Below are 143320 nucleotides of genomic sequence, written 5' to 3'. Positions count from 1 at the left end.
ACTGTACAAGTTCAGTATAATTATCCTCATTTTATAAAGAATTTAAGACATAGAAAACTTGGGAAATCTGTTCAAATTCACACAAGAAATCAAGAGTGCAGCTGTGAATGGAAGACAGGCTGTTGGAATCTAGAGCTCAGGATACTGTTTGAGAAGAATGTGTTTCAATGTTCTCAGATAGCTGGCCTATCTCATCTTGATACCTTTCTTGACTAACCTAATATTTTAACCCATCCCTTACATTTTATATCCTTCATCCCTGTTTTATTTTGCCTCTTTAGCACCTAATACTATTTAATATGTTGTATTTTAATTTATTTGTCATTTTTATTTTCCTACCTCCATCACTAGAATATAAGCTCTGTGAGGGCAGGGAAATTTTTGTCTGTTTTGTTCACAGCAGCTTTCCAAGGGCCTGCAAGAGTGTCCCACACATAGTAGCGCTCAACAAATGGTTACTGTATAAAGAATGAATGAATGAGTGAATGAATGGGACTGCTTACATAGAGGTCAAGCCTTCTAATTAGATCATGGAGATACTTAAGTAACTAAACACTTTTGGATAGAATATGCAAAGGTTCTAAATTGCTGAACTCTAATTATGATTAAACTCTTGAGGAGGCCACCAATACTGTACTTCCTCTCTGTTCCTTTCCTCCCTGTCCTCCCCCTTACGTCTCCCAAGTGCATCTGTTTAACAGTCTTCATCAGTTGAACTGGTTGTATTCAGAAGACAGGTAGGTTGAACTGCCTACCTTATGAGCCTACTCTCAAATACTGAAGAATACTCTGATTTGATAGTTTACTTTCTCCATTTGTGAAATGGAGCTAATTGTATTTCTAATAACTTCAGCAAGATTTGAAAGAGATCAGTAAGATGATGATAGAAAAAAAAATAAGGGGGAATCCCTGGATGGCGCAGCGGTTTAGCGCCTGCCTTTGGCCGAGGGCGCGATCCTGGAGACTTGGGATCGAATCCCACGTCGGGCTCCCGGTGCATGGAGCCTGCTTCTCCCTCTGCCTATGTCTCTGCCTCTCTCTCTCTCTTTCTGTGTGACTATCGTAAATAAAAAATAAAAAAAAAAATTAAAAAAAAAGAAAAAAAATAAGGCATTAAATCTTAGGAGGGTTTTGACTATAGAAACATACATGAAAACTCAAAATATTTTTGTAATGTCTCCATAATTTGAGGCTTTTATCTTAAGAATATAACTTAGTAACATTTGTAGAAATAATGACTTTTGTGGCTTATTGTTTTTTTTTTATTTTGTTTTATTTATTTATTCATGAGAGACACACAGAGACAGGTGCAGAGACACATGCAGAGGGAGAAGCAGGGTGGAGCTTCTCCGATATGGAGTCCGATGTGGGACTTGATCCCGGGACTCCAAGATCACGCCCTGGGCCAAAGGCAGATGCTCTACCCCTGAGCCACCCGGGCATCTTGGCCTACTGTTACTTTGATCTTAAATTTTTTTTTAAACAATTATTAGGAATTACCTAGCATATAAATGTAGATTTATTTATTTATTTATTTATTTATTTATTTATTTATTTGAACTATAGTTGACATACAATATTACATTAGTCTCAGGTGTACAACACAGTGACTTGACAAGTTTATAGGTTAAGCTATGCTCACCACAAGTGTATCTGCCATCTGTCACCATACAATGCTATTACGATATCATTGACTATATTCTCTATGCTGTATCTTTTGTCTCTGTGACTTATTCATTCCACAAGTGGAAGCCTGTACTCCTCCCTCCCCACTACCCTTCATCTATTTTGCCCATCTTCAACCTCCATCTCCCCTGGTGACTACTGGCTTGTTCTCTGTATTTGTGAGTCTGTCTCTGCTTTTTGGTTGTTTGCTTATTCAGTTGTTTTTTTCTAGATTCCAACATATTAGTGAAATCATTCTTATTCAGTTGTTTTTTTCTAGATTCCACATATTAGTGAAATCATAATAGTGTTTGCCCTTCTCTGATTTATTTCACGTAGCATAATACCCTGTTCGTCCATTCACATTGTCACAAATGGTAAGATCTCATTCTTTTTTATGGCTCCATTGTGTATATATACCCCACATCTTCTTCTTCTTCTTTTTTTTTTTTTTAAGATTTTATTTATTCATAGAGACAGAGAGAGAGGGGCAGAGACACAGGCAGAGGGAGAAGCAGGCTCCATGCAGGGAGCCCGATGTGGGACTCGATCCCGGGTCTCCAGGATCACGCCCCAGGCTGCAGGGGGCACTAAACCGCTGCCCCACTGGGGCTGCCCTACTCCACATCTTCTTAGATCATTCAACTATCAATGGATACTTGGGTCATTTCCATATCTTGGCTTTTGTAAAAAAATGCAATAAACATAGGGATGTATATATTTTTTTGAATTGGTGTTTTTGTTTTCTTTGGGTAAATACCCAGTAGTGGAGCTATTGGATCATATGGTATTTCTTTTTGTTATTTTTTTGAGGAACCTCTATACTGTTTTCCATAGTGGCTGAACAAATATATTTTACCCCAACATTCCTTTTTCTCCGCATCCTGCCAGTACTTGTTATTTCTTGTCTTTTTGATTCCAGCTATTTTGACAGGTGTGAGGTGATAACTCACTGTGGTTTTGATTTTCATTTCCCTGATGATTTGTGATGTTGAGCACCTTTTCATGTATCTGTTGAACATCTGGAGGTCTTCTTTGGAAAAGTGTCTATTCAGTTCCTCTGCCCCTTTTAATTGGATTGTTTGGTGTAGATTTTCCCTCTTTAATGGAGAAGTTACTTTTCCAGTTTGATTTTCTACTTGGGTTGGTTAATTGCATTAGAGTTATAACTTGAATTGGGATGCCTGGGCGGCTCAGTGGTTGAGTGCTTGCCTTGGGCCCAGAGTGTAATCTTGGAGCCCCAGGATCAAGTCCCACATTGGGCTCCCTGCATGGAACCTCCTTCTCTCTCTGTGTCTCTGCCTCTCTCCCTCTCTGTGTCTCTCATGAATAAATAAATAAAATCTTTTTAAAAAGCTATAACTTGAATTAACTAAAAAGATTATGTTCACTCATTAATTCAACAAATATTATTGAATATCTATTGTGGCAGACACTGCTGAAGTGTGCAAAACAGCTAATGCTAGTAGCAAAACAGACAAAACCCCGTGTTTTTGTTGTATCATTTGAATGTACCACTCAGAGATGTTTTTAGAGGTTGCCTATTGTATAGGTTTGCTAGGGCTACCATGACAAAATACTACAGACTGGGTAGCTTAAACACAATTTTGGAGACTAGACATCTGAGATCAAGGTGTTGCCAGGGTCAGTGTTTTCTGAGGTTTCTTTCCTTGACTTATTGGATGGCCATCTTCTCCCTGTGTATCCACATGGCCTTCCTGCTATGCCTGTCAGTATCCAAATTTCCTCTTTTTATAAGGACACAGTGATACTGTATTAGGAACCATTTAATGACCTCATTGTAATTTCATTACCTCTTTAAAGGCTCTACAAATACAGTCACAGTCTGAGGTACTGGGAGTTAGGACTTTGACATGAATTTTGAGGGGACACAATTTAGCTCATTATAGATATTCTAAAATATTCCTGAACTCTCTTATAACACATCTGTTATAAACACTGTAGTTGGTGTTTTCTTTGTGGAAATTGATATGTAGAAATATATCTAGTTTTTGGAGAGATGATAATATTATCAAAGGCCATAGATGGACCAAAATTTGCTCAGAGCTACACAAAACCAGCTAGATGGAGAAGACAACTCTTTTTTAAGATTTTACTTTTTTTTGGAAAATGGGTAGCATGTAGCTGGGTATTACCTCAAAGGACTACCAAAATTATTGGATCATACTATACTTTAAACCAGATAGGATTAAAAGTTAATTTTCTTCTGTCAATGAATGTCTAGAAAGTTGGAAGACAAGACAGATGAAACCAGAAATTAGATGAGATCCTGCCCAATCACCATCATCATATCATCATAACTGTGACCATAATTTTTTACCATGTCACATTGGATGTTTTCACTCTTTTATCCTCTAATAGGTCTGGGAACTCTCTGTGGTTAGGAAATATGTCTAGGACTTTTTATCTGTATCCTTTTGTGTCTTGCATGGTGCTGGGCACAGAGCTGGGGCTTGGTAAGCACTAGATGGCCAATTGCACTGACTTCCAGGACTAGTTCCTGAGTGTATCAGTCAGAAGACTGGTGATGGGAGGGTTATAGGGGTAACTGACTGCCATGGCACAGCTGAGAGTGGATACCCAGCTGGTGACGGTACTGTTGGCATTGATTAACCTGTGGGTAGAACTATAGGGTTCTGATGAGGGGAATGGACAAGTGCAATCACATGAACAATGGGCTTCAGAGTTGGATTTCTAAAATTCTAGAAATTATAGACTTGTTATGATTTGAAAAAGAGCCAAGTTATTAGTCTTTTCTCAGCAATGAGGAATACACTGCCATGGGAAATGTAAATGATTTGGTGGTAGGGAGTGGGTAGGGAGAGGAATGGGATCAAAACACAGTTTCTACCTAATTTCCTTTGACAATGGTTATTGTAAAAACATTTTGGCTAGAAAAAGATTAATTTCTGTTTTCAAAAACAAAGCAACATGTGGAAAATATTATGTTGATGCATATTTTGCTGAACAGATGGTGACAGTCCCCAAACTTCTCAAGGATTTCCCTTATAGGATGAAGGGGAAACATTTTAATTCTACCAAGAAAATAAGAGTCATTGAATCTCTATGATTCTGTCTGTTTCTTCTTTTAGAAATTCTCTTTTTATCATCAAACCACAGATTTTTCTTACCAATAATTTTTAATAAGTTCCTTTAAACTGGGCCATCCAATTAGCACCTGAATGTGAATGCTAATTTGCTAGTCTAGCTGTTCCCTGCAGGGAACCCCTTGGCTTTTCATTAAAGATGGGGAAACTGGGATCCCTGGGTGGCGCAGCGGTTTGGCGCCTGCCTTTGGCCCAGGGCGCGATCCTGGAGACCCGGGATCGAATCCCACGTCAGGCTCCCGGTGCATGGAGCCTGCTTCTCCCTCTGCCTCTCTCTCTCTCTCTCTCTCTCTGTGTGACTATCATAAATAAATAAATAAAAAATATTAAAAAAAAAAAAAAAGATGGGGAAACTGAGGGCTGAAAGTTTCTGTGACCCTCATCAACATTATAATGAGTTGCGGCTGAAGTAAACAATAGACATGGGTTTCTTGACTCTCAAGTCCTTGACCTTTCACTATCCTTTAGCAACTTTGATTCCTACCATACTTGAACCTATTTCACTTATGTATTTTCCTATGTTCTCCTTTTAGAAGACTATAAAGAAGACAAAGGGGAGAGATTTTCCTATATGGCCTCCTACCCTTCCATCCATGTGTTTTGGTTTCCTCTGAAATGAAACCATAGCTTCAAGTAGAACCTCCCAAAGGTTTTCAAGATGAGCCTGTTTCACAGCGGGAGACTGAATGATTGGTTATTAATCAAGCATTTTCTCATGTCATCAGTCATTTCTACATCAGGGGACACTTTTCTGGCTAGAAAAAGTTAAAATCAAGTATAGTAAGCAACAGCCAAACTGTTTACCATTCATTGACTAAGGTTCAGGGATAGAAGTTTACATTTTTAATTACTCCTCTGATTCCAAGCAACTGCCCCCTTTAGTTTTTTAAGATTAAAAAAATATCTTAATGCATCTATTCCCTATCTAGATTCATCTAGACTGCTTAAATAAGTTAGGCAGCCTAATGGACCTGAGTGGACCTGAGCCTGTGTCTCTTATGGTGAGGTTCAGGATCCAGTCCTAACCAAGTAGTGGTGACTTTAGTACACAATAATTTGTGACTCCAGTGCAATCCAAACCTGTGGAGAGGTAGGGAGACTGTGACCTGGGGCTGTGCTAGCCAGCTGATTCTTCTTTCCCTATGTAATGATCCTTACGGATAACTGGAAGATTGTTCTAAATACAATTGACGCTTTTCAATTATTTTATAAATCCCTTTGGCCTTCATTTTTCTTTTTCATTCCTTCTCGCAAATATTCTTGCATACATTCACACTTTGTCTCTTGCAATTTCTACTGAAATTCATTGCTGAAGGCTTTCTAACATTAAGGGTAAAAGAAGAAAGAGATGTTTTGTTGCTATTAAGATAAGCAGCTCAAAATGAATTCAAAGTGCAAGTGTATTAAAACCGAATCACTCTCAAAAATCTCTTTCTACCATCAATTTAGAGTGAAAATATCAGGAGTGAAATGGATAAAAATAGCTGATTTACTGAGTGGGTAGGATATGGTAGGTTATCTGCACAGATCATCTGAATTCAACCTCACCTCTGAGGTGGTTACTATTGTTGGCCTCATGTTTGTAGTCAAGGGGACTATGGTTTAGAGAGATTCAGTGATTTGCCAAAGTTATACAGGGAAGTGGGCTGAAACTAGAATTTAAACCAAGGAGGTCTGATTTCAGAGACCATGAACTTAGGAATGGTGCTATACTTTCTCATGGGAAATTCCATACATTTCTTAGAGTATATTTTAAAAGGTTTAAATGATAAAACCAATATTTTGAGCATATTTAGTATATTTATCATCTGACCCAGATGGTAAATCACGGTAGCTAAGGAAATACTCCATCTTGGAGGCATGCCTTTGCATTTGTTCAAATTACTTTAAAATTGTTAAAACATTAGTCTAGAACCCTATATTTTCCTTTTAGGTCTACATTTGAGTCTTTAAAGTTGCTTCACTCTTAAGGCAAATTGTTCTTTATGCTCAGCATGTAGTAAAGGAAGCTGCCTTTTTTCCCCTAATGTTCAACTGTTAGGAAAGCCAGAACAACCAATTCTGGGTCCTGAGATTGCTTGTAGACCTGATGACCTTTTTTGCTGCAGGAGCACTGTGCATTCCATGCCCTCCCATTGAGTCAGAGGCTAATTATTACCTAAACCTTTCTCACTTCTAGATTTTTAAATTCTAAAAGCAAAGAGGCACTGTGACCTGCATTGAATTCCACTAAATTGCTGTCTTGTCCTAGTGACTTCTTTTGATTTTCTGCTGCTGTTCAGAGGGGAAGTAAAGTGGGATAAAATGCAGGAACCTTACTGGAAACTTCCAGGGTTTCTACACAGCATATAATGTTTCTACATGGTGGGACAGATAAGCACTTCAGAGTGGGATCTCAAGTTGGTTGTCCTTACAACTGAAATGGAAAAGCAAGACACTTTTAAGTCTTGATTAAAGTGAGCTTAAAAAAATAAGAATTTTCTCTGATTTTCCATGTAGCTTTTTTACTGTATGACTTTAAGAAAAATTATTTAATTACCTACTAGGTTGCTTGTTTTTAAAATAGGTATCCTAAGGAACACAGATTTTAGGTATCAGTAATGTTTAATATTTCTGACACAGTACCTGACAGACCCTTCCCCTCTCTGCCTGGCAACCCTCCCCTCATTTTCTGAAGTCAGCACAGATATCACCTACTCTCTAAGGCCATCCCTAACTCATCCAGGTAGTCTTAGTTGCTCTCTTTGCTCCCACAGATTTCATGACTCTTATAGTACCTGTTACATGTAGTTTTTCAAGTCTGGTGTGCATGCCCATGGCCACTTTATTGCACAACTCTAGAGGACACTCTGTACTTCTGCAACATGACACCCTGTCTCCATCAGCTCCAGATACCACCTTGGCAGTCCTCTCGACTTTGTACCCCTAGGACCTGGCATGAAATTTCTAGAACAGAGTTAGCATTTAAAAAGTAGTTAATGGGGCAGCCCCGGTGGCTCAGCGGTTTCCTGCTGCCTTCGGCCCAGGGTGTGATCCTGGAGACCAGGGATGGAGTCCCACGTCGGGCTCCCTGCATTGAGCCTGCTTCTCCCTCTGCCTGCGTCTCTGCCTCTCTGTGTCTTTCATGAATAAATAAAATCTTAAAAAAGTGGACACTGCTGCTATAAACATTGGGGTGCAGGTGTCCCAGTGTTTCACTGCATCTGTATCTTTGGGGTAAATCCCCAGCAGTGCAATTGCTGGGTCATAGGGTAACTATTTTTAACGCTTTGAGGAACCTCCACACAGTTTTCCAGAGTGGCTGCACCAGTTCACATTCCCACCAACAGTGTAAGAGGGTTCCCTTTTCTCCACATCCTCTCCAACATTTGTTGTTTCCTGTCTTGTTAATTTTCCCTATTCTCACTGGTGTGCAGTGGTATCTCATTGTGGTTTTCATTTGTATTTCCCTGATGGCCAGTGATGTGGAGCATTTTCTCATGTGCTTGTTGGCCATGTCTGTCTTCTGTGGAGAAATGTCTGTTCATGTCTTTTGCCCATTTCATGATTGGATTGTTTGTTTCTTTGGTGTTGAGTTTAATAAGTTCTTTATAGATCCTGGATACTAGCCCTTTATCTGATAGGTCATTTGCAAATATCCCCTCCCATTCTGTAGGTTGTCTTTGAGTTTTGTTGACTGTTTCTTTTGCTGTGCAGAAGCTTTTTATCCTGATTAAGTCCCAATAGTTCATTTTTGCTTTTGTTTCCCTTGCCTTCATAGATGTATCTTGTAAGAAGTTACTGTGGCCAAGTTCAAAAAGGGTGTTGCCTGTGTTCTCCTCTAGGATTTTGATGGAGTCTTCTCTCACATTTAGATCTTTCATCCATTTTGAGTTTATCTTTGTGTCTGGTGGAAGAGAATAATCCAGTTTCATTCTTCTACACGTGGCTGTCCAATTTTCCCAGCACCATTTATTGAAGAGACTGTCCTTTTTCCAGTGGATAGTCTTTCCTGCTTTGTTGAATATTAGTTGACCATAGAGCTGAGTTCCCATTTTGGGTTCTCTATTCTGTTCCATTGATCTATGTGTCTGTTTTTGTGCCAGTACCACACTGTCTTAATGATCACAGCTTTGTAGTACAGCTTGAAATCCGGCATTGTGATGCCCCCCCCGACTCTGGTTTTCTTTTACAATATTCCCCTGGCGATTGGGGGTCTTTTCTGATTCCACACAAATCTTAAGATTATTTGTTCCAACTCTCTGAAGAAAGTCCATGGTGTTTTGATAGGGATTGCATTGAACATGTACATTGCCCTGGGTAGCATAGACATTTTCAAGATATTAATTCCTCCAATCCATGAGCATGGAATGTTTTTCCATCTCTTTGGGTCTTCCTCAATTTCTTTCAGTGTTCTGTAGTTTTTAGGGTAAAGATCCTTTACCTCTTTGGTTAGGTTTATTCCTAGGTACCTTATGCTTTTGGGTGCAATTGTAAATGGGATTGACTCCTTAGTTTCTCCTCCTTCAGTCTCATTGTTAGTGTAGAGAAATGCCACTGATTTCTGGGCATTGATTTTGTATCCTGCCACATTGCCGAATTGCTGTATGAGTTCTAGCAATTTTGGGGTAGAGTCTTTTGGGTTTTCTAGGTACAGTATCATGTCATCTGTGAAGAGGGAGAGTTTGACTTCTTCTTTGCCAATTTAAATGCCTTTTATTTCTTTTTGTTGTCTGATTACTGAGGCTAGGACTTCTAGTACTATGTTGAATAACAGTAGTGAGAGTGGACATCCCTGTCGTGTTCTTGATCTTAGGGCAAAGGCTCCCAGTGTTTCCCCATGGAGAATGATATTTGCCATGGGCTTTTCGTAGATGGCTTTTAAGATGCTGAGGAATGTTCCCTCTATCTCTACACTCTGAAGAGTTTTGATCAGGAATGGATGCTGTATTTTGTCAAATGCTTTCCCTGCACCTATTGAGAGGATCATATGGTTCTTGTTTTTTCTCTTGTTGACATGATCTATCACATTGATCGTTTTACTAGTGTTGAACCAACCCTGCATCCTAGGGATAAATCCACTTGGTCGTGGTGAATAATCTTTATTTTTTATTTATTTTTTTATTTATGATAGTCACAGAGAGAGAGAGGCAGAGACATAGGCAGAGGGAGAAGCAGGCTCCATGCACCAGGAGCTCGACGTGGGATTCGATCCCGGGTCTCCAGGATCGCGCCCTGGGCCAAAGGCAGGCGCCAAACCGCTGCACCACCCAGGGATCCCCGAATAATCTTTTTAATGTACTATTGGATCCTATTGGCTAGTATCTTGTTGAGAATTTTTATGTCGGTGTTCATCAGGGATATTGGTCTATAATTCTCCTTTTTGGTGGGGTCTTTGTCTTGTTTTGGAATCAAGGTGATGCTGGCCTCATAAAATGAATTTGGAAATATTCTGTCTCTTTCTATCTTTTGGAACAGCTTTAGAAGAATAGGTATTATTTCTTCTTTATTTTTTATTTTTTATTATATATATATATATATATATATATTTTTTTTTTTTTTTTTTTTTTTTCTTCTTTAAACGTTTGATAGAATTCCCCTGGGAAACCATCTGGCCCTGGACTTTTGTGTCTTGGGAGGTTTTTGATGATTGTTTCAATTTCCTCTCTGGTTATTGGCCTGTTCAGGTTTTCTATTTCTTCCTGTTCCAGTTTTGGTAATTTGTGGTCCAGAAATGCATCCATTTCTTCTAGATTGCCTAATTTGTTGACATATAGCTGTTCATAATACATTTTAAAAATTGTTTGTATTTCCTTGGTATTGGTTGTGATCTCTCCTCTTTCATTCATGATTTTATTAATTTGAGTCTTTTCTTTTTTCTTTTTAAGGTTAGGTAGTGGTTTATCTATCTTACCAGTTCTTTCAAAGAACTCACTCTGATTCTCGAAGTAGGTTTTACTTACTGTTCTTTCTCCAATTCCTTTAAGTGGGAGTTTAGCTGGTTAGCTTGTGTATTTGAGTTTTTTCCAGTTTTTTTGAGGGATGCTTGTATTGTGATGTATTTCCTTCTTAGGACCACTTTGCTGCATCCCAAAAATTTTGAACTGTTGTATCTTCATTTTCATTAGTTTCCATGAATCTTTTAAATTCTTCTCTAATTTCCTCGTTGACCCATTCATCTTTTAGCAGGATGCTCCTTAACTTCCATGTATTTGAGTTTCTTCTAAATTTCTTCTTGGGAATGAGTTCTAGTTTCAAAGTACTGTGGTCTGAAAATATGCAGAGGACAGAGACCAGTATGTGGTCTATTCTGGAGAAAGTTCCATGTGTACTTGAGAAGAATGTGTATTCAGTTCCGTTTGGATGTAAAGTTCTGTATATATCTATGAAATCCATCTGGTCCTGTGTATCATTTAAGGCCCTTGTTTCTTTGGTGATGTTCTGCTTAAAATATCTGTCATTTGCAGAAAGTGCCATGTTGAAGCCTCCTACTGTTAGTGTATTATTATCTAAGTATGTCTTTACTTTGGTTATCAATTGATTGATATACTTTGTAGCTCCCACACTAGGGGCATACATATTCATGATTGTTAGGTCTTCTTGTTGGATAGACCCTTTAACTATGATACAGTGTCCCTCTTCACATCTTACTAGTCTTGGGGATAAACTTTAATCTATTTGATATGAGGATTGCTACCCTAGCTTTCTTTTGAGGACCATTTGAATGGTAAATGGTTCTCCAACCTTTCATTTTCAGGCTGGAGGTGTCCTTACGTCTAAAGTGAGTCTCTTGTAGACAGCAAATAGATGGGTCTTGCTTTTTTATCCAGTCTGATACCTTACGTCTTTTGATGGGGTCATTTAGCCCATTCACATTCGGAGTAACTATTGAAAGATAGGAATTTACTGCCATCGAATACCTATTCAGTCCCTGTTTCTGTGGATTATTTCTTTGGGTTTCCTCTTTCTTTTACAGGGTCCCCCTTAATATTTCTTGCAGAACTGGTTTGGTGGTCACATATTCTTTCAGTTTCTGCCTATCCTGGAAGCTCTTATCTCTCCTTCTATTCTGAATGACTGCCTTGCTGGATAAAGTATTCTTGGCTGCATGTTCTTCTCATTTAGGACCCTGCATATATCCTGCCAGCCCTTTCTGGCCTGCCAGGGCTCTGTGGAGAGATCTGCTGTGAATCTGATATTTTCCCCCATATAAGTTAAGAATCTATTGTCTCTTGCTCCTTTAAGGATTTTCTCTTTATCTTTGGAATTTGTAAGTTTGACTATTAAATGTCGAGGTGTTGAGTGGTTTTTATTGATTTAGGCAGGGGCGGGGGTGTGTGGAGGAAACCTCTATATTTCCTGGATCTGAATGTCTGTTTCCCTCCCTAAATTTGGGAAGTTCTTAGCTATGATTTGTTTAAATATACTTTCTTGCCCTCTGGCCCTCTCAGTGTTTTCTGGAACCCTAATTATACATAGATTCTTCCTTCTCAGGCTATCATTTATTTCGCTTAGCCTTTCCTCATGGTCTTGTTTTCTCCTTTTTTCCTCAGCTTCCTTCCTTGCCATCAACTTGTCTTCTATGTTTCTCACTCTTTCTTCCACCTCATTAACCCAGTTTGGATTGCATCTCATTTAATTTATTTTTATTTTCAGCCTGATTAGATCTAAATTCTGCAGTAACGAAGTCTCTAGAGTCCTTTATGCTTTTTTCCAGAGCCACCAGTAGCTTTATAATTATGCTTCTGAATTGGCTTTCTGACATCAAATTGAAATCCATATTCTGTAACTCTGTGGCAGAGAGCACTGTTTCTGATTCTTTCTCTTGTGGTGAATTCTTCCTTCTAGTCATTTTGTTCAGTGCAGAGTGGATTTATGAGCGGGCTGAATCAAAAATATCAACCATGACCCAAGTAAATTCCACCCTAGGTGATTCTGATGAGGTCAGAGACCAGAAAATGAAAACAAAGATCAGAACAGGGGCAGCCCAGGTGGCTCAGTGGTTTAGCACCTGCCTTCAACCCAGGGCCTGATCCCAGAGACCTGGGATGGAGTCCCACGTTGGGCCCCCTGCATGGAGCCTGCTTCTCCCTCTGCCTGTGTCTCTGCCTCTCTCTCTGTGTCTCTCATGAAGAAATAAATAAAATCTTAAAAAAAAAAATCAGAACAAAATAAAAGGACCACTAAAGTCAAAAACAAATTTTAAAACAAAGTAGTAAAAAATAAAAGGTCAAAAACCGCAAAGAAGAAAAAAAAAAGAAAAAGAATAAAAGAAAAAAATTAAAGAGGAAAAAGAAAAAAAATAAAAAGAAAGCAGGGACTGGGGCATGGTGGTGGTGAGGAAGTGGTAGTGGAGGGAGAATGTAGTCTACCTGAGGGATCCTAGAGGCTGATCCTCTTGGTTCTGAATGTAATTTGTTCTGTATATTAGAAGATGCTCAACCCCAAATATATATAAACCAGCAATACTTGTAGAGAGCCCCAATATTGACCACCAAAACATGAACAAGATAAACGAGTGGGGCAGAATGGGAATGAAGAGAGAATATAATCTCACAGAATGAACTGGTACGGTATACCACTTGGTTCTGGGTGCATGCTGGTCATGTTTTAGAAGGTATTAACTTACACCATTGTAGAACAAAACGAGGCAGAAAAAACAAAAAACACAAAACAAAAACCCATATCTCATATATCTCCCCAAGTTAAATTGAATATGTTGAAGGGAATCCAGAAATGAAAACTCTAAGACTTGTAATTGAGAAATATGAAATTCAAAAGGAAAAAACTTAAAAATGAAGAGCTGGTAAAATATTGTAGTTAAGGTGGGAAACTAGAAAAAATACTGGAAATTTTTAGTCTCATATAAAAGAGTTGTAATGGAAAAACGGAAAAAAAAAGGGGCGGGGGAAATCCCTGGGTGGCTCAGCGGTTTGGCACCTGCCTTTGGCCCAGGACACGACCCTGGAGTCCTGGGATCGAGTCCCAGGTGGGCTCCCTGCATGGAGCTTGCTTCTCCCTCTGCCTGTGTCTCTGCCTCTCTCTCTCTCTATGTGTGTCAGGAATAAATAAAAAATCTTAAAAAAAAAAAAAAAACCAACAAAAGGGTTGTGGGGGGACCCTCTAGTTCTATATACTATATTCCCTTGGCATTCCCTCGGTCCTGGAGCTTTCCAGTGCTGCGGGGTCAAGAACTTGCTCTTCCCCGTCCTTCCAGCGGGTCTTCTGGGGGAGGGTCTGCTGTGCTGACTCTCAGGTGTGTCCACCTGGGGAGATGCCCCCCCCACCCCCCGCCCCAGGTGCCGGGCTCAGGTGAGCTGTTGCCCCTGAGGCCTCCTCCCCGGAGGCCCCGCCCCTCCCGGTGACCAGGGGAACCAGGAGGAACAGCCCCACCGCGGCCAGGTCTCCGGCTCTGGAGTCAGCTCCGCCCGGGGAACTAGCACAGCTCCCGGCCCCACCGGCCTAGGGGCTCCCGGGGCGGCACGGGGGTGCTGCTCTGCACAGCCTGGGGGGCCGCGGCCCGGCGCCCAGGGCCCTCCCTGCCTCCCCCCGTCCCCGCGGCGGGAGAGGCCTCCCCGTCCCGCGCCCTCCCTGCCTGGCCCCGGCCCCGTGGCCTCCCCGCCCGGCCTGGGGACCACGGGATCCCCGAGCGGCGTCTCCCCAGGCCCTGCGGGCTGTGCGCTCCGGCCCTTGACCCCGACCCCGGGCGGGCGCCCTCCCCGCATGGCGGCCCCGGGCCCGGAGGCTCCCCGCCCGCCCGCGCTCCCGCCCGCGGCCCCTGCTCAGCGCTTTCCCGCCCGGAAGTCCCGGCGCCGAGCTTCGAGTTCCGCTTCCGGGGCGGGGCTTTCCTGCGCAGGCCCCGCGCTCGCGCTCGCCGCCGCCCAGCGCCTCGGGGCCTCGGGGCCTCGGGGCCTCGGGGCCTCCCCCGCCCGGGCCCTCCGTGCTGTCGGCCTTTCCGTCTCGTTAGCAGCCAGACGTCCTCTCCGCCGCGGCCCGGGCGTTCTCTCTTCAAACCCCAGGTCGACTTGGTAGCGGCTCAGGGCGCCCTGCGAGTCCCCCGGTGAGCCGGTGGGGCCGGGCGGTGCGCTCCCTACTCCTCCGCCTTCTTAGATTGATAATCTTTAAATATTTGTTTACACTTAATTGTGATCTAAGAGACGTCTGATTTTCTGTTTATAAACACTATGTGTCTCCTTTCGAACTAGGGGACTTACACAAATGAAATGAAACACTTAAATGTATTGAAATGATCTTTCGTAATTTTGTGACTCTCCTAACTGAATAGTATTATTATTTTTTAATAGTACTATTTTGAGAAAACATTCAACTTACATAGAAACACTTCCCCAATTTTTTTTTTAATATTTTATTTATTCATAGAGACACACACACAGAGAGAGAGAGAGAGAGAGAGAGAGAGAGGCAGAAACACAGAGGGAGAAGCAGGCTCCATACAAGGAGCCCAACGTGGGACTTGATCCCAGGTCTCCAGGATCACACCCCGGGCTGCAGGCAGTGCTAAACCACTGCGCCACCAGAGCTGCCCCCCAATTTTTTTTAAAGATTTTATTTATTTATTCATGAGAGACACAGAGAGAGGCAGAGACACTGGCAGAGGGAGAAGCTCCCTTTGGGGAGCCTGCTGTGGGACTTGATCTGGGTTCCCAAAATCATGCCCTGAGCGAAGGCAGATGCTCATCTCTGAGCCATCCAGGGGCCCCATCAAATTCTTTTTAACATATGTTTAAATCTTTTATTCCCTAACTTCTGCGATGTTAAAACATCACCTGCTTTGCAGAAGCACTTATTCTTTATTCAGCTTTCTTTTGTAGTTTTCAAGAATAGATACCTTTTTTTGAGACACAATATTATTAAAATTAGGTAATAAGATAATTCATTTCTAGTAAATGGGAGCAGTCATAAGTAATTTTTTTTTTCAGAATTGCTGCTGTGACAGCTTGTGTGGTAGGCGGAATTCCAGGATAGCTCCTTTGACCTTTGCCCCCCTGGAGTTACCCTGGTGATTATATTACTTTACGTGGAGAAAGATATTTTGCAGATGTAACTAATGTTATTAATCATCAGACTATAAAATAGGGAAATTATCAGTGTGGGCTTGATCTAGCCTGTTACCATTTAAGAGTTTTTCTCCAGCTGGTAGCAGAAAAGAAAGTCAAAATTTAGAAGCAAAAGCAGGATTTGACATGTCATTGTTGGCTTTGAAGATGGAAGAGGTCACATGTAAGGACCAGAGATCAATTTTTAGTTGCTGAGAGCAACCCTGAGCTGATAGTCAGCAAGGAGACAGAGACCTCAGTCTAAAAGGGTGGAGCACTGAATTCTACCAACAACATGAATGAACCTATAAGTGGGTTCTTCCCTAGAGTCCAACCTTGATTTTAGCCTTGTGAAACCTTATGCAGAGAAACCAATCAAGACCACTTGGACTGCTGACCTACACAACTGTGAGATGATAAGTGAGTGTTGTTTTAATTTAAATTTGTGATAATTTGTTATGTAGCAGTAGAAAACTAATATAGCTTGTTTTAGGAGTTATAGGTGCAGCCTATAGTTGCACTATGCAATTTGCAAATGGCATGAGTAAAGGTTGGAGAAGGTTGAATTTATTTTTAATTTTTAAAATTTCCACTGGAGGCTCTTGCCAACTTTGTTGGGACCAGTACTGTGACAGACACTGTTGGTTGACTACCCAAATCATTACCTAGCCTTCTTTGCTACCAGGACCCCCATTTTTCCCCCTTAGACATCCTTTGATTTCATTCAAGGTAGACCCAGCCAAGGGTCTCCAGGCAAGCAGGCTTATGATCTAATTCTGGCCAATGTAATTTAAGTAGAAGACTGTTGGAGGGCTTTGGGAAGGATTTTACTTGATACAAAAAGCAGAAGCTGAAAAGAAGTGTTTGGCCTGACACTGCTATCGGCTGCCTGCCTTTGAATGTGTTGTGATTTGCTGCAGTCAGGGTGAAAGGATCACAGAGATGCCGATTCAGGCCTTGATGCCTTTGAAGCCATGCCACTACTTACATCTAGATTTCTTATATGAGAAAAGTAATTTTTATTTTATTTTTTAAAAGATTTTATTTATTTATTCATAGAGACAGAGAGAGAGAGAGAGGCAGAGACACAGGCAGAGGGAGGAGCAGGCACCATACAGAGAGCCTGATGTGGGACTCGATGCAGGGTCTCCAGGATCACGCCCTGGGCTACAGGCGGCGCTAAACCACTGCGCCACTGGGGCTGCCCCGTTTTTATTTGTTTAAACTATAAACTATGTCGATTGAGTTTTTAAGATTTTAAATCAAAATCATATATAACTAATATGGAATTTGGGTCATGAAAGTGGAGTGTTGCAAGTAACACCCTTTAAGAGGTTAGAGTGGGCTTTGAGGACCCAGCTATCTTAAGCTGGAAACTTTCGACGTGGCAAAACATTTAAGTAACTAGTTGCCTGATATATCTTAGAATGCAGACCACATGTTGACAGAGGTTGTAGTGGCATGGGAAATAGAAGGAAAAATTCAGGATGTTTATGTGTATTGGCTTTTTTTAGTGGTTGTTAACAAAAAAGCCCTATTTGGAAAGGCAAACTTAAGCTAGATAGCTCATCTTTTAGCAGAAAGGAAGAGTTTTGCTTAGAAAGGTACTCACTGTGACCTCCAATCTCAATGAGCAGAGTTCTGTAGTTTAGGGTTGGAGAAGCTGTCTTTGGTACTTCAAGTTAAAACAAGCAGAGGCGAGAAAGTGGCACCCTTAAGACTGATAAAACTGGAGTGTCTTACCACAAAGACCTGATTATGTGTGTGAAATGCCAAAGGATTTGGAAGAACACAGGATCTAGCAGTAGGGAGATAAAAATTCTTAGCCTCAAAGACTATGTCTAGACAAAATCTTTAGCTGTGGTTTCTAATGCAAGGAATTGACCAGAAGCAAATCGACTGAATCTATCAAGTTTTTGAAAGGAACTTTATTGTTAAAGTTAATGCAAGCCTCATCAACTGCATATAATTGTTGAGACTCGAAGGCAATCCTTATGTGTCTGAACTTGTGATAACATGCAGCGGCTGCCAAAATTAGAGAACTTTCTCCTGAATGCCCATCTCAGGCATGGGGATTGAAAACAATGATGAAAGAATATCACTAGAGGGAGGAACCAGAGGCTAATGGAAGCACAAATAGAGAAATTTTCACAAACAGAACTAAGGACAGATTGCCTAACCAGGGAAATTTCTCCATTGAGAGCATTTTTCACTATTTCTTTCCAATAAGATAAAGCATATGCTAGTATTAACTATTAGTCTTTTCCCACCACTGTGTATTAGATGTGTTTGAGGTAGATAACCTATTCTTTAGAGAAAATTTCCAGGCTATGAGAAGATATATCTGGACCAAAAGAAGAAGATAGAACATCATAGTTTTAACGCCATATTGAAAAGGCAGTTTATACTACAAGGTTAGGATATTGTGAAAGGAATGTTATCAATCAGTAGGAATGGGCCTCAATCAGGGCTAATTGGTAAAAGTATAACTCACCTGGTTTACCTTCTCAGAAAGAGCTCTGTGTGTACATGGCTTAATTATGTGCCCTCAGTAATGCTTGAACAGATTCTTTATTTTGGCCTCTTTTTATACAACTATAAGGTTTGCTTGAAAAGAGCTAAAATTCTGTTCTCCAATGAATAAGATATCTTTTATCAAACTATGAAATATATATAGCAAATTACAAACAAAATATGATAGGCTATAATCTGGTCTTATATATCCTCCTAATTCCTTTAAATTCAGGGATTCACTCATTTATTCTTTTGTTCATTTATTTACTCACTAACAAATAATTTTAAAGAACTAACTATGAGCCAGAAATTACTCTAGGCCAAGGGATACTATAGTGAATAAGAGTCTGTATTGAAGTTTACATTCTACTTGGGTAAATTGGTAATCAACAAATAACTATTTAAAGCACTAAGTGGTGCTAGTTGTTAAGAAAATAAGGCAAGGAAAGATGATAAAAAGTGATGGGAGTTGGAGGGCAGTGCTGTTTTCTAAGGGTCATCAGAGAAGTCTGCTCTGTGAAGGCCATACTTTGGCAGCGCCCTGAAGAAAAGTAGGAGAAAAGTCATGGTGATATTTAGGGAAAGAGCATTTTAGACAGAAGAAATAGTCAGTGCAAAATTCCTGTGGCAGGAATGTATTGAGTGTGACCCAGAATTATCAAGTGGCTCTAGTGGCTTGAATGGAGCAATAGGGTGGAAAGGCTGAAAATGAGTCAAAGAATAGCAGAACCTGTTACAAGGGCATCATATTTAACTCTGGGAGTGAAGGGTATATCCAAGATTGTGGAGTTTGAAATTTTACAATCTTATGGGCCTTCTATACATAAAGGAATACAACATTAGGTACAAACCTAAAGACGATTGGGAATAGAAATGAAAGTTACAAAAAACTACCAGTTTTAAAGCAGTGACAAATACCAATGTAGGAGATCAGAATATGCTGCCCCCAAATATGCTACTTTGGCATAGGATTATTTTGAACTAAAGATAGTGAGAAACAGCAGAGGCAAAAAAAAAATCTCTTTGCCTTCCCAGCTCTCATAACCAGGAAGGATATATCATATCAGGAAGGGTAAACCTCTTTTTTGTTTTTAAGATTTTGTTTTTAAGACAGAGAGAGAGAGAGAGCCAGAGACACAGGCAGAGGGAGGAGCAGGCTCCATGCAGGGAGCCCGACGTGGGACTTGATCCTGGGTCCCTGGAACCATGCCCTTATGTGAAGCTGAAGCCAGACGCCCAACCGTTGAACCACCCAGGCATCCCTAAATTAAATAAAATTTGTGAATATATTTCCAGGGCCTCAGAAGGGCTATGTGCAAGTGAGGGCCCTGAATCAGCTTTATTAGCTTCAGGTAAAATCTTCCTCTGGTAAAATGTTAAGAGTTGGAGAGTTTTAAGCAAAGTAGTAACATGATATAAGTGATGTTGTAAAAGGACCATTTATTTGGAGAGAAGACTATAGGGGAGCAACCTGGAAGCAAGGAGATCAGTGCAGAGGCTAAAGTTCAGGCTGCAGAGGAAAAATAAGAAAGCAGATGTAACTCATTCTGTGAGTTTCAGGAATACTGACTGTGACCCACTAAGCTATGGATGGTTTTTCCTGAGAATTCATGCCTGCTCATGTCAGACTGGTTTCCTTTCTCAGTTATTGCTTACTCAGTGATTATAGAGAACTTTCTTAATATTTTCTGATGCTCCAAATCTTTAAAGTTCAAATTTCATTGACAATATTTTTATTACTGTAGCTATTTATGTTCCTATTTGCAGCTGCATAGATACCTGCAGTACTGGCTGAATGATCCTTCTTTACCAATACAATTTCAATTCATAATATCAATGTAATCTGGATGTGAGCTGAGAACTACCCAGAAAGACTCTTTACTATTTAGAAACCTTAGAACCTAGCAACTTATCACTTTATATTATCAAATATTCCTTTGCCTGATAAAGAACTTCCTGATTAACATCTTCAAGGCCTTTGGTATTTAATCATTTTATCCCATTTACTTGGGAGTTAATTTTGTGGTGTCTTGCTTTAAAGTGGAGGTTAGTAAACGTATAAATATGTTAGGCTTTGCAGGTCATATGGTCTCTGTCTGAAATATTCACCAATACTGTTGTAACACTAAAATAGCCATTGACATTTTTGCAAAGAAATAGATGTGGCTGTGTTCCAATATAATTTTACTTGCATACACAGGGCATGGGCTAGATTTGGATCTATAGGATGCAGTTTGCTGACCCTTAGAATTTTCCTCTGTTTCATGTTATGTGTCCCAAACCTTAAGCTCATTTAACCTTGATAAGCCTGGTGTCTCTTTCTTCAGAATAAGGATCCTAATAGTGTCTCTATTTTTACAGTAAGGCCCTGTCTACCACATAGCATTGTCATAATGGTCAAATGAGATATTGGTTGTGGAAATCTGTTTTAAATTTTAAAGTAGCATACATCTGCATATTTCTTTCTCTTCTTGTCTGCAGTGCAATACATTTTCTTACTGTCCCCTCCACCAAAAGTACACACATAAACACTCAATCACAAAGGAAAATTATGGTTTCCTACTTTATCTTTACTCCTGGGACTTATGTCAAATACTGCCTTCCTAAAATGTCACCAGAACTACCTCTGATAGAACAAAGCTGAGTTTGTTCTTACCATGGTGAGGGAGAACATAGCCTTGGTAGTCTTAATAGAACCTCAGGAGAGGAAGGGCAAAGTTAGGATATCTGTTGAGATTTTGAAGACATACCTAGGTGAAGATGCAGGGACTTTCAGTGCAGGGGCTTGGTTGGAGTGGATAACAATCATAAGATACTAGTCTAGGATTGGTGGACATCAATAAGGTGAAGCTTTTGAAAAGGGAGCTCAAGAGTCTAAGCGTATATACTCTAATACTTTTTATTAAAGAATTGATTCATCTTTCAGAAAGTTACTGGAATGAAGAGTAATATTTGTAACTTTTATTTTGGGGGAAGGTTTTCTGGAATAATAAAGTTATATTGATAAACAGAATATTAGAGTCATACTAAACAGTATGCTGTGTATGTGTAGATGGTTTTGATTTTCACTTATAAGACATAAGTGGTATTTTGTGAGAATTGGGAAAAGTAGATAGGACAGCAAGATTTACTTAGGAGAGCATAGAGAATAAAAAACAGAAGACAACAGATACAGAGAAGACTGCAAAGGGCTTCTCAAGCACTGCTTAAAGAAAATTTTGGAAAAGGACAAAATTTGGGGGATTGTAAGTTATATTGGAAGGTCAACAATTGGAAAAAGGTGACAAACATGCATTGCTTTCAATTAATTGTTCTGACTGGACAGTTTTATTTTTGTATGTGAATCTGTGTCAAGACTAGAAAACGTGTTTTAGAGAGGTTATTATTTTATTTAAAAAATACATACATACATACCTGGGTGTCTCCGTTGGTTGAGCATCAACTCTTGGTTTCGGCTCAGGTGGTGATCTCAGGATTGTGGGATTGAACTCTGTGTCAGGCTATGTGCTTAGTGTAGAGTCTACTTGAGATTCTCTCTTTCCCTCTGTGCCCCTTCTGTTTGCATGCTCACTCTCTCTCAAATAAATAAATCTTTAAAAATATTAAATATATATATTCATAATAGAACATTTTGAATGTACACATAAACAATTAGAATACAAATAACTCCTTTTTAAAGAAGATTTTATTTATTTGAGAGAGAGAGAGAGAGAGATCACAATCAGGGGAGAGAGGCAGATGGAGAAACAGACTCCCTGCTAAGCAGAGACCCTGATGTGGGACTCGATCCCAGGACCCTAGAATCACGACCTGAGCCAAAGGCAGATGCTTAACTGACTGAGCCATCTAGGTGCCCAAAGATAACACTTAATAGGAAAGTGAAATGCCAGTGAAATGGATATGTAAGAATCAGTCAAGAGGAAGAAGAAAGGTGACTTTCATAAAAAATAAATAATTTATTTGGAGGAGAAGAGTAGAGACATGGTATAGAATGATAGAAAAGAAAGGAAAAGAATAAAGACTGACCATGTTGGGAAGCTATTGGCTGGTTTGTTAGAAATGGTTAAAGATTTTTAGGAAGAAGAATCTCTATCTTAAATTTTATTTTTTTTTTCCATTGCCATGATAGTATAGAGAATTTAGGCCAACAATAAAATAGAGGACATGTCCCCATGGCTGTCCTCCCATCTGATACCAACTGCAAGTTTGGAGGATCCCAAAAACCATCTTCAGATTTGATAATTTGTGAGGACTCAGAACTCAATGGAAGTTATTATATTCATCGTTCTGGCTTATTACAGATTAAAATCAACCAAGGGAGGAAGCTCATATGGCAGATTCTAGAAGTACCACATACAAAGCTTCTGTTGTCCTCTCCCTGTGGAGTTGAGACACATCACTTGGCTGGCATTGATCTGTGATAGTATACACAAAACAGTGCCAACCAAAGAAACTCATGTGAGCCTCAGTGTCCAGTTTTTAACTTTTTTTTTTTTTAATGGGTATGACCACATGGTTGATCTCAGTCTCTAGCTCATCTGATAACCCGAAGCCCCCACCCTAAATCACAATGTTAGTCTTTTGCCAGTCTCTCCTCTTACCCCAAGGCTATTTGAGTGGGGCCACCCCCTGTCCTAAATCACAGTTAGCTATCCAGTATGACCCAAGGCTTCGGACAAAGACACTCCTATCTGGAGGGCCCAGAGATTACCTCTGAAGCCAAAGGCATGGACCAGATGTTTTCTTTGAGCAAGGCTAAATTCTTTACTACACAGGTACAAATCCCTTTCATCATCTCAGTATTCAGTAAAGACATCTTCACACATGTGAGGAAAAAACAATTCATCTTCAGTACCATCAGCTTGATGGAAAAACTGAACATTGTGGTATAGATCCTTCTAGATAGATCTTAGATAGGCTAGGCATAAAAATGTAAACTCATCTTTTCTTTATTCTTCCTCAAATTAAAATGAATAGCTATTAGCACAAGTTAGAAAATTATTCAGTAAAATCAAATCACCAAATGTTAGGGTTAGATGAGACCTTGGACTACAGTTGGTCTTTTGGAAAGGTGAAATGATTTGTGCAAGACTAGTGGAGTTAGTGAGGCAGAACTGATGATTCCAGGTCCAGTGGCTTTTCTCTTAAATAAAAGGAAACTCAAGAGACCTCTTTTTGGATCCAAAGGATGTTACTTTTTGAAAATAGTATTGCCTTGTTGACATATGGTAAGATAACCCTAATGGCTTTTTGATTGATTTGGTTTTGCCCCAGAATTTGGGATGCTTTCCAGATCCACATATTAAAGGGTTGTCTAGAAGACAGCTGCTCAACTGCTTGCATATTTTTCTGATTAGTTGTATTGTATATGCTGCTGAAATTGTCGACTGGATTTCATGTTGTTGATAGGAACAGCAGGGGATCTTAAACTGAACACTATCTGTATTTCTCTAGTCCTTTGGAAAATTTTCCCTCCCATTTGCTGCCCTTGTCCTTATTAGTAAGCTATTAAATTTTAATGTTTTTTGGATTCAAACCTGGAACCTAGTTTTCAGCTGATTTCTTATTTCCTCCCAAATTTTATAAACACTTAACTTCAGGAAAAGAATTTTCCTGTGTGTACTTGTTACAGTTAGAGATGGGTCTAAATGACATGAAAAAAGCCAGCACTTATCCTTTTGTTACACAAGTGTGTGGCTTGGGAGGGCACCATAGACTAAATGTTCATGTCCCTGAATTTCATATGTTGAAACCTACTTCCCAATGTGGTATTATTTGGAGATGGAGTCTTTTGGAAGGATATTAGGTCATGAGGACTTTCAAGTATAAGAACCCTTATAAAAGAGACCCCAGAGAACTCCCTTGCCCCTTTTCTATGTGTAGTCACGGCAGTAAGATAGTCATCTATTAGCTAGGAAGCAGGTTCTCCCCAGACACTGAGTTTTCTGGTGCCTCGTTCTGGGGTTTCCCAGCCTCCAAAATTGCAAGAAATAAATTTGTGTTGTTTTTAAGCCACCAGTCTATGGTATTTTTGTTATAGTAAACTGCATGGTCTAAGACAGGGGAAATTAAGCATGGGCACTCATTTTCATGAGCAGAAAAAGCATCATGCATAGGGGTAAAAGCTTACCTGATCTCATTTCAGCTGATGGAAATGACCGACTGTGCCAAACCATTTACACTCTCTTGTGTAGCTTTGCCTTAGCTGTGACATGAACAACGAGCAAATCATTTGGGTTAACCTGATATCTGTTTTAAAAATGCAGAATGCAAAGATGCCTGAGGGGAATTTTTGCACCTTCAGTTTGGTTATCGCTTTTGTATACTTAACTGAGATCAGCTGCAGTGAAGAGATAGAATTCTGATGATGTAAACTTGGAACTCGATGTGGGGTCAAGCCTAGGGTAGAACATCACAGGAATCATCAAGAATGCAGAGAGCATCAGGAGACCAAGGTGGAAGAGACTTAGGGTAGTGGAGATGGAAAGATGTTCTACTTTTTCAGGTGGTGTAGTTTTGACCTGTGAGCTTAATGTAGCATCCTAGTGGAGAATTTATGAAGAGGTGGGCATATGTCCCTTCAACCATTGAGAGGAAAAACATTGTAAATGTTGGAAAAGTGAAAGAAAGGACTAACGTGAGATAAATCAACTATGTACATTATGAAGTACAAGTTCTGATTTTGTTTTCCAAATGCATAGAAATAAAAGTCAACATAGAAATGTAGAAAATGTGAAGAAGCTTCATTGGTGCCATCTCATGGAGTGAGCCACCACTACCATGTCCTAGTATCTCTTCCTTCCTCTTCTACTTTCCTAGTAGAACTAAATACTCTGTGGCTCTGCCTTTCGATTCTAGACAGTGCTGTCCAATAGAAATACAAAATGAACCACATACATATTTTAAAGTTTCTAACAGCTGCATTAAAAAAGCAAACAGGTAAAATTAATTTTAATAGTGCATTTTATTTAATCTAATATACCCAAAGTATTATTTCATTAATAACAAATTGTTAACAAAATATTTTATCTTTCTTCCTCTCCCCCTGCCTTTTGTACTGTCTTTGAAGCCAGGCACTTACACAACATCCTAGTTTGAACTCTGTACTGTTCAGTTGCTCAGTAATAGCTGCATGTGTCTAGTGCTTGCTGGATTGGGCAGTACAACTCTAGATGGAAGATATTAATGCAGGGACACTGTTTCTTAAAGATCATGAAAATATAATAGCTGTAAACGACAGAGTAACCTATTGAGGAAGGGCTGAATTGTAAGGGCATTTACTAGTTACTTAGCAAGGATACGGGAGGTTAGGCATTGTTCAGAGGATTAAAAATGCATCAGGGATCCAGGCTCTTTCTGGCCTTTTACCTCGTGGGTATTCCTTTCCTTCCCTTTCCCTTTCCTTTCCTGATTTTATTTATTTATTCATGAGAGACACACAGAGAGAGAGAGGCAGAGACACAGGCGGAGGGAGAAGTAGGTTCCATGCAGGGACAGGCTGTGGGACTCGATCCCGGATCTCCAGGATCACGCCCTGGGCTGCAGGCGGCGCTAAACCGCGGAGCCACCCGGGCTGCCCCTCATGGGTATTCTTCAACACACTGGCATTCCTTCTTGTGCTTGTCATTTCATGGTCACAAGATGCCTATAGCTTCTGATATCAAGCCCTAATACCTGGAAAGAGAAAGAGCAGAAGTCTTTCTCTTTTAAGGCTCTTTTCATCAAGGAGGGAAAAGACCCCTCCCCTCCCCCTCTCCTTCCCCCTCCCCCTCCCCCTCCCCCCCTCCCCCTCCCCCCTCCTCCCTCACCAGCAGACATGCTCTGACATCTCATTGGCCAGATTTGCATCACATGGTAACTCTTAGCTGTAAAGGGTCTTGGGAAATGGAAAAGTTGCAGAGGAGAAGAGAATGGCTGGGAGGGCTTTGCATTAGAAGATCAGTCTTGATAAATTCCTGCCCCCAGACAAAAATCAAACTTCTATTAGGCTAGATGGAAGAGGCCGGCAGCCAGTGATGTTTGCCCCAGGGGCATTCTCTCAAGGAGAAGCGGACAGAGGATCTTATATTCAAAATGATCTTATATTCAAAAGGATCTTATAATTAAATAATAATAACACTGATAATTGTTTCCATTTACTGAGTATTTATGTGCTATATGTGTTTAATGGATTACCTAATTCACACACACACACACAGGTTACCTGTCAGTTGTTGCTGATAGTAAAATCAATGGATAATTGTTAGATTATACTGTGAGCTACCCAAGAGTAGAAATCAATCCATCCTTCCTTTTCTTTCTTTCTTCCTTTCTTGGTTTTCATATCCCATATCACACTATTCATCAATATTTTCTAATGAATGACTCCTCTTATTTACTCAAAGTATTTTATGTCTTTCAAATTTTATTTCTAATCTGTGTCACCTTTTCAAAGGCTAGTGTGTTAATCTTTTTGAAATCACTGGTACCTCTACCCACATTCTAGCCTCAGGCACATGTTCTGGCCCTCACTTCAAACTCCCCCTGACCCCGCAACTCTTCCCACAAGTTGCCAAATGTTCCTATTTGGAAGGTGGTCATGAGTAGAAATCATGACTAGCCAATGACTCAGCAATCTCTTCGCTGGAGTTTTCTTTCTACCTAAACTTACTATGAAGACAATAGGAAAATAAAACTAGTTTCTTCCACACAGAGTTGATGATTCCTGGGCCTGTGTTCTATGATCTCTCTCAGTCTTACACTTTGCTAGTCTCTTTCAGTTGGTAAGGAAAAGGGATAAATCAAGTTTCTTCAATTATTGGGAATTTGTTACATGGGAAAAAAAAGAAAAAAGCTCATCTTTCCACCCATCCAGACCTCACAGAGAATGGGAGTGTTATTCAGGATAAATCAATAACAATAGCTGGGGTAGCTGTAGCAATTTCTGTATTTCATCCCCTTAGAAATAGACATTCAGTGCTTGACCATTGTGGTGACTCAGCCATTTTCTAATTCTGCTCCAATACCACATAATCCCTTTTTCTCCTGCTTACCCCATGGTTTCTGTTTAGTCATAGCTTCCACTGCCTTCAGGTCTCTATGTCATTGGGCTATATGCTGAATTTCTCTGAGGTCTCTCTTTAGTATTCCTCAGGAAGGTATATATATTTGCATTAACCTTCCAGGATTCTTCCATGATCAGTAGTCTTCATTGGTTAGAGAGGCTCCATGCCAAGTTATATATCACTGATAATTATAGATTATGTTTTCTATCAGGTTCCTTTCTCTAGTTTAATCTTCTAACTTCACAGTGATGGAGTCCTAGGGTAAATAATGTATGATCTGTGTATAAATCAAGTATCTTAAAGTTCTGTAGCCTTCAGGTTTACCTAACCTATTATGCCCAATTAAAAATAACTCTGAGGGCAGCCCTGGTGGCCCAGCGGTTTAGCACCGCCTTCAGCTCGGGGTGTGATCCTGGAGGCCCAGGATCGAGTTTCACCTCAGGCTCCCTGCATGGAGCCTTCTTCTCTCCCTCTGCTTGTGTCTCTGCCTCTCTCCCTCTCTCTCTCTCTCTCTCTCTCTCTCTCTCTGTGTCTGTCATGAATAAAAAAAATTAAAAAAAATAACTCTGAGCCTTTTATTTTAGGTGATTTTAGGAAGTCAAATCATTTATTATCTTCCCTTCTCCAGATTTTAGGACCAGAAAGGATACTTATTAATTCTATGAATTCTTTCTATTTGTTATATGTCAATTTTAATCAGCCATATCTTGTTATTGATGTTCCTCTTTCTATTTTGTGAAAGTGGTTTTTATCCAGTGGTTGCCTCTTTGGGATTGGAGGAAGTGGCCCTGAAAGGAACATGAAGGTATATTTTTGATTATAGAAGTTTCATTTATCTTCCAGGGTGTTAGTCACATGGTGTGTGCATCATCAAGAGTCACTAAATTGGACTCTTAAGATCTGTGTGTTTTTAATCTGTGGAAATTATTCCTTAATATTTTTAGTTAACAATAACAACAACAATGAAGTGGTTGTTAGAGCCCTCATAGGAAACAGATAAACATTCATTTTAGTATTTAAAGAGAGTTTAATAAAAGGCCAACTTACAAAAGGGTCAATAGGGTATAGCGCTCTAGAGCTGGGAACTAGGTTCCCATTAGTACTCCTATAATGAAGAGGCAAAGGAAGGGAGAAATGACCAGAATGTTATGTGCCAAATGGAGAAGACCATGCTGGCAGAAGCTGGGATTTTTGGCAATGGATGTAGCCAGTACATCTCAACCCTATGGTGAAGGAACTGGGGGAAACACTGCTCTAATCTCATGTTCATCCTTCCCTCCCTCTGATCTCCTTGGATATACTCAGCCAGAAGCCTGAAGAAAGGAAGCAAATAGACATAGTCTGTATAACTCAGTTTCATAGGGCATAGAGATAGAGAAGGATGGAGACCAGATCTGGAGGGGCAATCAGTAGACAGTATCATGTTTTCTTTTTTCCCTGACTTATTTCACATGTGTACAGTGTCCCTCCTATAATTCTTTAAAACATAAGTGATGTTAAGTAAGGCAATATAATGGCATGTACAATATTTTATGGAAAGCCTGAGGAAAACAGAGGGGTCATAAATGAATAAAAGGCAAATTTTAAACCTCAGGTTGGCTTTCTCAACTCCTGAGCCCATTGGCCATGCCTTGTACAGAGAGTTCCTCACTGCTTTCTTCCTCAGCCCCAGCCATGTCACGTTGAAAGGGCCAGCCCACCTTACCCCAGCAGTAGTTTCATTGATCACTTCCTTCATGTTCAAAATCTGATCCTACTTTCCCAAGAGAGAGGGGGATTCTTTTCCTTTTCTGTTTTTCTTTCTTATCCAGGATGATCAATAGTGGGTGTTAACCTTAAAAGTAAAGCAGCCAGTTATTTTACCAATGACATGGTTTATATGTGAGTAGTAAAGATAATGCAATTCAGGATGAGCTATGGCAAACCTTGGGAGATCTGGCAATCAAAGGAGAGAAGCATAACTTTATAGAGAAAAGCAGGAAGTTGGGAGGGCCGCTTTGAATGAAGTTTGTTGGAGGGAAGCAAGAGTTCAGGGTGGTGATGGTTTTCTCATTGGCCAAGTTTTGGTATTTTCTTATTGGCTAAGCTTGTTACTGGAGAGGGAGAAATTCTTCCTTTCTCCTGCTGGAGTAATAAAGTAGGCTTCCTTCTGCTGGGGTCTGCAATTGACCATGAATGTTAGGGTGTGACATCTCCCCCTTTTGGTCTCCTGACTTCATTTTAAATGAGATATATATTCAGGTTCACACGGGAATATTCATTTCATTTGAAGAAACCATTATCCTCACTATAGGTGATGGTCTGGCAATGGTGCATATTCTTCCAGTCAGCTGTGGTCAGAGTGGTAGTGTCATGAGCTCCAAAAGTTCTGGGTGATGGAGAGTTATGTCAGATTTTGGAAGAATACCAGCACAGCAAGACTGGACCAGGGCCTAGAAGAAGGTAACTGGGGCAAGGACTGTTACTTTGAGGTCTACAGGTAGGTATTCATGGCCTCTCAAGAGTCCCAGGTTGGAAGACCTTGAATTGAATTCCATGTTTATCATTTGGCAGCTATGTGACCTTGGGCAGGTGATATAATTACTCAGAGCTATCATTTCTATTTTCTTCCCACTTCCCAACCCCCTTTTTAAAAAGAGATGATGATGTGAAAATGTATATGAAAACAATGCAAACCTCTATGGTCCAAATGAACATAAGGACTTGCTTTTTTATTAATAGCTGTCAATCTTTTTCTGTTGCCACAATATTCACAATGTTTAATATACTCTCATCATGTCATGTGATAATTTTCAGGGACAAAAGCAAGCACTGGGGAGAGGAAATATGTGTCTAAAGGTGTGTTATGAGTAGGAGCTTGAAAAAGCCCTTCATGGAGATTTTGACATAAGGCTACTCTCCCATATTGCCCTGAACTGGATCATTTGCAGTTGAGAGTCACTTTCTAGACAGAAGGTTACAAACTGGTAGAGGTAGAGAGGGCTAGAAGTCTTGTTTTGTTTGGCTTGTGAAGATTTAAAATTAGATGTCAAAATTTTGAAATCAGGAGATTTCACATAAAAAAAAGTGTCTTCTCTTGAAATAGAGAATTTTTGGCAGAACCAAGACTATACCCTCAAATGCCAAAATTTGGCTGGAGCTAAATAGTGGCTGCCCCTGAAGAAGCAGCATAAGTTCTCCAGCTGTTGTTACCTATTTGTGCCACCTGCCCCTTGACAATTAAGTTTGCCATCCTTGGTCTAGACTGCCCAGGAATCATTGCTATTGCAGCTGGAAGGAACCTCAAGATGTCACTGAGACCTGGCTTTGCTTTTAGTCAGGTCAGATTTTGGTTTCCCCATTTAAAGCAGAAGCCTCCTGGGTCAAATGATATGCCCAGTCTTACCCAGGTTGGGGCAGTGGAGGAGACTGAGCAGAATTGAGGTCAACTCCCTCCCAGTGAAGAGCCTTTTCCTAGCACAGTGTGTTCCTTCTCAAACAGCGTATCACAGTTTCTGAAGTCCAGTCAGTGGAGCCATTGTGAGGAAAGGTCAAACCTTAGATGAGCGAGGTTTCTGGAGTGCAATGCTTCCAACACCGGAATACACACAAGCTCTCGTGTGGCTGACCTTGAGCCCAGCCACCCAGCTCCACTGGAACAAACGTGAACTTCAGAGCAGGGACGGAAGGGCTGTGAGTTTGGATCAACTAGTGTCCTTGACCCCTTGGCAAGGATCCCAGGCTGAAGAAACCCTCTGGGTTTCTTTGGTGTGGGATGGGAAAGAAAGATGAGGGTGAGGAAGGAGGGGAGAAAAACAGGGATACAGAGCATAGCTGTTTTCTTTTCTCCCAGAAATTGAGCTTTTGTGTTCCTGGGCCACATGTGCGCTGAGAGGTTTTCATTTTCATTCTTTATTTCCAGCTCTGGGATTGGTGTGTTGCTGTATTGCTGAGTGTTTGTTTTGGCTGCTAGAGGAAGTATTGACAAAGGAAGTGGGAGAACAAACATAATTTTGTAAGCAGCCGGCCTGAGAGGAACAATAAAGCAGAACTGGAGACAGTATGTCGGGGTTGAGATTCTCAGAGACTGTTTTAATGCCAGCATCCTGGGGCTTACAGCCACCAAAGAGTGGGAATGTGGGGGCTTTTAGAGTAACAGGGGATTCTGTAGAGCTGTGCTTTGCAATTCTGTTTCTGTGCTATGGGGGATGCCTTCTTTGGGCCTCAGCTCCCCCCCCCCCCATTTCCTCCCATGTGTTAAATAGTAGAGCCACAGGTCTTTTCCAAGGAGGGGATAGTCTATACTAGCAAAATGGTGTGTGTGTGTGTGTGTGTGTGTGTGTGTGTGTATGTGTGTGTGGTTAAATAATAAGATTACGATATGGGATTATGAAGAGGATCCCATAAAAATTTGGTTTTATCTTTAGGAATTTTAAAAACACCTGAAGACTGTCAAAATCCCAAGTGATTATTATTAGTGAAATCTGGAAAGAATACTTTTTTACTTACCACCTCTCTACAGACCCGCTGGGGTGGGAGGAAATAATTCACACCTTCAAGTGATGGCACCAAGGGACCTTGGTGGGCTTGAGAGATAAGTTCAGGAACTCACTTGTGAATGTAAGTGTACACACAGCATCATGAATATATGATTGAAGAAACCCCCTTTGTTATGGGTTTAGAAAATGGATCAGGGCACATCAGAGGTGGCTGAGGTGCAGTCCACGCTAGAGACAGGGGACAGAATGACTTACCCTTTAATTCTTCCCATAGATAGGAAATGAAAAGGTGGATGAAATCCTATGTGCATGACTGCTGGGAGTTTTAGGTGCTGGAGCCTTGAATTAGGCTGAACTCATTCTCTGGGACTCTGGGTACAAATGTTCCTTAAAATGTTTATGTTTTCTGAAGTATTTTTCTGCAGCGAAGAAAAAGGTTTATTTTTTTCTCTGCAATACACTCAGTAGAAGGCTACCTAGATATTGGGTAACAGCTCTGCATGAAAAGGTGTATTGTTATCTTTGAAAGGCTAGATTAGCTCAAGGTTTATAACATACTTTTATATTTCTTTTGCTTTCATAAGGTAATAAGGGAAGACGGTGAGGTGGTAAGGGCAGACACCAGAGCACTAGGGCATTTACAGTAAATATCATTGCTTTGTAAAATTATAGCATGTTTGTGGTGGCTTAGGCCCCTCAGATGTGTAAAGCCTCTGGTTCACTACTCTTTCTAAGGAGATAATCTTTTTCTCCATATGGGTCTGGGCAAGTGAAAAGATGGATGGATGGAGGTTGGATGGAGGGGGAGGTAGGTTGTGGATGTACAGGTTAATAAATGTGTGGAATACATCTCTCTAAACGAGTATCAGTTTAAATTCATCTCTATATGGTATGAGGAGGTGTGCCCGGCTGACTATGATTTCTGGCACTACTAGTTCTCTGCATCTCTGCTGAAAATGTCACCTTGCAGAGCAGCTGTATCTTATGCTTAAAGGTATTTGGAGCTACTACTGCCTATTGTCCTGCATGAGGAGAGGATAACTTTAGTATGGTCTCTTGACTGTTCTCTTGAATTTTCTCCCCCCCATCTTTTTGAGGTCTAATTTACAAATAAAAAATCGTGTATAGTTAAGATTTAAGACTTGATGTTTAGATACATGAATACTCTTTGAATTTTCGTATTATAAAACACAGAGAAATATCTTTTGGAAAATTACTATTTTTCTTAAAGTGTACTGGTGTCTATTTAATAAGTTAATGGGGGTCAAAGAGGGGACTTCTACCAAAGAATGTGGAAACAGATTCTGGCCCAGCATTGGGGAAAGAAAAAAATGTACTTTTGCGGGGCTTTTGGAAAAACCACTTGCCATCTATATACTTGTTTTCACCTTTTTCATGTCTATGTCATGGAAAGATCTTATTGCAGCATATATTTTCTGAGATGGTCCCAATTTTGAGCATTTATAGTACCTATGAATCATTTAAATACTAGAGAAATGCCAATATTTTGTAATTTCAGTGTATAAATGATATGGCTTAGGATAGTTTTTTAAAATGATATTCTTCTGGGCCTTTAAATTTTTTTTAAAAAATCAGCTTTATTGAGATATAATTCACATACCATAATATTTACCCACTGTATTTAGTATATTCATAAAGTTATACAACTATGATTATAGTCTTAATTTGAAACATTTCATTATCTCATAAAGAAATCTATTAGCAGCCATTCACCATCCTCCCCTCCCTCCAGCCCATGGTAACCACTAATCTAGTTTTTGTCTCTATAAATTTGCCTATTCTGGACATTCCATATAAATGGAATCATACAATATATGGTCTTTTGTGACTGGCTTCTTTTTCTAAGAATAATATTTTTGAGGTCCCTCCATGTTGTAGAAGGTATCAGTACTTCATTTTTTATTTCTTTTTCTTTTTTTTAGAATTGTATTTATTTGACAGAGATAGTACAGGTAGGGGGAGCAGCAGAGGGAGAGGGAGAAGCAGGCTCCCTGCTGAGCAGAGAGTCCACTCGGGGCTGGATCCTGGGACCCTGGGACCCTGGGATCATGACCTGAGCCAAAGGCAGACAGACATTTAACCGACTGAGCTACCCAGGAGCCCCTATTTTTAATTTCTGAATACCATTCCATAGTATGGCTATCCTACATTTTTTTTATCCTTTTTTTTTTAATATTTATTTGTTCATGAGAGACATAGAGAAAGAGGCAGAGACACAGGCAGAGGGAGAAGCAGGCTCCATGCAGGGAGCCTAGTGTGGGACTTGATCCCAGGTCTCCAGGATCACGCCCTGAGCTGAAGGCAGACACCCAACCCCTGAGCCACCCAGGTGCCCCTACATTTTATTTATCTTTTCATCAGTTGAAACACTGGATTGTCTTCACTTTTGGGTGTTGTGGATAATGCTGCTATGAATATTCATGTATAGGGTTTTGTATGGACATATATTTATGTTTCTCTTGGAAATTTACCTAGGTGTGGGCTTGCTGGATTATATGGTAACTACATTTACTTGTGGAAGAGTTTCTAGAGAATGCCAGGACCTGCCACCTGGTGACCTCCTCAGTCATCAAGAACTTCTATGGAAGCTGTGTCAGACAGACCCTAAGGTGACTCCTAGTTATTCCTGCCTCCTAGTGCTCACATTTTTTGTCATGTCCTCCCTTTGAGTTGGGTAGGAAATTTGACTTGCTTCTAACCAGTAGAATGTGACAATCATGGTGGATACTCCTTTGGTGACACTGTATTAGGTAAGACTCCATTTTAATAGACTAGAGCTTTTCCCTAAGGGTTTGAAATAAATAGAGATGCTCAAGAAACCCATGTAGCATGGAACTGCAGGTGGTCCCTAGGATGTAAGGGCAGCAGTCAGCAAAAAGCCGGGGCCCCCATCATACAGCTGCAAGGAGATGAATTCTGCCACAACTGGAAGGAACTTGGAAGTAAATTCTTCCCCAGATGAGCCTTTGATGAAGATGTGGCCAAGGTAATACTTGATTTAAGCCTTATGAGATGTTAAGCACAGGACCCAGTTAACTTGTGTCCAAACCCCTGATCCATGGAAACTGAGATAATGAATATGCAGTGCTTTATGCAGTTAAGTTTGCACCAATTCTTATGCAGAACACTAATTCAGGTTTAGGACTTGGTTCCATTATATAATCTGAGCTGGGTGCCACTGAGTTTGTCAAGGCAAGTATCCTCTTTATTTATCTGTATGATTATCATGAAAGGACAAACTGCTATAAAAGTTCAGGTATGTGCTTGGTGTCTATGAAGTAATTGTATTTAAGGTATAATTTCTAGAATGGGGAAAGCATAATGGCAGAAATGAGAAATAGTTCCACTCTGCCTTCTTGACTGATATGGGATACATGCATCTCTAGAAATTTCCTTCTAAGGAGAAACAGTAATCAGAATAATAGTAACTTATACAAAGGAGTGCTGCTGTTTATTAGGGACTATGGAGGTGGGAGGATGAGGATGAACTTGAGGTCATGGCCTAATAGAGTTACGGAATCTCTCTAATTTGTCTAGCTGTCTATGCAGACATAAGCTTAACTTTGATACCAGCTTTCCCTTGCACTTCATTAGCCACATAATAACCAAACAATCCCAGCATGGTGAGCATCACTTCTATTTTTAGAACCCACTAGGACTATTCCATCTTTCTTAGTCATCCCTTTCTATATTTAACAACTCTTACAATCAGAATTTTTAACTTATAGCTCACATAAATCCTTTCTTCTTCAGTTAAAGCCTGCTCCCAAACAGATGGGGACAGCTGATTATGTGAACCTCTTGTCTTTGTAATACCATTTTGTTTTGTTACATTTAATTGCTTACTGACTTAAGTGAAGAGATTGAGTTTGAGGTGGGTTTTATTCTGTAGTACAGACACATGTTAAATGCCTTTTTACTTCCTCTGTGTTCTGACTTTTAATTGCAAACACTGTATGGATGATTCAATGTGCAATAACTAATATAAAAAGTCAAGCCACTTGTAACATACAGCTAGATAACTAACCAGACTTATATCAGATGACTTAGAAGTTTGCTAGTTAGGGGGGAAAAAGCAGTTGAAACTGACAGGAAATGTGATAACCCGTGGAATGAATGATAGAATTATCACTGAAATTTCCATCTTCCCATGTCTCACACTAGTTGTCTCCTACAGAAGCAAATAATTGTTTTGCTGAGAATGGAATGAACTGTGTTTCTCCTTAGATTCACAACAGTGCCATCCATATTTGAGCCATAGGAATAGAGATAAAATGGATAGAATCTTTTTTTTTTTTTTATTTTTTAGGTGAGGTACATCATAGAAAAAGTTTGCTGGGAAGCAACCAAAGATTACTTCGACATGGTAAGGGTAGCTTTTTCCACAAATAAGATCTTATCATTTTTCTTTGTTTTTATTTTTTATATTGATAAAAGAAATGTGTAACTGCACTCTTACAGAACAAATAGGGATGATGTTTGTATTTACATAGTTGATTTCATTTACTTTTGACAATTATTTTAATTTACAGTTATCAAAAAAACTCTAACAAACCATATTTTTACCTCTCTGCAGCACTGGGACATTATGTTGTGATATTGTTTTATTTCCCCATTCCATTACCCATATCTTTACAATACTCTACAATAGAAGTCCTTGGGTCTGTACTTGCTGTTCTGCATTTATTCCTCTTGGTGACTGGTGGGTGGGAATTTTCCGGATGGTAAATACTATCTTGGCTGCTCTTTCTAGTGTCTGGCTCCTTGGCCCTCTTGAGTTGGGAATATCAGTCTGCCAAGCCCTGTCTCTGTAATTGTAATTCCACATACACTTCACAGATCCTTTATATAAAGGCATATTCTTGTTCATTTGGACTGAAACAGAATTAGTAAATGTAGCATTACAGTTATAAATTATAAAATGTAAAGCAAGGTTTTAAATAAGTAAGTGTACAGGGCATACATTGTAATGAGGATTAAACTGAGATAGCTGATTATAAACATCTTGCTGTTTTTCTCTTTGTCCTAAATATAGGCTGTGTTAGGTAATTTTCATGCCATTAGCTTTGCCTATTCCAGTTCATTCTTTGCTGTTACTTGTTGTTCATGTGTTAAATACCACATTAACACCTCCCTGCTACTTCCACAAGAGACACCAATAACTTAGCTGGTTTTCAACCTGTTTCACCTCTTGGGACCTTCTGGGCCTCAGATTCTGTTTAGCACTATTTTGCTTCTGAATTGCCCTTTTAAGTGTCTCTGCTCAAGTGTCTCTTAAATTAGAGGCAAGTGAGATAGTACATGCCCCAGTTGTTCTTGTTTTACTAAGAGTTGCTCATTTTTGCATTCATCTAACAATCATGCCACTTTGTTTTGTGCCAACCATTGTGCTGGGTGCTCAGAATACAAAGATGAATAAAACATTATTCCCTGACCTGGAAGAACTTTTAAAGGTGGAAAGAATCATGCATGCACCTCATTATGACATGACTTAAGTGCTCTAACAGGGCTAGGAGCCCTGAATCAGCCTGGAGGAGTCAGAAAAGGCGACATGTCATTTGGGTCCTGACAGATGCATAAGAATTTAGCAGATGTGTAGGTATGAGGGGGTGGCAGCTGTAGAAATAATTTCTAGACTAAGGAAACAGCATGAACAACAGTGTGGAGGCATTGAAAAGACATGGTTGGCTTGGAGAAGAGTGAGAAGTTGGGTGTGACTACAGTGTAGAGGGTGTGTGTGTGTGTGTGTGAGAGAGAGAGAGAGAGAGAGAGAGAGTGAGATGGACTCTAGGAGATGAGCTGGGATGGGGGAAAGTTTGGAAAGAGAGATGTTGTAGGTGGGGTGTGGAATTTCTAACTTGATTTTGTAACAATGGGGGACAGAGGGAGTCTTAAATAGAGGAGTTAAGTTACATGATAGGGAGACAGTGCACACAGAGGTATAGAGGTGAGACATAGAATGGCAGAGATGGGTCAGAGGGAGACTCTAAAAAAGTCAGTTAATGCAGCAGCCATAGAATACTCAGTAATAAAATCTGGCTATGAGGCTCTTGCAGTTGGGCTGAGACTTAATCAAGTCTAGGGAAGAGCAGGGCAGAGGAGGGGCTCCAGCTGAGAAACATTTCAGAGATAGAATAGTCAAGATGTGACTGATGGGGTGAGAAAAATGAGGAAGGGATAGTGAGTGTAAAAATAATATCAAATATATATAATCAAGTAAGTGTTAATAATTAGAGAATAATTCCAGATTATAAACTTTATGAAGGCAGGATAATGCTGGTTTTGATCCTATGTTACATGGTACAGCATTTGGCAAATAGTTGATGTTCCACAAATAGTAACGTAAATATATATGAAAATGGCTAACAAGGAAAAATGCCTGCTATCCTGAAGACATGTGAAAAATGGCCTAAGCTGGTCTGGGGGACAGGGAAAGCTCTTGAGGAAATGCTCTTTCGGCTGATCTATAAAGCAGTTGTCACAGTGACTATAGGCAAAGGAACAGTATGTGAAAAGGCAAGATGGAAGCTGGCATGATTCTGCAATTGAGAGAAGTCTAACAATGGGACCAGAGTGTTATATTAGTTATCTATTGTACTACATCACAGATGACTCTAGAACTTAGTGAGCTACAACATTAGACACTTATTATCTTAGTTTCTGTGGGTCAGGTATCCAAGAGTAGCATAGATGGTGATTCTGGCTCAGGGTCCCTCTTGGGGTCATCTGGAGGGTTGACTGAGCCAGAAAGCGCTTGCCTATGGCTGTTGGTTAAAATTTTGAGTTTTTCACTGACTATAGACCAGAGACTTTGGTTCCTCACCATATGGGTCCACAGAGTTGCTCGTAACATGGCAGTTAACTTTTTCCAGGTAAGTGATTCAAAAGAGAGAGAGAAAACTAGAAGATACAATGACTTTTATGATCTAGCCTCAAAAGTGATATGTTCTCACTTCTACTGTATACTGTTGGTCACACAAACCAATACAATGTGGGTGGACTACATAAGGATGTGAATATCAGGAGGCTGGGCTTATTGGGACCATCCTGAGGCTGGCTACCACAAGTGGTAATGAAACAAAGGCTAGATGGAATAGGATTTGTAGGCCATATTATGGGTCTTAGACTTTAAGAACAATGAGACTTAGAGGGATTTCCAGCACGGTCCAGAAATAGGACTGGAGATTTAGGGGCAAGACTACTCTCCCTGAAGGGTGTAACAGAGTGGGAAGGTGGAAGCATGATCTTATGCCTAGGGCCTAGGTGTGTATTTGTTCATTCAACCAATATTTATCGTAGAGCTTGGATATGCCAGGGTGTGTATCAGATACAAGAATGCAGAGGTGAGAAGACCTACTCACACCCTGACCTCCTGGGGCTTACAGCCCAAGGGCAAATAGAGGCTAGTAAATGAGAGTTACACTCCAGCACAGTGTATTCTATAATAAAGCACAGGTTTCTATGAGAGCAGTTAGAAGGGCACGTTACTCATTTGGGAAAGGAAAGGACTCCTGGAGGAGTTACCATCTAAATAGGGACCTAAAAGATGAGTAGGCAAATGCTAATGTTTCATGCATGAACATAGACCAGGAAATGAGAAAGCAAATGGCTTGTTTGGGGAACCAAAGTAGTTCAATGTGTCTGAAGTCTTGATTGGAGGTGGATGTGGGTGGAGGGGTGAGTTGTATGAAGTCAGTGTGCTAAGGGGAGTTACATCAGGATGAGCTCTTGATTCTTGTTAAGGAGTTTGGACTTTATTTGGGGAGAAAGGGGAATTTACTAAAGGGCTTTAAGAAGAGAATGGGTACTTGAGAATGAATACTTTGGCTGCAACAGAGAATAACTTGCAAGCGTCAAATTTGGAGGCTGGGAGAGGAAACCTGGAGGTTATGATAATAATGTGCGAATTGATGATGGCCCAGGTTGGGGTGAGATTTGGACTTAAGAGATATTTAGGAGGTAAAGTTGCTGAAATATGATGCTTATTCAGTTGGAAGGTGAGGATGCCCAGGATCATGCCCAGGATCATGGCTTAACCTTCTGAATTAAGAGACCAAGACTGACACAAAAGAAGCCAAAAGGGATACAATGATCAGAAGTTTGGTACAAGTTCTGGCCTGGGTGTCTCTGATCAGTTACTGAGATTTAACTATCAGGGGAGAAGGAGATCATCAGTTAAGATTGGCTTTCTTGAAATCTTCTGAAAGTTATATCACAGACCTTGGGAAGAGTGAAGCTTACAAATATAGAGTAACTCCTTCTTACCAGGGAGTTTGGAGGGCAGGAAATAAAATAGTTCTTAAGAGTTATAAAGACTTTGTCCAACTCAAGGGCAAATGAGTAATGAACTCTTATATACCCCAGAAGATAATGGACTGAATTTTTTATATGATGGGAAAGGGAAAGTCAGTTCTTATTTGGGATATTTTACCAAAAACATTCTGTAACAGCAAATTTTCTACAATATGAAACGATGTCCTTTTTATTGGTATAAAATGCACATCATTTCCAGGCATTATGGATGCATAATCAGTTATTCAATACTTTTCTCTTCAAGCTTCTCCATTCTGAGAGAGTCGAATTAGTGTTAAAATCCATTTTACAAGACTGATTTCCCAATTAATACTTCTTGAAATAGTGAATTTTCAGTAGGAAGCCACTGTGTGTGTATTTGTGTAGATATACATAAACATAATAGCAGCTCTAATTGAGACCTAATTGACATTGAGGGTCAAGAGTTAACATGTTAAACACAGAGAGCCAAATAACTTATTTGACTCCCTCTTCTCTCCACTTTATCCTAGATCATTACTACTCCTACTACTCCTTTTATATATCCAAGCTAGTCTGATTCATCTGCTTCTCTTTCCTTCTTTCCTCCTACAGAAACTGCTAAAATTATTTTCTATTGAGTTATAACAGTATTTCTTCAGAACCCGAAGCTCCACCTTTTAATTCCATTGAGTATAGGCTCAAAGATAAACCTTCATTTTGGATGAATTTTCTGACTTTCTTGCTTTCCTATCTTGTTTGTGTCAAAGAAATTCTTTATGGTCCATTCTGTGATTTTATGAAAGAAGTTTTTGGAGTCCATTAGGATTTACTGTTTTGCACCAAGTGAGCTGAAGACTCTTTACAGGAACTAAAGGCAGTTTTCTTGAACTATTTGCTGTCCTGTTTTTTGCCTCTCACTTTCTCACACCGCTGCTCTGTGGACTCCATCTCCTACTAATTGTTAATGCTTGACTTCCTGCCCTTTTGGAGGAAGCCCTTTATGCAACCAGAATTATCTGGACAGTTTTTTTTAATTAACTCTGCAAATAGACTCTGTGCTGTACTCTCTTCCAAAATATTTGTGTTTGAGATGTTTCATAGAAAAATTAATCTGTGAGCAAAACGAGTTTGCGCAGGTAGATGCATTTGCTGATAATTGAAAGGAATGTCAACACTGGCTGAGCCAGTCACTCAAGTCAGAGGCTTGTCCCATGCAGCAGCTGCCATATAATGAGGCTCAAAACAGGATGAATTAATGTGGAGTTAGCAACTCATTTCTGAACTCTTAAGCTTACTTGCTCAGCCTGTTACTATGAAACTGGTCATTTGAGCTGTCTTTAACAAATGCACAGACAAAAACAATTCTGTTAAACGCCGCTTAATCATAATCACCACCGACCTTAAATGTCTTTTATGGTGTCTATATATGATGAGGCTTTTTCTCGTTTTACTGTTGAAGAAAGTAAAAAATAGGGGGTTAAGTGACTGGATCTAGTTACTATGTTACACTGAATAAGGAGATGAGATAGTTGGAGAAACCAGTTTGTAAAACTTGCTTAATATTGGATTCCCTAAAACATCCTAAATTAAAATTTTTCTTTTCTTTCAACAATAAATGTTTATTGAGTTCTTATTTGTGAGATATTATGTAAGATACTATACCATATGTTAAGGACAAAAGATGTAGATCCTATCTGCAGGGATCTTATAGCTGTGGAGATCCTGGGGATAATGATATACTTAGAAATAAAATAAGTCAGTATATGTTAAAGATGGTTCTAATGTACGAATACTGTGATCAAGCATATCAGGATGATTAGGAAAAGGATTCTAAAAAAGGTGGAGTGGAGATAAGACATGAGATAAAATCCTTCTATACCATCTTCACACTGGTAGATAGAAACAGATGTTGGTAGGAGGGTTCTGGAGACAAGGTGACTATTTTGGTTGAAGGAAGGATTTACATAGGTTAATTGTGGGAGCTTCTCATCTAGAGGTTAATAGGCCTGACTGCAGAGTCTTCAGTAACAAACAGTGCAAACTTTCCTGTGGAAGTTACTAACAAGCTCCTGAGGATTTTGGACAGCAAAATGATAGCTTTTCAAAATATATTTATGAAGTGACAATTATATATTAGACACTATTCTAGTATAGGGATGCAACATCAAGTAAGACAGAGTTGGCACTTTTACCAAGCTTGCAGTTTAGTGGAAACAGACAAGTAGACACGCATCTACAGAATAGCATGATAATTCTACAATGAGACAAGTATAGGTAGACCTGGGAACACTTAGAGGAAGGAACCCTAACCCAGATTAAAGGATTAGGAAAGGATTCCTGGAGGAATGTATTAACTGAACTAAGTTTTTCAAAAACACATATTTTACTTTCTCTGAAAAACTAATACACTCATGTTTTGAATATCAAACTTGTCAGGACAGCGAAGTAGTTGTATATCTGCCAGTAATGAGCTGGTGATACCTACACCTGACCTCTTCTCCTGCTGAAGTGCAGAGCCAGGTAAAATAGAGTGTTTCATTAAGATTCAGAGTCTCATAACATCATATCCTAGATACCCAAATTAAAAAAAAAAAATCACATGTCCTATCAACAGCCAGGAAAATCTACTGAATGAGAAAAGACAATCGATACCAAAACTGAGATGAAATATTAGAATCATCTGCCAAAGATTTTAAGGCTGTTGTCATAAAAATCCTTCAGAATAATTATGAACATGCATGAAATAAATGAAAAAAAAACCCTCTCAACAAAGAAATGGAAGATATAAAGAACTAAATAGAAGATATAAAGAAGAACTAAATGGAAGATATAAAGAAGAACTACTGAAAAATACAGTAACTGAAATGAAAAGCTCAATTGATGGTATTAACAGAAGAATGTGGAGGTCAGAGGAAAGAACCAGTGAGCTGGAAAGTAGATCAATAGAAATTGCCTAATCTAAACAACAGAGCACATTGAACAGCATAAATGGAGTATCAGAGACCTGTGGGACTATAACAAAAAATCTAACATTGTATCATTAGTGTCCTGGAAGAAAAGGAGAAAAATGGCAAGGTTTTAAAAGTACTTGAAGAGATAATGGCTGAAAGCTTTCTAAATATAGGGGGAAAAATAAGCTTACAGATTCAAGAAGTTGAACTAACCTTAAACAGGATACACCAGAAGACATACTAACATATGTCATAGTTGTACTTGTGAAGGGCTAAGAGCAAAGAAAATACTGGAAAGCAGTGAGAGGGAAATGATGCCTGACCTGTGAGGGAAGAGCAATTTGAACGATGGAGGTTATTCATCAGAAACTGTGGAGACAAAAGAAATGAATACATTATCTGTCTTAAGTGCTGAAAGAAAAGAACTGTCAGCCCAGAATCCTATATCCAACAAAAATAAAAATACCCTTTAGGAATGAAGTGGAAATTAAAACATTTTTTTTGTATATTTTTAATTGAGTTTTATTTGCCAACATATAGTATAACACCCAGTGCTCATCCCGTCAAGTGCCCCCCTCAGTGCCCATCACCTAGTCACACACACCCCCCACCTCCCCTTCCACTACCCCTTGTTCGTTTCCTAGAGTTAGGAGTCTATCTTCTGTCACCCTCTCTGATATTTCCCACTCATTTTCTTTCCTTTCCCCTATAATCCCTTTCACTATTTTTTATATTCCCCGAATGAATGACATCTAAGAGAACTTATTGTCAGTCAACCTAATGCAAAAGAATAGCTTAGTTTTAGTCATCCTTTCTTTTTCCTTTGTTTCTGCCAGAGAAGTGATTAAAAAAAATCTTAGAACATCAGGAAGGAAGAAAGAATATGTGGTAAGCAAAAATATAGGTAAATACAATAGACTTTCTTCCTTTTCTAGAGTTTTCTAATATATTTGATGGTTGAAAGAAAAATTCTGATAAGATTCTCAATGTCCAGAGAAGAGTTATGATAATTAAGGTAAGAAGAGAATAAAAGGATAAAATAGTGGTAAGGTTTCTATACCTTACTCAAACTGGTAAAAGGACTAGTAGACTATGTTGTGTATATATCATGTAATATATGTTGTGTATATAACATGCAACCACTAAAAAGGTCTACACAAAGAAATATACTAAAAAATACTATAGATCAGAATGGAATTGTAAAAATTGTTCAATTCGCAGGAAGGCAGGAAAAATAAAATACATGAAAAATAAAGCAGAAAACAAAAAATGATATGGTAGATATAAGCCCTAATATATCGATAATTACATTAAAATAAGCTGTCCAAATGTATCAGTTAAATAATAGATATTGATAGAATGAATTGGAAAACATGACCCAACTACATGTTGCCTATAGGAGATTCACCTGAAATATGACAGTATAGCTTTATTGAAAATAAAAGGATGGAACAAGAGATCTTATGTAAACATTAATTGTAAGAAAGCAGGAGCAGCTATATTAATATCAGATAAAGAGGATTTCCAGCAAAGAAATTTACTAGAGAAAGAAAGGGCCAAACACCAAAAAATCTTTGGCAACCCTAAATATGTATGCAACCCTAAATATGTATGCACCAAACAAAAGAACTACAAAATGTGTGAAACAAAACCTGATAGAACTAGAAGAAGAAATTAATAAATCTATAATTATAGTTGGGGACTTTAACATCTCTCCTTATGATTGATAGAAAAACTAGACAGAAAATCAGCCAAGATATAGAAGAACTCATGAGTACCATCAATCAATTGGATTCAATTGATATTTATAGAACACTTCTCCCAACAACAGCAAAATGCATATTCTTTTCAAGTGCCCATGGAACATATGCTAAGATGGATCATATCCATGGCCATAAAGAAACCTCAACAAATTTAGGAGACTGGAGATCATACAGAATGTGTCCTCTAGCCACAAAGTAGACATCAATAACAGAAAAATAAGCATGGAAAATAGGCAACATACCTCTGAATAATCTGTAGGTCAAAGAGGAAGTCTCAAGGGAAAAAATACTTAAGAAGTAAACTGAATAAAATGAACGGAATAAAAATATTTAACTGAATAAAAATGGAAACGAAACATTGAAATTTCTGAAAGATAGCTAAAGCAGTAAAAGGGGAATTTATATCATTAAATGCCTACATTAGAAAAGTAGGATAGGTTCAGGGGTGTCTGGCTGGTTCAGTCGGAGGAGCATGCCACTCTTGATCTTGGGATCATGAATTTGAGCCCCATGTGAGAAGTAGAGATTATTTAAATGAATAAAACTTTAAAAAGAAAAAAAAAAGGAAAATAGGATAGGTTCAAATCAGTTATCCAGGCTTTCACCTCAAGAACTCTCATGCCTCCCCACCTCCTGCCAAGAAGAGCAAAATAAACCCAAAGTAAGCAAAAGGAAGAAAAAACAAAATAAGAGCAGAAATAAATGAAATTGAAAACAGAAAAAGAAAGGGGAAAACCAATTCAATAAAAAGTTTAGTTTTTTGAAAAGATGCATAAATTTGATAAACCTCTAGCAAAACTGATTAAGATATAGAAGAAACAAATTAGCAGTAACAAGGATGAAACAGGGGACATCCCTGCACATATTGAAAGTATAATAAAGGAAAACTATGAACAACTGTACAGATAGATTTGACAAGTTATATGAGATGAACAAATTCTTTAAACACAAACTGCCATCCAATATTAAATAGTTATAAACATGGCCTATAACTAATAAAGAAATGGAATTTTTAATGGAAAATTAAAACTAAAACCAACACTCTTCAAACAGAAAATTTCAGGTCCAGATGGTTTTAATGGAGAATTCTACCAAACATTTAAGATTTTTAAATAATTTATTTGTTCATGAGAGACACAGAGAGGCAGAGACATAGGCAGAGGGAGAAGTAGGGTGGGACTCGATCCCAGGCCCTGGGGATCAGGCCAAAGGCAGACAGTGGCTCAACCATTGAGCCACCCAGGCACCTCCCCCACTTTGATTATTTATTCATGAGAATTTACCAAACGTTTAAGTATGAAATAACATTATTTCGATATCATCTTTTCCAGAAAATAGGAGAGGAGGAAGTATTTCCTAATTCATTTTATGAAGCTAGAATTACCCCGATTACAAAACTGGACAAAGATAGTACCAAAGAAGAAAACTATGGACAAGTGTCCCTTATAAATATTGATGTAAAAATCCTCAACAATATATTGGCAAATAGAATTCAGCAATATATAAAAATTATACACCATTTCCAAGTAGAGTCTATTTCAGGGATGCAAACAAATCTGGTTCAATATTAAAAATTCAATCAATGTAATCTGCCTTATTAGCAAGATAAAGAAGAAAAATCCTATCAATTGATGTAGAAGAAACATCTGACAAAATTCAACATTTATTCAAGATAAAAGTTCTCATAAAAGTAGTAGATGTTAAAGAACATTTATAAAAAACCTATAGCTATCATTATACTTAATGGTGAAAGACTGAATATTTTCTGGCAAAGATTAGAAACAAGACTAAGATATCTGCTCTCACCACTCTTACTCAACATAGTGATTAAAGTTCTAACCAGTGCGATAAGGCAAGAAAAAAAGGCATGGAGATCAGAAAAGAAGAAATAAAACTGTCCTTATTTGCAGGTGACATGATTTTCTATGAAGAAAATTTCAAAGAAATTTTCCCTAAAGTTCCCCGGAACTAATAAAGGAGTTCAGCAGGGCAGCAGGTACAAGATCAATATACAAAAATCAATTATATTTCCATATACTAGCAATGAACATATCAAGACTAAAACAAAACATTATAATATTTTAAATCATCTAAAAAAAACACTGAAGGTGCAAATGTAACAAACACATACGAGACTTGTATACTAAATAAAACTACAAAATGCTAATGAGTCAAATCAAAGATTAACTGCATGGAGCAGCATACTCTTTTTATGGATTAGAAGATTCAACAAAGTAAAGATGTCAATTCTTCCTAAATCAATATGCAGATTTAATGTACTCCCTGTTAAAATCCTACTAAGATGTTCTTGTAGAAATAGACAAGATTATTCTAAAATTTATATAGAAAGACAAAAGAACTGGGTAGATAAGACAATTTTGACAATGACAAAAAAGCTGGAGGATTCAGTCTATGTGATTTCAAGACTTATTATTTAATAATAGTAATCAATATGTATGGTATTGGTGGAGGAATAGATATATAAGTCAATGGAATAGAATAGACAGAAAAAATACACATAAATATGTTGAACTACTTTTGACAAAGTGGAAAATGAATTCAGTGTAGGAAAAATAGCCTTTTCAACAAATAGTGCTAGAGTGATTGGTTATTTTTAGGCAAAAAATAAACCTTGAACTAAGTCTCACACCATATACAAAAATGAACTCAAAATGGATCATGGAGTTAAATATAAAATATAAAAACATAAAGCTTTAAAGAAAAAAAAGAAAATCTTTGGGATTTAGTTCTAGGTAAATAGTCCTTAGACTTGGCACTAAAAGCATGATCTATAAAAGGAAATTTTGATAAATTAGGATTAATCAACATTAAAATTTTTCTCCATGGAAGAGCCAATTGGTAGAATGAATAGGTAAGCTACAGAATGAGACAAAATACTTAGAAACCACGTATCTGACAAAAAAACTAGTATCTGGAATATATAAGGAACTCTGAAAACTCAATGGTTTAAAAAAATCCAGTGAGAAAAAAGCCCATGAAGAGACATTTCACTAATCAAAAAGATATACAGATGAAAATAAACTCATGGAAAGATGTTTAACATTATTAGCCATTAGGGAAATGCAAATTATAACCACAATGAGGTATCACTTATACCTATCAGAGTGGTTAAAATAAAATGACATCACCAAATGCTGGTGAGGATGTGGAGAAACTGGATCACTCATTTACCACTAGAGGAAATGTGAAATGTCACGTTCACCCTGGAAAATATTTAGACAATTTCTTAAAAAAGTTAAAGCAAAAACTAAACATGCAACAACCATATGATCCGGCAATTATACTCTTCAAAATTTATCTCAAAGAAATGAAAACTTGAGTTCACATAAAAAGCTTACATGAATATTTGTAGCAGCCATATTCATAATAGAAGAAAAAACTTTAAATAACTCATATAATGTTAATGGGCTAATTGACTGAAAAATCAGTCAATGGATAAACAGACACATCCACTCCATGTAATGCTATTCATCAGTCAAGGAATGAGCTTTTGATACCTGCAACAACATGGATGATTCTCCAGAGAATTATGTTGTGTGAAAGAAGCGAAGTTTTCAAAAGGTTGCAAACTATATAATATCTTTTAAAAAAAGATTTCATTTATTTATTTGAGAGAGAGTGAGCGAGAGAGAGACAATGAGCATACCTAGATAATATCCTTTATATAGCATTCTTAAAATGACAAAATTATAAAAAAGAATAGGTTAGTGGTTGCCAGGGATTTAGAAGGGGCCAGGGGTAGGAAAGAAGTGAACATGACTATCATGGAACAATATGAGGAGGAATCTTTGTGGTGATTGAACTCTTCTGTACCTTGATGGTATCAGTATCAGTATCTTGGTTCTGATACTATACTATCCTTTTGCATGATGTTACCATTGGGTAACACTGGGTAAAGGGGTTATCTTTACTTGGTTATCTCTGCATTGGGTTATCTTGAGTTATTTCTGTATTATGCCTGAAACTGTATGTGAATATACAACTAGTTTAAAAAGTTTAATTTAAAAAATTAAGCTGTTTTGAGATGGCCAAGAGGAGACAGTAGAGAAAGACTTTCTAGAGGCTGAATAAATGGAACTTCAACTAGGTCAGCAAAACTGGATGGAGTGCAGGACATAGGTTGAGGTAGGGGGTGAAATAGGGCTGGAGTGGTCAGGCCAGGCCAAGTTATAAAATTATAAAGAATTCTTTGTCTAAGGAATTTTGAAATTTTCATATTTATTTATTTATTTTAAGATTTTATTTATTTATTCATGAGAGACAGAGACAGATTGAGAGAGAGAGAGAGAGAGAGGCAGAGGGAGAAGCAGGCTCTATGCAGGGAGCCTGACATGGGACTCAGTTCTAGGTCTCCAGGATCAGGCCCTGGGCTGAAGGCGGTGCTAAACTGCTGAGCCACCCAGGCTGCCTGGAATTTGAAATTTTTAAAACATATGAAGAGCCTTTGAAGAATTTTAAGTAGGAGAGTGACACAATCACATTTTTGTTTTCAGTGATAATTGGAGGATGACAGGAAATCCAATTAATAGAAGCAGACAGACTAGGGGAGATGAGAGATTAAAGGCTTGGAGATATTGATGAGGTATAAGAATAGAGGTTGAGAATAAAGAGTAAGAAAAGGTGGGAAGGTGCAATTTGGAAATGGATATGAGGGTTTTGGTTTAAAAGGTGGAATAGTTTTAGAAATAGCAAAGAACTGGATTTGGAATAGCAGATTGCTGAAATAGAGCAGAGAGTAAGGAACTATGACGCCAGATAGGTTGTGCATGTGGACATCAGATTCACCTAGAACCTCAATGATGACAGCACTAGAGAAGAAAGAAAGGAAATAAGATGATCCAGATGCTCAAATCCATAAGAAATATAAATAGTAACTAGAAAGTCAATGGGAACAATGGCAAGGGAAAGAGTGGGAGCTACAGACAGATGATGTAATCCTCAGTGGAGGTGTGTTTATAAAGGTGGAGGGGTAGTAGTATAAAGGCAGCAGTGTAGAACAAGAAAAACATGATGGATCTCCCCTTCCCACACCTGTCCCCCATCATAGGGGCAGTGGGACGATGAACAACCCAGGATCAGTAAGTGGAAGCACACAGGTAGAGGGAGTATTTGAGGGAAAGGTAGAAACTCAGGGATGGTTGGCAAAGAATAAGGATCCTAGAGAGTAACATGAGAAGGGCTGATGGATTTGTCAATAATGGAGGATGAAAGATGGGTCTGGGGTGAAGAAAGAACTGAACTGGGAGGAGAATAGAAGAAAGAACAAATGACCAGAAGAGTTTGCACTTTGGGGCCTGGCAAAGGATGATGATTAGTGACAGGCACAGCTGAACTAACCAGCTTCAAGATGCTCCCTGGATTTCTGCCATGAAATGGTTTTTTAGATTGGCAGAGGCATTAGGCCCTGGTGATGTCTGAGACAGGATGACATTTTTTGTTGGTGTCTTGATCAGTGGTCTGTAGCCTTCAGAAGGCAGTTGGTTTCTGCTGCAGTAAAGCCCAATTCAATGGATGAGAAGTGCAGTTAGGCCAACATGAGATTGAAAAGAATTACCAGCATTGGCAGAACTCTGACTTTGGTAGAGAAGGTAGCTGTGGTCAAGTTCAGGCAGGCTTACCCCTGACATTTGAGGGACCTGGACCAAAAGGACAAATGGAGGTCTCTGGCCTGTGGTTTACCCTGTTGTCTTCTCAGCCCTGGCTTTGCTCTGTACCAGGAGGAATCCTGGGGAATCCCCAGCCCACACATCCAAGTTTTGTCCACTAAATCCTGACAGCTGTCTTGTGGCTGCCATTTAGGTCCAGAGGGAAGGACTCTGTTGGCCCCTGTCTTTGCTCGGAAGGTTCTTCCTGGGAAATCATCCAGACAGTCTGAGTACCCAGAACCTCAGAATTCCATAGTTAGTGGATCGTATATTCTTCCAAATATTTGCATATATTGCACAATAATTGCCTTTTTTTTAGCATAAACATATCTTGGCATGTTTATCAGTTGGTATGCATAGACATAATTTGTAAATTATGCTAAATTGTAGCATAATTTTTGCTGACCGATGGGGTTGCCATTATTTATTTAACTAGCGTTAAGATTACTTCTATTTTTTTCCACTATTACAGTGTTGGAATTTGTTTTTTTTTTTTTTAATTTTTTTTTTTTTATTTATTTATGATAGTCACAGAGAGAGAGAGGCAGAGACACAGGCAGAGGGAGAAGCAGGCTCCATGCACCGGGAGCCCGACGTGGGATTCGATCCCGGGTCTCCAGGATCGCGCCCTGGGCCAAAGGCAGGCGCCAAACCGCTGCGCCACCCAGGGATCCCCAGTGTTGGAATTTGACCATTCATTTCACATATACTTATTGAACAACTACTGCTTTAAAACTATAATAAATTTTGTGTCCTTTAAGCAAACTGAAATTTTGACATTTATCTGTTACAGCAGCTTAACCTTCTCTAATTAATGCTTTTGGTTTTCTAGGCAGATAATCATGTCATCTGGTAACAGTATTTTAGTTTTATAAGAATAATCATGTCATCTGGTAACAGTATTTTAGTTTTATAAGAAACTGTCAGACTGTCTTCTAAAGTGGCTGTACCATTTTACCTTTCCACTGACAACAAATGAGGGTACCTGTTGCTTCATACCTTTACCAGCAATCGGATTTGTCAATGTTTTGGAGTTTGACCATTCTAATAGATGTGTGGTGGTATCTCATTGTTTCCTGGTCCCATTTTGATACTCTCTGTTCTAATTGAAAACTATCTTTGTCTTGAGAATCTTTAAATACTAGAATTATGTATTACACTTTCCCTCCTGCCATATACTGAGAAGCAGAATGAGAATAAGGAGAACTTGGACCAGGGGGAAATGCAATACGTAAGTTTAGGCTTGTGGGGCAGGACTCTGTGTGTGTGTGTGTGTGTGTGTGTCTGTATGTGTATGCTGAATGGCCATTGCACCTCTGTTTGCACCTCTGTTTATTAATTCAGAAATCCCTCTAACTCTTGGAAGACAATTCAAATAAATATAGGGAGGTTGGTAGAGTAATTGACAGTCTGAAAGAAAGCTTGTGTCTAGTGAATTCATAAACTAATGTATCATCTCCTTTATTATTTAATGAATAGGAATTACAAGGAGGATGAAAGTTAATTAAATAAGTTTCTTAGGAAGAGTAAGAATAGGGGGGCTGAAGAAAAACCAAGGGTATCTTGTAACTTATTTCAGCATCTTAAAAACTGGGTACGTTTTGAGACCCTTTTGTATGAGAAAACATTAATCAAAAATTAGGTAATATTCAAGAGACTTTAATTTTAGGAAGGATTGTATGATGGAATAATAGCCTCCCAAAGACATCCATGCCTTAATCTCTAGAACCTATGAATATGATACCTTCCATGGCAGTAGATTTTGCAGATGTGATTAAGGTCTTCAGGTGGGGAGGTTATTTTGGATTATTTTGTGGGTCCACTGTAATCACAAGGGTCCCTGTAAAAGGGAGGTAAGTGGGATGAATCAGACAGTAAACGTGAGGACAGGAGCAGAGGTCAGAGGGAGAGATGATACACTGCTGGCTTTGAACATAGAAGAAATCGCCATGAGCCAAGGAATGCAGCTCACCTCCACAAGGTGAAAAAGAAAATGGATTCTCCTAGAGCCTCCAGAAGGAACACAGCCAGGAAAAACCCATTTTAGACTTCTGACCTCCAGAGCTATAAGTGAATAAATTTGTGTTATTTTAAATCACTAAGTCTGTGGTAATTTGTTACAGCAATAATAGGCTGTTTTACCCACAACACTTCTATCACCAAATGTGTGGGTTTTCCACACCAAGCAATTCTCCAATTCTCTGTGGACACCAGTTGAGTGTCCTACAATTTAGTTCATTTCTGACACTAACTACTCAGAGTTACTACAGACTCCACAAGTTCAGGGCTCAGACTCAAAGACTGCTGCCGCTTTGGATGCCACTCTCAAGTCCCAGCTACATGTGCTACAGACCAACTAGCTATAAATTGGGGGTTTCCATGACCCTCTCCCCAGATTCCGTAATTTGATAGAATGGCTCACAGAACTCAGGAAAGTACTTTACTTAATAGTACCAGTATATTTTATAGAACGTATTATAAGGCAGGTGAACAGCCAGGTGAAGAGGTGCATTGGGCAAAGTCTAGAAGGGTCCCCAGCACAGGAGCTTCTGTCCCTGTGGAATAGGGGTGCACCACCCTTCCTATGTGTGTTCACCAAATCAGAAACTCTCTGAACTCTGTTGTTTAGAGTTTTAAAGGAGGTTCCATTACACAGGCATGGTTGCTTAAATCAGTGCTCATTGGTGATTAACTCAATGTCTAACTGCTCGCCCCTCCCTTGAGATGGGGGAATGGTGCTAAAAGTTCCAACCCTCTAATCACTTGATTGGTTTCTCTAGTAAAACCAGCCTTCATCCTGAAGCTATCTAGTAGCCCACCAAGAGTCACCTCATTAGCATTAATTCAGGTATGGTTGCTGAAGAGTTTATTATGAATAACCAAAGATATCCCTTTTACCTCTATCACTCAGGAAATTCTAAGAGTTTTAGAAACTCTTATGGCAGGAGGGGGGATGCATATATGTATTTCTTATTATAATCACAATATCATAAACCACATTAGGACTCAAATAAAAGTTGTCTTAAAGATTGGTATCTGGCAAAATAAAATAGAAAAATCTATTAGTGTGAGCTCTTGGAATCTTGATAAATATGTTTTGTTTAATTGCTATTTTCAGGTATTATGTGTTGAAGTAATAGAATGGCACATTGTAACTATCAAACTCAAAATGTTTCATAGATTGAATTAATCAAAGTAGAGAGATACCAAGGCATCATGAAGGAGATCAAGTGTCTGAAAGGTCCCTAGGTGTTAGTGAGTTGGTATTGCTGAGACTAGAGCTCAAGCCTCTTCACTTGGTCATGACCATGTGCCTGTTATTGATGTATTGTTTCTCAGCTCCAAATCTACCTTTTGTTGTCATGCTTGATAGCTAAGATGGATCTTATAAACGTTTCTTTACTTCCTGGCACCATGTTAAATTTTGTCAGTAGGGTGCAAAAGAGGAACAGTGCAGGGAGGGACTTCTCTTCCAGGTTCGGATGTATTTTTCCCTCCTATTTGTTCCTGTGGTGCTTGGCCATCCTGTTGCAGGACAGCCCATGGAAGTGACCTTCAACAAGTGTCAGTGGTTTTAGCTGTAGGCAGCTTCCTGGAAAGCTGCTTTCCAGTGAGCTTTGTACCCCTCTAGTGGGTGCCTTCTGGGTAAGTTCTGTTGGTGCTTCCAACAGCTTCCCAGTGAATTCCTCAGCAGCCTCTGATGGCAGCTTCCTAGTTAGTTTCATTGGCACCCCATCATGGTTCCCTGCCCAGTAGCCTTAGCTACTTCTCTGCCATTCAGCAGGCTGCAACCAAAGCCCTCTAACCAGGTGATTTCAAGCATTGAGGAGGGGACCCCTTCCAAAGTGTGTTTCTTCCTTGGATTCTCTCACTCAGAATTAGGGTAATCTTTAAAGTTCTCTGTTGGTAGCTAATTTCCTATAAGTAGTTAATAATTATTTATATTAAGACTTCTTTGTTCAAATTTCTGTGGAGTTTCTATCTCCCTTGATTGATATTGGACCTGAAGCCAAGAAAAGAATTCATGTTCCACATGGGGCTAAATTCACACTTATCATCTCTTCTCTTCAACATCCTTATCACAATGTTATGTTTCTTTTAGATATTTTTGTTGTTGTTCTAACATGGATTTGGTCTTACAAATGTTTTGTAGTAAGCTGAAAAATAGCTCTTCAAAAGATATTTACATCTGAAAATCTGGAACCTATAAGATGTTACCTTATATGGAACGAGCATCTTTGAAGATGTGATTAAGTTAAGGAGCCTGAGAAAACGTTATGTATGTTTTCGCCAGTACATATTGTGTACTTGGGAACTAATCAGAGTGTCTAAATGCAGTGCACAATGAGCCATAATACACACACACACACACTTACTGCATTAGGAATTGAGATAGTAGACCCTACTCTGACACTAACTAGTGCAAGAATATCAGAGAATGTGAGAGAGAAATTGCTCAGAGCCTCTTCTCTTAGAGGGTTGATTAGGCAAATTTAAGATATTTTCAGCTAGGAGCACCTGGATGGCTCAGTTGGTTGAGTGTCCAGAGTGACTCTTGATTTTGACTCAGGTCCTGATCTCATGGCTCCTGGGATCAAGCCTCTAGTTGGGCTCACATTCAGTGGGAGTCTGCCTGGATATTCTCTTCCTCTGCCCCTTCCTCCATTCCCCCTTCAAATAAATAAATAAATCTTTTAAAAAGGGAGATTTTTCAGCTCAGAGGTTCTATGATGTTTGATCTAAGTGGTATGAACATTCAAACAGCAAAATGTTAGTGAAACAAAAAGGGCAGTTTTGAAAGCTAGTCACAGATTCCAGGGCTGAAGAGAGACATGGGACAGTGAGACATAAGGAATAACTATTGAGAATGAAAAATGTTCTGGGCTGGAAATTGCTCTTTTTGTGCCAAATTCATGGAGATCTAGAAAAATCCTCTCACTACCACTGTGGCAGGTAGAAGCCATTCCTAGGCAACTACATAGCAGATAGTTTTTTCAGAATTAGAGGAGTTACAGAAAATCACACACGGGAATGACATAAAGCTACAGAAATATGGTTGATGCTTCACTTTCATTTTAAAGTCTGTGCAGACCAAAAGCCTGGAGATTTTTAAAATTAACAGTCCTACGTTATGCAACAAGCTAACCAATGTGAATTAGCTGAGTTTAGTACTCAAAAGATCAGCTGATGATGTAAAGCTAGGAAAGCTATAAATAAAAAGATTGTTTGCAATAATTATTCTGGGCAGTTATGGGTCTTAGACCTGGTGAATCACTTCCAACAAAAACAATGCAGCAAATGTAATGGGATGTCACTTCTGAGACTTGGTTGTAAAAGAAGTTGACTTCTATTCGCTTTCTCTTTTTTGATCTCTCTCTGGCTCATTCCGATAGTCAGCTGCCATGTTGCGTGCTGCTCTGTGGAGAGACACATGTAACAAGGGACTGAGGGCAGCTTCTGACCAATATGCAGGGAGCATCTGAGGTCCTCAGTCTGGTAACTTGTGAAGAACTATAACCTGTGTTATAGATCTTTCCTTATCCATGCCTGAAGATGAAACCAAAGTCCACACCTTGACTCTAGCCTTGTGATAGACTTTTGAGTTAGTGACACAGCAAAGCTGTGCTCGGACTCCGCATCCACAGAAACTGTAAGGTGACAAATATTTTCGCTTTAAGCCACCGAGTTTTGGTAAGTAGCAACAGAGAATCGATAGAAAGCTATAATAGCAATGTATTAATTTCGTATGACTGCTCAAAGAAATTACTAGAAAGTTGGTGGCTTAAAACAACAGAATTTATTCTCTCACAATTCTGGAGGCCAGAAGTCCGAAATCTTTATCAATAGAGGTAGAAATCAAGATGTTGGCAGGGCTGCACTTCCTCTAGAAGCTCTAGGGGAAAATCTTACCCTTGCCTCTTCCAGCCTATGGTGTGCTGACATTCCTTGGCTTGTGACCCTATTACTCCAGTCTTCAGGCCAGCACCTTCAAATCTCTCTCTGCTTCACCTTCACATTGTGTGTGTGTGTGTGTATGTGTGTGTGTGTGAGAGAGAGAGAGAGAGAGAGAGAGAGAAGTGTCCCTCTGACTCCCTCTCATAAGGATACTTGTATTTGGGATCCTTGGGTGGCTCACTCAGGTAACTCAGGTAATCTCATCTCAGGTTCCTTCACTTAATCACATCTTCAAAGATGTTCCTTCCATATAAGGTGACATCTATAGGTTCCAGGTTTTCAGATGTGAATATCTTTTGGAGAGCTATTTTTCAACCTACTACAAATAGCTAATGTTTAAACACTCTTATTATGTACCAGATTCCATGGTAAATACTTTACCTGTATTTTCATTTATGTGCATTTTATTAACTTGTACTATTATTCCTCATTTATACACAAAGAAACTAAGTTTTGGAGAGTTTGAGTGACTTGACTCAGGTCACACAGGTGGTAAGTGGTGAAGCCAGGGTGAACTCAAGCAGTTTGATCTCAGAGCTTGTACTTCTAACTGCTCAGCTGGATTGTCTCCCTCCAGATTCATATGCTTACCTAACTAATTAGAAGAGGATATACCTATCTCACTGCATATGATATATTCAGTGAGCTCCTATTATCAGTGTATCTTTGGGTACCTTTGTAATTTCAAAACCCCATTTAGTTATTTTTAAGAAGAGACATTTGAACTGGAAGGAACTTCTATAACATTTAGAATCAATATCCTATTGCTAGAGAGGACAGACCAAGTAAATAGCCTTTTTTACAGAATGGATCCTGGACAAGGTCTATCCCTCTTTGGGTGGGCCACATTTACATAAACCCAGTTTCTGGTATGGAGGATCTAAAGAGCTAGAATAGCCAAACTGTGCTCTCCCTGCAAGGCTCTCCAGGAGAACCGATTGCTTTGCGAACTTGGAGGTACTTCTCCATAATTAGTTTTGGATGGATTTATTTTAGCTTTCCTGGGAAAAGTGAGTCTAGAGATGAAATCTGAATGAAGGTAGAAAAGAGGTGACTCTTGTATGGATCAAAGTTCAAAATGAGAATATGTATAATGGATTCCAGATTAGTTTCTGCTTAGCATTTGCTATGCTATTTCTTTAACAATTTGCCGATTTTTTAATGTATGACCTGGTAGTCTAAAAATTCAACTCACCCAGAAACTTTAGCCCTGTGTAGATTTCAGCTTTAGGTTGAATCTCTTTTCCATATGTTTTTTTTTTTTTTTTTTTTTATGGGAACATATTCCAAATTTAAGGAAATAACGATGTCAGAGGCCTTAGAGCTATTTCCTGAGCTTTTGTTTTTATTGCCACTGCATTAATGATGGTACGACCATCCCTGCTCCAATGTGACATGCCTGAGCAGGTGTGCAGATGGCTAAAGGGCTGGGGAGATGGGACTCAGATGGCAGATGGTGATGCCTTGTCATGCTTCCAACTACACTTTGAACATTCTGTCCCTCCTCCGACATGCATCACTTCAGATGGCAACCTCATTTGGAGGTGAATGTTCTTTACTGTTTTTTTTTTTTTTCTTCATGTTGGAATTGACCTCATGCCTGGCACTGTATGAAATGTATTGGCCTAGTTTCTGCCCTGGAGAGGACAGAGGCTTACTGGTATTTAGTGTATGCTTTGTCATATTGATTTTAGAAAATAAGGCCTGAAAAAATATTCTAATTTTATCAAGATTACTGAGTCACTGGCACTATCATATTTAGTTGAAAACAGTATCTCTCCAAGGACATGTTTCATGTATAAAGGAAATCCTCAGTCAGATTAGTTGGGATGATTTGGGGAAGATAGCGTTTTTGAGTGCAAATGAGGTGAGAAAATATTGATTTCTATCCTCCCCCCTTCATCTTTATAGTTAACACTCACACCTTATCTCCTCAACCCCTCTCTGAATTTAGCCATGGTCTATGTTTCTGGAATGTCATAGCTTCCTACCTTTTTAAAATTATTTTTATTTATTTTTATTTTTTATCTTCCTACCTTAAAGAGAGAGTTAGAGAGCCTAACTGGCTCTCTTCTTTGCCTTAGGGAACTTCTTTAGCACTCTGGGAATTTCTGGGCCCCCTGTAGGTACAATTGGAAGTGTGGGAGTGTTCACACCCTCAGGACAACTCTTATCCATTTAGAGGCTGGACTTGATAAATACCTAATTCTCTCCACTCTCTATGGAATGTTCTGAAGCCACATCATAGTTTCCCTGAGAGTTTCCAGCAGAATTGAGCTCCAGTTGCTCACTGCAGTAACTTGTTTATTAACATAAGTGATATGTCTTTTCTAATTTCCCTATCAATTTTTCCTGTCTCATTTGTGTTTTCTATTTTTGCTTCTTATATAAACTACCTGCACCTGAGTACTTGTCTGAGAGTCTGTTTTTGGAAGACTCTTCCTTTGGATAGCCCTAATGCATATTAGGTTTGAAAAGTCCTGGAGTAGAGAAATTGATTTAATCCTATTCCCTAAACTTATCATTTCATGAATATATATATATATATATATATATATATATATATATATTTTTTTTTTTTTATCTTTTTTTACCTTAAAGTTTTATGTATCTAGGGATGCCTGGGTGGCTCAGTGGTTGAGCATCTGCCTTCAGCTCAAGGCGTGATTCTGGGGTCCTGGGATCGAGTGCTGCATCGGGCTCCCTGTGGGGAGCCTGTTTCTCCCTCTGCCTATGTCTCTGCCTCTCTCTGTGTGTCTCTCATGAATAAATAAATAAAATCTTTAATGAGTAAATAAATAAATAAAATTTTATGTATCTAATATTCTTTATAATTCCTGAATGACTTTGGTTCTTGGAATTTCCTTAACTCCAAGAGAGGCATTTCTTAATAATGTCCCATGAAAGAGCCCACAGATTCCCTTTTATAACACATTTTTGTCTTTGGGTACCCTTATCAAAAACCTCAAGGTCACAGCTCTGAAAGGGTCCTTAGAGTCTAGCTGCCTCATGTTCTATCAGTGGAGAAGACCTAGAGTGTTTCACTGTCACCTGGTTCAGTCATCTGAGACTTTATAAGGAGTGTACAGAGAAAAAGTGTTAGGAAACTGTAGCTCATAGGTAAAATGTAGTCTAGTGCCTATTTTTGTACAGCCTGCAAGCTAAGAATAGTTATTACATTTTTAAATGGTTGAAAAAAAATTTTAAAGAATATTTCATGATATGTGAAAATTAATATGAAATTCTAATTTTGGTGTCTACAAATAAAGTTTTATTGGGACACAGACACACCCACTTATGTATTGTCTGTAGCTGCTTTAGTGCTACAATGACAGAGTTGAGTGGTTGTGACAGACTGTATGATCCACAAGCCTAAGATATTTACTATTTGGTGTTTTCAGGAAAAGATGCCTATCCTTCCTTTAGATTCACGAAACCAGATGAAGGGAAGTACACAGTCAATATACATATTAGCATAAGTCATTAAAGTATAGCAGAAAATCGGGATCCCTGGGTGGCGCAGCAGTTTGGCGCCTGCCTTTGGCCCAGGGCGCGATCCTGGAGACCCGGGATCGAATCCCACGTCGGGCTCCCGGTGCATGGAGCCTGCTTCTCCCTCTGCCTGTGTCTCTGCCTCTCTCTCTCTCTCTCTGTGACTATCACAAATAAATAAATAAAATTAAAAAAAAAAAAAAAGTATAGCAGAAAATCACTGAGTGGGGAGTTGTGCATGACAATTCTACTCTGTGCAGTGCTAATAACAAGCTTCACTGAATTTTGGATAAATGACATTATGTCTTTAAATATCAATTTCCTTATTTATAAAATGGAAGGACTGGACTGAAGGGTTTTTAAACTCCCTTAATGATTGAACCGTGTTTTCTTAGATTCTCTGTTTGTGGCATCTGTTAATCACAGGACCATACTAATGGCCAGAATTGTTTACACCCCCTGTGATGCAGCTTTCACAGGTGTGCAAAAATCATATTATAACCCCCCACAACCAATCCCAAATCCACTCCTCCAAGCCCCCCCTTTAATTCTTATATCCCAGGCCACTATTTCCCTCTTCCAATTGGTCAGAGCCAGGTACCGCACAACTAGAAGCCACCCCTTTATAGTCCAGAGGTTGCCAACATTACTTAAATTACCAATCCTAAGCTATTTTCCCTTCTCTGCCTTGCCTCTTCCATGGCAAACACAATCAAGGCTCTAGACCATACTTTCCCCCCTCCTTCCTGCTTCTGCCTCCTGATCACTCTGGTGCCTCCCCATGTGTCACTGTGTACTTTGCCCTCCTCTCATATCCAAGGGAATCAAGAGTATCAATAAGCTTTTTTTTTTGGCTGGCGGCGGGGGTGGTGGTGGTGGTGGCTTTGACCTCATTCTTTTTTAATTTTTTTAATTTTTTTTTTTTTTTATTTATTCATGATAGGCACACAGTGAGAGAGAGAGAGGCAGAGACACAGGCAGAGGGAGAAGCAGGCTCCATGCACTGGGAGCCCGACGTGGGATTCGATCCCGGATCTCCAGGATCGCGCCCTGGGCCAAAGGCAGGCGCCAAACCGCTGCGCCACCCAGGGATCCCCTTTGACCTCATTCTGTTGTCACTTAGTCACCCATATAAATTAAGACTGGGCGCAAATCACATAAGCACAAATAACTTACAAATCTGTGCAATTATCTCAGAGTTCAATGTATATAATTCAAGAAAGTGATTTGTTCCTGATGTTCACCCCAAGCCAAACCTCCTTTATTGCAGCTCAGTTCTATCAGTCCTCATCCATGAGTTGTGAGAAAGCAAACACAGGCTGCATCCTTGCCACACAGGAGCCTGACTACTTCTAAAGTTCATATGACTTGTTAGTAAGTCTTGTGGTTTGCCTCCTCATAAATCAAAAGCTGAGATTCAAGAAAACTTTCTTCTCTCATCGTAGAGTTTTCAGTTGTCTCTCCTTCTCATACTGCTCTGAGTCCCTGGAACCTCTCTGCATTCTACTTAGCTGAGTATGAGCTGTGTCATATTTTCTCTAGGTATTACCCTTAATTCTCAGATATGACCATATTATTTTCAGAAAATTGTCTTTCTTTTGGTACCTCCCCATGCTGTTGGCATTATCACCTTCCTTTTAAGAGTTTTCTCTCTAGGTATGCCTTACCAAGGTCAATTACTACTTACAGGGCATGTGTGTAGCACTGATGAGATCAGGTTTGATACAGTAAGAGTGATGGGGACTGTGGTAAGCAAATGGCCATATAAGTCTGTTGACTTAATTGTTATTTTTCAGCTTCCGGCAATTATTGTCCAATGAGAATCCTGTCTAGTGATGACAAAACTTTTAATTTTTTAAAAGGAATCTAGATTTTAGAGGGCATCTCCAGGATTTTAAATACTTACAACAAAGGTAAATTTTTAAAAAACACAATGAGAGGAACAAAATGCAACTACAAATTTGATTAAACCTATGAGCCATCACTTTGTTATGTCTGATCTATGATAAATGGAAAAATATCTTCAGACTCATTCTTGCTTGTACCCCAAGTCATTCCTTGGCTCCAGAACTTATGACTGCTGACCTCTTTAGCCTATGTTGACATTTAGTTGTCCCAATCTTTTCAGGATCCTGCTTCTTGCTATTCTGAGGGTAAGTTATCCAATCTAATGAACTTATTCATTCTAATGGGAATTTTTCTTTCTGTCTTTCCTTCCTTCTCTGTTTAGATGTTTATCTTATGAACAAAGTTTTAGGGATAAGATGCTTAGCGACTCTTGTCTAAAGTTGGAGATTTAAACATGAGAAAGGATCACAAGTCCTTGGCAGTTCAGAGGCAGATATTTGGGTACAATGGCAAGTGGCACCTGTGCTATCTCCCAAATCATGGGTGTTAGCAATCTGCCTCTAGGGCCAGGTCTGAAAACCCTCTGGATATGTATTATACTCATGGTTATCAGTATCAGTGTCAGGTAAGGACTGATTTACAGAGGACCACTAACAAACTTTCATCAGTTCTCCCTTTCTAAAGTTGAGAATGTTTTTTGGTGTTGACAGGTACTGTGTTATTTTATTTATTTTTTGTTGTTGCTAACGTCCCATAGGTACTGTGTTTCAAAAATTGTTTGTATACCTGGTAATTGGTTCCATTTGGCATCTTCTATGTTATGCCTAAGCAGGCCTTATGTTGCCTAAGCAGTATTTAGCATACTTAATGAGGTTCCCTTGAGCTTTTAAGACATTTATGTTATTTTATTTTTTATTTTTATTTATTTATTTATTTATTTATTATTTATTTATTTATTTATTTATTTTTAATAAATTTATTTTTTATTGGTGTTCAATTTACCAACATACAGAATAACACTCTGTGCTCATCCCGTCAAGTACCCCCCTCAGTGCCCGTCACCCATTCACTCCCACCCCCGGCCCTCCTCCCCTTCCACCACCCCTAGTTCGTTTCTCAGAGTTAGGAGTCTTTATGTTCTGTCTCCCTTTCTGATATTTCCCACACATTTCTTCTCCCTTCCCTTATATTCCCTTTCACTATTATCTATATTCCCCAAATGAAAGAGAACATATAATGTTTGTCCTTCTCCGATTGACTTACTTCACTCAGCATAATACCCTCCAGTTCCATCCACGTTGAAGCAAATGGTGGATATTTGTCGTTTCTAATGGCTGAGTAATATTCCATTGTGTACATAAACCACATCTTCTTTATCCATTCATCTTTCGATGGACACCGAGGCTCCTTCCACAGTTTGGCTATTGTGGACATTGCTGCTAGAGACAGCAGGGTGCAGGTGCAGGTGTCCCGGCGTTTCATTGTATCTGTATCTTTGGGGTAAATCCCCAACAGTGCAATTGCTGGGTCGTAGGGCAGGTCTATTTTTAACTCTTTGAGGAACCTCCACACAGTTTTCCAGAGTGGCTGCACCAGTTCACATTCCCACCAACAGGGTAAGAGGGTTCCCTTTTCTCCACATCCTCTCCAACATTTGTGGTTTCCTGCCTTGTTAATTTTCCCCATTCTCACTGGTGTGAGGTGGTATCTCATTGTGGTTTTGATTTGTATTTCCCTGATGGCAAGTGATGCAGAGCATTTTCTCATGTGCATGTTGGCCATGTCTATGTCTTCCTCTGTGAGATTTCTCTTCATGTCTTTTGCCCATTTCACGATTGGATTGTTTCTTTGGTGTTGAGTTTAATAAGTTCTTTATAGATCTTGGAAACTAGCCCTTTATCTGATACGTCATTTGCAAATATCTTCTCCCATTCTGTAGGTTGTCTTTGAGTTTTGTTGACTGTATCCTTTGCTGTGCAAAAGCTTCTTATCTTGATGAAGTCCCAATAGTTCATTTTTGCTTTTGTTTCTTTTGCCTTCGTGGATGTATCTTGCAAGAAGTTACTGTGGCCGAGTTCAAAAAGGGTGTTGCCTGTGTTCTCCTCTAGGATTTTGATGGAATCTTGTCTCACATTTAGATCTTTCATCCATTTTAAGTTTATCTTTGTGTATGGTGCAAGAGAGTGGTTTAGTTTCATTCTTCTGCATGTGGATGTCCAATTTTCCCAGCACCATTTATTGAAGAGACTGTCTTTCTTCCAATGGATAGTCTTTCCTCCTTTATCGAATATTAGTTGACCATAAAGTTTAAGACATTTAAATGAAACATTTAGACTCCACAAGAAGAGGCAGCTGGTGAGACTTGGTCACATGATCAAGGTGAAGAGCATAATTTTGGATTTAGAAGTTAAAAACAGATTTTCTGGTCTTCTCTGCCCATTGGCCTGGAAGGCACCTGCATTGAACCTGTCTTTCATTCCCTGACACCAATGAAATGTCTGCTGCTCCCATCTTCTTTGACTCCAGCAGTAGTTATAAGAACCCAGTGAAGAGCTTTAGGTGGCTAATTGACCAGCTCTCTCCAGACCACTTCAGCTCCGTCTCAGGAATAATAAGTTTCTGTGCCAGGATTGTACACATGTAACAGCCCAGGATGAATAATCTCCCCCTCTCCCCAACCTGGGAGTCAGTAAAGATTGAATCAGTGAAATGAAAAGAATGGTGATTTGGTTCCATTTATTCCCCCAGGGAAGCAGGGTGGGGATGAGGATTAGGACAAACTATTTTAGATGCTTATTTGCAGAATTAATGTATAGTCCTCTTAGACAAGTGATATCTTTCTTGACTACAGTGCTCAGCTTTATCATTAATGAGAGGAAAATGGACTCTTTTCATTTCCTTTTTGGGCAATTTTTTTGAGGTTAGCACCATCATGTGGATAAAGTGGATAAAGCTTGCATAACAAGCCAGCATTATGCCTCTGGAAATGTGTGATTTTTGTATCTTGCCTCTTTGCTTCTTTGGTCTTTTCTTTTCAATTCTTTTTCTTTTCTTTTCTTTTCTTTTCTTTTCTTTTCTTTTCTTTTCTTTTCTTTCTTTTCTTTTCTTTTCTTTTCTTTCTTTTCTTTTCTTTCTTTTCTTTTCTTCTTTCTTTCTTTCTTTCTTTCTTTCTTTCTTTCTTTCTTTCTTTCTTTCTTTCTTTCTTGTTGACATACAATGCTATATTAGTTTCGGGTGTATAACGGTGATTCAACATTTATCTATATTACAAAGTGATCACTATCCTAAATCTAGCTACCACCTCTTGCCCATTTCTTATATCTTTTCTGAGTCACCATAGAGCAGAATAATGATAAAAATATTTTTTGCAGCAGTCTCCAACTCTGCTGGGTTCTTAAGGATCTTGTGCTTCTACAAAATGACTAAATTGCAGGCAGGAAGATGATAGTGGGAGATTCATACAGCTCTGTGCCAGGCAGAGTCTAAATTAGAGACCTCATTTGGGATCAGCTACTGGGCTTTCAAATAGAAGTTAACTGATTTGGACTCTGAGAAACACCAGAGCCATTACTCAGGCAGTTTTCTGATCTGTATTGCTTAAGAGATACAAGCTGAGTCAGAGGAAAGGAAGAGAAAATCTGGTTGACAATGTGAAAGAATTTTACCAAACCACATGATTTGCCTCCTGTGGCATAGGAAAGTGAGGTGGAATTTTTTCGGACCTTTGGAAAGAAGAGAAAAACTGTGGCTTTGAGTCTTAACATGGTGGAGGAGTGGTTGGCAAAGATAGGAGACAGAATTTTACTTCCATTGTGTGTACCCATGCTTCCTTTTCTGTATAGCTGGCATCAAGATCTACAGAGAGGGGCAAGGCTTGCTTCTTGAGGGATTAGTTCTTCATTTCTAAATTAACTCACATGTGTATGTTGGGAGTCAGCCGTAATAGGTGGAGGTGGAGAGAGCTGTTGGTTATAAAGATTTGGCACCATTTAGCAACTACTAGGTCACTTTTCTAGCCTTATTCTTCCCTTTGCATACTCCCCTGACCTCGAAAGGAGAAAATTTTACCAGCACTTAGTAGATGAAGCTGTGATTGTAGCAATCAGAGGAGTAAAAAACAAATCAGGTTGTGCTAATATTTCTTCTCATTGATGAACTACTAAAGTGATAAGAAAATGTATAGAATAGTACTTGCCACCCACTAGTTCCTGTTGCCTCTACACATCCCTTTATACCCCTTCTCATACCATGCTGGCTCCTACAGCTGTGGACATTAATGTGACTGGAATTTCAGATTGGAGGGGCTTCTTGTGGTTGAATATGGCTGATGCCAATCTGGAAGGAGTTTCTAGGGATGAGGTTTGGAACTCTCTGTAGAAGGCCTTTTATCAAACTTAAGTGTGACAGGAAAATAGGTGAGTCAGCTGATCTGTGAAGTGCAGATGTAGGATTAGATTAGGATTAGAGCAAAGAAAAATAGAAAAAATAAAAATAGAGAAAACTAATAAAATTGAAAGCTAGTTCTTTAAAAAGGTCAACAAAATTAACAAACTTCTAGTTAACCAAAAAAAACGAAGAGCTGAATAACTAAAGTCAGAAATGAAAATGGAGGCATTACTACCGATGTTACAGAAATAAAAATGATTATAAGAGTTCATTATAACTATGAACAGTTGTATGGCAACAAATTGGATAGTCTAGATGAAATGGACAAATCCTAAAAACAGAAAAATCTGCCAAATCTGGATCAAGTAGAAGTAGAATCCCCTATGTAAGGGGATTGAATCAGTAATTAAAAATCTCTCAGCAGGGATCCCTGGGTGGCGCAGCGGTTTGGCGCCTGCCTTTGGCCCAGGGCGCGATCCTGGAGACCCGGGATCGAATCCCACGTCAGGCTCCCGGTGCATGGAGCCTGCTTCTCCCTCTGCCTGTGTCTCTGCGCCTCTCTCTCTCTGTGTAACTATCATAAATAAATAAAAAAATTAAAAAAAAAATTTCTCAGCAAAGAAAAGCCCTGGACTTGATAGCTTCACTGGTTAATTTTAACAAACATTTAAGGAAGCACTAATATATTTTTTGAAGATAGATTTATTTATTTATTTATTTATTTATTTATTTATTTATTTATTTATTCGTTCATTCATTCATTCATGAGAGACACACACAGAGAGGCAGAGACGTAGGCAGAGGGAGAAGCAGGCTCCCCGCAGGAGCCTAATATGGGACTGGATCCCAGATCTTTGGGATCACGACCTGAGCCGAAGGCAGACGTCCAACTGCTGAGCCACCCAGGTGTCCAAGGAAGCACTAATATTAATCTTTATCAAAATTTTCCAAAAAGTTGTTGAGGGCAAATGCTTCCTAACTCATGCTATGAAGCCAGCATTTCCCGAATGTCAAAGCTACACAAAGATACTCTAAGAAAGCTATAGATAAATTTCTTTTGTTAACATTGATGCAAGAATTCTCAAGAAAATACTGGCAAATCAAATTTGGCAACATATTAAAAGAATTTTGTACCATGATCAAGTGGAATTTATTCCTGGAATGCAACATATGAAAATTGACCAGTATAATACAATACATTAACAGAATGAAGGAAAAAACCCACATAATCATCTCAATTGATACAGAAAAAGCACTTGACAAAATTCAGCATCCTATCATGATAATAACATTCAACAAACTAGGAATACAAGGAAACTACATAATTGAAAGCTATACATAAAAACCCTACAGCAAACATCATATTATGAGGTAAAAGAATGAAAGCTTTTCTCTGAAAATCCGAAACAAGGCAAGAATGTGGCTTTCACCACTTCCATTCAATATTGTACCGAAAATTTTAGCCAGAGCAATTAGACATGAAAAGAAATAAAAGGTATCCAAATGGGAAAGGAAGAAGTAAAATTATCTCTGTTCACAGATTGTAAGATCTTATATATAGAAAACTCTAAAGATCACACACATACATACCCATTAGAACTACTAAAATGAGCAAAGTAGCAGGATACAAAATCAACACACAAAAATCAGTTGCACTCCTAGACACTAAAATGAACAATCTGTAAGGAAAGTTAGGAAGATAATTCTATTTACAATAGCTTCAAAAATAATAAAATACTTAAAATTATCTTAACCAAGTAGGTGAAAGACTTATACAATGAAAAATACAAAACATTGCTAAAATTAATGAAGACATAAAAGTGGAAGACATCTCATGTTCATGAATCGAAAGACTTAATTTTATTAAGATTCCAATGTTACCCAAACCCAGAGGGATCTACAACTTTAATGCAATCCCTACCAAAGTTCCAATGATTATTTTTAAGACATACAAAAACCCATCGTAAAATTCATATGGAATCTCAAGGGATAGTGATAGCCAAACTAATATTGAAAAAGAAGAACAGAGTTGAAGGATTCAGATTTCCTGATGTCAAAACTTGCTACAAAGTTATGGTATTCAAAGCAATGTGGTACTGGCATATAGACTAGACGTGCTATAGACCAATGGATCCAGACGGAGAGCCCAGAAATAAACCCTTGCATATATACTCAAAATGATTTTCAACAAAGATGTCAAGACCATTCAATGGGAAAAGTTCAGTCTTTTCAACAAATGGTGCTGGAAAAACTGGATACCCACATGTAAAAGAATGAAGTTGGGCTTTTACCTAACATGATCTACAAAAATTAACTCAAAATGGATGAAAGATGTAAACATAAGAGTTAAAAATATAAAACTTTAAGAGGAAAATATAGTACAAAAGCTTCACAACATTGGATTTATAATGATTTTTTAGATATGATACCAAATGCACAGGAAACAAAAGAGAAAAAAATTGGACTTCATGAAAAAATTTTAAAATTGTACATTAAAGATGATTAATACCATTAATATACACTATTAACAAAATAGAAAAAAAATATTTGTCATGTTTGTCAGTCAAATATCTGGTAAAGGGTTAATATCCAGAATATATAGAGAATTCCTAAAACCCAACAGAAAAGCAAACAGCCTGATTAAAAAATGGGCAAAAACCTGAACAGATGTTTTTCCAAAGAAGATATATAAATAGCCAATAAGCACATGAGACTATATTCAACATAACTAATTTTTAGGAAAATGCAAATCAAAACAAAAAGAATACCACCTTGCAACCGTTAGCATGGCTATTATATAAAAAACACTAATAGAATATAACAAGAGTTGGAAAGGATGTGAAGAAATTGGAACCCTTGTGCACTCTTGGTGGGAATCTAAAGTAGTACAATAGCTGTGGAAAACATGATGACAGTTTCTTAGAATTAAAAATAGAATTACTACGTGATTTAGCAATTCCACTTTTGAGTATTTATCCAAAAGATTGGAAAGCAGATTATTGAAAAGATATTTGTGTACCCATGTTCATAGCAGCATTACTCATCATAGCTAAAATGTGGAAGCAAACCAAGTATCCATTGACAGGTAGGCAAAATGTGGCATATCCATACAGTAGAATACTATTTAGCATTAAAAAGGAAGGGTATTTTGACGAATGCTACAACATGGATGAACTTGGAGAGCATTATGCTAAATGAAATAAACCAGCCACAAAAAGACAAATACCATATGATTCCAGTTATATGAAGTACATAGAGTAGTCAAAGTCATAGACATAGGAAGTAGAATCGTGGTTGTCAGGGGTTGGGGAGAGGAGTAATAAGGAGTTATTGTTTAATAGGCATAGAGTTTCAGTTTTGAAAGATGAAATATGGAGTTGGGTGGTGATTATGGCTTGTACAACAGCATGAATGTACTTAATACCACTGAACTGTAGACTTAAAAATGGTTAAGATGGTAAACTTTAGGGGCACTTGGGTGGCTCAGTAGGTTAAGCATCTGCCTTCAGCTCAGGTAGTGATCCGAGGGTCCTGGGTTTGAGGCCCACATTGGGCTCCCTGCTCTGCAGGGAGTCTGCTTCTCCCTCTGTCCTTCCCCCTGCTATGCTTTCTCTCTGTCTCTCTCTCTCAAATAAATAAAACCTTTTAAAAATGCTAAGTTTTATGTTATGTGTATTTTACTACAATAAAAATGTTTTATTTTTTATTACTGAGTTTCTATGATTCTCTGAGTTCTGCTATGTAATACTAATTATCTATATAAACTGAGGCCTATCATTTTACTTCTCTGGGACTCAGTTACCTTGACTGCTTTTATAGCCCCCAAACTCTACAAATTTTGGAAGCTCAAGGATTATAAAAGCATATTACCTTTTTATTGATTGGTTTATTCAGTACAAAAGTTCCAACCAAGACATGTTCTTTCTACAGAGAATATAATAAAATGTTAGCTGTGGGAAAGTTAATGTGAATTAGTGAGACGCTGAGTTACAGGATGTATTTTATTTATTTTATTAAAAAATTAAAAAAAATTTCTACACCCAGTGTGGGGCTTGAACTTACAGGCCGAAAATCAACAGTCATGTGCTCTACTGACTGACCCAGCCAGGTGCCTCTCAGGACATGTTTTAAATAAATGCAGTTTGGAAAACAATTTGATTTTATTGGAGGTAACAGAGATAGCTGGACTCAGGCCATGTTTCAATTAATAGGTAAGAATGAGCAAGTCAAAGCTTCAGCTATACACATCTGAACGAGCATAGATTCTAAGTTAAGGATACCCAAGATAATATGGGTTATTATTCTGCCTTGAAATTCATATTTTCATGATTTTCTGTGGTCTGTAAAGATGAAAAAGTCAGCCTACTTATTTTCTTAAAAATAGAATGAAAAGAAATGTTTATGTTTCCTAAAAAAAAATATTTAGCCATGGTAGACTACAGCACTTCCCATATGATCCACGGGACTTTAAAAAATCTAGTGTAGGGATCCCTGGGTGGCGCAGTGGTTTAGCGCCTGCCTTTGGCCCAGGGCGCGATCCTGGAGACCTGGGATCGAATCCCATGTCGGGCTCCCGGTGCATGGAGCCTGCTTCTCCCTCTGCCTATGTCTCTGCCTCTCTCTCTCTCTGTGTGACTATCAATAAATAAATAAAAAATTAAAAAAAAAAGTTAAAAAAAAATCTAGTGTATTGGGATCCCTGGTGGCGCAGCGGTTTGGCGCCTGCCTTTGGCCCAGGGCGCGATCCTGGAGGCCCGGAATCGAGTCCCGGAATCGAGTCCCACGTCGGGCTCCCAGTGCATGGAGCCTGCTTCTCCCTCTGCCTGTGTCTCTGCCTCTCTCTCTCTCTCTGTGTGACTATCATAAAAAAAAAAAAAAAATCTAGTGTATTGCTAGAACTCCAATAAAAACTTACAAACATTATGTGCTTTGGATGAAAAAAGATGGAAATATATACAATTTTGGTTCATTTGCATTAAAGTATTTTTATAAGAGAATGGAACCCAGTAATAAAACCAGGAAAAATCATTCTAATTTTTTAAAAGGTAATCTGTTTTTAAAAGTTTTATTTATTCATGAGAAAAACAGAGGCCGAGACACAGGCAGAGGGGGAAGGAGGCTCCCTACAGGGAGCCCGATGTGGGACTTGATTCCAGGACCCTGGGATCAGGCCCCGAGTGGAAGCCAGACACTCGATTGCTGAGCCACCCAGGTGTCCCCATTCTAATTTTAGAATAAAAATTAAAACTACCTTTCCGTATAACCTCACAATTAAAATCTGGTGGAATTTTACCAAGTGGTTTGCCTTCTATGTGGTGGGGAAGTGATAGGCAGTACATTTTCTGACTATTTTTAAAATCTCCCTTTTCTCCCCATGGTGACCACCATTCTACTCTTTGCTATTGAGTTCAACTTTTTTTTTTCTTTTTAAGATTCTACATATATGTAAGATTATGCATATAATCTTTATGTGTCTGGCTCATTTCACTTAGTGCAGTGCTGTCCAGAGTCATCCATATTATCTCACATAGGCAGGATTTCTTTTCTTTTTCTTAAGGCTGAATAGTATTTCATCATATGTATGAACACATGTATACATATATATATGTGTGTGTGTGTGTGTGTGTGTGTATCCCACATTTACTTGATCCATTCATCTGTCAGTCAGCATTTAGGTTGTTTCCATATCTTGGCTATTGTAAATAGTGCAATGAACATGGGGAGTTCAGATATCTATTTCAAATGGTGATTTTATTTCCTTTAAATTTATATCCAGAAGTGGGATTGCTGGATCATATGATAGTTCTAGGATTTTTTTTTTTTTTTGCTTTGTTTGGGTTTTTTGTTTTTTGTTTTGTTTTGTTTTGTTTTGGAAGAATATCCATACTGTTTTCCATGATGGCTGTATCAGTTTATATTCCCATCAATAGTGTATAAGTATTCCATTTTCTCCACATTCTCACCACTACTAATCTATTACTTTTCTGATTATAGCTATCCTAACAGATATGAAATGATAACTTATTGTGGTTTTGATTTTCATTTCCCTAGTAATTGATGCTGAGCATCTTTTTGTATACCATTTGTATGTCTTCTTTGGAGAAATGTCTATTCAAGTCCTTTACTCATTTTTAAAACAGGTTATTTGTGCTTTTTGCTCTTGAGTTATAAGTATTCCTTGTAATTTTGGATACTACACTCTTATCAGGTATATTATTTATAAAAATTTTCCCATTCTGTTGGTTGTTTTCTTTACCATGTAGAAACTTTTTAGTTTGATCAAGTACAACTTGTTTACTTTTGCTTTTGTTATTTGTGCTTTTGGTGTCTCAAGGAACTAGGAAAAGAACAAACTAAACCCAAAGTTTGTAGAAGGAAGGAAGTAACAAAAATCAGAACAGAAATAAATGAAAAAAGAGACTAGAAAGACAATAGGATAAACAAGACTAAGAGTTGGTTTTGGAAAGATAAAGTTGACGAACCTTTAGTTAGACCAAGAAAACAAAAGACTCAAATATTATCAGAAATGAGAGAGAGGACATTACAACTGATACCATAAGAACACAAAGGATGTTAAGAAACTGTGAACAGTTATATGTCGGATAACAGAAAAAAATGGGTAAATTCCTAGAAATACCCAATCTGCTAGGTCATGTATAGAAAATCTGAACAGACCAATAAGAAGGAAACTGAACGAGTAATTAAAACTCTCCCAACAAAGAAATGTTCAGGACCTGTTGGCTTCACTGGTGAATTCCGCTAAGCATTTAAAGAAAAATTTATACCAATCCATCTTAAGCTCTTCCAAAAAATTTAAGAGGCGTGAGTACTTCTAACTCACTTTATAAGATCACAATCACTGTGATACAAAAACCAGACAAAGACACTATAAGAGAACAAAATTAGAAGCCAAATCCCTGGTGAACACAGATGCAAAAATCCTCGACAAAATACTAGCAAACCAAATTCAACAGGACTTTAAAAGGATCACACATCGTAATCAACAGGGATTTATTCCAGGGATGCAGGGTTGTTTCAACATATGCAAATCGATAAATGTGATACACCACATTAGCAAAGTGAAAGATAAAAATCATATTATCATCTCAACAGATGCAGAAAATGCTTTGACAAAATTCAACATCCATTCATGATAAAAACTCTCAGCAAAATGGGTACAGAGGGAATATATCTCAATTAAATAAGGCCGTGTATGATAAACCCATAGCTAACATTACACTCAATGGTGATGAACCAAAAGCTTTTCTTCTAAAATTAAGAACAAGACAAACATGCCCACATTTACTACTTTTATTTACCACAGTACTGAAAGTCCCAGGGAACTATTAGGTAGGAAAAAGAAATAAAGGAATCCAAATCAGAAAGGTGTAAGTAACATCATCGCTGTTTGCAGAGGATATGATCTTAAATATAGAAAACTCTAAAGACCCCACCAGAAACCTCTTAAAACTATTAAATTCAGTAAAGTAGCAGGATACAAAATCAACCTACAAAAATCAGTTGTGTTTCTATGAATTAACAATGAATTATCCAATAAAGAAATTAAGAAAATAATCTAATTTATAATAGCATCAAAAAGAATAAAATACTTTGGAATAAATTTAACCAAGGATGTGAAAGATCTGTATACTGACAACTATAAAATGCCCATGAAAGAAACTGAAGAAGATACAAATAAGTGGAAATATATCCTGTGGTTATGGATTGGAAGAATTAATATTCAAAGCAATCTACAGATTCACTGCAATTGCTATCAAAATTCCGGTAGCATTTTTCACAGAAATAGAAAAAGCAATCCTAAAATTTGTTTGGAACCACACAGGATATGCTCAAGTAATATTGATCAAGAAGAATAAAACTAAAGACAGCACACTTCCTGAGTCAAGCTGTATTACAAGCTGCAGTGATCCATACAGCATGGTATTGACAAAAAGTAGACCTGTAGATAAGTGGAACAGAATAGAGAACCCAGAATTGATCCCATACATATATAGTTAACTAATTTTCAACAAAATTCCAAGACTGCACAATGGGAAAAAAGATAGTCTCTTAAAAAAATGGTACTGAGAAAACTGGATATCTACATGCAAAAGAATACCCCACCCCCCAAAATCAAAATCAAAATGGATAAACTGAAGACTCAAATATAAGACCTGAAACCATAAAAGAAGAAAACAGGGGAAGGAAGAACTCCTTGACATTGGTCTGACTCTTTGGAGAGAACTAGGAGGAAAGAAGAGATGTAGAAGTTTCTTCTATAATCTAATTGCCCCCAAGAGCCACCAATGCTTTGACACTAGCTAAGATTGCCTTTCCTGCCATCTTCTACATTCCATGTAGTTCAAGTTTTTGTCCTTTTCCTAGGGATTTCTGCAAATCTTTTCTGCTACTTACTTTTTCCATTCTATAACTTATGGCTATTTCTTTTTTTAATAAAGATTTTGAGAGCGAGCAAACACGGAGAGAGAGAAGCAGATGAGCAGAATGCCCTATGCAGGGCTGGATCCCAGGACCCTCAGAACATGACCTGAGGCAAAGGTAGATGCATACATAACCTATTGAGCCACCCAGGTGCCCCCTTATGGCTGTTTCTTTCACTCTGATCCAGCATTGACTCAAATTTGAGTCAAAATAATTGGTTTTATACGAAAATTCACTTGTAAGAGTCATCAAAAGGCAACTTGTAGAGGCAAATATCTACAACCATGTGTGGTATATTTTAATGGTGACTGAAGCAAGCATGTGGCTGCATACATTGCATAACCACTTAGGAAATCATCTAAAATTTTCTGGTCTTCTAAAAGTCTCATGTCCATTTCCATGAACTTGGAATTCAGGGTATCTTCATGTCACTCAGCTTTCTATCCTTTTTCCAGGTGTGACAAAAACTCCTTGTATTTTATTATGATAAAGAATATTTCAGCTCTAGCACTTATCACTCCCCCATAATTTACACTTTGCCTAACTCAAGATTTATTAATGTGCTCTCCTAAAAAAAGGTTCATGTAGTTCAAGTGTTACACTTTCTTCTCTCCCCTTCCCTATTAGTTTTTATAGGAGCAGGGAGAGAAATATAGAGACTTATTTCCCCAGAGTTAAGAATTATGACTTTACCTTAGAAGACAGGAGGGTACAGCTGATTTTGTTTTTAAATAACAATCGCAACAGAATCTCCATTATGTTAATGCCTCACTGCAAAGAGTTGGGAAATGCTAGTTTACTAGAAGCGCCACTGAAGGAAGACCCAAGAGATTAGGTTCTATCATTAAAGAGTTGTATGATTTTGGGGAAAGTACCTCACTGGGCCTGAAAGATCAGTCTCTAAATTCTCTGCCTGGTCTTCATGAATCTATGAGTTGTCTGAGAGTCTCTCTGGTGCCTAATTCTTCTGTAATTGCAACTATGGTTGGGATTTCCCTCTTGACAGGTGGGTGGACATCCCACCTCTCTGGAGTATACCCCACGCTTGGCCAGCTGTCTGGGTCAGTGTCTGCCGTCAGAAACAATAGAAGTTTTATAGGCTAAGCTTGGAGCCAAACACAGGCACAGATTCTGATTTTTTTTCAACTTAGAACTTCAATTTCTTTTGCTCTCAGAACTGGCTTCCTTATTTGTATGCCTGGCATAATATCTACCTTAGAAAATTGTCTTTAATACAGTAATGCATGTGAAACTCACAGTAAAGTACCTGATGTATAATGTGCCCTCAGTAAATGAAATTAATTTTTAAATATTTTATTTACTTATTTAGAAAGAGAGAGAACAAGCAGTGCCGGGAAGAGGGAGAGAGAGAGAGAGAGAGAATCTCAAGCTGACCCTGCACTAAGCATGGAGCCTCACTCCGGGCTTGATCTGAGCCAAAGTTAAAGAGTCGGATGCTTAACTAACTGAACTATGTGGGTGCCCCAGTAAATGAGATTTATGATCATTAACATCATATCTGTTACAAAGGGGTTGGGTGAGGGTCTTAGCCCACTCTTTCTGAGTTTGCTGATACATCTTAGTGTGTATGGTAGGATGTACTCAGTCTAATGTACAGGTTAACTACCTGACTTTGTTTTTGATGAGTGGTAAATATGATCTGAGAGGGAGAGCTGAATGCCTCTGAGCAACAATTTTTTTTTTTAAAGTTGTGTGAAAGAAGAGGAAGGTAGATTGACTAAAAACTTGGGAGAAAGGAAGATTTTGAACAGGAAAAATAAACATGACCAAGCAGGAATGTGCATCCTTTACCTCTGTCTCAATGAATCTGTTTTTTTTTCTTATTGATGTATAATTAACACACTGTTAAAATGGTTTCAGATGTACAATATAATGATTTAACAATTCTGTGTATTACCCAGTGCTCATCACAAGTGTGCTCTTAATCCCCTTAATGTATTTCATCCCTTCATGAAGCTTAAATTTATATATTTTATAACACCCCTAGAAGTAGCACTGTAGAGTGTGAAGGATTTTGGGGATTTATCAAAGTGTGGCATCCTGCTTCATGGTAGGCAGAGACCATGTAAGGAAATCTTCCACTCAAAACACATAGTCTGAAGATTTCAGGCAGATTGTAATTGTCTGTAGTGATTCAGCTCTTGGGATAGGGTGCTTTATCGTCTCTGTGCTCTTGATGTTCAAACATGGCTCTGGTCTATGAACCTGTGAAAAATGGGACAAATTTGCCATTATCCTGACCTTCCTGGGTCTGGTCTGTGTCCAGTAAGGGTATACTTTTCCATGTACAGAAATGGCTTCTGGAGATGCTGCGTGCTCCGTGGAGCAGTGCCCTCTGCTGTTCCTGAGGGAGCCATGCAGTCGCGGTCAAACTGAGGGAAGCGCCCGGCTCCAGAGCCAAAGCAAGGTGCTCTGTTTTCTGCAGTGATTGACCCCCAGACCTGCTGCACCTCCAAGCCAGTCTCCACTGTGAATATCCAGCAGGAGAAGCAACAGCAGCGGGCTTCCCCTGTTCTTGTTTCTAGACAGGCTTCGACCTCACATTACATATGATGCCCCCTTCCCCTTTTCACTGCAAACACAGAAGGGTTTCTATTAGTTTTGTTCTTTAATAGAAAGAACTGTTAAAACAGTGATTTTTAACCATTGAACCTTGCCTTTGGAAGAACCCTGCTTCTCAGTATTATCAAATTTAAAAAGTCGATACCACTTTAAGAAAGTATAGTTGATAGCTGTGATGATATAAAGGCATGTAACATAGAAACCAGCAGTTCATGGTCAAAAGTTTCTACCAGTAGAGGATCAACATATTTTTCTTTCTTCTTTCTTTTTTTTCTTCCTCCTTCCCTTTTCTCCTGCTCCCTTCTTTCCTCCTCCTTCTCCTTTTTAATAAAATCCTCTTAATGAAATACCACAGAATCTCTTACAGTAATGATAATACGTGATGAAAACTGTTTTGCTGAATTTCTCTACCTTCTGGGAACAATTTTTTTTTAGCTGGCTCTCTGTACCTTCTGAGCAGACATTCCTGCTCTAAATCCTCTCAGCTACTGTCTTCTGGTATAACCCCAAACAACACAGTCAACATTTACCATTACTTAAACAACAAACAGGGAATTTCTATGGATTTCAAGCTGGCGTTCGGGATTCATGTCCTCTACAATAACTTTTGAACTGTTTCCTCAGCACTATTCCACTTGGCTACAGCAAAGAAAATATAGCGAATAATGAAATATGCATGAAAGAAAACTTAAAAAATGTTTTTTCTTAAAATAAATGACTCTGAAACCACATTATGGGAGAGTACTTTTTTTTTTTTTTTTTTTTTTTTTCCTGATGATTCCAAGTTTCAAAATCAGGAGTTTAGAAGGTGTGGATATCTTGCTTTATCATGTGGTAGGATACAGTTAAGTGGGAGCTGGCCCAACCTGATCTTTCCCTTCTGCCAAGAATGAAATCCATTTCAGTTAATGTGGCATCAGCCACCCAGCGGGAAGAAACTGCTAGATTCCACTAGATCCCAGAATTCCAATGCTATTCAGTGTGGGACTAAATTTCCATTTAGCGGGCTGTGCTGGGTAAATAATGCAGTTATTTGTAATGTCAGATTATAGGTATGTTGTGTTTTATCTTAATAACTGCCAGAAGAAACACATAACTGCCAGAAGAAACACGTTTGGTTTTTTTTCAGAAGCCTGGGATTAAGAACTAATTTACTCATTCTAGGTAATTTGTTGAGAAAGAATGTTGCTCAATCTTATGGTTATTTCTATTTGGTTACTTCTGTTTAAAATATCTGTCTAGGGTAGAAGAAGCTTTTAGCCTTTCAATAGAGAATGGCTTTGTTGATGCGTGGTCGGTTTATTTAGTGCTTGGCCTGCCATTCTTCCTCTCAGGCTAGAATAATCCTTGGATCTGATATCAGCTTCTATTGGACATAGGCATGGGGAATTACTCCCCCCCTCTTTTTTTCCATTGTGGGACTCATCATGTATGCACATGATTTATCTGTCTCTTCTTTTCACCTTCCCAAAGACAGATGCTATGTATATCCCTGACGCTACATGGTACTGGGAATTTTTATTTTTCTTCCTTTTCTCTTTTCTCTTCCTTTCCCTCTGCTTCCAAATCTTGAGCAATATAAACTCATCATTTTGAGGAATGAGTATTTTGGAATGTAGATGTATAGAGATGTTGCCCAAATAGACTAATAGATGCCAAGTTAGAAAACACAGTTTTGACCATAGAAAAGAATGGCAGGTTAAACACTGACTTTTATTTAGTAAACTAATGCTGCTCTTTCTGGCAGAAATTCCAGAAAAGCCTGAAAAGTATCTGAAAGTGAAGGTGTATTCCTTAGGTCCTCCCTTAGAGTTTCTTTGGGCCTTTGTATTTTGAGGGTTGAGTCTTGAGACCAGCCCCCTGACCTCCAGAGTGTGGGTGTCCTGAGAGTAGTCAGACTTTCCAGACTAATAGGCTTCCTGGGGAGGCAAGGGTGAGGCTGGCAAAAACTGTATTTAATCTTGATCCTTTAGAAACTGACCCTGGAACCAAGGGCTCAGTATAGGGATGGAAGGAGGGGTGCACCTTGATCCCTGGTACTGGGACCTTAAGCATAAGATACCCTTGACTGAACTTAACACTGAAGCATGGGACCTGCTTCCCTCAACAAAACACACTATGCCAGGCCTTAGACTGCACAGAAGGCAATCCTTTGTCCTGGTCTGTTGAGACAACCCTGTTTGGTTTCTCTTGTCCTGGCATAATGACTAATAGTGTCCTTTTCTATTCTCACGTGTGTCTTGGTTTGGATGATAAATTATTTGATCAACCTGTGCAGAACTAGTTTTCAGTAGTGCCCTTGTGTGGCCTCAAGAAGCAATGAACTGAGGGGTCTTTATGTTTGATCCCTGCTGGTGTGGAAGCCAGAATGACCCCTCCCTGCCCTTGGATTTCAGAGCTGTCAAGGCTCCAGATAATTTAGAAGGGTTGGGAAGCTATAACAGGGAATTTGAATATACCTTGTTAATAAGGCATGGGGATGATTCAGTCACTAATGGGAAAAATAAGAGGTCTGACCATATGTAGGTTACCCCAAGGTTGTGAAGCAGTTTGTATTAATCATAGGCTATTTAGTTTAGAATCCTTGCTTTAGCCCTACAAATCTGATTCTTTATATGGTACTTTTACTGAGTTTTTTACAGTAGGTTTTTGATCTTGAGAAGATGAAATTGATCTTGAGAAGATGATCTATGATCTTGAGAAGTTAAAATTTTTACTGGCAGGAATACATATGAAGTGAACTATAGTTTTAAGAGTTTGTTTAATTGAAAAAGTTGGATATTGGGGCACCTGGGTCAGTCAGTTAAATGTCCAATTTTTGGTTTTGGCTCAGGTCATGATCTCAGGGTCGTGGAATTGAGCCCTGCATTGAGCTCTGTGCTCAGTACGGAGTCTCCTCCGGATTCTCTCTCTCCACTCCCTGTGTCCCTCCCCTGCTTGTGCATGTGTGTGCATGCTCTCTCTCTCAAATAAATAAATCTAAAAAAAAGAGAAAGAAAAAGTTGGATGTTTAAGTATAAGGCTAAAACTAGTGATTAGGTGGACATCTGCTCTTGCCTGCCCAGTGTCCCTTTTCCTTTCTTTGGGAACTGAGCCCCTTCTTAGAGAAATTCGTTCCATGTAGTTTAGGTGAGGTTCACTTCCTTATTTATCTCTTTGCCTCTTATCAACCTCCCCAAGAGGTTGGATTCACACTTGACTAATCCGAGTATTCCCATTCCTTTGGCCACACTGAATGTGGGGCAGGGTTAGGCACATGGCCCCAGCTGAGGCAGTTTCTCTGAAGTTTCCTGTTAGAGTTGTTGAAAAGACTGTTCCATTCTCCCAAGGCTGCTAATCTTGTACTATGGGACTTAGGCTGTTGGCAGTATCTTGCCACTCAAAGGAGAATGCCAATTTAAAGAGAGAGAGTGATGAAACCTCAGTGATATTGCTTTGAGACTTCTGAATCCAGCCATGCCGGGAACCCCAGAGTTTTAGTTCCATGAGGTAATAATTCTCCTTCTTCCCCCACCTCCCCGAGCTTTTTTTTTCTTTGCTATGAATTTATAAATTAGTTTAAGTTAAGGTCATTTGTAACCAAAGGATTCTAATATAAGTAGTGAGCAATCTTCTGTATTATAGGCAGGGATCCGGTCTTTCAGATTTTAAAGGTTTCCTGGAAGAATTGGTCAACTCTAACTTTGCTTAGCATCTATGACAGTATTCTAAAAATGGTCTAGTTTGTTCACTATCTGGTACTATTTAGCTCATCCTATAGCCATAGAAATCTATCGACAGAGCTTTTTCCTGGGCAAGGTCAGTCTTGGAAAGACAGCATGGAAAGAGAAGGTAATTAAGTAGACAGACCTCAAGGCAAACACTGAGGAAAACCTTTTCCCTTCGCAAATTCCGCCGCCTCTTAGTCTACAGACTCAGACTCATCACTTGCCTTCTTTTGCTCAAGGATATTTCTTGGGGATCAGTGGGGTAACATGTCCTCTGTCTCAAGTGTCAGAGATGGAAAGAGGAAGCATCTTAGCTTCCACAGGATGCCCCTGCTCAAGATCTTGGGCAGTATGTTGATAAGGAGATCTGGATTTATAAAACTTATATGGAAAAACAAGTAGCCCAGCAGTCTGATGAAAAATAGGGTGGTGAAAAAGACGTATTGAAAAATCCTGAAAAGAGAAAGTCAAGAAACTGTTAACCAGGGGTTAGAAAACCAGAAACAAAATAAAACTTCTGCCTAAATGTATGTCTTGCTCCTCCTTGATATTCAAATGTCTTCCACTAATTGTTATCTTCATTACTGAAGAACTCCTTGTAAAGGCAGCTCCTTCCAGTATGCTGGCTTGTCTGTTACTCTCTTTCATCACCATGTTTTATTTCCTTTTAGCATTTATGACTATCTGAAATTATCTTGTTCTTTTATTTTTTTATTTTTGTTTTTGTTTTGTAAACTTGTTTACTGAAGCATTTATAAAAAGTTGTAACCGATCAGCAGGGTATATGTTTCTGTGAATCCGTATTTCCCCAACACTTGATATCAAGAGGTTTTAAAAATTTTGCCAACTGGATATAAAGTAATAGTCTTAATTTGCACTTCTCTGATGAACAATGATGCTGAACATCTGTTCACAGGTCTTACGTGCTTCCTCTTGCCCATTTACTAGGTTGTTTGGGCTAGTCTTATTGATTTGCAGGAGTTCTTTATATGTTCTCGATATCAACCCTTTTCCATTGTGTGTACTGGGAATATATTCGCTCCGCCTTACAACTTTCACTTGCTCTAAGGTGTTAAAGAACAAAAGTTATTTTTTAAAAAGTCTAGTTTATCAATCTTTAATTAGAATCACTACTGTTTGTCACTTATTTAAAGAACTGTTCCCTACACCAAGGCCTAAAAGATGCTCCTATTTTCTAGTAACAGTTTATGGTAGTTTAAAATATGTCCACACATTCTTTGGTATTACACCCTTCAAGAGGCTCTTCTGCCTTAGAGTGTGGCCTGGACTTACTGACTTGGTTCTAAAGAGTAGAGTGTCATGGAAGTGACAGTGAGTGGCTTGTTAGATTACATACTAAAGGCATTGCAGTTTGTTCCTTATTCCCAGGAGGAAGCCAGCTGTCATACTGTGAGGATACACAAGCAGCCTTGTGGAATGCTCCATGTAAGGAGGAGCTGAGACCTCCTGCTAACAAGCAGTAAAATTTGCCAGAATATGAGTAAGCTACCTTGGAAATAGATCCTCCAGCCCATCCAGGCCTTCTACTGACTCTAATTTTGGCCAACATCTTAATTGCAACCTGATATCAGACCCTGAGCTAGAAGCACCCAGCTAAGTGGCTCAAAGATTCCTAATCCATGGAAAACGTGAGATGATAAATGTTTGTTGCTTGAAGCCACTAAGCTTTGGGATAATTTTTTATGTGGCAGTAGATAACTGATGCCAAGTTTTAAAGTTTTTTTTTTCTTTTTTTGGACATTTAGTCCTTAACACATCGATCCAATCTCATTTTTTCTCAACTGGTTAACTATTTTTTTCCCCTACCATGTTTCTTGAACAATTCTTCCTTTTCTCTCTGAAATACCACTGTCACATATCAGAGTTCTATATATGCACTGTTTCTATTTCATTGGTTGATTTTCCTATTCTTGTGACAATATCATTCTATTGTAATTACTGTAGCTTTATAGGAACTTGTGATATCTAGAAGGGCATGTTCCCCACTCCTTGCTCTTCTTTAAATTTGCCAGGGTTATTTTTGACTCTTTATTCTTCTACATAGAATATATTTTAGAGGGACGCCTGGGTGGCTCAGTGGTTGAGCATCTGCCTTTGGCTCAGGGTGTGATCCTGGAGTCCTGGGATCGAGTTCCGCATCGAGCTCTGTGCAGGGAGCTTGCTTCTCCTCTCTCTGCCTGTGTCTCTGCCTCTCTCTCTGTGTGTCTCATGAATAAATAAATAAAATCTTTTTAAAAAAAGAATATATTTTAGAATAATTGTATTCAATTTAATTAAAAAAAAACCCTTCTGGGCAGTTTGGTTGGAACTGAACTGAGTCTATCATCTGAAGAGAATTGATACATCTATGATACTATGGCTTTCTATCTATAATCATGGTATTTCTCTTCTTTCATTCATATTACTTTTAATGTTTCCAAATGAATTTCTATAAATTCCTCTGTGATGGTTCTGATTTCTTCTTTAGCTTATGTATTATTTTGGCCTTGTGGTTTTACTATGATTTGTGCAAGCGAATCTTTACTTTTTCTTTTCCTGTATTACCCTTGTCCAGCAGTGGTGGGCTGCCACCAGCTGAGGAATAAATTCCCTACATATCTCTACCAACCAGTGAAAAACAGATTCTTCCCCACTAGTTTCCTTAAGATTTTCTCTAGAACTGATCTTGGTGACAGGAGCCAGGGTCTATTAGAGTATAGCATCTTGGTCAGAATTAGAATCAGAAAGCTTCATAAACTTCTTCCTAGTATTCTCCTTGAAACTAAACAGTATTTATGAGAAAGTTCTGGGATGACATTCCCAGAGAAAATCTTAGGAATAATTTAGCTTTCTTATCTCTTGGGCCAGACCCAATATACCAGTGGCTGACAGGATGTTGGAGCAGAGCAAGAGGAGAGACCTTTGTTGTTTGATATGAAGAACTAGACTTTTAGGGTGTTGTCAGGTTCTCTTCGGGATAATAACTCTTTTTTAAGGCAGACCATTCTTCTCCTGGGAGCCCACGTGGGCAGTTCATGTGAGGCATTGATGTCAAACTATAGGTGAAGGCAGCCTGGCAGTTCTAGGGAAATTCTGCTGGCTGTCCTGGGAACATTGTGTTTAGGGATATCCAAATATGTAACACTTATCTGGTATGAAGGGGTATCCCCCCTTAAGCAAATTTTATAGATAATTGGAGTAGCCTTTAAGCACCAATAATTTTACCATTTTGGTGGAACTATTTCTAAATCTTATTTCATACCACTTTGAAAATATGCTTCTCTATTTCTTCTTAAACAAATTCTAGTGAACATAATCTGATCCTTCCTTGGAAATGCAGGGGCTTCATGAATGCCAATTTTATTTTGCTATCACAGTAATTCCCTCAGGACTAATATCCACTTGGTTATTTGAATCTTGAGCTCTTATTCAGTTTAACAAGTATTTTCCAGCAATTATTATGGGCTGGGTACGATCTTTCACAATCATCTCTCTTATTTATTTAGGCAGGGGTGTACTTGAATTTGCAAGTTCTCTACTATTTCTAATGTAACATGTTGTTACTGTCACAAGATTTGAGGTAGCTACATCTCACACATAGTGTGAAAACCCTATTCATCATCTTATGAACCACAAAAAGATCCCCCCCCCCATTCATAATCTACTGATGTCATTGGAGAACCAGATCCATCAAGCTAATTCAAATTGTTAAAGGGAAAAAGGAGTAAGTGTAAGTTTGCCATCTCTCTCTTAGGTGATAAAATTCCTGTTTCTGATTACTGCTAGACTATCGGCTTCTAAAACTGGAAAGTTGAGATTAGGAATTGTCTTTGGACAAGGAAGTCATATGTTAGAACTAACAAACATATGTAAAAAAAAGTCATCAATGACATTAGTTTGTTGACTTCACTCTGGGTGTGTGTATGTATATAAGGTTCTCCTTGTCTAGACTTTGTTATCTGCCAGGATAGCTAAGTGGAACTCCCAGTTTTCCAGGAAGTTTATTCAATAATGTCTACTTACCTTTTACAGAACCATGTTCCCTTCTTTTGGAGAGAATGATCCTGGGAGAAGAAAGGATATGGATAAATAAGCAATTTCTGGAAGCTATCATCACTGTCAAATAACATTCAGTGAGCCAGTAGTTAATGTTATATTTAGATAATATCTTATAATTTTTTATATGCTGTTTAAACAGATGGAATTTTCAAAGACAACCATATATGCATGCGAGTGTGTATGTATGTGTAGTTTTATCACTTTTAAAATATATTGATAGGAATAAATGAAGGCATAAAAAGGTTGCCCAAGGTCATAAAGCTAGCAAGTGGCAAGGCCAGGCTTGGAACCTGGGTCCTCTGAATATGCATTCAGGGCTCTTTCAACTACACTGTTACCTCCTACTTAACCAGTAACCTTTAAAGAACTTTACAGGCTATGAAAACCACACAAATATATTCTAAGAGAAATTTTAAAAGCTATAAAAAATGTAAAGATGAGGATGTATCCTGGATTGCTGTGGCATCTCTCTTCCAAAATATTTTCTCAGTCATTTCATTTTCCTTTTAGCTTCCTTGTGGAAAAAAAAAAAAACGAAGAGGAATTACAGTCACATTTTAAAATTGTGGAAATGACACGCACAGAATTGGAATTAGAAACTTTCTGGGTTACAAATTTGGTTCTATAGCTTGAGTGAGTTTAAGTGGCATGTCAACAGGCCAGTTACTCAGGCAGACTCTGTAAAGATTGTTCGAACATTATAGGTCATTGAACCATCATGGGACTTCGGTAATCTTGATGAAGACAACTCTGCTTTTTCTTTGAGAGGTGGTGAGAAGGAATACTTTGATGAGTCACTAAGGGGTAGATGGTGGGATATATCAGTGAGCATACCAAGCTTGGTTCTTAGAGAGGTGGGATCTAAGTAATTTCAGGAGTTTTGTTGTTGCTATTTTTGTTAGTTATATAATATGCAAGCTTGAGGCCAGAATGACTTGTTCAGAATAATGGGAACCATGGTCACTATGAATGTGGTCTAATATATATCCAAACATCTGAATGACTCCAGGACAATGATTGGTTGTTGATATTTGCTTTTTAGGAAGAGGTTATTTCCCTTTTTCTGAAATTATGAGGACCATATATCTCAATGATAAAATTTCTGGTGAACGTCAATTTTGGCTCTTAAACCAATATAAATGATAAAATTAAAGTCTAACAAAAGTTTATCTTTTTGCCTTATAAACTTGCTGTCACAAGATGCTAAGCAGGTCAAGAAGCCTGGTGCTTTACATCTAATTCTGTGTCCTTTAGACCTTTGCATATCTGCTAATGACATCATGATGTTAAATATGAGCAGACACTGAAGCTGTATCATAAAGAAGAAATGACTTCTCATGTTTTAACTCATGGGCCAGCTCTGATTAGATGATGATAGGTGCCCTGGTGCTCTGTGTAATAAGAGTTTTGGGACCATGTTGGAATCACCAGGAAAGAGCATCGTGATTCTGGGAAATGGGAGGAGTGGTACATGTGTCTTGTATTGACCTCCTCTCATACAGTGTGTCCTCAATTAGTGTTTCTTCTTGCTTCCATCGTGAACTCTGTGATATATTAGGCTAGTTTCTTTGAGAATACATAATTTGCATGGCACCAAGAGAGGAAAGACCATTGTTTCATAGGATCTTCTTTGTGTGTTAGGGTTAGAATGCTTTAGAAATATGTCTGGTACTATTCTTGGAAAATGCACATGGGAAGATTGGTATGTGTTTGGTGGCTGATAGTGTTTTGGAAACTCCCTTGAAGGCAATGACACTGAGAGAAGCTGAAAGTAGAGTGAAATGCTTACTTTATTATTTTGGCTGTTAGACTCTCTTCTTGCAGAATTCATGCTCAAGACTTTTGATCTAGGGGAAAAAGAACATAGGGGTTGAATAAAGTACCTTCAGATATTCATACTATGTCATGGTATTTATAAACAGTTTTATATTCTAAAGCTATATTGTGCACTATGGTAGTCAGTGGCTATATGTAATTGTTTACATTTAATGACAATAAAAAGATAAGTTCCTCAGTCACAATAGTCATCTTTCAAGTACTCAATGGGTAGCTAGTGACTACATTTTGGATAGCACAGAAACTTCTATTGAGCAGCCCTATTCTAAAATCTTGGCTTACCAATGGAATCATACTTAATGTTCAGGAAGGATCTCAGAAGATTTGAAGGTGTTCTTTAGAGGCAAGGACCTCCAAGTTCTGGTGTCCTGGCCTCCAGGCCACAGTGTGAACTGAGCCTACTTATAGGCTATATACAGTTTAGATCTTTTTCTTGGTCCCCAGATTCCAAAATATTTAATAAGTGGAAAAACTTCCCAACTGTTTAAGATTTAACTTCTAAAGAGGGTCAAGAAATGCAAGTGAGGTTTTTGGCTTTAGTTTCTCACTATTTAGACTCTTCTGACAAACTCAAGGAGTAATTTTTTGGAGGGGGATTTTCTCTATCATCTCTAATTTTTATTTATTATTATTTATTTATTTATTTATTTATTTATTTATAAATATTTTATTTATTTATTCATGACACACAGACACACACACACACACACACACACACACACACAGAAGCAGAGACACAGGCAGAGGGAGAAGCAGGCTCCATGCAGGGAGCCTCGACATGGGACTCCATGATCAGGTCCTGGCCTGAAGGTGGCGCTAAACTGCTGAGACACCCAGGCTGCCCTATCATTTCTAATTTTTATTTTTATTATTATTATTTTTTAAGATTTTATTTATTTATTCATGGGAGACGCAGAGACGCAGGCAGAGGGAGAAGCAGGCTCCATGCAGGTAGCCCGATGTGGGACTCGATCCTGGATCCCAGGATCAGGCCCTGGGCTGAAGGCGGCGCTAACTGCTGAGCCACCAGAGCTGCCCTCATTTCTAATTTTTAATGTTCATAGTTACATCTAGTATAAGTTTGGTTTCATAATATTATAGCCCTAGTTTGTATCTGGAGATTAGTTTCACGTCTAGCCCATATAGTTGAGTTTCTGTATATTTTGGGGGAGTGGGAGTAATATTAATTTTAAGACCTTTTTTTGTAAAATATAAGGAATGCCCTTTTTATCAAGGTGCCAGACCACTAACTTTTTAAAGCACATGTTCCTGCCTTTAATATAAACCCAAATAATTGGTAAGGTGATAAAAGTATGAAGGAAGGTGTGTTTCTGCAGTCTTTTAAGACTGCATTTAAAAATGGATGTGGTTTAGTAAGGGTCAACCAGATCGATAACAGAGGGGAAGGTTATATAGTGTAGGGGCTCAATCAGTTCCAAATAGGAATTGGTCAGAGGGAAGTTTGCTCTGACCCCATCTGAAATGGAGTTACCACTAAAACCAGGATGTTCCTTTGTTTGCCAAAGCTCACACTTCTCTTTCAAGGAACCGAATCTCTAGTTCTTCTTCTATTTTCCTCAAAGTTTCCTGGTACTTCTTCGAACAGAAATAAAAGAAACTACAGTTATTAGCCAGAAACTTTATGCTCTTTCTAATCATAATATGTACGTATTACTACATTGTCACATGAATGGTTGGTATTCCCACTGCCATTTTGTTTCCTTTCCCAGTCCCTCAGCCTCCCACAACTCCAGATCTCTCACTGCACTTCACCACTGGGCAGGTGCCTACAGTTGTTGGGATTATAAATAGGAAAAATGCTCATTATTAATTTAAGAGCACAGAGCTTAGGATAGTAGGGCACTAGTAGAGTGGTTTTTGTGATGGAGTGTCATCCTCCCTAAAGGTTTTTGCATTGCTATCTTGAAGAATTAAAATTGTTGCAGTGTTCTTTGAAGAGCTTGGTTTCATTTCATTCTGTACCTTAACAAACCCATTGCTATCCATTTACTGAGAAACTGTACCTTTATGCAGAGGGCCTGATCTTCACAGAGCTGGGCCACAAATGCATAGTCTTCCATGACCTAGGAAGCCAAAATTCAGTCTTAAATTTTGCTCGGTAAATTGCTATAACAACAGTAGTATACTAAGTTTCCTCTTAGGTCCCAGGCCCTAAATGTGTTTTTCTAATTGTTCTAAATATGTATTTGCTGTATGTGTGAACTCATATCTTTTTTTAAGGATAAACAAGCTATATTTTATAGTCCCAATGAGAATTATTTGGGGACAGTTGGGAGAAAAATAGATAATGATTTATTGATGATATAGTTTATGGAAGGTATCCTGTAAAAAATGTTAAACAGAAGGTGATCCAGGGGAATCTATTCACATACTCTAATACATTCCTTCAAATCTTGTGACCAGGGATCAAGTTTTCTTTCCTTTGGGAAAACATTGAAGTTATTGTCATTACCTTGGCTAGTTCTTTCTCTTGGACTGCACAGGAAGCCTCCAGCTGTTGTAATTTAGCCTGGAGAAAGGGAAGGATATTGTAACTCAGCCAGGCAAAAGCAGGATTCCATTCTGAAATGGGATCTGACAGGCTATCTTACAGGTGGTTCAAGAACCTCAGGACCAATTTCAGATGCTTTTTTAGTGGAGGGGAGTCAAACTTGAGGTGAGATGACTCTTAGGTTGAATTTAAATAATAAATATTAGCCAAATAGAGATCTGGAAGAAATATTTCCCATGCAGAAGTACAGCAAGGACCAAGGCTGTGAAATAGCACAAATTTGGTGTTTATGAAGAAGTTATACGGCAGAAGCATAGGGGAGATTGATAAGAATGAGATGAGTGGGGAAAGGTAGACACATATGAAATTATGTAGGGCCTGATAGCTTCTAGAGAGTTTGAGTATTTATTCTAATTACAGAGAGAAGCCAGGTGAGAGCTTGAAATTGTAAAGACATAGTCTGGTTTGTCTTCTTTCTAAAGAACAGTGTTTTCTATGTGTGGAAGGTAGATTGTTTGGGGTAAGTATAAAAGCAAAAGGACTAGTTAGGAGGCAACTTTAGCATGCAGATGAGGGGTTGTGGTGGCTTGCAAAAGAGTGGTAGTAATAGTAGTAGTAGATAGGAGTAGATGCATTTGGCATATAATCTGTGGGCAGAGAGGACATATTATAGTCATTCTTCCTTTTCCTTTTTCAGTTCTGTTTCATCTAAATACCATTATTTCACATTTGGACTTCTAACAGTTCCTTTCCTTTCCAGTCAATTACATCTAGGGCCAAACAACTAAATGTGCTAAGGGCTGTATTTTACTTATTTTATTTTAAGCAGAAAAAAAATATATATTTTTTCAAATTATTATTAAATTTCTGATTTGTTAACATACAGTTCGATATTGATTTCAGGAGTAGAATTTAGTGACTTATCACTTACATACACTTGGTGCTAATCATATCAAGTGTCCTCCTTAATACTCATCCCCCACCTATCTCCTTTCATCAGCTTTCAGTTTGTTCTCTATCATTAAGAGTATCTTGTGGTTTGTTTCTCTCTCTCTCTCTTTTTTTTAAGATTTTATTTATTTATTCATGAGAGGCACACAGAGAGAGAGAGAGAGAGAGAGGCAGAGATGTAGGCAGAGAGAGAAGCAGGTTCCATGCAGGGAGTCCGATGTGGGACTCGATGCTGGGACTCCAGGATCACACCCTGGGCAAAAGGCAGATGCTCAACCACTGAGCCACCTAGGCATCCCCTTCCTTTCTCTTTTTTTCTGCCTCCCATATGTTCATTTGTTTTGTTTCTTAAATTCCACATATGCGTGAAATCATATGGTATTTGTTTTTCTCTGACTTATTTCACTTGCTAGGGGCTATATTTTAAAGATTTATTTATTAATTAGAGAGAGAGAGAGAGCGCACAAGCACAGGGGGGAAGGGCAGAGAGACAGAGAGAGAGAGAGAGAGAATCCTCAAGCAGATTACACACAGCATGGATCTGACTTGGGGTTTGATCACAGGACCCTGAGATCATGACCAGAGCTGAAAGCCAGGGTCAGATGCTTACTGAACTGAGCCTCCCAGGCACCCCTGAAGGCTGTATTTTAAAGACAGTGGTTTGAGTTACAAGGAGTTGAGGCAGACATCCTATTAAATTATTGAACTGATCACCAGCATGCAAGAGGAACAGAAACAAAATAAATGATGTATATTTCATATAATTCTACAAAATAGGTGGATAAAATGGAGTGATCCAAGGGCTGATAATACTCTAGAATTGTTCAGGCTGGGCTGAGTGCTGCCAGGAAAACAATGGCCAATGTTGTGCTGCAAACTCTCTATCTAGAGTCTATTTCACCTGACATGGCCAGCCTAGCCATACTTAAAGCATCACCACTAGATCTTGGCAGGCTTACTATTAGAAAAGCTTGTTTTGGGCAGAAGGAAGAAAATCAATCTCCTCATTGCTGCAGTTTTATAGCAAGGATAGTAAGGGAGCTTCATATTCCTTCCTAGTCTTAGTTCCAATTTATTCTTGAGATACACATAGGCTCCAAACTTCTTTCTTTCTTGGTAAGTTTCCTGGATGGGCATGCCCAACAGCTTACTTGGTGGCTTTGGGTTTCCTCTTTTTTTATGGCTGTCAACCCTAATTTGGCTAACAGAACATAGGGCAGTAATGCTCTCTTCTTTCACTTTCTATTTCTATTTTCATTGTGTCCATATCTTCAGAGGCTTCATGCACAGTGTGAGCCCAAGTATGGGCTTAATATAGGTTTAAGAAGCAGAAGAGATTGAGAAATAGGGACAATGCATTTAAAAGCCTATTGTATATTATGCTGTTAGGTAGTAAAACATAATTTTTATCTTTATAGAGCCTGAAAAATTCTTCTGTTTGTTCTTAAATGAAATACATAAAAATAACTATCAATTTAAGAAAAAACAATAAGCAAGGGGCACCTGGCTGGCTCAGTCAAAAGAGCATGCAGTTCTTGATCTCAGAGTTGTGAGTGTGAGTCCCATGTTGGATATAGAGATTACTAAATAATAAAATAATAATAATAACAAACAGCTTTAAAAAAAGCAAAAGAGAAATCAGGTAAGGCAAAGACATAATCTTACAGAAATGATCAAGTAAGAATTTTATGTGCTGAGTAAAAGTGTCTAAACCTTGTATTTTTGAGAAGACGGATTGTGATTGTGCTCACGTTTTTAGCTCTAGAACACAATTAGAGAGATGCTAAGCACTGTATGGTGCACTTAGTAGGTAGAGGTCACTATATATTTGAAAGACCAATAGAATGAATTCTTTTCTGAATTGGAGTCAATGACAAAGTGTGTAAATTACCTAGCACACAGTAGATTTACAAATCCAAACTCTGCCTCTATGAAGTCATACATATGCTTCAGCTAGACTTTTAAATGATCACCTTAAAATTGTGACTTTTTAATGTTTTAGAACTCTAGAAAAAGAATATTTTATATACATAATTTCATTCAGTTTTCAAACAGGCTGAGAAGGACTGATTAAATTGCCCAACTTCATGTATTATACTAAGTACCGCTGGGGGCAGGATTGAAACGAGGGACTTCAATGCTATATATGCATTTGAGCATTTGTGTTCTGTTCTTTTCATGGAGAGAACAAAATATAGGCTTCAGAGTGAAATTCCTTACAAAGGGTAGAAGAGAATTCACCACCTAGCAGTCCATGCTGAAGCCTGGAATGGCTGAAACTGCAAAGAATTTATCCTAACTTTGACAATTGTTTACATGTCATACAGCCCAAACCCATTTGAGATTGCTTTTTTGTTTACCTTTGACTCTTCTGGGGATCCCTTTGGATTGTCTTGTTCACACTTGGTTGCCTTATGTGATTTCCTTGTAAGCTATGGGTTCAAATGGAAAAAAATATATTTCAAATAAAAGTTCTATCAAATTAAAAAATATAGAAGACAAAGACATTCTCTGGTGTGTGGAGCCAGTAACTTGGCCTTGATTAGAGCTACCAGGAGATGGTCCCTTGATGGAAACTTGGTGTCTTTGGGAACATCCTTATTCTACCTCCATATCCCTCCTCTTGTTAGTTTTGACACCCAAACTAGAGTCTGCTTAAAGCAGGAGTACTTCCCTGAACCCCCTAATCCATGCCAGATTATACAGGGCTGCAGGCATGGGTCAGAAAGTAGGGTAATCATAAAGAAGCCCACTGTATTTTGACTAGGAGTTGAGGTAGAGAGAATACCTGGACAAAGAAGAGGGAACTTTTTGGCATTAAATATTTTTAGCAGTCTCTAGTGAAAGTAAAATTAACCTCTCACCACAAGGGTCTCAGTCAATCCCTTCAACAAAGTATCTGTTGGGATCCATTTCTTTGTGACAGAATGAAGAACTCATGGGATCACTGAATACCTGGAATACCCTATGCACTCCTATCACCTGATGCTTGCAGGGAAAATCCATGGCACCTAGGTCATGAGGTTCAGTGGGTAGGATTAGTATCCACTCCCAGAACAGGTGTCTCTGACATGTGGGATCCTCTGTGATCATTTTTCCTCCCTTGCCTCTTAGATGATTGGGGCTGCTTGGGGACACCCAGGAACACAAGAGCCTCACCCCACCTTTCTTTGAAGTTCTTCTATACTGTGGACCAGAGTTTCATTCTTCCTATCCTGTTGAGAGAAAGAAGCAGAGTATTAAGTGTGTATCTGCACACTACCATCTGTTTTTATTCAGTTGATTGTTCTCCATTTCACCCCAGTGATATTTTCCTGTAGTAACCATACCTTCCTGCATAATGTCAGATAAAAGATCTGTGGTTTGGTCTCTATATGGACACACCAACTTACTAGAGGTTGAGAGGTCCACATGCAGGGCTTCCTAATATTAAATATTATCAGAGAAACCCTACCGTCCACACATGCAAGAACATATTCTGCTATGACTTTGGGGCTGACTTTTCTTTGTATGCAAAAGGGGAGATTATTTTATCTGACAGGGATGAGGAATACAATCTATCAAATGGCTCTTCCCTGCCTCTTGCTTACAAGTCTAGCTGTTTCTTCTTCCAGCTCCTGCAAGGCTTTTTCCCTCTCCATTGCGATGCAGTTCTCCTTCTCCCACTCCTCATCTTCAGCCAAGTCTCTGGTCTGAGTGATCTCACTTTCCAGCCTGGAAAATGTAAGCAGGCACTATGAAGAATGACAACCTTAGAACTGATAAAACACATGTCAATTTTAAGGGTACTTCAATGACAATAAATCCAAATCCCAAGTTGGAAACCCTTTCTTTCCTGGATTCTTAGGATCAGAATGACTCTAAAGATAAAACAAGTACGATTCCGGTGATTCCTGCTTCAAACACCCCAAAGTTCTTTTAACTCAGGTAAGAACCACTCATTCTTTTAAGATTTTCTCTGAAACTTGCTGTATTTCAGGATTTGAACCATAGACCAACGCCAAAGAATGAAGAAGAAACTTTTTGTTATATAAGATACAGGTCCCTAGCATAAGCTGGGATATTGAGTTTTGTTTCTTTTCCTCCACCCAGTTCTTTGGATCAGGAAGGTCCCTCACCAAGCCCCAAAACTTACCTCTGAATCTCATTTTCTTTCTCGTGGATTTTGAGAAGAAGTTCCTGATTTGCTTCATCTATTCTCTGCATATCCCTTTCAAGATCCGTGTTCAAACTGTTAATGTTCCTCTTTGACTGGACCAATCTTAAGATTTCCACTTTTTCTGACCTATAGACTCAACCCCCAAAATGAACAAGGGCCAGTTATCTTAAGATCAATAACCTTTGGACTAAAGAGGATATCTAGTAGACATATAACACATTAGCTTGGCTATTTCTGGGAGTGTACTTTTTCTTTTTCATTTTTAGGGAATTATGTTTCTTAATCATGCTCTATAATTTGTTTCAGTAATTCTTAATTCAGTCAGCAAGAAAGGTTTTACCCAGTATTTCTCGCCCAAAGGGCTCAGGATAATAGTGTACCTCCACTTTGCTTCCAGGGGAAGTTTTACTTCCTTAAATAGCCTTTTGCATTGGAGAGAATGATTTCTCAAATTGTTCACAAAGCCTGCTCATGTGATATACTTTTATCAAGTACTTTTATTCAGGTAGCTGGTACATAGTTGATTCTGCTTTATGCAGAACCATAAGAAATTTCCATTAGCAGTTAGGGCTTCAGTCTTTTCCTGCTTCTCCCCATCTGAAAACTTCTCCATTGCCTGCTAGAAGGCTTGAGAATCTACTATGGTAGTCACTCCATTGAGCACACACAGAAGTAATCCAGGCATTCACTTTCAAGAATGCAGACATCTTTTTTGAAGTAAATTTGAATGAAATAATTGTAACTTAATGCTAGTGCAGTCTAGAAAGTTATCTGGCACGTGGGAAGCTCTCAAACTTTTCATTTTCCAGTTCGCCAATTAATTGGTTTGTCTCTAAAATGATTAACTGGAAATAAGATAGTGAGGCAGAGGGACCTTTGTTTTGAGTAGGCATGAGGGAGGATTCTGGAAAAGGAAAGTCCTATCTTGGAAGGGCTGGCTTGGATGGGGGATTTGCAATGGATATCACTTCAGGAGGGCAGGGGCACTTGGGGCTGAGTGCAGTGATGGATAGGAGCTGAAGGAAAGAGGGAAACTAGAAGATGAAGAAAGGTATCAACAGCAGACATGCTCATACCTTGGTCCTTGGATGTGGCTTTGCATAATTATGACTACTTACTCATAATCTAGCTGCTTGTCCTTGTGTTCTTCCATGGTAGATTCCCTAAAATACCAGCAGAGATGTATCTAATGAATTGGGGAAATAGGTCCACTCTGTAACTACACGAAAGTCCCAAAATATAGAAATAAAATTAACTGGTTTCCTCCCTCCCAGTTCTACATTTTGGACACAACAACAACAACAACAACAACAACAACAAAAAAGCCTTGTGATTCTTCTGCCCATGATATGATTATGCCTCAGTAAGGATACAGTGAAGAGAGAAGGATAATGCTGGAAAATTCAATATAAATCCTGTTGGCAGGTATACTAAGATGATTCACCAACACAAAATCCTTTGAAAATGTGTACATGACAATAAGAATCAATAGAGGTTATCGATTGTTCTTAAGTCTCTTTTTTTTCCTCTATGCCCGGCTGCTTCTCTTAAGACTCCATGGATGGATACAAGTGCCCTGAAAAATAACCTCTCTTCTTTCTTGTCTGACTTCTATAAGGATCTCCAGATATTAAGATCTCTAGTATTAAATAGGACTCAGAAAAAATAAGCAGGAGTAAATAACTGGCTTTTGTTGGTACTTAGTTGCCTTCTTTTCTCCAATAAACTCTACCTCCCTTCTGATGTATGGTCTTCTTGATTCTGCCCTAGTCTGTTAGCTTCTGAAGAGTCTAAACTTTCCACTGGAACCATCCAATAGAATCTCAGAACTTTGCATAGCGTCATGACTCTGTTATTGACATAAGATGGGTGGGGCAATATGTCACAGTGGGGTGGGTGGCAATGGATTCTTATCATTTGTGCCAAGTTCACAGCCTAGAGGGATACATGTTTCAGGGATGAGTCTTCCCTTTGGCGGCAGTAGTTTTTAATGGATCTGATTTCTAGGCACTTTGAAGGGTTAAGCCTCTGTCTTTATTTCTCTGGCAGATTGAGCACTTATCCTGCCTGAGTGTGACTCATATGGGAACTCTGGGTCCTAACACCAGTAGTCCAATCCTATAAAGTAGCCAACTAACTACTCATTCATTCAACAAACACTGAAACTTTGAAAGAACATCTATTTTTGCCAAGCACTGTTATAAGTACTCGGGACAGAGTGAACAAAAGAGTCCAAAGAACCTGCCTTTATGGAGTTTACACTCTAGGGTGTGTGTGTGTGTGTGTGTATGTGTGTGTGTATGCGGGGTGGGTGGGTAAAAGGGGTAACACAAGTAACAGAATAAATGAGTACATTTATCTTATCTGGTGTGTACATTTTGGCCAGATTCTGCACAATTTGTAACTTTTTGTGTGAGCAAGTCACTGGAAACCTGGAAGTTTCAGATCTTGACTTAATAAGGACTGCATTGAGTTGATTTGTGGGCCAGAGTGACTTCTTACAATACTGTAGTTTCTAACAAACTATTTGTAAAATTAATGGCCTCTGATGACCCCCATTACCATCTCCCTTCTTCCTGAAAGAAGGCATTTCATTGCTTTATGAAGCTGTACACAGAAGAGTAATTAAGTAACAATTCAGGCCAATGGCCTCTCCCAGGAATTAATGGTAGGGAGAGTTCATTAACCCCAGCTGGTTATAGCTTCTCCAGGAAATGCCCTGGACCAAGGTTATCGTAGCGATTAATGTATTGGATAGAGACTTTAACTGGGATAAAAATAAAGCTCCATCTCCTTCCTGGGGAGCTTTTCTCCTTGAGGGGCTACCAAAGGCAAGCCCGTAGGAGCAGCGGAACCCCAAGCTGAGGGGGCCTTGTGTGGGATGAAGACAACAGATTGCCATTAGTGAGAACTGCTAAATCAAGGTAAAAGCAGGGCCTTGGGGGCAGATTAAGGTCCTTGATATAAACCTCCCCGCTCTTTGGGAGGTGGCTTTTGATTAACACCCAGTGCGGCTCTAGGGCAGCTGTTTCCGCCTTGTTAACTTTTCCATGCCATACCCTGCCCCGTGCACAGGAGTCGCGGAGAGATGCCGATTTTGCTGCATTGCTGCCGGGGATACAGTGGCCTTTATGTGGAAGTCTGTTGTGAAAACACCCTCTTTTGACACGCTGGACATTTGGGCTCTTTTTGCTGGGGCTCTACCCTTCTGCAGCGAGGGCCCTGGTCAGATGCATGAGTCCCCGATAAGCTGCCCGGGCCCTGGTCCTTTCTGCTGCCTCAGGCAGATGGAGACCTATTTCTTCTGCTCACTTCAGTTGTCCTCACTTTACTTTGGCGAAATCTTCTCAGATATTTTTATAAATGAGCCTGCTTTTGAGGCTCATAGCCAGGCAAGGCTCTAGAACCTCATTTTAGATCAGTTTTCAAATACAGAATCAAGTACACTATTTTCCTTATGTCCTTACTTATTTTTAGTGACTATTTCTGTACAGTCTTTAGGCTCATAAAATCTCCTCGAATTTCCTTTCAGAATACTTCTCAGAATAGCTTTTTCAAAAGCAGAAACTTGAACTAAACTGAAACGTAAAGCAAAGACAGAGAGAGAGAGAGAGAGAGAGAGAGAGAATGTACCAGTACTTAATATGGTTATTATTTAATATCCAGTAAACTACAGTAGTTTAAATTGACAAAAAGTTGTGTATTTTAAAACTAATCCTTCTAAATTTATTGCATCATTGCTATTACAACAGCAAGAAAGAACTAAAAAGGAAAGTTCACCAAGGATTTCACTTCAGCAAAAACCCTGTATTTTTCCAAATTTTCTTCTTTTCTTTTTTTTTTTTTTTGCCGGCTAACCATCTTTTATAGTGATCATAGAATAGATATACTGTGGTGTTTTGCCTTTTCACTTAATATTTTTTATGAACATTTCTCAGGTTGCTACATATTCCCTATAATTATAATTTTAATCTCTACATAAAAGTCTATTGAGTTGATATTTATAATCCATTTCATCATACCCCTCTTTCCATACTGTTTATATTTTTGCATACCCATCTTTTCTCCAAGGCCAGGAAGAGTACCTGCATTAACTTTATAGAGCCACCATAACAAAATACTGCTACAGATAGAGTGATTTAAACAACAGAAATTTATTTTCTCACAATTCTGGAGACTGTGAGTCCTGAGCAAAGTGTTGGCAGGGTTGTTTCTCCTGAGGTCTAGTTCCTTGGCTTAGGTGGCTGTGTTCTGTCTGTGTCCTCACATGGTCTTCCCTCTGTGTGTGTGTCTATGTCCTAATCTCCCCTTCTAAAACAACATCAGTCATATAGGACTAGGGCCCACCCTAATGACCTCATTTAAAGTTAATTACCACTGTAAAGACCCTATCTTCAGATAAAGTTACATTCTGAGGTATTAGGTATTTAGATGTCAACATACGAATATTGGGGAGGGGGAACACAAGTCAATCTATGTGAGATACTCAGCAAATCTTTAACTGTGACTGAATTTATGAACATTTGAATTGTTTTCCCTTCCTCTAATAACAGCCCTTGAATATACATGTATAGTCTTTATATTTTTCAGGTATAACCAGAATGTCAAAGTATACATTTATATTTTTACCAATTTTGAATGTCTATTCATTAGAATATTAGTCAACTGCTTTTTATTTTACAAATGAGGAAAATAAAGGCAGGAGAGATTAAATGTCTTGTTGAGATTAAAAAATATCTGCCAGATGTGAGACCTCATCTCTTACCATTATAAGCCTGGGAAAGTATAAGAAGAAGGCATTTCCCTGATTGTAATACAGGGCTGGTATTAGGGACTAGCAGTTATTCAGGGGGTCTCACCTGTTAGTGACATAATTTTGGTTTTCAATGAGGTCATTTCAGAACTCACCATACTTAATCACTGCTTTATTTCAAATCTGCTTCTCTAGCTTTAATTTAAAAAGTTTGAGGTAAGGAAGTGATCATTAAATGGAGGATTCCTAAAAAGGATAACCAGAACCTCTGCAAGCAAGCTTGCATAAAAATGCTACACTAAAATCTAGTGTAATTTTATACTCCCTTCTCAGTCCTTCTGTGTTCTTTCTGCCCTGTACTGGGAACACCTCTAAACTTGCTGATTGGCCTTTGATCATTACAGAGGAGTCTTTCATGCATTGAGATGTTAGGATGTCTTTTACTTAATAGAAGTAATATTATACTACAATACTTATACTATGAATGACTAACGTTTAGCTCTATATAATTCATCATTCTTCATTTGTTTAGCAGACATTCTTCTGAGTACCTAAGTAGATAATGGTATGTCTCAAAGACAACTTGAGTACTTGGTTTCATAAGGTACTAACTACATCGTGATAAATGTTATGGTGGAGGCAGCTAAAAATTGCTTTCGAGTTCAGATGGGGAGCAACTGTATGAGTTAGGGAAGCTTCAAAGGGAAGGTGCCTTTTGGATTGAGTCTTAAAGGAAGGGAGTAAATTACATATAATAGGAAAGGATATTCTAAGAGGAGGGAATGATAGATTCAAAGGCACACTATGCTCAGTGAGTGGTGAAAGTTCACTGTACTTTCTCTCTAAAGCAACACGTCCCAATGTGTCGTACATGAACAGTTGGTTGTGTAATTAATAGTTTTAGGAGGTAACATTTTTTATTTTAAAAATTAATTTTAAATAATGATGGTTAAATATTTGGTAGTAAAGCTACAAGTAGTACATTAAAACTTAGAAACATTGCTTTGCATGAAAATAAATGTATTGGAGTAAAAATAGTACTTGGTTTAAAGAAAAATATTAAGTAGATAGTTGTTCTGGGGGAAGGTGAATGTAGCAAACATTGTGAAGGTAGAATGTGAGTAATTAAAGTTTGGGGATTAGTGCTCTAAGAGCATATATGGCATGACAGGAAAGGAACCTTGCTGTCCCTTTCCCACCATCCTGAGCATAAGCACTGCATACTTGTGCTCAAGATGTCAGGTTTCATCTTGAGGCACCCCAAGAAGCATGAGAAACTTTTAGGTAGAAAGTGACATGGTCATTGTATTTGAGAAAGATAATTCTGGAGCAGTGAAGGATGGATGGGAGGAAGAAGCCTCCAGTGCTGTCCATACTGTGCATTATGATCAGACATCTCAGGGGAGATATTTTACTTTAGGTTTCCATTTGGCGAGGAAGCTCAGGTTTTTATCAAGCATTTTTTTTCCCACTGGAAGTTGTATATTGGAGTTTTTTTCCCCCCTTTATATTATTTTTGGTTTGGTTTATTTTCTTTAAAGATTTTATCTTTTATTTATTCATGAGAGACACACAGAGAGAGGCAGAGACATAGGCAGAGGGAGAAGCAGGCTCCCTGCTTCATCAGGGAAGCCTGATGTGGGACTTGATCTCGGAACTCCAGGATCACTCCCTGGGCCAAAGGCAGATGCTCAACCGCTGAGCCACCCAGGTGTCCCTTTGGTTTGGTTTACAAAAGTAATATTAAATCTTCTTGGTGAACAATGTCTTACCACACCTGTAATGAGAGAGTTTTTGTCTCTAACTCCTCCACTTTTACTTCTGTAGCCATTGCTTGCAATCTAGAGATAGTTTGGTCTCTCCTTATTCTTTCAAATTGTTTTCACTGGGGCTAATTCTTCCCCTAAATGGAAATGTGGCAATCTCATGACATTTTCTGGTTACTTTCAGTCCCAAAACGATGTTCCAGTTCAGTAATCCAAGGATCTAGTACCATGTCATAATAAAAACTCTGTGCCTGGTGTGGAGTGGAGGTTTCTTCCCTCTGGGAGCTGAGGCCTGCTGTGGGTGGAAAGACTGCACTGGGAGTGGGCTTGTTGACTTCTCTCTTTCCACAGGGAGCACACCTGTCTCTCCTTTCCACCAGGCTGGCTACAAATGAGAGGAGGTAAGATAGGAAAGGGGACTTTAAAGTCCTTACTTGACTGGTTCTGTTGTGTACCGGCACCGTGTCCCTTAGGGCCTGCTTGGAGTGTAGACCTAATGCTTTCTCTTGTGGAAGTTGTTGGAAATTGCCAAAGCACTCTTGTGGCATACCTGGAAATTCTAGTTCTGACCTGGACAATTGCATGCATGTCTAATCCAGTCATTCATTTGCATCTCCCTTAGCCACTAAGACTTTTGTCATCTTGCCAGGTTCTCTTGGCCAATCACTTGGCCTTCTAGTTGGCCAGGACTGGCTATATGATTTGTAGAACATAGTGAACTGAGTTCACGCTGTGTAGAACTCTGAGAATGAGGGCCTTTTCTCAAAAATTAAGAATTTCAAGTCAGTGATAGCAGAATATGTCCATGAAGCTGGCCTTGCAGGTGGCTCTCATGAATGCGACCTAAGTCAATACTGTGCAGGCAGACACACTCACATATTCTTTGTCTGAACAGGCTCTGGAACACAGGCCAGCTCCCACTTGTTTCCTTTGCTGTCAAAGCAGTTAGCTAACCTCTCTCATGCCCTTAGATATCCTAGATGACAGTCTTACAGTGGTCTCTAGTATTCCCTATGCATGTGAGGACACCTAGGAAGATCTAATGGGCTCCCGAAAACCCTTTTCTTATATTAATTTTGTATCATTGCTAAAATAAATTGCCACAAACTTTGCTTTTATTATTTATTGTACAGTTCTGGAGGTCAGAAGTCTGACATGGCTCTCAACAAGTAAAATCAAGGTTTTGGCAAGGCTGCTTTCTTCTGGAGGCTCTAGGAAAGAAGGAATTTCTTTCCTTGGCTTTTCCAGCTTCTAAAGGCAACCTGCATTCCTAGGCTCATGGCTCCTTCTTTCTTCCTGAAAGCCAGAAGTGTAGAATCTTCAGATCTCTCTCTGATTCTCTGACCTTTGCTTCTGTGATCATATTGTCTGCTCTCTTTCTGACCTTCCTGCCACCCTCTTACAAAGTCCCTGATAATAACCTCTGGTTCATCCAAATAACTCAAGGATAATATCGCCATTTCAAGATCCTTAAACACATCTGCAAAGACCAGTTGTCATGTGAAGTAACATCCCCACAGAGGATGGGGACATGGACATGTTTGGAGGGGGACATCATTCAGCCTACCTCACTTATCTTGAGGCAAAGGGAGAAGCAGCCCTCCCATCCTTCCCTTTGAATTCATATCTCATTAGGCTAGGGAGGGATCTATATGCCACTGTGGGTATAGACAGCACAGCCCTCTGAAGAAATCTTTCCTCCAATCTTGGCTCTACATTAATTCTAAAGTAGGTGAGGAGTTTAAGAATCATATAAGAAGTTCTGTAAATAAACTATTTATATTCAAGTCCTTATCTCAGAGCCTGTTTCAAATTCATCTTTTGTCTTATGCTTTCCTGATTATACTTTTTTTTTTTTTTTGCTTTCCTGATTATACTGTTAAAGTATTCCAGTACCAATTAGTGTATAAGGACTTTTATAAGGACTTTGGTCCTTATAAAATAGCATTTAAGTAGGAAAACAGTAATAAATCATTTCATTTTTTGAGTTAAATGATTCATTTCCCTTGATGAAAAGTTAATTTTGAAAATTCTGGGAAGTGATTTCTTCTGTGCTCTGTTTTGAGTCCCGATACCTTGCATTTTCCACACTTACATAATTTAGAGTAAAATCTTCAAATGTTATTTCAAAGACAAGGTTTTAATTTTTTTTTTTTTTTTTTTTTTTTAGTTTTCAAAATGGGATACTGGAATGGATAGCTGTGTATGATCTGTTTGACTTTCTGTTCCACAGCCTGACAGCTCCAAGATTAAACTCTGTGCCAGGCTGCAGGAGCCCTCCCCTCACTGATTATAGGAATCTAACTCGTGGAGAATCTACCCAGCCCCTCTTGCTATTTTCTCTGACTCCGTACTCCTAGTACTAGTTACCTGAGGTAGTACATCGTCCCATGACCAGTTCCTATTTTATTCCTCAGTTTCAGGGTCTGGAATTCTGTCACAAGCCTACCTGGAAATACAGTACTGACTCATCCTGCAAGTAGACTCTCTTTTTATTGGAACTTGATGCGCACATCTCTGACCCTAAATTCTTCCTCAAAGCTGGGCCCCTCCAGTGCTTCCACAATTTTCCAAGGTCCTGCCTGCCCAAGTCCCCATGTCTCTATGGTCTGCCTGCTTACTGGAATGTGCCCATATTACCATTTGTTGGGTGTCCTTGCTTCTAATCACCTGCCTTTCCCCGCTCCTTTGTCTCTATACCAGCTCTCTAGATCTCAAATGCTTTTGGCACAACCGTCCTCCATTTTGCTGCCAAAATAGAATCTTAATAGCTGCCCCTTCCAGAAGTTGTATTTTGCCCCTGTTTCAGTAGCTTCTCCTTATGTGGAATATTCTGCTATGAATGGCATGCTTGGTATAATAATATTAATGTATAAATTGGGGTATTTTTGATGAAAGTTGAAAAATGAGATTTTATAATTAGGATATATTTTGAAAATTCTACGCACGGGGTATAGTTTGGTGATACTTAAACACATGAAGCACTTTCGGGAGCTATTTCACAAATAACAGTGTTCTCAATGTCTGAGTTATGCTACAGTTCAGAAAGAGAGGGTGCTCATCTTCAAATTCAATCTTTTTCTTCCAATACTCATTGATTTTTGTTTGGGTTCTTGTAATTTTAATAGACTTCTTTCCCATAAAAATGTAAATAAACAAAGATAAAGGTGAATGCTTTCTTAAGCAGATTTTAGTTTTGAACAAAACATCTGTGAGAGGTCAAATTTAAGATAATTTCAGGATTCTAAACAGGTTTTATAACCTCTATTGGCAAGAGATCTGTATTTGCAGAATCCATAAAGCTTTTAAGGTATAGTTGATATTGAAACAATAATGACCCTGGAACAGGATATTTCCTGGAGATTAATGACCAGCTGGGAGGGGTTGATGGCCTGAGGTGTAGTTGAGGGCCATTAACCTCAGACAGTCATTAAAGCCCAGGAAATGTCCTATGTCTAGGTCGTTATTGTTATTATAAATTGAAAATGGAAAAAAGAAACAGGCATACAGATGATCTGAAGGGCGCCTCCATTTCCAATGGTTTGAACAGGGAGAGTTCTGGGAGAATTTATTCCCCCATTCATTAGCCAACCAATCTCTCTGAATCCTCTGTCACATTGCCCTTCAAGTGATGGGTCTTTGTGCTGGAAATCCCTGAATTCCCCAGACACCTGGGTAGAGAGAACAGTTCCCTTGTTGTAGCTCCTTTTGCTCAGAGTGACTGGATTAAACAAATAGTAATGGTGAATAGCTTTGCTACTTGCTCTTAATTGTACCCTGCATTACCATCAACTTGCTTCCCATGGGATAAGCTGTTTTCTTATCTATTTAGCTGCAGTAAACTTTGCAGAGCTAAATTTTAAGCCCTTGAATATGTTGTCTGTGCTTATTTCCCAGATTGTTGGGGGTGAAAGTGCATGTTATTTGCTTTGCAGTTGTGCTGTCTTTAGTCAAGCTACATATGGCATCCCAGTTCAATACCTTATTCAATTTCCAAAAAGTACTATAGATATTTTGAATTCCCAACTAAGAAACAATGGTTAGTTTTGAATGCGTTAAGTTTCAGCTTTTATACTAATCCTGTAGTAGCAAATTCACCTTCCTCTTTTTTTTTTTTTTCAAACAAAATATTCAAAATGGAGAAGTTACCACTTTAGGGTTTCCACTTAGGCTTCATAACACAGAGTTGGATATGATATTAGGCTAGAATATTCTGAAACAACTTGCCAAATTTATTTTATTCATTGGGTATAAGAAATTTCATGTGAGATTTACAAAAAAAAAAAAAAAAAAAAAAAAGAGCAGTATGACCTGAGGATCATTAGGCTACCATTTCTTTCAGTCAGTATTACATCTGAGGTATGCATTGGATCAACTCAAAATCGTCACAGATGACTGTAAAAGAAAAAAAAGAAAGAAAGAAAGAAAGAGAGGAAGGAAGAAAGAAAGAAGGAGGACAAGAAAGAAAAACTCAAACTATTTCCCTTGATAACATTGATCAAGAACATTAGCTTTATAGAAGAATAGCATTTAACTGTATAGTACTAGGCTGCCAGTATTATTATGAATTTGTAAATATAATATATGGTCCATCCTCAAAAGGCTCCTCTTTTACCTGTAGTGGTGCCTAAAATTCCTGTTACTCATAACTTTGATCTAAGATATTGAAAGTCCCAGTAAAACTACAAATGCTAAGTTTTCAACCATTGATATTTACCCTAATTTTAAGTTATTAAATGTTCCAGACCATAGTTAGCATGTGGATTCAACATAATCAAAAGGTAAGATTAATAAATAATAAAGGGAAGTAACATAAAAGTATTCTTTTTTCAAATCCCTATCAGTGCAATCTATGAAATTCCTTTTCATGGCAGTATCTTCAGAGTAATTCACACTCCCTTTGATGTTCCTTACAGTCTTCCTATTCCACTGTTCCTTCTCATTTTAACACGTTTTTATCAAACATGGTTCTTGTGCTAGTCTGTGCTCTGTTGCTTTCTAGAATCTCTTTATGTTGACATTTCTGGTGAGGTGGGCTGATTTTCATGTGGACTGCAGGATTTGTTGTTGCCTTATGGTGGCACAACTCATGAAATAAATGTTACCCTATAGAGTTGTAGTATTACTCTGGTGAAGTGTGGAAGAACTCTATTTCCACCAGCTACAACTGTTCTGTTTTTGTCATTGTTGTTGTTTGTTTGTTTTTAGCAATAATCTGATTTTGAGTTTTTATTTTCATAGTGTACCTGTTGATTTCCTACTTTATTTTAATTTAATAATTCTTCTTCCCACCCCTTTGACTTTCTATATTACCCCATCTAGTGGAATTTGGTGCAAGTTATTATGGAAATAGGTTGGGAGATATTACAAATGATGTTGTCCATGGTGACCTATAAAATCACCCCCTGGCCCTCTACTGAACTAGGCACTTTGAATCTCCCTTTGGGATGAATTCTCTGCGTATTTCACACTGCTGAAAAGTTCCAGGGCCCTCTCTCTGAAGGTTCTGTAACTACATTTTTACACCATCAGTCATTGCTTATTGATGAAGGCCCTGCAGTCATCCTGGGTAGTCTACACAGAAGCATACTGCCATATCTGAATTCTTGCATCACAAGGGTAGACTAGAGGCCCTTTGAGGACTCTGACTTCCCATTATTTTTTCAAGTATTTTTAATGTGCTTCTGTAAGGGATACTAAAAAGCATAAGTGTCTTGAGTACACAACCACAATGTAATCTAGGGAAGGGGAGAGAAAATGAGACAACATCAAATAATGACAATCTGGCTGTCTTCATTCTGTTTTTTAAAAGATTTTATTTATTTATTCATGAGATACAGAGAGAGAGAACGAGACAGAGAGAGAGAGAGAGAGAGACAGAGACAGAGACATAGGCAGAGGGAGAGGCAGGCTCCACGCAGGAAGCCTGATGTGGGACTTGATCTCGGGATTCTAGGATCACGCTCTGGGCCGAAGGCAGGAGCTCAACCACTGAGCCACCCAGGCATCCCACTGTCTTCATTCTAAAAGAAGATGAAATCATGAGAAGTTGTAACTATATTTGTTGAAGGGTTTCAACTTATTTGGGTATAATCTTCCAATTTACTGCTCTTCTTCACTGTATTATGATGTAATTATGTATTATAGTACATCATTATAGGTAATTAATAATATATTGACTAAGTTGCAGAAGGTTTCAGTCACTTTTAATTATTAGAATAGTCTTGTGTTATTTCAAAAATTCAAAGCTCTTTTTTCCCCTTCATTCTCCACAGAATTGACTTCTCCTTACTCTAGCTCCTGGCCAGGAGTTTTTCTATCATGCTTAGGCAAGGTAGAAGGAAAGGAACATGCATAAATCCTTCCTATTTAACTGCCTGTGGTAAGGTTGAGTTCAATGACTGGTTAGTTGTCCTCGTGTTTGGTTCAAGGTAATCATTACTGCCTTTTGTGGGCAGGCATGTAGTTATTGGTCCTCTCATATGTAGGTTCTTTGGAGGATTTCCAAAGACTTTCCCTTCTTAATGCATAGTTTCTGATGTGAGAAATGTGGCTTTACACTTTCCCCTACCTTAACCTCTCCCAAAAGTTCACCCTAAAATTGAGGACCCCTTTTCTGGTGGTCAGTCGTCATCGTCGTTGTCGTCTTCTTTCTTCTTCTTTCTTCTTCTTTCTTCTTCTTCTTCTTCTTCTTCTTCTTCTTCTTCTCCTTCTCCTTCTCCTTCTCCTTCTCCTTTCTTCTTCTTTCTTCTTTCTTCTTCTTTCTTCTTCTTTCGATTTATTTATTTACTCATGAGAGACAGACTGAGAGAGAGAAGCAGAGACATAGGCAGAGGGAGAAGCAGGCTCCTTGCAAGGAGCCTGACGTGGGACTCTATCTCAGATCCTAGGATCACGACATAAACCGAAGGCAGGCGCCCAACTGTGGAGCCACCCAGGTGTCCCATGGTGGTCAGCCTTCTTGATGAAGTCTGGAAAGACAGCTAGAGTTCAATGACTTTTCTCCTGTATATTGACCCTTTGGAAAATCATCTGTCTATGACATGTCATATAATGGGGCAGATAGCTTCATGGTTGCATTTTCTCCCACCATCTTCTCCAATTCTCTTTCTATGGTTCAAGTAGCCCAGGTGTGCTGGCCAAACAGACTGCCAACTCAAAAAGAAACTGCCCAACTTCCCTTCATGTGGATACCTCCTGTTTTTAACATGGGTTGATTTTGAACCCACTTGCCTTGGTTTTAGGTAACAAAATGATCTACTTTCCTTCTCCCTCATAGAATAGTGTCTCTTTAAAAGGCTACTTTCCTCATTACCCTCTGGGATCTCTTTTTACATTGCCCAGGGAGAGATGGTAATGCTTGGTATAGTTAAGGCTCATTCTAAACAGAAGTCTGTCAGTAAGCCCTGTAGGGATATTCTACATATTAGAATATGGGAGTCTTAGCATATTTTAGTCTTCAGCTTAGATGCAGTTCTAGGGAACCTAGAAAATTCCCACTTCATATTCTACCTCAGTCCAGAGGAAAAAGAAAAGGGGATGAATATTAAATAAAATAACTATTGCTGTTCCTATCCTAAAAAAATGAAATCAGAGTCAGATAGCCAAAGATTGAAACTAATATGAACCAGTTGGAGAAATTTGCTGGCCCAGAAGGGGTGCAGCTTGCCAGATATCCTATAAAGAGTCCAGAGGGATGAGATTCCTTTCAAGGACAGCTGGTGCAATATTAACAGTTAACAGAGAAAACAAAAGTCACATTCTGCTCCTGTTGGCTCTGAGAAACTGATCTCCCTCCTGGAAAAAGTAGAACTGAAAATATGAAAATAGAATTAAGTTTCAAGGGAGTAGGGGGAACAGGGAATACTGATGTGCTTCGAGTTCAGGTCTTCAGGCTGTGATACATTACACTCCAGGATGCCAGAACCATCAAATGTGATTTCTGATTACCTTTCAATTACCACTAAGAGTGTTTGGTTTTTTTCTGTTGTTGTTTTGTTGTTGTTGTTTCACTTTTTTTCTTAAAAGTACAAGAGTTTACAGAGAAAATGCCTCCCCCCAAAACAAAGTCAAATGGAGAAAAAAAAGAAGGGAAAAGGATTTTCAAAACTATAGCCTAGTAATTTTGATGTCATTGTAAGCATAATTTTTGACTGGACTAGTTGGTGGATGGTTTATGAATGGTTATCAAAGAAAGTGTGATCACTGAAAGCAACATGAGTTCGAGAAGAACATTAGCTGGACTAATCAGATCTCTTTTCCCTTTTTTTTAGGCTAGTAATTCATAGTAAAGCTGAAATATAATGTGTTCTAAATTCCATCCTACATTCTCTCATTGCAGTCTCAAAGATTTGATGGGGAAATGTGGACAGATTGTTGTTTGCATAGGTGGACTCATAACTGTTTGAGAAAAAGCTCATTCACTTAACAAATAATTTTGAATCCTTGTTGTATTCTAGGCAATGTGTGTAGCCCTGGAGGATAAGAGATAAGGATAAGAGACTGGAGAATTGATACTCATTAAGTGTCTGCTGTGTGTACTTACTCTACTTGCCTCACACGTGGGATCTCTTTTACTTGTCTGGGAGGTGGACATCATTATCTCTTTTATAAGTAAGGAAACCAGAGTTCACACTTGTCCAAGGTCACGTGTAGCCGAGATTCAAACTTTGATCTGCTTCATGGTAAAGCCATTATCTTCCCATGACATGATTTTCATTGCTCCAGGAGAATAAACGTAGTTACCAAGAGGCAAGTCAACATAGTAAATTCAGCATCAGATGCTGAGTCACTATAAAGAGGAACTCTCCATCACCTGGGGCTCTGAGGCCTCTGAACTCTGTGCCTGCCCCACCCACTCTTACCACAGGTTTTTGAGGAAAGAATGTCAGAGATGACAGGACGTGATAGCTGTGAGTGGTTGGGAAAGGGGTAAAGATAGGACAAGGAATTGGTCTCAGAGCTCTCACTATCTTAATTTGTTTGGTCACATCTGATAAAAAAAAAATAAAAATAAAGTTTTTCAAAGATACCCTAAAGCTGAAAACCTGAGTCTTTTTTTTTTTTTTTTGGCTAACTCCTTCTGGAATCACCTTTCTAATGGTGACATTGCTGGGACAATGTTGGGCTTTCCCAGAGTGGGTCTCTTTCTGGGCTCTGGCTCTCAGTAAGGCAGGCCCCTGCTGCTTTTCCTCCCTGGTGGAGAGGATAGTATGTATTAAGCTGAAAAGTTACTTTCTAGTTGTGAGGAAGGAGTTAGACTGCTGCTTCAGAACTATGAAATTATTTTCAGTGTTTTACAAATGGTCACTACATCAAAAGCAACAAAAAAGGTAATTACAAAGTGTGTACATCATAAACATACTTTTTAAAAAAGATTTATTTATTTGAGAGAAGGAGAGACAGTAAGGAGGAAGGGGCAGAGAGAGAGAGAGAGAGAGAGAGAGAGAGAATCTCAAGCAGACTCAGCTGAGAACAGAGCCCTGTTGTCCTCAGGCTTAATCTCATGACCCTGAGATCATGACTGTGAGATCATGACCTGGGTTGAAATCAAGAGTTGGATGCTTAGCTGACTGACTGAGCCACCCAGGTGCCCTCATTACATTATACTTTTAAAAACACTTCACATTAGGGGCGCCTGGATGGCTCGGTTGGTTGAGCATCTGTCTTTGGCTCGGGTCATGATCCCAGGGTCCTGAGATCAAGCCCTGCATCAGGCTTCCTGTGGGGAGCCTGCTTCTCCCTCTCCCTCTGCCTGCTGCTTCTCCTGAGTGTGCTCTCTTGCTCTGTGAAGTAAATAAATAAATAAAAATCTTAAAATAAAATAAAGACACTTCACATTGCCTTGAATATGACCTCAACCCCAAACCCAACTGCAATCTCTGGGGAGAGGCAGAGACTGGTGAAAAAGACACAGGGGTTGGGGTGGGAAAAGCAGCAAGAGGAGAAAGCAGACCTTCAGTTAAATCAGCCCTCAATTTCAAGGGCAGCTTTGGGCAGGCTGGCCTCAGGCTGGAGCCGGTGTCAGGGGCAAGAGCAGCTGTGGATGGGACTGGGTGCTCTACATATCATTCAGGTCAGGCGGAAGCTGACCTGGCATCCTTTGTGTACAGAAGTGCTCCTCTTTGGTGGATTTCAGCTTATCTTCCAAATCATCAATTATCTTCTCTAGCTTAGCTACCAATCTCTCTGTGAACTCAGCATGGGTCTCTGCTTGAGTTTCTCAGTAAGAATCGATCTCTCCTTCATATCTGTCTTCCTTTTCTTCTGCAGCATTCAGACATTTTAGGTTCTCGTCCATCCGTCTGCTCATCCATCCCCTGGCAATGGGAGTCGGCCAGCTCAACTGGTTCCTCTGTGCATGCCAGGTCCCCCTGACTAATCACCAACTTCTGAGCCACCCCTCATACTTCCCAATCTTTCCCAATCTGCTTCTTCTGCAGTGTGCTCAGCTTGTTTGAGTTGGATTTCCTGGAGTTCCGTCTTTTCTTCATCTCTTAAGGCTCAGTTTTCAGTAACCTTCATATCTTTCCTCCTCTCATCAGTAGCTTTCTCAGCTTCCTCCGGCTTTTGCAGGGCATGGCCCAGCTCCTCTTCAATTAATTGGATCCTATGGTTCAAGGAGGCCACCTCCGGCTCAGCCTGCTCCCAGGCCTGCCTTTCCCCCTCCATCTCCTGTTGCAGGTGCTTGGCCCCCTCCTCTGCAGCATGGGCTGCAGAACCTGCATCTTGTACTTCAATGCCTCGATGGTGGTGATCCAGGCATGGTGCCCTCCCAGCCCTTGCCAGTGCTCGGCTTCCTGCCTCCTCTGCTCAGAGCTGCAGCTGCCTCCTCTGCTCAGAGCTAATGCTGTTTTTGCTTATATGAGACAGAAAGCTACTTGAAACTAGCTTACCGAAAAATCGGAATTTACTGGCCCACTGATGGCTCTAGAGAACTACATTGGGGTAGTGCTGAGTTCAGGGACTTAATAGCATCATCCAGACTCAGAATCTGTCCATCTCTCAGCTTGGATGTCCTCTGGATTGATATAATTCAGGCAGACCTTTCCTCTTGGTGACAAAATGACCACGCAGAGATTCAGTCTTTTCCAGTCATTGTAGTACAGTCTCTCTAAGGTGTCTCACTGGGTGGACACAGCCATGTGCCCATTCCTGAAACAGTCATTCTGCCTAGGAATGTAGAATGTGGGAATGGCCGTATTTCCCTTGTTCATCCACTTTTGGAGGGATAGAGACAGATTCACATAAACCAAGAGGGAACATATTGTTAGCCCAAAGGAAAATTAACGTTCTCCTATAAAAAAATTAGATGTCTATTATAGTTTTAATTTTGCTCAAGGTATTTTCTGATATAAAAAGAAAGTATTATGTTGTCAAATTTAGGTTTTCCTATAATTTCTTATCCAAGTTTAAAGCTTAAAAAGGTCACAGAATCAATAAGATTAACTTTTCATTTTCTTCAGTTTTTTTATAGTTTATATTTTTTTACTTATCTTTTAAATAAACTAGAATTAAATAGACTTAAAAGCTCAATAAATTACTAAATATTTCAATAATATTTATTGCTGAAACTGATTTATCACATTTATAATATATAAATTTTAATGGACACTACTTTCTACTTTTAAGTCATTTATTGACCTTTTTCTGTCTATTCTTTTTTTTTAAGATTTTATTTTTAAGTAATCTCTACACCCAGCACAAAGCTTGAACTTACAACCCCAAGATTAAGAGTTGCATGCTCTACCAACTGAGCCAACCAGGTGCCCCTTTTCTGTCTTGTCTTCTGCCAGCACTATAGCATTTTAGTTTGTAGCTATGTAATAAGCTTTGATATTTGGTGGGACAAATAAATGGCAGGTAGCTTAAATGAGAGGGGATTGAAAGATCTGGAGTCAAGAGTTTTACGTACCACAGTAGAGCCTGTTTTTTACCAGAAGAGGCTGCCTGTGCGTGTGGGCACTCCTGGAGCTGAGGTTAAGGAGTAATTGAAAGGAAGGAGAGAGTAAAAAAGCGAGGACATAGGGCCATGGAATCCAAGCATCACTACTGTTTTAAAATATGGCAATGCCTGTGCATTACAAAAGATGTGGTCTTCTCTAATTGGAGCTCAAGGCAAATTATTATGTAGACTGTTTCTTTTTAGCACATTTTAATTTTTATTTATTTTTTGGTTCTCATTTGCTTTTGACATCTCCAAGTTAGGCTGTTGATGCCAAAGAATGACACCAGTTAGACATCAGCACTTTATGAGCTTGCTGCTTCCAGGACTATTTATTTGCCAGGCAGAGAAGGTGGTACCTAATACTGAGAAATGACTTCTCACAGTCACACTGAAGCTAGTCATGAGGGCTGCTAGAGACTTTCAGTGAACAAAGGAGCCCCCTGCCCTCCTAATAACATCTCCTAAGCAGTGTACTTTTTATCTCCCTTAAGGCTTATTCTGTCTCTACTATTTTTCAGAAGGGAATCTTAGAAGGAGTATCATGTCTCTGCTTAGCTATCAAATATTTATTAAACTGTTAATATTTTTTGTGCGTTGTGCTTGGGAATTTTAATATAAATAAAATATTATCTCCCCTTTTGAGGAGTTCATTGTCAGGTCCAATAGTTCTTAGTTCCTTGTATTTGCTTTCCCAAAGTTTAGGCTCCCACTCTGAGGACCTAAGGCACTTGGCATTGCCCCAAGTGGTCCATTTAGAGGTCAGAATAAATTGCCTTCCATATTTAAACGGATTCTATAACCTTTAGGGTTTCTACTTATGCCCACTTTGTGGCAGGAATGCTCCCCTTCCACCACCCCTCCTTCTCTTATCCTGGGCCTGACTTTGTTTTTAAGCATGCAGTATTAGAGCCTTTTTTGATTATTTTTCATGATAGAATACTTTGCTTAGTGTTTCAAATTCAGTGCTCCCTTTTGCTAATGTTGATGTGACAAGGTTTTCTTAGCCTGGACATTTTAAATCTAGATTCTTCAAATCCTGAGCTTTACCTTACATAGCTCTGTTGATGAGTTCTTGGAGTTTGGGGTACTTATGATTACATTTTGCTCCATTCCTATGAAATTCTGTTGTTAACAGGGGACATTCTGGTGAGTCAGATGAACCTGTGTCAAAACCATTTCACTCTCAAGAAGGCACAGTGGCTCTGGGTGCTTCTCAGTGGCCAGGGATATGCTTCCTTCTTCATTGATCCTGTTAAGTGACAAGATCCTGTCTTTTGGGGTGAAAAATATCCATGTGATTATATGCTCTGATTTATCATTCAGTGATCATATTAGCTATGTCGCCTCTTGCATTCTGTCATCTGGGCCCCACTGAGCTGTGAGGCTATTACCCTTCTCAGGAAGGCACTGACTTACTCATCAAGGGGGACTACTTCCTCTCCATACTGCTCTGTCTCCCTGGAAGCCTTCCAACAGGACATTAGCATTTACAAATTAATTTGCACTACCTTGGCCAGAATGTAATTCTAATTCCAATTTCTTTTCCTGCAGGCCTTCTACAATATTCCAGCTATTCCTGTTGGAGTTTCCCTTTCTTCTTCTCCAATAGTTCCTCTTCAGTTTTATTTATTTGCTGATATTTTGACAAAAATCTACCTTTTACCAAGCTTATGTATCCTTCAAAGCCCTGTTTATTTTCCAGCTCTTCCAAGAAGCCTACCTGAATATTTAGACTGACTTCAAAGTCATAATCAATTATATAATACTAATTTGGCTTAATCATTGAAAACCTTGCATCATAGGGTAGCAGTTAAGGTCATAAATTTTAGAGACGGTTCTTTTTTTTTTAAGATTTTATTTATTCATGAGAGAGAGAGAGAGGCAGAGCCACAGGCAGAGGGAGAAGCAGGTTCCATTCAGGGAGCCCAACATGGGACTCAATCCCGGGTCTCCCAGGATCGCACCCTGGACCCAAGGCGGCGCTAAACCGCTGAGCCACCCAGGCTGCCCTAGAGACAGTTCTTTTCTCTGTTTTTGAGCTGCTTGAATTTGCGTAAATTATTACCACTTCTAGTCTTCAATTTCTTTATTGGCAAAACAGGGTTAAGGATGACCTTTCTTGGTATCACTAGAGTCCATCTAGTGTTCTGTACATTGTAGATGCTCAAGAAGTTAGGAGGAAGTGCTTGCAGCTTCTATTTGCCAATGATAGGTTTACTTTAGGAAGTATTTCCTGGCTGCTCTAGAACAAAATTTTTTTTATCAGTGATGATTAAGAGTGGTCTATAGGCAAAAACCTTATTGAACTCTTAGATTAAGGATTATAGACTAATGGATCATGATCTCAAAATTTCTGAATTAATATAATGATATTAGTTCAAATAATCTCATTGGAGCTCAATACAGGGTAATAACAATTGTCATATACTTCCTTGACAGATGTCAAAAGAGTGAATAGCACATGGGCCAAAGAGTGTGGCCGCATATAAATTATATCACTTACTAAAACATTCAGAGTGGCTGGCTTTTCTCATGATTTTGAAGTGAATTTAAGCAGATTTTCAGGAAGTTTTCTTAATGTACTGGTTTCTCTTAGATTTTCCTAGATATTTTCTTGGTTATGTTTAAAAATAGAGATTTAAATGAGGATTGATTTAGTAGCAGGGGTCCTTTTCAGAGAACTTGTTTTAATTTTGTTTCAGGAGTTACTGGCTGGCCCTAATTTGGCTTATTGCATAGATCAAAAGCATTTCATTTCATGCCCTCATGTTCTCCCTCTTATGAAGCCTCTCTACTTATCTCGTAATTTCTAGTTTTTCTGTCACAAGTGAACTGTGGGATCTTAGTTCCTTACTTTCTAAACAAAGGGATGAATTAGATGAATATAGGTTTTATGTATACTTTTTATAATAAATGGTACATATAATTTTATGCCATTTTCATGATTACCACAATCAAAATTTGTAGTTTAGCCTTTTACACTGCAACATTCAAATTTTCTTAGCCATTGCTTTTATAAATGGCTTACTGGTATACTGCTCCTCTTGCTTTTAATCTCATCCTTTTTAGGACTTAGAGTGTAAGCTTGTTGAGAGTTCAAGGTTTTGTTTGCATTTTCATTTCTTTTTTGGTTAAATTAATACATATGAAATATTACATATATAACATATAAACTCAATACATAATATATTACATATATGCAATGCATAATCCAATTATGAGAATAATTATATTTAATAATATATGTAAATTATACTTTATAACTTCTCCTTAATTGAATTATATATTAAATATAGTATATATTAAATATATGTAATTTAATCCTTAATTGAATTGTATATTGAAAGTCAGCTGGAAGATTTTGTCAAATAGATGTTTTAGCTTAAAGGTCAGTGTTCATGACACATAGAATCATTGTTCCAACCTCTACTAATTTAAAGAACTTTGAATAATTTTGAGTGATTCAGCAGCTTCTATTGCCTCTAATTGCATTGCTAGTGTGAAACAAATTTCTGTAAACGGAACACAATTTAAAAAATCAATGCTATAGTATGTGTGTATGTGTACTCCTTTGAAGATTTTTTAAGCCAAAGGTTGGAATCCAAATTTAAGTTAAAAATTCAACCCTATTAGTTCCAACAGTAAAAATGACACAACAGAAGTGGTTGGATGGATGTTTACCTTCAGATGTTACCAGTTTGCACATGTGCAGGCAATAATGACTCTTGGCACTTCACAACTTATTCTGCTGCCTAGAATTTGTCAGATATTTTTTTTTTTTTAATTTTTATTTATTTTTGATAGTCACACAGAGAGAGAGAGAGAGGCAGAGACATAGGCAGAGGGAGAAGCAGGCCCCATGCACCGGGAGCCCGACGTGGGATTCGATCCCGGGTCTCTAGGATCGCGCCCTGGGCCAAAGGCAGGCGCCAAACCACTGCGCCACCCAGGGATCCCCCAGATATTTCTTTAGACATGAATTCTGTGGATCTCAATTTTAGAAATGTTACAATAGAAGAATTATATCTTGGGAGCAAGAAAGCATGGTATATAACTGTCAATCAAGTATAACTTACTTTCCCTTGCTGCCCTGCTCCCAAAGGCATGTTAGTATTATTTAATTCGTTTACTGTAACTATGGTTTTTAAAAGATTTAAAGGTTTGAAAGCCACAAATAGTGATTATGCTGAGTGTGACCCAAATAAAATCCACTAGATTGTCTGGAAAGCTTGGTGAGAGTTTTGGTATCCTCTCATTCTTCAGGGGAGCCTTTCTGTTATGTTATCAGAAGCTTTCCCTTTGCTTCAGGAAGCCCATTGGCCTGCCCGGAGAGAGAAATTCAGTTGGTAGGGTACTTTATAGATGTCTCTCGATCCTCCTGGACAGAGGAGAAAGCCCAACACCTGACACTTGGAGAGGTTAAGTCTTTGAATGAAAAATTGCCATGAATTTGAATGAAGATAAGAGAGAAGGGGACAGTGAAAGATGTTCCAGTGGTGAGGGATCATCGGTGTTGGCAGCTGCCCATCCCTCTTATCTCACCTAATGGCGGGTGCCTGCCAATGTTTATTTGTCCATTGCCATTCACCAGCTTCTCCTCTGCCATGTTGTTTTCCTTCCCAGATGGCAACACGATGTTCCACGATAAAACTGACACAAAAAACAATGCAAAATTTGTCTAAGAGAGGTTCAGCAAGCATGAGAAAAACATCTGATATCTCTCAGAGCCCGCCAAGTTCGCAGCTTACAGTGCCAGAGTAATTATGGGATGATTTGAACAGAGGCAATGCATGGGGAAGCCACTACCAAATGTAGCAGGTAGGTTTCCAGAAGAGGCAAAACATTCAGCTCTCTCGTTCCTCTGGCACCCTGACAGAATCAATGAGCGCTGCCTGTGGCTCCCAGAAGCCTCGTACATTATGGAATCTGTGCTTTACCCCATGCTGCCTAATTAATGGCCCACTATTTTAAAAACTCTTTTATTCAATTAGACTCTGCTTTCAATAAGATAAACAGTCTTGCTATCAAAATCCTAGGAAACCAACATTTATAGGCTGCCTTCTCGCCAAAGCATCTGCTTTTCTGTTGCCCTTGGTCTTTTATTCTGTCCAGTTTTCATTTGGCTGTTTGATTCTGTAAAAATTGACTGCTATTTTGGGGAATAATATGAAACAAGAGAGTTTCTCTGCCATCCTATTACTCTGAGGGCTATTTCCCCCTTAGCCTCTACACAAGAACACAAACTAAAGAGAATCATTTTATTATTGCAGATTACAAAGAGCCACAGATGTTATTTAAAATGCGGCATTGACTGGATTTCATATTCATCACTATTACTCAAAGTACTGCCTTTTTTATGGGTTACCATTACGACATTTTTTGTCAGATCAGATTTTTAGATGAAACACTAAAGAGTTCTTTCTTCTTTAATATGACCACATGCCTCTTCATTTGACTCAGAATTGTCTCCTAGGGATAATTGCATTCATGTCTGTTTGGCTAGATTTTTTTTATAGTTAATATAGTTTATTTGACCTACTTTAGAGACAATACTGAGGAAAATAATTTTAAAAATTATATCTAGCATTCAAAGAATCTGCCCCAAACTGGCTGAACTGTGGAATTGTTGGTTTTAAAATATTGTTAGTGAAAACAAAGAATAGAAAATGCCCAGTAGTCTTTGGTGAAAAATATTATTTTAGTGAATTAATTACTTATCTTCTGACTTATGAGTGGTATAACATATTGGTACAATTTAAAAACAGATTTTGCATTTATTTGGTCTGGGGAGGAAGTTTTTATTGTAGGTAGAATCAGGAAAACCAGTTCAAGAAATGTTGACACATTCCCACATAAAGAGAAAGGCTGTTGAAAAGGCTCAAGATTTCTTGAGTAAGACCTGAGTTTGGGTGTTATCTGGGCCATTAACATTAGCTGAGTCACTTAACCTCTTATAATCTCCATTTCCTTTTATAGAAAATGAAAATATGAGTAATAGTTGCCAACTACAAATGTTGCGAGGGTCAGATCAATTTACAGATGCAAGAATTTTATAAGTTGTACAGCATAGTGCAGCTATTAGGTGGTTTCAATGACATGTTTCTCTGTTTAGCTGTATCCTCATAAAGTTTTCCCTCTTCTTAGACAATAACTTTCCTTCAATAAAAGGTTTATTTTTCTTTAGTTTTATAATTTGTTCTTGCAGCTTCAGAAATCCTGGAGGATAGTGCAGTGTAGATTTTATGATGGTTGTGAATCTTTGACCTTCTAAGGGTGGAGGAAAGATCTGAATATATTAACTTTTGAGGCCATGCTCTAATTCGGTTTTGTAGGAAACAATGTCATTTGACATTTCAACCTTTTTGCAGGACAAATTGTTGGGCATTTTCCAAGACAGCAAGAGCTGAACTTGAACTTTTTCTTCCACTTGACCATATATATACAGGTAGAATTAATATAATGTCCATATTCTAGTTCATATTCATGTTGGATCAAAATGATTCCAAGGAACAGAGCAAGGTCAGATTGAGAACTCTCAATATTGAGAGAGAGGTTGATTTTACTAATTGATGCCTGTTGGAATTCATGTTCATCCAGAATACAGCAGGAGTTCTCAATCCTGGCTTAAAATCACCTGTATAACATTTGTTGCTGTTTGGTTTTAATTCTTTATGGCTACTGTGGCTTACTTAATTATCTATGATGAAGCAAGGAAATTAACACTGATAGCCAGCAGAACCCATGTCCAAACATTTTGACTTAAATGGTTCTGTGTGACTTTTCATTATCAAAAACTTTTAAGCTCTCCAGGAGAATCTTAAGGTACAGTTAGGCTGAGAACCACGCATTTAGAAGTAAGTGGCAATAAATTATGTACCAGTAGGTATGTACACACTACTTTGGTATTTAGCTAGGTTAGGTTCAGCTAGGCATGATTTTTGAGTGATCACTTGAGCCAAGATTCCATGATAATGTTAAAAGCATGTTTTTGAGTTACAAATATTGACACTAAAATTTTACATTTTTCTGCTCATTAATTTATTTAGTTTTAAAATATTAACTTAGTGTTTCCATTTGAAATGTTAAACATGTGTCACCAAGTTTTCAACTTGGAACAAGGGATAAAATAAACTTCTAAAACAGTAAAGACTGAGAGAAATATAATCCATGTACATAAAAGTTTTTGGGGTGCAACAGGGAAAGGGGTCCAAAGACAAAAATGTTTGAAGACCACTGCTCTAATCTATTATTTTACTTTCTTCAGAACTCTGTGTCTGTCTGGAATTACCTTGTTTATTTGTGAATGTATTGTATGACTTTCCCAATGAGAATACAAGTACACTAAGCACAATCTATTCACGGCTGGCCGTCCAGTGCCTAGAAGTATCTGGTGCAAAATAGATACTAGAGGTTTAATTATGTACCCTAAACATTCATATGTTTAAGTTTTAATCCCCAGTATCTCAGAAAGTGAACTTATTTAGAAATAAGATTATTGCAGACATAATTAGTTGAGATGAGCTCATACTGGAGAGACGTAGGTCCCTAATTCAGTATGATTTGGTGCCCTTATAAAAAAGAGAAGTTTAGACATAGACATGCGCACAGGGACTGAAGTTATGCTGTTCCCAGCCAAATTACTTAGAGAAGCTAGGAGAGAGGGATCTTGAGAAGGGATCCTTCTCTAGCACCTTCACAGGGAGCAGGGCCCTGCTGACATCTTGATTTCAGACTTCTGGCATCCAGAACTGTAAGACAGTAAGTTTCTGTCATTGTAAGCCACTCAGTTTTTGGTACTTTGTTATGGAAGCTCTAAGAAATGAATATAGTAGATATTCACTAAAGGTTGGTTAAATGCATGAATTATCTACTGTTTCACATGTACTACCACATTTTTCATAACAATCTGATCAAGTAGTGCCATTGTATTCTTTTTCTGCATGTGAGGAAACTGAGGCTTACAGAGATTAAGTAACTCGCCCAAGGTCACATCTGTCTGCCTCCTTAGCTGGAGCTCCTCAGCTCTACACTATGTGGTTTGACAGATATAGTATATAGGATACATATGAAAACAGGAGGTCACCTTGAATAAGCAGTGCAATGCACAGAAAGAGTACTCAACCTGGAAGCCCAGTATCTGGAATATCAAGCATTCAATCTCAGTCAATTTAAAGATCCTCTGCCATCTTCACCCTGTAACTCCCAGCTTAGAGTTGTAACTTCAGGCTCAGAAGTCAGCTGTGGGGAAAGAAGGTGTGGAGTCTCTCTTTGCCTTCTGTGTTCCACCTTGTCTTATTTCTCAAGGTCAGGGTGAGGTGAGAGAGAAGAGGGAAAGGAGGAACAAAGGTCTTTCTTAATCAGTATAGTGGTCACATGACTTTGTAACTGTCTGAGTGGCAGATGGGATATTATTTTTGGTTCTTTAGAGACCCATTTTTAAAAAAAAGATTTTATTTATTTATTCATGAGAGAGAGAGAGAGAGAGAGAAAGAAGCAGAGACACAGGCAGAGGGAGAAGCAGGCTCCATGCAGGGAGCCTGACGTGGGACTCTATCCAGGGTCTCCAGGATCACGCCCTGGGCTGAAGGTGGCACTAAACTGCTGAGCCACCTGGGCTGCCCTAGAGACCCATATTATAGCATTGTTCCCTGCCAAAAGAAGATGAACCCTTTGGCTGACTCTGGTCCTGGTTCTTTCTGTTGGAGTCACCTAACCTGGATGATGACCACTTGGGCAAGGCCCTTTGATGGCAACTCCAGTCCTGCTTGTCCTTGGCATCCATTCTGGCTCAAAGGAAACATTTGGCTCTGAAAGTACAGGCTGCTCCTATAGCTCTCTCTTATCCTTGGCCATAAAAGGCAGTAGTTCCTGCAAGCCTCACACATTTACATTCTTTCCAGACTAGAATCAGCCTCTAGGCTTCCTGAAACTTCCCTTACTTGGCTTTAGTGGTTGTATTGAGAAATAACCTGATATATCTGGATTTTAAAGTGAGTTTCGGGATGTTGTTTATAGATCAAATATTGCTAGGAAAATTATTTTTTAAAAAGGCTTTATTTATTTATTTGAGCGAGAGAGCACAAGCAGGGGGAGAAGCAGACTTCCTCCTGAGCAGGGAGCATGATGTGGGGCTTGATCCCAGGACCTGGAGATCATACCTAAGTTGAAGGCAGCTGTTCAATCAACTCAGCTACTCTGGCACTTGCTAGGAAAGTTATTATGACCAGAATACCAAAAATACTGGGTATTTAATACCAAAAATATGGGGTATATAAATGTCCATGTTCTAATCCATGGATCCCTCATTTTAAGCAATTCAACTGCTTTTACTAAATATCCCCTGTATGCCAGGCACTGCCCCAGGATAAGAGACAAATACTATCTATGACTAACACATTCTCACTAGGTCATAAGTAGCCTGAAATTTCTGAAGTGAATATTATAAAATATCGTGGAACTGATTTTTAGAATGAAAATCATACTCCAAGATCCAAAGGCCCAGAAGAATAAGCTTAGATATACCTTCTGTTCTTCTGAAGATTTCTTTAGTTCATATTATAGTTTCAGCAGAACTCTTTATTCTGATTTCTCAGTAACTGAATAATTTGGTGCCTGCCTGCCATGCTTTTACCATTCTTTAGGTCTGAAGGATATTAATCTGTTTCCAAAACACGTGACTCTTGTCCCCTTTACTTGCATACACACACACACACACACATATACACACACATCTCCTCTTATGTGCAATTTAGTATGCTTAATAAATTCTAGTGATCAAATAGGGAGTTATTTAGTCAGTAGGAAATTGTCTAATTTGTCTCTGGAAGAAAAAATTCTTAATTACCTTTCAGAGAATTTGTTTAGTTTTAAATGATATTAGAGTGTGGGTAAAGTTTTCCTTTAGGGAGGTGCAAGGCTTAATATGTTAAGAGCCTATTAGGAGCAGTGCATGATTTTTGCATCATGTATCATTAGTTTATTCAACAAATATTTATTCAGAACCTGCTAACTACCAGTCAGCATTCCAGGCATTGGGGTATATCAGTAATCAAATCATAATGAAAAAGGCAAAAATCTCTCATTGAGTTAACTTTTTATTTGGGCATCAGACTATAAACAAGATATGTAAGTAAAATATGCAGTACTATGACCTAAGGAAAAGAAAGAAAGCACTGGCAGGCAAATGAACCACTAGAGGAAGGGGAGTTCAATTTAGATGTGTGGCCAGGGAAGGTCTCAGGGAAGGTCTCGCTGAGAACCTGCCTTATGAACTGGCTTGTGGGACCGTCCAAGCTCTAGACTGTTCTGGAAGAGCAAGCTCAGAGACCTGAGGGTGGCAGTGGGCCTGGATTAGTGGGGCTGGAGAGCAGCCCACGTGGCTGGAATGGAGTGAGTGAGTGTGATAGTGGGAGGTGATGTCAGAATTAATGGGGACTGAGGGGCAGCCACGGAGGCCTTGTAGGCCACAGCAAGGACATCAACTCATATCTTGGGGCCAATGGGGAACCATTGGAGGGCTTTGAGTGGAGAAGTGATATGATCTCACTGTTTAACAGGATTACCCTGGCTGCTGTACTGGGAATAGACTGCAAAGACAGAAGTGGAGACCATTCAGGTAGTATTGCAATAATCTAGACAAGAGGTGATAGTGGAGATTGTGAGAAATGGTCAAATTTTGGGTGTATGTATGTTCTGGTAGAGCCAACAGGATTTGCTGTGGGACTAACAGATGAGGAGGAGGTGAGTAAAAGGAGAGTTAGGTGGCCCTGAGGCTTTCTGTCTGAGGATCTGGAAGAGTTAAAGTCATGATGGGAAACATTAAGGAGACATGTGTCAACCTCTCTTCTCTCCAATCATCTCTCCCCAGCTCCTACCCCTACATTGTCTCTTCTACCTTCTTCAGCTCTTTATAGCTCATTCACTGAAATCTTGTACCTTCAAACTCAGGACCATTCCATTTCTTCCTGTGACATATCCTTTGCCATCTTGTTTACTTTTCCCATTTATTTTTAATTTATATTTACTAAAGAGAAAAAACAGCACAAAATTCCCTAAGAGGTAAATGTAAGATGGTGAGAATTATAGCCTTTTAATTCAGAGCTCCTGTTGTCTTCTCTTCTTAATATATAATGAAGCCAAAAGATTAATGGACTAGATATTAGGAAATCCACGTTATTGTTTAGGCTCTCTGATCTTGGGCAATAAGCAACTATTTTCTGGACCTTAATTTTGTCGTCATTAAAACCAACAAAGGGTACATGGCTGGTGAGGTCATTTCTGGAGCTAGTAAGTAGATAATTACATTTTCTTACTGACCAGCATTTCTACGAGTCATGGCTCCATGAATGATACCGAATCCTTGGAGTTGGTTCATATTGGTGTGTTATCACTGATACTATATAAATAACTTACTGAGTACCTATTATATTTGAGGCATGGCACTAAATGTTGCAGAGAATATCAAATATGAGAAACTTACATTCTTTACCATAAACACCTAATCATAGTCATTTATACAACCAACCCACTGAAGGACATCATGTGGCATGGTGACAAAAGGCCAAAATAGAGGATTATAAATATTAATTCTGACTAAAGAGTGTTCATTAGAAAAGACTCCAAGAAACTGACATTTGAGTTTTATCTTGAAGAAAGAGTGAGATTTGTACAAGTAGAGATGAAGAGAAGATCCTTAAGAAGGGTATAGTATGCTGATGGGAAAGTATGCTAACAATTTAGAGAATAGCTTGGAGGTCAGGTATGTGTTAGAGTCTCAAATCCCACCCAGAGGAGAGTAGCTTTGATGTCCAGGAAATGGCCAACCTCAATATTGTTTCAGGCTTTCACACCTTGTTTCTATTCACCCTTAACTCCACTCCTTACCATCACAATCTGACTCTACTTTGTTCCCCGTGATCTCTTCTTGAGCTAAGCTCCTTGCACAATGTATTCCTTCTATTGTATATGACATTTATTTCACTCGGCTTTCTCAAGCCCTATCTACATCTAGCTCTGTAGCGCTGCTGTTCAATTCCAGATCTGTAGCCATAGGACATTTGGTTACAATGGTTAGTGAATACCTTTGTATATGAAATCTCTAGGCCATTTCCTAAAATCCAGTGAATTTAGGCTTTTACTATTCTATTATAATATCCAGATACATTTGATCACCTTTTCTTTTACGAGTTCCTTCTTTAATTCTCTAATATTCTCTCCTTGTGTTATGAAGTCTAGAAACAATTAAATGATTTACTAATTACCCTTAACAATTCCATTAATAATCTTAAAATGTATAAGATAAAGCACTACTTTTGCTGTGTAAGTTTGGCATTGTAAAGATTTATGTAAGTTATACCAATAACACAGGAGGAAATGTAGATACACATTTTATTCCTAAACAAGGAATATACATTGCTATTGCTTTAACCCAAATTGGACCATTAATGATTTTTGTGTATGTACTGTGAGCCTATATCAGGGGATTTTTAAGATGTGGGAGTATAGGGCAGCCTGGGTGGCTCAGCAGTTTAGCACTGCCTTCAGCCCAGGGCATGATCCTGGAGTTCTGGGATTGAGTCCCACGTTGGGTTCCCTGCATGGAGCCTGCTTCTCCTTCTGCCTGTCTGTGTCTCTGCCCCCTGCTTCCCTCTGTGTCTCTCATGAATAAATAAATAAAATATATTTTTTAAAAAGATGTGGGAGTACATGAGAATGGATGAGAAATAACTTATATCTTACTTTTCACTAATTTTTCACAGAGATTTAATATTTTTTTTAGTTGTCAGTGTAGGCAGTAAACCATATTCACTTTTATCAATACTTGTGGATTTGTCACCAGTAGACATCATAGATTCTTGGCACATTATTGTTGCAGGTCCCTCAAAATGTCATTTATGCTCATCATAATCTACTTTAAATGATGGTAATTATTAAATCCATCATTAGATATAATGTTTAATAAGTTATAGAAGCACATCATATTATTTCATCATAATTTTTAATTTTAAAATGTTTTGATGTCTTTAAATATAGTTGGTTTCCTTGTTCTCTGTGTTTTATTATATACATTTGAGAATATTATTTTCAGAAAGGATACACAGATGTCACCAGACTGCCAAAGGAGTCAGTGGCACAAAAAAAGTTATGAACCCTGGGGTACATAATGTTTTGAATTAGATCTAGAATGATAAATAGGTAGGTAGGTAGGTAGGTAGGTAGGTAGGTCGGTCGATACAGATAGAAAGGCCATAGGCTCAGGCTTCTTCCTTTGTCTCTCCTATTTTCATGAATCACTAGATGACCCAACAGCAGTGGACACCCTTAACATGTTGATAATATAGGTATAGGAAAGAATTGAGCATATTTTTCACAAAACTCCTCTTCTGTTTAAATAAATGGTTATGCATGATGATCAAATACAACCCAGAGAGAAACTTTAAAAACCTGGAGCAATCTTGGAAATGCTAATAGGTATACTTAATATCATATTTTCTTTGTTGAGTATGTACTTAACAAAGGGGAAATGCTAACAAATTGTTTCTATGGAAAAAGATTTATTAGTTTCTCTCCTGATTTGAATATTTCCTCAAATAAGTATGCTTTGTGATTATGTATATATATATCAATACATTTATATGTGTAGGTCTATATTTATTATACATACATGGACATACATAGATTTCAAAGTTTTATCTACTGTGTAGTGAGTCATTTTTATTAATATACTTTATAGCTAAGACTTAAAATGGGGGTTTTCCATTGCCTTAAAGACTAATATTCTCTATGTATAAATTCTTATCTGCTTCTTATCTATTGGGGTTTTAAAAAATTTATAAAATTTACAAAATCTCCACTAATTAATTACTTTGTCCAATTAGATTGTATTACTATGTCACATTGAAGTTTAGTCAAATATTAGTATAAAAAAGGTAAAATCTTTATTTTAAAATATACCTTTCATACAAATTACTTATTTCTGGTAAAGATATTTGTTCAATTTATATACTACACTATCTATTTATCCAATGACACTTTTGATCCCTTTGCCACAACTTCTGATTGAAAGCAAAGTTCCTATTTTTAGTTACTTTATAAAGCTTTCTTGCACTAGGAAAAGGCAGAGGTGATTTATACCTTCTACATACCCTTTCCAACAAATAGTCATTTAAAAGATTGATTATTTGTTCATATATTTTTTCTTATGCAGGTATTGAATAGACTCGGGTGTATCATCTATTACTATCTTGCTGTAATAGGTTTTATTCTATTCAGGTATATTAGGTGTCTCTAGTTGGGTTTGTGTTTCAAGTTACTTTCTATAAATGTCAGCACTCAGGTAGTCAGTTACGTGGACTCAGTCCCTTTGATTGGGTTCCATGGTCCTTGGCATCATCTCTTGTCTTTCCAGCCTTTCCAGTGATATAGATGCTGAGGTGCCCTGGATCTGGCAGGTGCTCAGTAAATACCATCTCATGACAAATGGCCCTGTCTGATCAAGAAGTTCTGACTACATCTTCAAATCTCTTTTGATGTAGGTGCCGATAAAACTTATTTGGTCATGTAATTGGCCATTATAGACTGGTTTTATGCTGTGTGATTTAGGCAATATATGGGATAAAGGCAACTTTGTGTTTTGGAATTTCAGAAAGTCACATTCAGTAAAGACATGGTATAATATCTGAGGTATTTGCCATTAAAAAAATTTCACTGTACTTTATCAAGCAAGCATCTCCAACACCCATCGCCCATACTTAGCACTAATCTGAATGGTGAAGTTGCTGTGTGGATCACCTGATATTCAGCAATTTAGGATATTGCTGAAGATGTCTTAAGAGTGCTCAAGGACATCTCTCAACAAAGACAGTATTTCCCATGACACTATATTATAAAGTTTGGTGTTGACCTAGTAGGTTTTGTATTTGTTACCTGTGTATAACCAGGTAGAGCTCTTTGCCAAGGTAGAAGTCTGTGGGTTGCAACTAACATTGCATTACATTTTCTACTGGTATTTAAAAGGCAGAGACCTAGTAAGGGGGCCATAGAATTTTTGAGTTTCTCCTCTTGCCCTTGAAAAGCTTATGCTACCTAAAACCTTTCTGTTTGTTTTTGTTTTGATGTTCGCTGTGCTGAAACTCTTGAAATCCTAAAAATTTACCAGGGGATTAAAACAGAATAGCTTGAAGGAAGAAAATCCATTCCAACAACGATGTAACTAAAGATTTTCTCCATACGAATTATTTCACATCCCTCCATCCTTTCAGTTGTTACAGAGTCCCAACAAATGCCAGGCACTGTGCTAGGTGCTAGGGGTAGAGAGATGAACAATATATAGTCCATGTCCTCAAGGAATTGATGAGCTATTTTGTAAATAGTGAACTACAACATAGGACAGAATAAAATAAATACTAAATGGAGAGAGAAAAGGACAGATAACTATTGGCCACAACCTGTCCTAAGAGACAGCTTATATGACAGAGAACCATGTGTTCCTTGATGAATTGCTATTAAAATCTAGTGTTCAGCTGAGAGGTTAAGAATGTGCTGTGTTTGCCGACTGGGCTTGAGAGGGATGTATAATGAAATTCATTTAATGAGGCTCTCTGAAAGCAGAAGTGCTTTTACTAGAGGCAACTTCCACTTGTCTAGTCATTATTGTGGTTTGCTTATGAGTAAAGGGCTTTGTTGTAAACACATTCTTTTTCCAAAGGGCTCTTTGACAATAGAAGGGAATTGCAATTCTCTCTGCCGGCCAAAAGAGGGCATTGGAGCTCTCAGAATGGCTGTTACAAACTGATCAGAACAGGCATTTGGCTCAGATTTGTCAGGATGTTTTCTGACTCCCATAGGATAGATCTGATTAAAATATAGTTTTGGGACCTGAACAAGATATGGAACTTGTGGGTAGGTAGGCTCTGACTTTGGTCTTTTGAAACTGAAGACACATATTTATTTAAGTACACCTAATATTAGTGATTCACAGTCTCACTCCCTTTGTATTATAGAGTAGTATGCTAGTCTCAAAACCAGCCACTGTCTTAATAGACACAGAATTTAGCAGCAAAAGAGTAATGTTTCTTTTCACCCTGAAAACTTACCTTTATAGTTCTGTTGCCAAAACTCTGCTCATTTGTGCTTTGTTTGGACATTCGATTGTGGAAACTTCTCTCCTTCCTTTTATCTCCTTTAGAAGTCCTCCGTTTCTCAGCTGGAAATGTTGGACTATTTTGAGGTCTATAGGACTAGAGTAGCTCATAAAGTTCTGAAGATGGGGCTGTTAAGCTTGGAACTAACATCCTGAAGATTGGTTTGTGGAGCCAGTATAAACATGACTGACCAACTTTGTTCACAATTGCAAGGATTAGTTTTATTTTTGTTTTGCCTTTAAGGGCAATCCTGCCTAGAGGCCAGGATGAACTAGGAGATCTCTTGAGGTAAGATCAAGGACGCTATAAGAATTTCCATTAATCCTTTAAAAACAAAATAATGAACTGGCCAGAGCATGAATGTAAACTGGGATTCTTGAGTTTTAGCCTCCATCCAAAGTAGATTGAGTTGCAGAGAGATCTGAAAGCCCCACCATTTTGCATTTTTAGTTGTCTTCCCAATTAAATGGGAACAAAATAGACTTGCCCTCATTCATTTGGACTTTTCCAGGAGGATTAATTTTCACTAGTGGCACTAGCATAAAATCTACAGGAATGTAAGGATTATTTGTTTCTTTTTTATCTCTACCCTCAGTGACCAGCACAGTCTCTGACTTATAGTAGTAACGAATAATGACTATTTGTTGAATGACTGAAGGAAGGAAATAAAAACAATATGATGTTTTCTTAAGACAGCACACTTTATTATCTGATACTCCAATAATAGTGCTGAAACCTTATATGTGTATATTGCTTAAGATTTTACAAATACCATTTGTGTATGTTATTTCAATTTGATCTTCAGTTCTGTAATTGAAGAAACCAGAGTTCGGAAATTGTAAGTAGCAGATATACGTAGGATGACCATGAGGATAGTTTTGAGATGGAATTAATTAAGGATTAATTAGTATGTCACTTCAACAATGTAAACTGGATTGTTGTGGGAGCACGAAGTGAGGACATGTATCTAGGTCTTCTGACTCTGCTTAGTACACTGTGCTCTCAGAAGTGTAATTTCTGCATCTTCCCATTATCAGCAGAGTCATAATAAACAGTGATCATGAAGCATTGCAAGATCCCATAGTATCATGTGAATATTTACAGAATTGAACTGAATTCAACATGGTTTTGGTGTTATGTGTATTTTTTCCATTTTTTTGTTTTGTTTTGTTTTATGATTCTTTAGAAATTGGCAAACTATGGAAGACTGAAATATTTGGGTAGTTTAAACACTCAGTATCCTTATTGCACCAAATAATAGAGGGTTCTGTGTATGTTTGCAATAATATTTTACATATACCAAGGAATTTAATAGTCACTTTATAGATGAAGGAGATATATCTGTGATTTGTGCAATATAATCAACCTGCCATTATGATTAGTCTCATTTATAAACTCCTATTAACACACAACTTATTTCATGCAAAAATGTAAAATGTACCTACTCTGCCTTCATGGATAGGTATCTGTGGATATGAACATACTGTCACATTTTCACATTTTCTATTGTATTTTGTACTTGACAGTCCCAGTTCTCTTGTTTGTGCATATCTATGCCTCACACAGTTGGTTTACATAAAGAATCTAAAATATTTTGTGCTTTAATTAGAGTGAAGAAGATCAAGAGAGTTCTCAAGGATATAATAAAAATAGCAACTTAGAGGATAAAAATCATTAAGCACGGGGTACCTGGACTTGTGTTTTGTGAAGATGTTCTTAACAAAGTACTGTGATCTCCATGGGCCCCACTATTCTTTCTATCATTCAGGCTTTATTTCTTTATTTCTTTTTTTTAAAGATTTTATTTATTTATTCATGAAAGACAGAGAGAGAGAGAGGCAGGCAGAGACATAGGCAGAGGGAGAAGCAGGTTCCATGCAGGGAGCCTGATGTGGGACTCGATCTGGGGACCATGGGATCATGCCCTGAGCTGAAGGCAGATGCTCAACCGCTGAGCCACCCAGGTGTCCCAGGCTTTATTTCTTTGAGTCCTTTTTACCTTAATTACAATTATCCATTGCTGTCTGAAATTAGAGTGAATTGGGTTATGTTACAATAACAACCTGGAATTTTCCATAGCTTATAACCACAAAGATTTGGTTTTTGTAAATCCATCTGAGTTGACTGCTCTGTGTTGTCATCAGTTTGGGACCCAGGATGAAGGTACAGCCATTATGGATACATGACCAGTTTCATGGAAAGGGAAAGAAGACATGGCCAATCACACTATGGCTCCAAAAGGCTTGTCTTGGAAGTGATATATGTTTCTTTTGCTTACCTGTATATGTCCCAAGCAAATCCCATGGCCAAGTATAATGTCAATCAGGTGAAGAATGAGGGTGGGGGGTAGACCACAAGAAAGACCACAAATACTCTAGTATTTGACAGATGAGTAATGCAATCTACCATGGTCTCCTTTAGTCTTAGCTGAGATACTTTGTTGGAATCACATCTTGCTTCAGAGAACCATTAGGATTCTTAACTTCTTATCCTTTTATCAATAAATTTGACTTTACAAAATCAGAGATTAAAAATTGGGAGGTTCTAATCTTGCTAAATTTCTGTGCTATTGGGCTTGTCTATTCTCTAATCAATATTTCTTATCAAATAATAATTGCAAATCATCAAGCTAGAGTACCAGCCTTGTCTTAAGGGAAATTATAAAATAGTGGTTTAAAAACATGTACAATTAGCTATAAAAGCATATGTCTTTGTAATTCCAGACTCAAGGAAGCTTTATCTCCTTTAGATCATCAGATAGTTTGGGGTTTTGAATTCTAGGTTTTTGTTTTATTAATTAAAAAAATAGTTATTTCTAAAAGTCACATTATATTTCCTGAATCCAAGGGGTGCTATTAACATTGTCTTATTACAGTATCTAGTATTAAATTTTGTTTTTACTTTTGCCACCTCTAGTATAAATTGTTCCAGAGTGGAAGAAATTAGGTGTTTGCCCACTGCATTACTCTTATACTTTTTTTGGAAGAGGCATAAATTGAGTTTGTGAACTCTGCTTTTGCCCTCTGAATTGAAGAGAAGTTTGCTGAGGTGGCGATGACCAAGAAACAGTGTGTTGGGTGCCAGTGAAGTTCAGAGAAGCTATCTGCTTAAGTATAGATGGAATTTGCTGGAGAATATCTACTTCTGGGTCTCTGTACAGTATTGACCAGAAAGCCACACTTATTGGCCACACTATGTAAGGAGAAAGAAGAAAAAAACAGAATCGGTAAGAGAGGTCATTTGGTCTTGTCCCTCCAGTGCCCTTTACTGACAAGACTTACCATTGTGACATCTGGCAAAAGAGAATGTTTATAGGGTCCAGCTGTAATATCACAAAGCAAAGAAGGATGTAGTTCAGGCTGAGAGGCAATATGTTGATAACTGTCACAATGACTGTAGAATTTATTGTTTAAACTAGAAAGCAAAGAGAGAGCAATTAATATTTACTGTGAGGCAATAGGTAGAAACTAGTGCTGTGATAGAAGAAACTAGAAATATGTTTACTAAGCCTGAGGGGTGAATAGAATCTGGATAGGGAAGAGTAGTGTCGCTGAAGAATACTGTGGATGCAGGAATCAGTGTGACCAAAGAAATGGGTCCTGGGGACATTGGAGTAGCTAAGCTAAATATGTGGCATAAGAGAAAAGCAAATACAAAGACGAAATAATGGTAATCCTTGAATAATGTTTTTTTTAATAAAAGGCTTAACAAACTCACTATCCTAATACTGAGGCCCCTAAATATGAAGGTAGTTTTCGCCAGGATGTGCATTTCCCTTTCTACCATTCCCATCTTCATGACTAGCAGTAGCTTGAAAGGCATTTGTTACACTCTCTACTATCCTAAGAATTCAGTGCCTTTTGAAGACCTACAGTTGAGTTGCCAAAAAAAGTGATTTGGTCTCTCAAAATTAGAGGAAGGAAGATAATTTGGTAGAGAATTTGCTTATTGTCAATCTTTGTGATTTTATTTTGTAAAATTTAGAATCGTTTATTAGGAGAAAATGGAAAAAATGGAAAAATTCACCTTTCTACAGAATGTATATAGTAACATATGGTATAATTCAGGCCAAAAAGAAATCTGTATAGGTTATTTTTCAAGTGTTTGTATGTATGCATATGTCAGATAGAATAAGATTATTCTTAATGTAAATCTTAAGAACATATATTAAGAACTAACACAACTGATTTTTCTCTATCTTCCTCCTTCATCACTGAATACAGCCTCTAGTAATAAGATTTCTTGTGAGAAGCCTGTTATTCAAATTCTTTGCACAAATGCTGAAGAAATAGAGGCCCAGAAACGTGAAGTGGTTTGCTCAAGTCACTAGCTACTTAGTGGTAGAGGCCGGTTTTCTGCTTCTTAGGTCAATACCCCTTCTTTTCCAGTAGGTTCTCTTGTTTATCTCCCAGTTTGATCAGAACTTCAGTATGTGCATTTCACATGTAAGTGAAAATAAGCCCCGGAGAGATGTGTCTGGACATTTGCTTTCTAGAAAAGGGATACTGTACTCAATTTTCATGTTTCTTGGCTGACTCCACAAAGCAATGTTTCCTCCCTCCTTACTGTTCTCTGTTCATCTACTTTTGTTCCTTTTATTTCTGGCCCAGCTCCCCCATATCATATCTCAGTTATTTTCTCCTCCTTTGTCCAAGGTCACAGGTTTGGAGAACAGGGACCATGTTCCTTTGGAAGGCAGGGGGTCATATTCCAGACACTAACAGGTCTCCCATGTTGAGCCACTTCTCTATGTCCTCACACAGGCCCCTCCACTCCACAGTATTTTCTGAGCCTCTGGTCCCTAAGCTCCTAAGCTCCCTGGTTTAACTCTGACATCTGGTAAACCATGTTGGAAAAGCTTCTTCTGGAATTTCTGTACATCCTCATACACATTCCAGATAACAAATGAAAAGTATTTGTGGGGGGGGGGGAGAGAAATGAACAGTTCTCAAAAGTTTACTTTAGATTGATTTATTGGCTGACCTCTCTGTACCTTTCTAACAAACTTGCTATTAAAAACAGGCCCATCTATTCCAATTTACCACATGTGACCCCATTAAATTCATGGCCAGCTTCCCATTGTATGGAACTCCATAGAGATTTGGAAGCTTATTTCTAGCATTTAACTTCCCTGGTAAAAACCAGTGACTTTAATGATAACTGAACACAAAGGAAAAATACTTTTGAATCATCTCTCTTTTATAGATGATTTTACAATGTTTGAAAATTTGATTAAAATCAACTTTGTGAATATTTATAAAATATATATCAGTCTCTCCACCTGTGACATTTTTGAGTACTGTCCATGCAGAAAGAACAGAAGTTGCGGTCAGCTTTTTTTGGTGTCTTTGCCCCTGATATTAATCTTGCTTTCTGTGGGGGCAGTCATAATTTCCACCACTCAGTACTAAGTGCAACATTCACAGAAATCTTAGAAATGGAAAGCCATCCCCATTTTCTTAAATTCTTGTTTCCAAATTCTCTAAATAAGTTCATAAAAATTTGTAAAGCAGCTTTATTAACTGAGAAAATTTCAATAAAAAACACAATAATGTTTAAAGAAAAAACAAATCTGGTTTGGCATATAATAGCTGTGTGATCTTGTCAGAAAGTCTTACTTTACAGAAGGCCCATGGTGCAAAAACTATAAATAAAGCAGCATCTCCAAAATTTTGAAAAGAGCCACACCACCCTTTCCTCCTGCCTGTTTTAAAAATATGTAACAAAATAAGAGAATTGGGAAAAAAACCTCTTCCCATACCCTGTCTGGCTAATTCAGACCAACTGGGAAAAATCACATGATGGACAACACATCAAAAATCTAGACTGAAAACGGCCAAATCTATGAATAGCAGATATGGGAACCAGCCCAAGGCTTGTGTGTAGAAGGGTGACAGATAAAAATAGTGCCCTAAATTTTTCAAAGGTGATTTGAAATCTCCCAAGTATAGATGACTTTGCTACTGAAAATAAGATGACAAGGGTAAAGTTGAAATTGTGACTCCTTCAAGGGTCTGTAGACTTAAGTTAATGTTCGAGAAAGAAGGGCTGGTTTCTCCTCCTCATCAGCAAGCTGCACACAGGCACAGAACATTTCTTTTTATCTGACAAATTCTTAATATATTTATCCTTCCCCTCTGCTCCTTTCAAGAAAGGAAGGCAGCAGCTCAGGATTGTGAATTTGCAAAAGCATCCCATTTTCAGTTCCCTCCTGCTGATAAAAGCAATGTCCAGAAGACAAGAGGTAGGCTTAGCGCTGGGGAAATATATATATATTCTTTCTCACATCATAAACTTTTTTTTTTTTTTTTTTGCTGGACATTCTTCATTGTGCTTCTGCCTCCACACTGTGCTTGATATCACTGGGGGTGTGGCTTGTCGCTACTGAAATAGAAAAGTTTCTAAAACTTGCTCTCCCCCATATCAACTAGGTACAAAGATAAAGGCCATATAGTGCTTTTATTATTTTATGTTTTTGAGCGGGGAAGTAGTGCAGAAGGAAGTGAAGTTGTTTTGAATGGCCATTTTTGAAGTTCTTTGCATCTCTTCCGTGCTATGCCATTGATTAAAATATCTTCACATGTCTCTGAGGCTCTCTAAGCTGGATGAGGAGAGTTTGGTGACAGTGTGGAATACCATTAGTAAGATTTCTTTTGGTGACAGACAGATGTAAATGTATCCATCTAATTCTCTACTCTCAGGTCTCTTTCTGCAGATGGATGTTAATAATTAGCAGTTGCATCTCCTCCCTCTTTATCAAATTGGATTCTCCATAAATTCATCATTTCCTTTTTATTTTCTCAAAGTAGCAGCAGCTCTGACAGCCTGCCTTTGTTCTTGTGTTTATAAATAATTTATAACACAGAAATATCTCTTCTTAGTCTTAAAACATAAACTAATGGAATAACACAACACACTGGCCCAAACTACCTTCTACTTAGGAAGAAAGAAAACGTCAGGGTGGGGTGAAAAGCTTCCTCCCTAACAAAGGGAGACTGCAGATCATATGGGAAAAAAATGTTTGTCCAGCTGAATATAGTTTTTTGGTTTTAATATTCCACCCCCCTCCAGATTCTAGCCATGTATGGGAGTTCTAGACAGCACAAGCAAATTCTTTTGTGATTTCCTTTCCAAATAGTATACCTTTGTGTGAATTCCCAAATACACAATGCATTTCATTAAGCTATCCAGAAAGGAGACAATTATTCAATTAAAACATCCACAGATGCTAAAAGCATACCATGGTACATTTATTCAGCAACTTTATGCTCGTAACCCATGCACAATCTTTAAACACCAAATTACAGGGATTTGGTCCAAATTAGCAATAAAATACAATGTGTTTGCCCTCTACTGGGTAGTAATGACTGTGTAGTTTTCCTTACATACCCAGTGGCCTTGTAGACAGCTTCATAACTGTTTCATGTAGTCACTAACACAGTGTTATAAACAAATATGGCTAGGATTTGTGCTAATTAAGGTAAATAGAATAATGTTGCATCCGTTTTTCTAGGCTAAGATCTTGAGTAGAGGTGGTTTAAAATTTTTCCTTATATTGCTCTAGGCTTGCATATCATATCATAGGAGATCGTTTATAAGTCATCATTTGATATCCTGGAAAATATATTCAGGTTGTAGATAAATAACCCGCCTAACAATGCTAATGCAGAATGTCTGGCATGTAATTTAGATAGGAATCTGAACACCTCCTTACATCAGCTGTTAAGATTTTGCACTGAAGCAGAAATAACGTCTTATCTTCCATCTGGAAATGGGACATAGAATAGTGACACAAGTTATTTACAGAGTTACTGCAAAACAAGAGTGGTAACAGAGTAACTACAAAGCAACTCCCTGGGTTACTGCTGCAATATAATGCCAGATAAATAATCATGCCCGGGTAAATAAATTGGAAGATGCCTGATTTTATAGAGCATAAATGTAACTTGCATTCCTATTGGGGTGGAGCTTTTCCTCACACGTTGATTTCTGAAGCTTCTTTCCAAGTCCAAGCTGACCCAGCAGAGCAATAAAAGTGTGCATAGAACACTCAAGCCATTTCTACCTCTCAGGAAGTTGGGGGGAGGAAGCCCTGTCCACAGCTGGGGTTGGGGCCTCAGTATAGTCCTGAAAGACAAACATACCTTTAGATTTAAATTGATTGAACCAAGGGGCTGGGTTTGACTGGAGAGGAATTTGACTGGTATTTCGGGTCAGGTCCTCTCTCATGGTCCCAATTGTCTTGCTCTTGGCAAATGATTTATTTTTCTCTTAAAAATGGGGTAGAATTAATACCTGACTTGGGGCTTTTGGAATATTTTCTTCCTGGAAGCAGCAGCCAGCATTACTGGTCTCAGTGATTCACAAATGAAGCATTAAGGGTAGACTTTTCTTTCTTTTTTGTGGTACAAGGGGACAAAATAATTACTGGCTTGTACCACAGCCCAACAATTACGAAGAAATGAAATCCTCTGTTTGTCTTAAAAACATTTCTACATAAGTACTGGGGCTCCTCCCCCTCCTAGCAGCCCACCCACAGGATATCTTCTGGGCTCTGCCTTTATCTTTGGGGTCCTTCTGGGGCAGGGATATAGCAGGATATCTCAGAGAAAAATATTTGTTTTTATTCAAAGCACAGAATATAAAATGCCCTAGAGTCTCTCTTTCTCTGGGAGAGAGAGTGGAAAGTGACATAAGTAATTGACAGGGTATGTGTAGAGATGGGATTGAGGAGAGGTAAGGTGGGAGGATGAGAGCATTGCCGACTTTGGGGTAGAGATTTCACAGGAGGAAACACAGTTTTGACTTCAGAAGAGACAGTTTGCTGAAACCGAGAGAAGTGAAGGGAAGGAGAAAATCCCACAGAACTCACTTAATATCTAATAATCAATTTAATGTTGGTCAGATGGGCTCAGAGCGTCTTCCAAAATTCTAGAATTTTGCTGTCTACAGTGTCATAACAGAAAAGGCAAGGCATTTGTTTCTCTGTTCAGGTCCTTGTCATCTTGCTAAGTCTGTACTTAGCTAAATGGCTGAAGATGTTTTGGTTTGTAAGGCAATTCTTGTTCCCAGCTGCATTAAGCTGCTATTATTAATTACCTCCTTTGGCCTAACATTATGCCTTTAGAACACACATATTGTCAGGCTCTCTGTGACTATTGAAGGCTATGCCATACACAAAGGCATTAAGCTTAAAACAATAGAGGCTGGTTATTTGATAGTAAAAGATGTCAGGTGGAGGCAAGCACAGTTGGCTAGAGCTGACTTGAAGCTCGTCATAAGGAAATAAGGGGTGAGGTGATCACAGCACAGCATTAACTGTGTGTGAGAGACACACAATTCTACATGGCAGCTTCCATCATGCATTTCCCATGGAAGAAGGGGGGAAATGGGCTCTGGGTAAATGATGGGTGAATACAGAATCAATTGTAGTATATGACAAGACACTTTCTCTCTTTGTTTAATATATAAATCAGGAGCACTTATGAATTGATATTAATTAAAATAATGTATTTGCTTTCTTTCAACAGTAATGTCAGCCTTGTTAAAAAACGGAACACTAAATCTTCATTAGACTTTCAATATTAAAAAACTTGCATGAAATATGAATTAACATTTAACTTGTTGCTAGTTAGATTAAAGGAGAGAGAATGCAATAGGCATTTAGCATGTTGGACAAAGGCAGAACTGGCTTTCCCAAACCCGGGAATCAGTTGGTCTCCAGAGGTCATGCTGGTGAGGGAATCATCCATCATTATCTTCTAACAGGAGTGACTGGGGCCCAAATGGAATTACTGAATGCTATAGCATCCATGGAATTAAGTTCATATCAGAAGGCTAATGCATGGTGAATCAACAAAATGTCTGAACATGAAAATTCAGTTTGTAAAGGTCCTTAGAGTTCTGTTGGTACATATTTGGGGGCATGAGCAAGACAGCCTTCATTTTAGAAGAAAGTATGTAATACATTCACTTTTCCATAATCTTTTCCACACAGAAAAATTATGAAAAGCTCAAAGTGCTGTGGCTTAGCTATGTTAAATTTTGGAAATCTGTGACTACTGGAGGGGAACAGGTGGGTAAAAGCCTTTTTGTTTGTTCTATTCAGATGGATGGATATTTGATGACTTCTGGTCTTCATTGCACTGGTGGCCTGAAATTAGAACAGATGTAATTGGAATGACCAGGCTGAGACCTCATATTGCATTCAAAAATACATTATGAAACTTCAGTGATATTATTGGCAATGTGTTGTCTTAGGTGCAAACAGCTCATAAATGCGCTTGCTTATAAAATACACCATCGATCTTATAATTACATTCCATCTGGATTTATATGTTTTGAAAATGTGATTGAATTTTAGACCGCTCTCTAGGTTGACATGTACATGCACAGCAAAGCCACAAGGTGGTGGTATGGTGTCACCATATCTTTTAAGAACAACAAGAAAAGGGGGTTTGTTTAATGAGCTTGCACTCACAAGCCTGCTCATCTAGTGAACTGTGACTTTTCAAATACCAACCTATTAATGTCAAAGGCAATACTGAAGGGAACAGTTCTGTTTGATTTAAAAAATACAGACAATGTGAAGTCCACTATGGCCCAGTATCTATCACCTATGGGGTTCCACTCATGCCTAATGCTTTATTCAAGCTAAGACCTAGTTTTTATATATCAGATTAATACATATCTACAGCTTTGCACCTTTCTAGTTTGATTTTTTTTTATCATCGGGGCTCACCAGGGCCATTTTCATTCCCTTACTATAGCATCTGCAAGCAGGTGGATTAGAGATAACTCTCATTGTGCTTTGTTTTTCTCCCGACACTGTCATTAATCATTCCTTAAGCCACACTTCAACTTCTAGTAATCAGGACTGGCTGCTCCTGAGCTGCACAAGAATTGCCTCTCACAGTGTAATATGGAATTGGAAGCGAATGGCTGAGGCCAGACGCCTCTTCTGCATTCCCCATCTATCTCATCATTTAGGTATTTATCCATCTCTGGCTTGTACGGAGAGCACCTCTCTCCTTCCCATGAGGACGCAGATTGCAACAGAGGATCAGATTTGTTACCAGGCTTTGGGCTTTGATTGTCCTCTTATAAGTTCGGGATTAAAGTGAAATTTCCCACAGGGCTATGCAGGATTTGCTAGCATTTAACTGTTTAACCTGGCTGTTTGTGAATGAGAATCCTGTGGTCAACTATTCCGTAGAGAATATTATGGTAAGCCGAGCCTGAGTGGTACACATTCCGGTGTGTGCCTGTAAAAATGGGCGCAGTTGATTCCAATTAACTTCATACCTGATATCAGTTGTTTTCATGTACACAGAGAACAGTGATCCCAAGGCAAAAAGCAAGCCAAACCATTCCCTTTTATGAAATATAGATGTCAGTTTTAAATAAATGCAAATCTGCTCCCTCAAAATTAGGATTTCCACTTGGCGCTTTTCACACTGATTAGAGAATTAATCAGTCTTGCATGGTTGTTTTCTACTTTGTGTAGATATTTTACATTCTCTAATTTGTTTACCAGTTCTAATCTAACAACAGTTTGATTCTTTATTCAACATATCTTTGAATATGCCCAAAACAGAAACAGAGTTGTGAATTTATTTACACTTACTAAATTCACAATGATAAATATGTACTTAGAATGTCTTAGGTTAGATGCAGAACTTAAACAGATACAGCTTCCTAATCTTTGTTATTCCTGAAGAGGAAAATTCCTCTAATGTGCTTTTGATTCCCCATAGCAAGGCAGTGTGGAACTGGGGGAAAGATTATTCAAAAATCAAGCCCATATTATCTACTTTTGTTGTTGTGGTTTTTTAGATTTGTGTCTACTTAAGGGAAGGCTTTAAAAGAAGTCAAAATCATTCTGTTACCTAGTATTAAGGGGGTCGTATGCCGACCCACTGTACTTAATATATTTAATGTGAATATGTTAAGTACCTAAAAGGATAGTGCTCATTTTGTGTGTCTCATCAAAAGAAACAGAACAAGAAGGCAACAGAAATATGGAATTTAGCAAATCATTCAAAACTTATGATGAAACCCGTTGTTTGCAAGAAAACCAACCAAATCTTCAAGCCTTTTATTATTCCACAAATCCTCTGTCATATTTTTAGCCTTAATTTTGTAATGTTAAAAAAGAGTGAAATACACAGTTAAGCAGAAAAACTTAAAAAAAAAAACCCTTATATTTAAAAAAAATGGTCACAATATATTGAAGCATAAAAAAACAGCTTTAAGCATCTCACTGGAAATCTGTTTGCAGTGGCTCGTGTAGGTGGCAAATTGATCATTTTGGGGGAGTAGAGGAATGGAAGGTTATAGTGGCCCGTAGACTAATTTATTTGTTTTGCTGCGTTCGAGTCAGGCACCCTCTTATTAGGGAACAGCTTTCAAAGCAGTTGTGATGGACACTGATCTTGAGCCTGGTAGGAGCTTTGCTTTGCGTGGGGTTATAAAACAAGAACACTGCAGGTCTTGTTACTAAATATCCTTAACCCCCTTTACTATAGCCCATAAAATTAAGGAGGCAGTGAGTTAGGAGTACATGGGGGGAAAAGTTCTCTTAAATGCAAGAGAAATCTCCAGATTCACATGAGTAATTTTCAGCTGTGTATTATGCTCCTGAAGTAACCTCTTCATTCCCATTGTTTTAGTGTGAAATCATTTCCTCGGGAGATAATTAGAGTTGCTCCATTTATTACATTAAATGATTAGCATGCACTTGAAATGATCCAGTGTATTTTCCTTTATTGCTGATGACTCTTAAATATGGGCCTCTATTCGTAATGGATAAATTAAGGTTGTCTTGGCTCTTTGTAGCCGACCGTGTAGCCAAACAAGAGAGACTTTCTTTTCCAAACATAGGCCAGGTGTGCAGTGGCTGAGATCTAGGTCTGAAGAGATTCTATTCATATGGATGTCCCACCTGGTTCAACAAAGAGCTTGATAACACTGCTTAAAGGGTTTCTCTCCCAAACCCCTTAATAAAAATGCTTTTAATGACAGTACTTTATCTGGCATTACTCATCCTATGCGTGGAGTAAGTAAGTTTAACATAAAGTGACCCAAGATTGCATTTCAAAAAAGTACCTCACAGAAAAAGCATGCACATTATCTGAGTAAGCAATATGCCCTACAAAGCCATGGAAAAATGATGTTTTAAGAATTACCAAATATAGATTTCATTTAAATGCAAGTGCTTCTTGTTCTTTTTGAACTAGCCTGGTTGTGTAGCTGACAGAGTCATCTAAAAAATCCACTGGAAAGTTTGGATCAAGTCGACAGCGCATGTTAAATAGGCACCATTGTATAATTAGAGAAGTGGGAAAGAAATTGATGCATTTTGTAGTTAATTTATATATTCAGATTTTCAGCAAATGATAATTGGGAAAATTTGAGCATGGTATTAGAACAATTTAAACCAATATTTATCTAAAAAATGTAAATGTGCACAGATGTAAGGACTAACCATGATGAAGATTTAACCAGTTTCACATTTCACCTCTCTGCATAAATATGTGTTGATATTTAATAAATTTCATCAAAAGAGATAGGATTTCACATAAAAGGAAAAAGAGTTTCAAAGGAAATTATAAAAAAAATTCGTCCCAACTTCAAATAGTTTGGTATATTTTGAGGATGAGATTATTTTTCTTCTACCTAGACATGACTCAAAACTGTGTCATTTTGTCTATATTGATTTGTTTATGTAATTATTGTGTTCTAATAGCATTGTTATTTTCAAGAAAACACAGAGTTGCTGTGGAGGTTTATCATGCATGGCAACAGCTGGAGAATTAAAAAAAAAAAGAAGAAAAGAGGCTGGGGTGTGAGGTCGACTAGGTAGCTTTGCATTTTGGCAACAATGATCCCTTTGCCCTGGAAGGAGTGAGGCCATTTAGATTTCCACACCCTGATTTCTCAGGTATAGTGAATGGAAGAATAAGTTACCAGCAATCAGGTATTCCCTTAGCAAGTACAAAGAGGAATTTAATACTTCTCTCATATAACTGGTTTACTACTTCCCTCTTATAATTCATATTCCAGGAATGATCACATAAATTCTCTGTAAACAGTAGCTAGTATTTTACTATCACACAGTCAAATAAAAAGCACTTGTGGAAAAGTTCTTTGTATCTGAACTATGATCTTGAGAAGGGAGGCCTGTCAGTAGTCAAAAGAAACTGTATGTTCCTTTGTGTACTAAAACAACAACAACCACAGA

General features: G+C 38.5%; 1 protein-coding gene, 1 non-coding gene and 1 pseudogene across 12 annotated transcripts; all 3 read right to left on the bottom strand.

Moving 5' to 3' along the window:
- Positions 1-36715: 36715 nt before the first annotated feature.
- Positions 36716-96331, bottom strand: TMCO5A (transmembrane and coiled-coil domains 5A). 11 transcript variants are annotated; one of them, XM_072808364.1, is made up of 12 exons: positions 96203-96331; positions 95589-95633; positions 94447-94596; positions 93902-94025; positions 93476-93526; positions 92672-92743; positions 89322-89378; positions 88873-88932; positions 88380-88444; positions 86802-86859; positions 84977-85017; positions 36716-36761 (listed from the first exon to the last, which is right to left on the bottom strand). In XM_072808364.1, the coding sequence occupies exons 1-12, from the start codon at positions 96313-96315 to the stop codon at positions 36731-36733; spliced, it is 867 nt and encodes a 288-aa protein (XP_072664465.1). In that variant the 5' UTR covers positions 96316-96331; the 3' UTR covers positions 36716-36730. The 11 variants fall into 11 exon arrangements, with proteins under 11 accessions (XP_072664465.1, XP_072664459.1, XP_072664466.1 ...); XM_072808358.1 differs by lacking the exon at positions 36716-36761 and adding an exon at positions 55873-55957; XM_072808365.1 differs by lacking the exon at positions 36716-36761 and adding an exon at positions 76296-76889.
- LOC140623420 (small nucleolar RNA U13) lies at positions 84495-84595 on the bottom strand. The gene has a single exon (XR_012023035.1). It is a non-coding gene; the product is annotated as a small nucleolar RNA U13 (small nucleolar RNA).
- Positions 96332-111049: 14718 nt separating the features above from the next.
- Positions 111050-111513, bottom strand: LOC140622642 (tropomyosin-like; annotated as a pseudogene).
- Positions 111514-143320: the final 31807 nt, after the last annotated feature.

Source organism: Canis lupus, chromosome 32 (genome assembly GCF_048164855.1).
Source record: "Canis lupus baileyi chromosome 32, mCanLup2.hap1, whole genome shotgun sequence".
In the NCBI taxonomy this organism is placed as follows: domain Eukaryota; kingdom Metazoa; phylum Chordata; class Mammalia; order Carnivora; family Canidae; genus Canis; species Canis lupus.
The sequence above is the reverse complement of the archived record's forward strand: the minus strand, read 5'-3'. Positions and strand labels throughout refer to the sequence as shown.

Excerpts from the sequence above, each read along its gene's own strand:
- TMCO5A (XM_072808355.1), bottom strand. The coding sequence starts at position 96,315 with ATGACGCTATGCAAAGTTCTGAGATTCTATTGGATGGTTCCAGTGGAA. Across the intron at positions 92,744-93,475 it reads TAGAAGAACTTCAAAGAAAG|CTTACAAGGAAATCACATAA; the intron begins GTGGGGTGAGGC and ends TTGAACCCATAG. Across the intron at positions 89,379-92,671 it reads GATCCCCAGAAGAGTCAAAG|GCTAAATTACAACAGCTGGA; the intron begins GTAAACAAAAAA and ends CCCTTTCTCCAG.